The sequence below is a fragment of the Mauremys reevesii genome, linkage group 2, assembly GCF_016161935.1.
Source record: "Mauremys reevesii isolate NIE-2019 linkage group 2, ASM1616193v1, whole genome shotgun sequence".
Lineage (NCBI taxonomy): Eukaryota > Metazoa > Chordata > Testudines > Geoemydidae > Mauremys > Mauremys reevesii.
In genome coordinates this window covers 175400476-175531372 of record NC_052624.1, presented here as the reverse complement: position 1 = coordinate 175531372, position 130897 = coordinate 175400476, and the positions used below count along the sequence as shown (strand labels likewise).

The window sequence follows — 130897 nt, the reverse complement described above, 5'->3', positions numbered from 1 at the left end:
GAAAGAGACCTTCTAAAAATATTAAACTGTATCACTGGCACGCGAAACCTTAAATTAAAGTGAATAAATGAAGACTGGGCACAGCACTTCTGAAAGGTTACCGACCCCTGTTCTAGTCCAACCCCCCGCTCAAAGCAGGAGCAACCCCAACTAAATGATCCCAGCCAGGGCTTTGTCAAGCCGGACCTTAAACCTCTAAGGAAGGAGATTCCACCACCTCCCTAGGTAACCCATTCCAGTGCTTCAACACCCTCCTAGTGAAAAAGTTTTTCCTACTATCCAACCTAAATCTCCACCACTGCAACATGAGACCGTTATTCTTTGTTCTGTCATCTGCTACCACTGAGAACAGTCTAGATCCATCCTCTTTAGAATCTCCCTTAGGGTAGTTGAAGGCTGCTATCAAATCCCCCCACCCCTTCTCTTCTGCAGACTAAATAACCCCAATTCCCTCAGCCTGTTCTCGTAAGTCATGTGCCCCAGCAGGGCCGCCCAGAGGATTCAGAAGGCCTGGGGTAGGATCGGGTATTTGGTGGCCATTCAGCGGTGGGTCCCTCTCGGCGGGGAGGACCCTCCACCGAATGCAGCCAAAGAATGAAGCGGCGGCAGTAGAGCAGCCTAAGTGCTGCTGATCGCCACTTTTTTTTTTTTCTGCCGCTTGCGGCGCTTGTACTCACTGGGCGGCGCTCCGAGGCATTGGCAGCACTTCAGCGGCGGGTCCTTCACTCGCTCTGAGTCTTCCGCTGCACTGAAGGACCTACTTCTCTTGATCTGCTGGCAGTGCTCCTACTAATACAGCCCAATATGCCATTGGCCTTCTTAGCAACGAGGGCACACTGCTGTCTCATATCCAGTTTTTCATCCACTGCAATCCCCAGGTCCTTTTCTGCAGAACTGCTGCTTAGCCAGTCGATCCCTAGTCTGTAGCAGTGCATGGGATTCTTCCTTCCTAAGTGCAGGACTCTGCACTTGTCCTTGTTGAACTGCATCAGATTGCTCTTGGCCCAATCCTCCAATTTGTCTAGGTCACTCTGGACCCTATCCCTACCCTCCAGCCTATCTACCTCTCCCCCCAACTTAGTGTCATCTGCAAATTTACTGAGGGTGTTGGTGCCACTAGGCCTGAGTAAACCAAAGTTGTGACTTTGGGCCTGAAGTGAACCAAAGTTCTTACATGCTGTGAACTTTAACCAGCCTAAGATGCTAACAGACTGCAAGCAAAATGTGTAGCTGTCAGTAATCTCCGCTTGCAAATGTAGGAGTTTGGAACAGCAGAAGCGGCGGGGAGGAGGGGGAGAGGGGGAAGGAAAATCTGTATGCGTTTGTTCTGTGAAGGCCAAAAGATAAGCCTGTGGATGAGAACTTTTCTAACACGCTGAAATGTAATGCCTAATGTAGCTGTTGCTGGGAAGGGAGGGGTGAGGGGGAAAACCGAACAAAAGGCTTACACAAACAAGGGGGGTATAAATGTTGGGACCCCGCCTGTGAGCGGGTGTGCAGGATTTGAGAATGCTATTCTCCCTGACACCTTATTTGGGGCTCAAATAAACCTGGTTTTGCTTCTCCACCCTGGTGTGATAATTAGTGTGACGCACACCGGGCAACGAACCCCTCTGTTGCTCCGCCTCGGGCTCTTTGAGCCGGCAACAAGGGTGCAATGAATCCAATCATCCAGATCATTAATAAAGATGTTGAACAAAACCGGCCCAAGGACCGACCCCTGGGGCACTCCACTTGATACCAAATGCCAACTAAACATCGAGCCGTTGATCACTACCTGTTGAGCCCGACAATCTAGTCAGCTTTCTATCCACCTTATAATCCATACTTCTTTATCTTTCTGGCAATAATACTTTGGGAGACTGTATCAAAAGCTTTGCTAAAGTCCCCATATCCACAGAGCCAGTTATCTCACCATAGAAGGCAATCAGGTTGGTCAGGCATGACTTGCCCTTGGTGAATCCATGTTGACTGTTCCTGATCACCTTCCTCTCGTCCAAGTGCTTCAACATGGATTCCTTGAGGACCTGGTCCATGATTTTACTGGGGACTGAAGTGAGGCTGACTGGTCTGTAGTTCCCCGGGTTCTCTTTCTTCCCTTTTTTAAATATGGGCACTATATTTGCCTTTTTCCAATCATCTGGGACTTCCCCAGATCACCACGAATTTTCAAAGATAATGGCCAATGGCTCTGCAATCACATCACCCAACTCCCTCAGCAGCCTTGGATGCATTAGAGCCGGACCCATGGACTTGTGCATGTCCAGCTTTTCTAAATAGTCCATAACCTGTTCTTTCACCACTGAGGGCTGCCCACCTCCTCCCCATACTGTGTTGCCCAGTGCAGCAGTCTGGGAGTTGACCTTGTCTGTGAAGACTGAGGCAAAAAAAAGCATTGAGTACTTCAGCTTTTTCCACATCATCTGTCACTAGGTTGCCTCCCCCATTCAGTAAGGGTCCCACACTTTCCCTGTCCTTCTTCTTTTTCCTTCTTGTTGTGTCTCTGGTGTCCTTGCGCTGGCTCCTTGCTCTGGCTCAGCTTTCCCCTCGCAGTGTGCCTAGCATCAGTGCTGCACTAAGCGCTGCCGCAGCCCTGCACAGTCATACCCCACAGTGACCCCACCTTCACCCTTCTGGTAATGCAATGCACCCCACCCCTCACACTTACACTGCAATGCACCCTGCCCCTCACTCACACTGTGATGCACCCCGCCCCTCATGCACACTTACACTGCAATGCACCCCTCCCCACCCCTCACACTCACACTGCAATGTACCCTGCCCCTCACTCACACTGCAGTGCACCCCACCCCTCACACTGCAATGCACCCCTCCCCACCCCTCCCACTCACACTGCAATGGTGACCAGGTGTCCGTTATTGGACCGGAACACCCAGTCAAAAAGGAATCCTGACAGCACCGCTGACTGGGCCATTGAATGTTTGGTTTGCGGTGCCACAGCAGGGCTGGCAGGCTTAGGGGTGGCGAGTTATATGGGCCCGTGGTGCCTGTGCTCCAGCAATATTCAGGGCCTGAGGGCTCGGCTCCACCAATGTTCGGGGCTGGGTCTCTCCCCCAGCTCCGCCCGCCACCCCCGCATACCTCCCCTTGAGCATTTCCTGGCCCCACCTGCCACCCTTGAGCAATTTAAAAGGGCCCGGGGGCCCCCAGCTGCCGCTGCCATGACCAGCAGTGCAGCAGGCCTAAGGTGGCTTCCTGGCCAGCCTCGCACTGTGCCGCTTCTGGAAGCGTCTGGAACGGCCCTGCTGCCCTAGAGAGAGAGGTGTGTGTCTCCACACACTGCTCCCACCCCGAGTGACGACTCTGCAGCTCCCATTGGCCAGGAACTACGGCCAATAGCTGCGGGGACGGTGTGTGCGGGCAGCGGTGCATGGAGACTCCCTGACACCCCCCCCCATCTAAGAGCCGCTGCCAGAGGGTTATGCAGGTTGCTTTTGAGAGCTGCCTGAGGTAAGCGCTGAACCCCTCACCCTCTCCCACACTCCTGCCCCAGCGCAGAGCCCGCACCCTGCACCCAAACTCCCTCCCAGAGCCTGCACCCCTCCCATACCTCAAATCCCTTCCATAGCCTTAGGCAGGTGTGGGGGAGGGCAGGACTTGGATCTGTTCTGGGCACCATCAAAAATTATACAAACCTGCAGCCCCTGCAGGCTCCCTGCTAGTCCCGGGTCGGGAAGCAGCCAGCATGTCCGGCTCCTAGCCTTAGGGGCTGCCGGGGACAGGTCCTCGTGCTGCCCCACCCACAGGCGCTGCTCCCATTGGCTGGGTCAGGGCAGGGGAGGAACTAGCGCCACTTGCGAGTGCTCAGCAGGTGGCTGTTGAGGGGTCGGGTGGCACGCCCCTCTCCTGCTGGTTCCTGGCCCTCTTCTCCTCGCACTTCTCGTATGGCTGGGCTTGAGCTGCAGCATGTGCCCTGCTGTGAACCGCAGTCTGTCGTCCCCTCGCCGGCACCCAGGAGTTGGAGGTATGTTTATCCCCATCTCCGAGTGCTGGGAATGGGGCTGCACCCCCTTCCCCCTCACTACATCCCTCCCCATCCCAACCCCCTGCACCCCAATCCTCTTGTCATTGCATCCCTCCCCTGTCCCATCCCATCCTGCCCCCCACACCTACCCATCCCAGCTCTTTACCCTTTACAGCACTCTCCCACCCACCCTCTCCACCTCCCAGAGCCGCCACCCCCATGTCTCTCACCCCTGCACCTCATTCACCTCCATACACTGCTGCTCTCCCATTATGTCCCTACACGCCCCTGTGCCCCCCACATCCTCATGCACCTGTAGACTTCTGCCTCCCGCTGCATCCTCATCCACCCCACATACCCCCACACCACCTCCTCTCTCCTTCACTGTCCCCCCTCATCTCCACACTGCTCTCATCCTTGGCCTCTTTCCCTCCCCATCCTCTTTCCTCCACCCCACCCCACCCATCTTTTCCCCATCCAGCCCACCCTCCTGCCTTCCTGGGTGGGTGATTTAGGCAGCCCCTGGAAAAGCGTATGAAAAAGTGTCTCTGTGTAGGCAAGTATGTGCATGCATACATTGTATGTGTGTAAGAAACTGCGTCTTTGTGTAGGGAGGTGCGTGTATTGCCACGTGTGTATACCTGTGTGAATAAAATTTGCAGCCTAACTCTTTGACTTTTATTCCTTTTGCTGGCTTGCACACAAAAAAATGATGACATAAAATATGTGTATATTCATTTCATAACAAGTTTTTAAAAGAGAAGGGAACTCTAAAGGAAATGTATTATTTCTTAAAAAGTGAAAGTTGTTGACTAGTAATTGCAGAAGAGCCCATGTATCATACATTTCTCCCCACCTTTGTGCGACTACATTATCAACTCTTTGTTACAGACTCTCTCTTTTTATGTGTATGTCCAGCACCCTGGAGCCCTGATCTTAGTTGGGGTCTCTAAGCACTAAACAACAATTGTAATAATAAATAATGTGGAAGTATGTGTGTTAGTGCATGCTAGATGTGTACACATGAATATACGTGTGTATCTGCATGTAGGTGTGGGAGTCAGTTTCTACAGATTTATTTATATAGGTATCTGGACAAGTGTGCGCATTTCTGTGGTTGTGCTCTGTGGATTTGTATTTGGGCTTCGGGGGTGGGACCCATTACAGCTGTGATCATGTGTAGTCCTAATTCCATACATAAAATTACAACAACTTTAGTGAACAAAAAACATGGAGCTGGTTTTGAAAAAATGGGAAGGGAAGGGAAAGAATCGTGAAAATCTTTGTGAAATTTCATTTTTTTTTAAATTCCCGTTTTTGACTATTTTGCTGCCAGCTCTAGCATCCCTATAACAAATAAAACCTGAACTTAGCTAATACATCTGTCAAACCAATAAATGTGCCTGTTTGGGCCTTGCAGTGAAAATGAGCATGTGAGAGAGGGTGAGGGAGAGCAAGCAACAGAGGGAGCGGGGATGGAGTGAGTGGAGGTAGGAGAGACTCAGGCGGAGCAGGGGCAAGGGTGTTCGGTTTTCTGGAATTAGAAAGTTGGCAACCCTACCCCCACCCTCACTCACACTGCAATCCACTCCTCACAGCTCACACTGTAATCCACTCCTCACCTCTCACTGAGTCTCACAGCAATGCATCCCACACTCCTACTCACATTACAATCCACCCCCACCCCCTCACTCCCACTGCAATCCACCCCCACACCCTCATTCCCACTTCCACTGCAATCCACCCCCACCCCTGACATACACGAGGCAAACCACTCTCATCCCTCATATACACACACTCCACTCCACATACCCCCCTCACCAGGGCCAGCTCTAGGATTTTTGCCGCTCCAAGCAAAAAAATTTTTGGCTGCCCCCCTTTTTTTCCCATGCCCCCCCAACTCCACCCCTTCCGAACCCTTTCCCCAAATCCCCAGCCCCACCTCCTCCCCCGGGCGTGCCGCATTTTCCCCTCATTTCCCCCCCCCCCCCATTGCTTCCTGGAGGCCCACCGCGACCTCCCGCCCTAGCTCACCTCCGCTCCACCTGCTCCCCCGGGTGCGCTGCTGCTCTGCTTCTCCCCCCTCCCTCCCTCTCAGGCGAGGGAGTGGGGAGAAGCGGAGCAGTGGTGCGTTCAGGGGAGCAGGCGGGGCGGAGGTGAACTAGGGTGGTGGGGCGCAGGAAGTAACGTGGGGTAGAGGAACCGCTCCCTGTTCCCGCTCACCTCCGCTCCATCACTGCTGCCTCCCCCGAGCGCCCGCCGCTCGGCTTCTCCTTCCCTCCCTCCCTCCCTGCCTCCTAGCCTTGCTGCGCGAAACAACTGTTTCGCGTGCAGCAAGCCTGGGAGGGAGGGGGGAGAAGTGGAGCGGTGGCACATTTAAGGGAGCAGGCAGAGCGGAGGTGAGCTGGGGGTGTGTGTGTGCAGGAAGTAATGGTGGGTAGAGGAACCACTCCCTGCTCCAGCTCACCTCTGCTCCACCACTGCTGCCTCCCCCGAGTGCCCCACTGCTTGGCTTCTCCTCCCCAGGGGCGGCTCTAGACAACAGCGCGCCAAGCAGGCGCTTGGGGCGGCCGTTTCCCCGGGGGGCGGCATTTGGCTCCGGTTGAGCTCCCGCCGGCATGCCTGCGGCAGGTCCACCGGAGCCCGGGACGAGCGGACCTGCCGCAGGCATGACTGCGGCGGGTCCCGTCTTCCCGCGGCTCCGGTTGAGCTCCCGCAGGCAGGCCTGCGGCAGGTCTGCTCGTCCCGGGCTCCGGTGACCTGCCGCAGGCATGCCGGCAGGAGCTCAACCGGAGCCGCGGGAAGAGGGGACCCGCCGCGGGACCGGGGAAGGGCGGCGCAGCGCTCCGCGCTGCTTGGGGCAGCGTCATTTCTAGAGCCGCCCCTGCTCCTCCCTCCCAGACATGCTGCGCGAAACAGCTGTTTCGCAGGCAGCAAGCCTGGGAGGGAGGAGGGAGAAGCAGAGCAGCGGCGGCGCGCTCAGGGGAGCAGGCAGAGATGAGCTGGGGCGGCGGGGGCACTTTTTCCCCATGCCCCAGCGTTGGCATCTATGATGGCCGGCGCCAGAATGCCGCCCCTAGAAATGTGCCGCCCCAAGGACCTGCTTGTTTTGCTGGTGCCTGGAGCCGGCGGCCCTTCCCCTCGCGTACACACACACACACTGCAATCCACACACACCCCTCACTCACACACACCAATCTACACACACTTCTCACTCATGTACACACACGCCTCACATACATTGCAATCTATATGCATCCCTAATTCTCACACACTGTCCCTGTGTATCACTAAGGCTGAGGGCTGGAAAGTTATTCACTGAAGGAAGGAGGAAAAAATGGGTGTGTGTGGAGGGTCGCATTAAACAACCATAGCCATAGAATGGAATGTGGAGCAATGTGAGGGAGAGATCAGTGAATGGTTACTGTTTTTGCAGAACACAAGGGACAGCTGAGGGTGTTCAAATACAGCCCCAGAAGCACTTCACAAACGGACAGCAAAGCCATTGTTGGTGCCAACCCCTGAACACAGGGGTGGGTTGCTTCTTTCAGTTGCCTCATTTACTGTTTTGCTTCTGCAGTAATTTATACCAGGGTTTGTTAAGGACAGAGGTTATCTGATCTCTGATTAATGTTCTTCCTCTTGTCTCTCTCCCTCCGGCCTCCCATATCTTCTCTATAATGTGACAGCAAAGTCAGTTTGGTTCAGCTGTGGTAGCACTTTTATTTCTGTGCCAGCAGGATATAGGTGAATTCAAATTCCACAGGACCAGGGTTTTTGGCTCCTTCCACCATTGTCACTAAAGTGAAATATCAGGCAACTCTTTCCCTGCAGAGAAACTCTAGAAGAAAACTGTAGTTATAAACAAGGGTAAGGGAGGAGGTGATATGTTCCAGTAACTGAAGCACTGACCTAGGAGTTAGGAGACCTGGGTTATAGTACTGGCTCTGCCTCTGACTTGCTAGGTGACCTTGGGCAAGTCATCTTTGCCTCATTTTCTTCAACCATAGAATATGCCAAGACCCTCCTTTGTAGATCACGTTGAAATCTATGAATGCATATACTTAAAGTATTATTAAATGACCAAACATTTGCCTGTCTGAAATACACACTGATAGAATTATTATCCAGGAAGATGCCACTGTTGCAATCTCAGGGTGAAAATCATCCTTTCCTCTCTTTCACAACAGCTAAAGCTTCTTCATGTCCTGATTATTATCTCTCAATCTTTTTCTCTCTGGCCACTCTACAATCCATATAACCACTTTCCTGTCCATCCTCTGGAGTTGGCTCTTACTTCACAACATCGTTTGAACTTCTTATGCTTCCTTTTCAAGTCCTACATAACTCCACCCCTGCCCACCTTCCCAATCTAGTATTTTGGTGCATCTGACCCCTCCTACTTTGCCTTGCCAACACGTGCCTTAATGCACATTTTCTCAGCTTTTTCCACCAATGACTTTGTACTCCCCCCCCGCCAATTCCTAGTCCTCAAATTCCCAATTCTAGCACATTAGCCACTCCTCACACTTCATTCATGATTCTTCCTTAAGCATCTCTTCTTCCCCAATGCTAAAAAAAAAAGGCAATAACAGCTACCATTTATATATCAAAAATCCACCAGAACCTTTAAGATGCATACATGCCACATGACCTTACTGATATAAACTTTGTCCTTCCACCATCATACTGTCTTTCTGTTTGTATTGTAGAGTACCTGGCACACTCCTGGGGCTATTAAAATATTTTGCACTTGTATAGTGTTTTTCAAACAATCACAAAGTGCTTTACTAACATTAGTTTAATTAATCCATACACCCTCCTGCGGAGGTGTTATTTAAGGGCCAATTTCTTTGGAACAATGTTCTACAATTTGGAGTGATATATACACTCAGTAACTGTGGCAGCAAGAACGCAGTTCCAGGGAATAAAATGAAAGACCAAAGCAGTTCATAGCATGCCTCCTCAGGTTGCATCACACACATGGATAAGTTTGTAATTAACATCTGTTCAACTTGAAAAATGAACTGCATTTCCTTAAAGCACCCTCCATGCTAGAGGGGAGAATATAAAGTGCACAGACATCAAACTGGAATGTAAAGCAACTGCACAGGTAATTGCTCTTAAAAGAAAGCTGGGAAAGACTAGCTTAGCTTGTGAGCCATTGCAGCAGGAATGTCTACCAACAATCAACAGTTCTCAAACACGGATGTTCTAAGCCTTTTGGTAGTTAACATCTCTGCCAGGCTACAATGCAAGCAACATGAGAGTAACACTGCAACATGAATTGAACTGAAAAGAAAAATTTAGCCTGAATATCAGGGGGAAAGGCTTCCCTGTAGCAATCTATTAATTGCAAAGTCCCTCACCAGACTTTTAAGGATACTAAGTAGTCATGGGATTCATAGACTCAGGGTACGTCTACACTACGGGACTATTCCGAATTTGCATAAACCGGTTTTGTAAAACAGATTTTATAAAATCGAGTGCGCGCGGCCACACTAAACACATTAAATCGGTGGTGTGCGTCCATGGTCCGAGGCTAGCGTCGATTTCTGGAGCGTTGCACTGTGGGTAGCTATTCCCTAGCTATCCCATAGTTCCCGCAGCCTCCCCCGCCCCTTGGAACTTCCGGGTTGAGATCCCAGTGCCTGATGGGGCAAAAATCATTGTCGCTGGTGGTTCTGGGTAAATGTCGTCAGTCACTCCTTCGTCTGGGAAAGCAACGGCAGACGCCTTTTTTCCCTGGATTGCCCTGGCAGATGCCATAGCATGGCAACCATGGAGCTTGTTTTGCCGTTTGTGACTCTCACCGTATGTGTACTAGATGCCGCTCACAGAGGCGATTCAGCAGCGCTACACAGAAGCATGCTTTTGCTTTTGCATGACAGCAGAGATGGTTACTAGCCATATTGCACCATCCAAACCCTTCCATAAATTGGAACTGAGGATGATCATGGCTACCAGTCCTTTTGTACCATTTGCTGCTAGTGCCCCTGGTCAATCAGCCAGGGGTGCAAAAGCCAAGAGTGGTTGCTAGCCATATTGCACCTTCCATCGTTTTGTACCATTGGCTGCTGTCATAAGTGCCCCTGGCCGATCAGCCAGGGCGCAAAAGCAAAATTGGGAATGACTCCTGAGTCAATCCCTCCTTTTGGTATCTAAAAATAGAATCTGTGCTGCCTAATATAGGCAAGTGTGCTAGAGAACCACCTGCTCTGTGTCAGAGCCAGAAATTATCTGTATGCTATTCACAGGGGTGCTCCTGTAACAACCCCACCTGTTGATTCCGTTCTTCCCCAGCCTTTCTTGGCTACCATAGCATTGTCCCCACTTGTGTGATGAATTAATAAAGAATGCAGGAATAAGACACACTGACTTGTTAGTGAGAAATGAGTGGAAGGCAGCCTCCAGCTGCTATGATAGTCCAGACAGGACATTAAGCAGTGTGTAGGAGAGAAGCCCAGCATCCCACTGCTAGTCCAGGGGCAACTGAATCTTTTCTTTACACATGAAGGGTGGGGGCTGATGGAGCTCAGCCCCCTGTTGCTATGATGAGGATGGTTACCATATTGCACCATCCATCCACCAGAAAAAATTAGGGCTAATAGGCTGATGACGAGGACGGTTACCAGTCCTTTTGTCCCATCAGCTGAAGCTGATCATGAGGATGGATTTCCATCATTTTGCACGATCAGCTTATGCTGATGATGAGGATGGATTTCCATCTTTTTGTACCATCAGCCGCCCATGACGGGGGGGGGAAGCAAGGATGTTGGTGTTGACTGCTGCACTATCGTCTATCTGCAGCATTCAGTAAAGATAGGGTGACATGTAAAAGAGTCAGAGGATTGTTTTACCTTTCGCTTCTGGGGTGGGTGGGGTGGGTGAGGAGATTGCCAAGCTATGCCCTGACCCGGGCACTGTGTTTGACCCTAGAAGCATTTGGAGCTCAGCCAAGAATGCAAATAATTTTAGGAGGCTGCAGGAACTGTGGGATAGCTTCAGTCCTCCAGTCCATGCGCGTCCATTTGATTCTTTGGCTTTCCGTTACGCTTGTCACGCTGCAGTGCGCTGAGTCCCTGCTATGGCGTCTGTCTGGAGATTTTTAAAAAAGGATTCTAACGGAGCGCTGATAGAACGGATAGAACGGATACCTTTTAGATACCTTTTTGGTATCTAAAAATAGAATCAGTGCTGCCTAATATAGGCAAGTGTGCTAGAGAACCACCGTATCATAGAACCAGAGAGCACAGCTGCTCTGTGTCAGAGCCTGCAGAAATTATCTGTATGCTATTCACAGGGGGTGCTCCTGTAACAACCCCACCTGTTGATTCCGTTCTTCCCCCAGCCTTTCTTGGCTACCGTAGCATTGTCCCCCCACTTGTGTGATGAATTAATAAAGAATGCAGGAATAAGACACACTGACTTGTTAGTGAGAAATGAGTGGAAGGCAGCCTCCAGCTGCTATGATAGTCCAGACAGGACATTAAGCAGTGTGTAGGAGAGAAGCCCAGCATCCCACTGCTAGTCCAGGGGCAACTGAATCTTTTCTTTACACATGAAGGGTGGGGGCTGATGGAGCTCAGCCCCCTGTTGCTATAATGAGGATGGTTACCAGCCATATTGCACCATCCATCCACCAGAAAAAATTAGGGCCAATAGGCTGATGACGAGGACGGTTACCAGTCCTTTTGTCCCATCAGCTGAAGCTGATCATGAGGATGGATTTCCAGCTTTTTGCATGATCAGCTGATGCTGATGATGAGGATGGATTTCCATCATATTGTACCATCAGCCGCCCATGGCGGGGGGGGGAGCAAGGATGTTGGTGTTGACTGCTGCACTATCGCGTCTCTCTGCAGCATTCAGTAAAGATAGGGTGACATGTAAAAGAGTCAGAGGATTGTTTTACCTTTCGCTTCTGGGGGTGGGTGGGGGGTGGGTGAGTAGATTGCCAAGCTATGCCCTGACCCGCGGGCACTGTGTTTGACCCTAGAAGCATTTGGAGCTCAGCCAAGAATGCAAATAATTTTCAGAGGCTGCAGGAACTGTGGGATAGCTTCAGTCCTCCAGTCCATGAGCGTCCATTTGATTCTTTGGCTTTCCGTTACACTTGTCACGCTGCAGTGCGCTGAGTCCCTGCTATGGCGTCTGTCTGGAGATTTTTAAAAAAGGATTCTGAATTTCATCTTCTGTAACGGAGCGCTGATAGAACGGATTTGCCTGCCCTTACAGCGATCACATCCGCATGGTCCATGCGGGAGCTCTTTTTTTAGTTTGATTTCGGACTGCATCGCCACCCGTGCTGATCGGAGCTCCACGCTGGGCAAACAGGAAATATTCAAAAGTTCGCGGGGCTTTTCCTGTTTACCTGACCACTGCATCCGAGTTCAGATTGCGGTCCAGAGCGGTCAGTGGTGCACTGTGGGATAGCTCCCGGAGGCCAATACCGTCGATCAGCGTCCACACTAACCCTAATCCGATATGTTAATACCGATACTGGCGTTACTCCTCTCGTTAGGGAGGAGTACAGAAACCGGTTTAAAGAGCCATTAAAATCGATATAAGGTGCCTCCTAGTGTGGACGGTTTTGGCGTTAAATCGGTTTTAAGCTCCTAAAACCGATTTAAACGCCTAGTGTAGACCAGGGCTCATAGACTTTCAGGCCAGAAGGGTCCATTATGATCATCATTCTTGTCTGATCTCCTGCACATCACAGGCTGCAGAACCTCACCCACCCACTCCTGTAATAGACCATCACCTCTGGCTGAGTTACTGAAACCCTCAAATGATGATTTAAAGACTTCAAATCAGGGGTGTTGGAATGGGGGAGGAGGGGCAGGGAGCCAAGAGCCCCCTACTAGGGTTGCCAACTTTTTACTTGCACAAAACTGAGCACCCCTTGCCCTGTCCCACCCCGCTCACTCCATCCCCCCTCCCTGTTGCTTGCTCTCTCCACCCTCAATCGCTCATTTTCACTGGCCTGGCTCAGGAGGCTGGGGTGTGGGAGGGGGATCCGGGCTAGAGCAGGGGGTTGGAGTGTGTGGGGAGGGTGAGGGCTCTGGCTGGGGTTGCGGGCTCTGATGTGGGGCTGTGATGAGGGATTTGGGGTGCAGGAAGGGGCTCCAGGCTGAGATAGAGGGGTTTAGAGGGAAGGAGGGGGATCAGGGCTGGGGCAGGGGGTTGGGGCATGGTAGGGAGTGAAGGCTCTGGCTGAGGGTGCAGGCTCTGGGGTGGGGCTGGGAATGAGGGATTTGGAGTGTAGGAGGGTGCTCTGGACTGGGCCTGAGGAGTTCAGAGGGCTGGGGGGGATCAGGGCTAGGGCAGGGGGGGTGGGGCATGGGGAGGCGAGGGCTACGGCTGCGGGCTCTGGGATGGGGTTGGGGATGAGGGATTTGGGGTGCAGGAGGGTGCTCTGTGCTGGAACCAATAGGTTTGGAGGATGGGAGGGGGATCAGGACTGGGGCCTAGGAGGGGGGTGAAGGGTGCAGGCTCCAGGTAGCACTTACCTCAAGCAGCTCCTAGAAGCAGCGGCATATCCCCCCCTCTGGCTCCTACATGGAGGGGCAGCCAGTTGGAGGGGGGACATGCCGGCTACTTCCCAGGAGCTGCACGGTGTGGAGGCTAGCAGGGAGCCTGCCAGCCCCACTGCGCGGTGTCGCCAACCAGACGGTCAGGATCCCTTTTAGACTGGGTGTTCCGGTCGAAAACTGGACACCTGGTCACCCTACCCCTCATATTTCTATTACTCCAGTTTTCAAGGTCATCCAGATCTTTTTGTATGATATGCCGCTGTACAGACGCTCCCCTACTTACGCAAGCGTTCCATTCCGGAACACCTTGCATAACTCAAATTTTGCATAAGTTGGAAACATATCTCTGACCATTATGCAAAACAAACAAAAAACAACCTCCTATTTCTAACTTACGGAACTTTTTCTATAAGTGCGGATTTGCGTAAGTTGGGTCTTGCATAACTCGGGGAGCGTCTGTATTGGCAATTCCTCCCAACTTTGTGCCATCTGCAAATTTTATTAGCATATGCCTACTTTTTGTGCCAAGGTCATTAATAAAAATGTTAAATAAGATTGGTGCCAAGACCGATCCCTGAGGAACTCCACTAGTAACCTCCCTCCAGCCTGACACTTCACCATTCAGTATGACCCAGTGTAGTCTCCCTTTTAACCAGTTCTCTAGTCGCCTTTCAATTCTCATATTAATTGCCATCTTCTCCAATTTAACTAATAATTTCCCATGTGGAACAGTATCAAATGCCTTACTGAAATCCAGATAGATTAGCTCTACTGCATTTCCTTTGTCTAACAAAATCAGTTGTCATCTCAAAGAAAGAGATCAGGTTGATCTGGCACAATCGACCTTTAGAAAAAGCCATGTTGTAGTTTATCCTAATTATCATGTAACCTCTGTGTCCTTTACTTTCTTTTTCAGTATTTGTTCCAAGACCTCGCATACAATTGAGGTCAAACGAATGGGCCTTTGGTTTCCCAGATCACCTTTTCTTCCTTACTTAAAAACAGATTCTATATTAGCAATTCTCCAGTCATAGGGTACAACTCCCGAGTTAATGGATTCATTAAAAATCCTTGCTATTAGGCTTGCAATTTCATGTGACAGTTTCTTTAATTATCTTGGATGACGATTATCCGAGCATCCTGATTTGGTCCCATTAATCCATTTGGAATGGCTTACACACAAGGAGAGGCTAAAAGGATTAGGGTCGTTCATCTTAGAAAAGAGACAGCTAAGGGCTTATGTTAGAGGTCTATCAAATCATGAATGTTATGGAAAAAGGGAATAGACAAGTGTTATTTACCCTTTCCCACAATACACAAACCATGAGTCACCCAATGAAATTAATAGGCAACAGGATTAATACAAACAAGAGGAAGTACTTTTTCACACAACACATAATTAACCTGTGGAACTTACTGCCATGGGATATTGTGATGACCAAAAGTATAATCAGGTTAAAAAAAGAACTAGAGAAATTTATGGAGAATAGATGCATCAATGGCTATTTGCCAAGAAGGTCAGGAATGCAATCCCATGCTCTGAGCAACCCTAAACATCTCACTGCAGAACCTGGGAGGGAAAGATGGGGTGGATCACTCCAACTGCTCTGTTCTGTACACACACACACCTTGGTACTGGCCACCAGGAGATGGGCCATTGGTCTAATTCAGTATAGCAGTACTTATATTTCCTTTTGTCTATTCTTTTCTTTCCTTCCCCTGTCTTTGATTGATACTACTATATCACCTTTTACCTAAGAAATAGACTTTAGACGCTTTCCCTCCTATGCTTCCATTCCATTCCTCTTTCATTGTGTGCTACACTTATCTTTTAAATATTATCTTTTAGCCTGTAAGCTCTTTGGAACTTTCCTTCACTGTATGTTTTGTACAGAACCTAACACAAAAAGACCCTGATCCTAACTGGGGCCTCTGTGTGCTACCATAATAACGAATACAGTAAAAGCTGTGTTATCTGGCACTTTACCAACCAGAAAGCTCTAGAAAATGGCATTTCTGATACCCATTAAAAGTCCAGTTGGCGCGGAGCCGGCAGGCTCCCTACCTGACTGCGCATGGCTCCCCAGAAGCAGTGACATGTCCCTGCTGCTCCTAGGCAGAGGAACGGTCATGGGGGCTCCGTGCGCTGCCCCCGCCCCACCTTGCCCCATCCCAAGCACTGGTTCTGCAGCTCCCATTGGCCAGGAACCATGGCCAATGGAAGCTGTGGGGGCGGTGCCTGTGGGCGGAGGCAGCGTGAAGAGACACCTGGCTGCGCCTCTGCCTAGGAGCAGCAGGGACCTCTTACTGCTTTTGGGGAGCTGCCCAAGGTAAGCACCACCAGGATCCAGCATCTGAAAACCCCTCCTGCACCCCAACCCCCTGCCCTGAGCCCCATCCCACACCCATACTCCCTCCCTCTTAGTTAACCGGAATTTTTGACTCACCAGCACCCCCCATTCCACCATCATGCCGGATAACAAAGCTTTTACTGTAATACCACTGCTGCGAAGAGGTGATGACATTAACTATATCTGCACAGAGCCAGAGTAACTGACTTCTTATACAAGTGAAGTGTTGATGAGTTGGGCAGGTAAAAAAATCCACCTTCAACCCCAGCCAGCTTTTTGAAACCTGAGAGTTCCATTTTGCACCCAGATTTATGTCACTAAGATGTGTAAGACATTTTCTGTCTCCACCCACAAGTCAAGGTGGGTTGAGAATGCTCAACACATCACAAAAAGTGTGCAAAGCCTAAAGAGTAGAAAATGCAATCTTTTATGAGATCAGCTTCAGTTTTTTGGAAACAGAGCAAGTTCTTGGCTGGCTTAGACCAAGAAGGTAAAAAAACCTACAGTAAAAAGACAAAAGTGAGAAGAAAAACGTCTTTTGTTTTAATATACCTAATATCAAACGGTTCAGTTATCTGCAATCTGAGCCACGGACTTTTCCTAGATATTGCTCCATCACTTGTCATGCATTTGTTGCAGTATCTAAAATTAAAATATATACAGTACCATCTTCTTCCAACAGAGGGTGCTAAAACACCAAATTTACATATGAAAAGCAGCAAGCTACTCTTAAACCAAGTACTCATACAACTACTGCTTCTATCATTCATTTACTTTATTTTTATGTTATACACACGCAGCTAGCTATGATCTAGCTATACATATATACATCACAGCAGGTACAGTTTGGAAAAAGCAGCATAGGAGAAATTTCTTAATACAAAAGGGCTGAACGTGGGGGAAAGTTAGAAGAGAAAATAAATGGTTTAGGGGATTGATAAGGCACAAAGATTGTTAGCTTTAGATTGCTTGTTCAATTATTTTTACCAGACTTATGTGAAGTAACTTTCAGTTCCCTAAGGAAGCTAATTGTTGCCCCTCTCATTGGTTGCACCTGAGAGATCTAGGTGTCTATCATGATTGGGGCTCAACTGTAAAAACAAGCCATGGAACCGTGGCCAGAGATTCAGACAGGGAGAACGTTATGAGCACTATCAAAAAACCAGGGAAAGTTCTTCTATTACGATAGTTCTATGAATGAACCTCTAGCATGAAGCGTTATTAGAACTCTCAAGACTATACTAATTTTTGGGGGGGGGGGGAGTTTATATATATATATATATATATATATATAGTTGCATTAAAAGAGCAATAAGGTTGCAAAGTCAAGTGCTTAACAATTAGAAAATATTAGAATGAAGGTAGCTTGTGCAAGTTTAATTCAGCCCCCTCGTGCGTATGCATGACGACAGTCTTTAATTACATGATCACATACTATTTTTTCCACAGGAGCCTTCCTCATTTAGTGATGTTTGACATGTGTTTGAAACGATTTTGAGCAAGATTTGTTGGCAGTGGCTGGGTCACTACAAAAAGTAATTTTTCCCTCTGTTGATATTCACCCCTTCTTGTCAACTGTTGGGAGTGGGCCCCATCCACCCTGATTTACTTGGCCTCATTAGCACTGACCCCCCACTTGGTAAGGCAACTCCCATCTTTTGATGTGCTGTATATTTATACCTGCCTCTGTATTTTTCTCTCCATGCAGCTGATGAAGTAGATTATAGCCCATGAAAGCTTATGCCCAAATAAATTTGTTAGTCTCTAAAGTGCCACAAGGACTCCTCATTGTTTTTGCTGATACAGACTAACATGGCTACCGCTCTGAAACCTGTCCTCATAGGGTTGTGATAGCACAAGCGCTTCTAATATATTTTACTGTGGAATATCATTAGATCTAACTTAGCTCAAGTGCTAGTCACCATGGTATCTAGGTTTTGTCCCATTACAGCTTTCTGCACAAACTTTTACTTGGGGATAGAAGGTATGTACATTCAGGATTTAAAACAGAGAGAAAAGGTAGGTAAAGGTAGAAATTGATCCAATAAAAATCTTATCTTATCTACCTTGTCTCTCTCATATCCTGGGAGATTTAAAACTGGCATTATTGCCTTTTAGGAATATGCATGGTGACATAATATAAACCTTTCAAGTTGTTCATGCCACTCTCCAGAACCAGTGTCTCATTTTCTTAAGTGCTGGGATTTGTATATTTCAAGAACAGATATGGGCTAACTGACAAAACTTTAATAATAATAAAGAGTAGGATAAATCCTGCAAGCCTGACTCAGGCAAACACTCCTTTGATATCAGTGGGAATTCTGCCTAAGGGCTAAGTGAGGATTATTGAATTTGGCATTATTACATGTTTTAAAATAGTTCACAGTCAATGTTAAACTAAGGGAGGCAGAATAGTCTAGTTGATAGTGCATCTGTCTGGCACTCAGGAAAGCTGAATTCTCTTCCCAGATGGGGTAATGGCCTGTTGACAATCTTCAGCAAGTCATTTTGACCCAGATCCTCAAAGATATTTAGGTGACTAAAGGAGATGGGCCACCTCTATAAACCCGCTCAAGGCCAGGGGTGGCACTGGGGTTACACCTCACGAAAGCTTATGTTCAATTAAATTTGTTAGTCTCTAAGGGGCCAAAAGTACTCCTGTTCTTTTTGCGGATACATACTAACATGACTGCTACTCTGAAACCTCACCTTGCTTTACCCCAGCTGGGTGCCATCAAGTATGCTTGTTCAGATCAGGGCAAGGAGAAGCCAAACACACCAATTAACATTTACATGTCTCCCTTTAATGAAGCCCCATGAAAGGAGCACTGGAATGGCAGCTCAAAAGTCCTTACCGCAGGGACCACATTCAGAACTCCAAAACTTAAAAGTCTCTATCCGATCAGACCAGTCATCGGGAGCTGGCCTGAGAAGATGGATGGTGATCATAGGCTCATTGCCAATTACACAACTTCCAATCTCCACCCCAGTCAGCTTCCCTCTTTTATCAAAGCAGGCAATCACCTTGATTCTATTCAGGTTGTGAACTCCTGGCTGACCGTTAAAGGGGTAGTACACACCTTCACAGTGCCTAATCTCCATTGACAAAAATTTGGAATGTCCAGGACAATCTGTAGCTACTCTGTGTAGTGGGAGAAGGCTAGAAGATTTTCTGCTTGTATCTCCTGAAATTTACTACAAAGTCTCAGTACCTTATATATTAGAGATGATAACTATGGATATTAAAGCCTTTGGGCTCTCCAAGTTTTCAAAGCTGAGCAGTCTGCTACTAAAACAGAGACACATGTAAAGATGGGTCAAGTTATTAGCAATCATAAAATGAACAGTGATGTCCTTGAGCTTCTCTGCTGTGAGAGCTGTTAGTATGACACCTTTCCTTTGTAGTGTATAGAAACTGCTGATTGAATAAAACATGAGCTACAAAATTATCAACGGCCCTGTACTTTAAACTGGATGGAAATGAACAGGTATATTGCCATTATGAAAAAGAAAAACCAACATCCCTGAAAATGAAGAACAGCATTCCGAAAGGCTGGTCCCATCATTTATTTGGTCTTAATAATTAAACAGTTACTAAGGAGGATCTTCTGTGATGCAATAAATTCCTTGGGCCAGACTGAGACATGCCCTTGTATGAGTGAAGGAAGTGCAAGAATGCTCCACTCCTGTACAGCACCAGCAGAAGTCCAGTAGCAATCCCAGGAAGCTCCCCCCTCCCGCCACAGTCAGCAAATGGTCCAAGAGGGCACGGGGGGAGGCAGGCCCGAGGCCCCACCACACCAGCCAGAATGGGCCTCGGGCACCAAAAGAGCAATCTGCTCCTTCCTCATGAATGGTGCAGAGTGTGCACGATCTATGCTTACTGTGCAGCTCTGGGAGATGGTGTCTGTCTTGAAACAATCTGTCTGGATGCTCCCTCATGTCGCTGTGCGGCCATGTAGCCCCTTAAACACTGCTTTATGTACAACTGCACAGATCTGGCCCTTGGCAACTTAAGTTCATTCCTCACCATTGCATTCTTCTGAAATACTATTAGTAGGAACCTACAAAATCCTGGTAATAAGCCAAACCCTGGCCTCTTTATATATGGTAAAACTTCCGGTGACTCAAAAGGGAATTTTCCCCTGTAAATGCAGGATCAGACCCTCTTGGAGTATTACTATATAAAACTGAACAATTAATGGCAGATTTATTTATTGTAGGTCTGTGCAGACTTGTGCCAGATCTGGTGCCAAATCCAGCAGTCTCTCCTCAATCTTTACTTGAATTTAATGGGAATTTTATTTGATTAGTAACTGAGGAGGGACTATAGGATTTGGTCCTCATATTTTACTAATGGAACAAGTCAACTGTTGCTATAAATATTACAAAGGCAGATTAAACTGAGGAAGAATTGAAGGTAAACTCTGCTATTGCTAAAATATACATTCATGTTCCTCTTGTATTAAAATGAAAAACAAAAACATCCAAAACACCATGCAATAAAAGACCATTTCTCAGTTTAAAAAATGCTCATTGTTTTGAAAATATGCTCATGGTTGTAGACTGGTCTGATGGTTGGCTGTACTCAAGTCATGTTGACCTGAATAGTCTTTCCTACACTCATTGGGAAAAAATAATCACTGCAAGAGAGCACATTAAATATCAAAGACTAAGCCCTATGATGGCTACTGCATGTTTTGTTTCTATTCTTTCAGTCCAATATTTTTGTAGTATCAGTTACAGTAGCTTAATGTAATTATCTTTCCTGCAGAAAATACAGATGTTCAGTGTAACCAATGAAAGATATCACCCCTTCTTATTGTAAAACCTGAAGGAGTGGGCTCAGGTAGGGAAGAAAACTGCGAGTATCCATTGCAGCGGGTTAAATTCCTCCCTGGCCAGAGCTGCTATAGGAACAAAGAAGCTGCTCAGTGTGCCCTCCAGCTCCAGGAACCCTGCTCACCAAGATACAATTCCACATGTTGGGCAAGGGCACTATGTGGAGCAGTACAAATTACTCCTTTGTAAACCAGCACACAACATGGTGCAGATAGCATTAGTCAGTTAGTGAACTGGACATATGCCCTAACTGGCAGATAATGGAAACATGGGGCTCCACAAAGGAACTTAGGCATCCCAACACCACGTGTTGCAATGCCTAACTTTTAGGCATCCAGTGAACTCTGCAGCCCCAGGTTTGGTGCCTAGGCACCTGTATACAACGCATGGAAGACTTAGGTATCTAAGAATGGGATATGCAGAAGTCAGCACACTGGTGGGGAGCCACCTAAACTAGCCAGTAGTCCAGTCCTGGGGGAAGAATCTGTCTCTGCTTGAGATTCTCAGTTGTGAACCCTGTCCAAGAGTTAGGCACCTAAGTTCTTGGATTTTTTTTGGCAAGAAATGCCATGGAGGCAGCAGTGACCTACCTTATACCCTCTAGCCTGGTGGTTAGGGTACTGAGACTGGGGTTCAATTCCCTCCCAAGAACCTAAGAATAGCCCTACTGGGTCAGACCAATGGTCCATCTAGCCCAGTATCCTGTCTTATGGCAGCTGCTTCAGAGGGAATGAACAGAACAGGGTAATCATTGAGTGATCCATTCCCTCTCATTCATTCCCAGCTTCTGGCAGTCAGAGGCTGGGGACAGTCAGAGCATAGGAAGCCTGATGATCTTGGCTAACAGCTTTTGATGGACCTAACCTCCATGAACTTATCTAATTCTTTTTTGAACCGAGTTATAGTCTTGGCCTTCACAACACCCTCTGGCAATGAGTTCCACATGTTGGCTGTGCATTATGTGCAGAAGTACTTCCTTTTGCTTGTTTTAAACCTGCTGCCTATTAATTTCATTAGTTGACTCATAGAATCATAGAATCATAGAATTCAAGATCAGAAGGGACCATTATGATCATCTAGTCTGACCTCCTGCTAGATGCAGGCCACATAAGCCGATCCACCCACTCCTTTCCCTGCCCCATGCTTCGGAGGAAGGCGAAAAACCTCCAGGGCCACTGCCAATCTTCCCTGGAGGAAAATTCCTTCCCGACCCCAAATATGGCGGTCAGCTGAACCCCGAGCATGCGGGCAAGACTCTCCAGCCATACCCTCTGGAAAAAGGTTATATCATATCATTGACCCATTGTACTATTTACCAGTGTGGCACTTAATTGACCTATTGACTAAGCCTGTTATCCTATCATACCATCTCCTCCATAAACTTATCTAGCTTAATCTTAAAGTCGTGGAGGTCCTTCACTGTTTCCCTCGGTAGGCTGTTCCAGTATTGCACTCCTGATGGTTAGAAACCTTCGTCTAATTTCAAGCCTGAATTTCCTGACTGACAATTTATATCCGTTTGTCCTCGTGTCCACATTAGCACTGAGCTGAAATAATTCCTCTCCTTCCTGGTATTTATCCTCTGATATATTTAAAGAGTGCAATCATATCTCCTCTTATCCTTCTTTTGGTTAAGGAAAACAAACCGAGCTCCTCAAGTCTCCTTTCATACGACAGGCCTTCCATTCCTCGGATCATTCTAGTGGCCCTTCTTTGTACCCGTTCAGTTTGAATTCATCCTTCTTAAACATGGGAGACCAAAACTGCACACAATACTCCAAATGAGGTCTCACCAACGCCTTATATAACGGGACTAGCACCTCCTTATCCCTACTAGAAATACCTCGCCTAATGCATCCCAAGACCGCATTAGCTTTTTTAACAGCCACATCACATTGCCTACTCATAGTCATCCTACGATCAACCAGGACTCCTAGGTCCTTCTCCTCCTCCGTTACTTCCAACTGGTGCGTCCCCAGCTTATAACTAAAATTCTTGTTAGTCATCCCTAAATGCATAACCTTACACTTCTCACTATTGAATTTCATCCTGTTACTAATACTCCAGTTTACAAGGTCATCCAAATCTCCCTGGAGGATATCCCGATCCTTTTCCGAATTGGCAATACCTCCCAACTTGGTGTCATCCGCAAACTTTATCAGCCCACTCCTACTCTTGGTTCCCAGGTCAGCAATAAATAGATTAAATAAAATCGGACCCAAAACCGAACCTTGAGGAACTCCACTGGTAACCCCCCTCCAACCTGACAGTTCCCCCTTCAATACTACCCTCTGAAGTCTCCCCTTTAACCAGCTCCTTATCCACCTCTGGATTTTCATTTCGATCCCCATCTTTTCCAATTTAACCAGTAATTCTTCATGCGGTACCGTATCAAACGCCTTACTGAAATCCAGATATATTAGATCCACCGCATTTCCCTTGTCTAAAAAATCTGTTACTTTCTCAAAGAAGGAGATCAGGTTGGTTTGGCACGATCTACCTTTCGTAAATCCATGCTGTAATCTATCCCAGTTGCCATCGGCCTCATGCTCCGGAACCACTCTCTCTTTTAAGATTTTTTCCATGACTTTGCATACTACAGATGTTAAACTAACAGGCCTGTAGTTACCCGGGTCACTTTTTTTCCCCTTCTTGAATATAGGAACTACATTAGCTAATCTCCAGTCAAATGGTACAACCCCCGAATTTAGAGACTTATTAAAAATTATCGCTAACGGGCTAGCAATATCACTCGCCAATTCCCTTAATATTCTAGGATGAAGATTATCCGGGCCCCCCGATTTACTTCCGTTAAGTTGTTCAAGTTTGGCTTCTACCTCAGATACCGTAATGTCTACCCCCATATCTTCATTCCCATCGGTCCCTCTATCACTATTCCTTAGCCCTTCATTAGCCTCATTAAAGACCGAGGCAAAATATTTGTTTAGATATTGTGCCATTCCAAGATTATCCCTAATCTCCACTCCGTTTAAAGTTTTAAGCGGTCCCACTTCTTTCTTGGTTTTCTTCCTATTTATATGGCTAAAAAACCGTTTGCTATTGGTTTTAATCCCCTTCGCTAGGTCCATCTCCACCCGTCGCTTTGCCTTTCTCACTGCTTCCCTACACCCTCTGACCTCAATAAGGTAGGTTTCTTTGCTGATCCCTCCCATTTTCCACTCCTGGTACGCTTTCTGTTTTTTCTTAATAACCCCTCTAAGACGCTTGCTCATCCAGCTCGGTCTAAAACTGCTACCTACGAGCCGTTTCCCCTTCTCGATACATGCCTCTGACAACTCTTGCAACTTCAACCTGAAGTAACCCCAGGCGTCATCTGCCTTTAGATCCCTAAATATGTTAGTCCAGTCCACTTCCCTAACTAGTCGCCTTAATTTAGTAAAGTTAGCCCTTTTGAAATCGTAAACCCTAGTCTCAGATGCACTATTGATTATCCTCCCATTTATTTTGAAACGAATTAGCTCATGATCACTCGAGCCAAGGTTGTCCCCTACAACAATTTCCTCAACAAGGTCCTCGTTACTCACCAAAATCAAATCTAAAATGGCATCCCCCCTCGTCGGTTCAGCAACCACTTGATGAAGGAATTCATTAGCTATCACGTCTAGGAAAAGCTGAGCCCTATTATTATTACTAGCATTTGTTTCCCAATCTATATCCGAAGTTAAAGTCCCCATGATCAAGCAGTTCCTATTAGTATTTACCTCCTTAAAAACATTAAAGAGCTCTCTATCTGTCTCCAAGCTAGATCCCGGTCTATAGCACACCCCAATCACTATCCCGGGTGAGGCTCTGGTAGTTTTTTTCCCCAATATGACCATTGCCCAGACAGACTCTGTATTATCCATTGCATTGCTAGTTATCTCATTACATTTCACCTCATTATTGATATACAATGCTACTCCCCCACCTTTACCTTTGCATCGGTCTTTCCTAAACAGCACATACCCTTCCATACCTGTACTCCAGTCATGGCTACCATTCCACCATGTTTCGGTTATTCCTACGATATTCGGTTTCAATTCTCGGACCAGGAGCTCCAGTTCCTCCATTTTGTTACCTAAGCTTCTTGCATTGGTGAACAAACATCCTAATTTTTCCTGTTGGGCTCCTCTCACTCTTTTCACCCAACTCGGTAGGGACACAGTACTTCCAGTATGACTTGTAGATCTAGTATCCGTCACCCCCCTCTTCCTTACACCTAACCGTCCCCCTCTGGCTATATCTGTTGTTATCTTGTTGTTCTCACTCCCAATGTATAAATTTGGCGTGGAGAGCACCAGGACCTCTCCCAACCGTCTCCCCCCAGTGTCTAGTTTAAAGCTCTTTTAATCAGATGAGCCAGCCTCCCTCCTAGAAGTCTACTTCCTTCCCTACTTAGGTGGAGCCCATCCCGTGAGAACAGTTGTCTGTCCCCAAAAGCCTGCCAGTGCCCATACATCCCAAAGCCCTCCTTGTAACACCACTCCCTCAGCCAACTATTAATCATCACGATCCTGTCACCCCTTTGGCGCCCTTCCCTAGGGACAGGTAGGATCCCACTGAAGATCACCTGAGCCTCAATTTCCTTGAGCGTCTTACCCAACCTAGCATAGTCTCCCTTGATCCTTTCTAGCGAGAATCTAGCAGTGTCATTCGTTCCCACATGAAGGATGACCAAAGGGTTCTTACCTGCTCCTCTTAGGATCCTTTTCAACCTCAGGTCCACATCCCATATTTTAGCACCCGGTAGACAGCACACCCTTCTGTTCTCCGGATCGGCCCTGGTCACAGGCCTGTCCAACCTTCTCAGTATGGAATCCCCAATCACGTAGACCTGCCTTCGCCTGGGGACAGTGCGGTCCTCTAACCTATCCTCCGTCCCCCCTGGTTGCAAGCTCCTTCCATTCCTATCATCCCTTGTGGTTCCCCTTAAGCCATCCTGCATCCTCCCTGGGCCCAAACTTGGTGCTACTTCCATAGACTCCTCCCCTTTTTCTATGGGACTGGCCGCTCGTCTCTTTTTCTTGGCCTCCCTGTCAGTGACCATCTGCTTTACCCCTTCCTCATTCTCCAAACCTTCAAACCTGTTCCTTAGCTCAATTTCCTCACTGGCTCTCCTTTTCCTTGGCCTGCTTCTCACGGTCACATGCTTCCACCGCCCATCTTCCTCATCTGGTGGTCCCCCCTCAGTGGCCTCAGCCCTGCTCCCCTGTGCCCCTGAGCGTTCCCCCTCAGTTACTGCTTGCCATTGCTCCATCAGCTGCTCGAACCCCCTTCTATTCTCTATCAGGGTTTCTACCTGCAGCTCTAGGCCCTGGATCTTTTCCTCCAGCAGCTCTATTAGGCAGCACTTCATGCATACATAGTACTGTTCTGGGTCCCCCGCTAGGACCAGGTACATACCGCAGCTGCTGCATGCTCTCATCCTCAGTGTGTCCTCTGCTGCTTGGCTCATGGCTGCTGGCTGCTGCTGTCTCGGCCTCGCTTGGTGTTCTTACCTGGGGAGCACAGGGGACACGGTGCCGCCCCCTTCCACCTCCCCCTCCAAACTCCCACTCAAAACTCCCCTGTTAGCCGCCCTGTTGGCCGGCTCCTGGGCCGCTGCCTGGCTGGGCGGCCGCTTTTATAGGCCCCCTCCTCCGCCTAGCTCCGCCCCCTAATCAGGGCTCAGCAGTCTGCCCCGACAGAGAGAGACACAAGCACCCCAAAGACAGACGCAAACACAAGATACCTGGCTCCTCCAATGGGAACTCCCACTCAAAACTCCCCTGTTAGCCGCCCTGTTGGCCGGCTCCTGGGCCGCTGCGATCAGCTGTGCCGCTGCCTGGCTGGGCGGCCGCTTATAGGCCCCCTCCGCCTAGCTCCGCCCCCTCATCCGGGCTCAGCAGTCTGCCCCGCCAGAGAGAGACACAAGCACCCCAAAGACAGACGCAAACACAAGATACCTGGCTCCTCCAATGGGAACTCCCACTCAAAACTCCCCTGTTAGCCGCCCTGTTGGCCGGCTCCTGGGCCGCTGCGATCAGCTCCTGGGTCTTGTGTTATGTAAAGGAGTAAATAACACTTCCTTATTCACTTTCTCCACACCAGTCATGATTTTATAGACCTCTATCATATCCCACCTTAGTCATCTCTTTTCCAAATTGAACAGTCCCAGTCTTTGTAATCTCTTCTCATACAGAAGCTGTTCCATACCCTTAATCATTTTTGTTGCCCTTCTCTGTACCGTTTCCAATTCTAAAATATCTTTTTGGAGATGGGGTAACCAGAACCGCACACAGGATTCAAGGTGTGGGCATACCATGGATTTATATAGTAGCATTATGATATTTACTGTCTTATTATCTATCCCTCTCCTAATGGTTCCTAACATTCTGTTTGTTTTTTTGACTGCCGCTGCCTGATGTAGAGAAGGGATTTGAATTTGAGGAGAGTGCCCTCATCACTGGACTATGGGATGTTCTCTTATAGGTCTCTCTCAATCTTTCCTGTTGAAATTGTTCCACTCGGTATAAATAATTAAAGTCACAGTGGGCTAGTCCAGTAGTTAGGGCACTCACTTAGGAGGTAAGAGACCCAAGTTCAAATTCCTTCTCTACATCAAGCAGAAAGGGGAATTGAACCCAGGTTTCCCCCAGGCTGAATATCTCCTAACCACTGGGCTAAAGGTCATAAGGGAAGCCACCCCTTCCGCCTCTCCACTCTGGCCATCGGGTGTGGAATTAGATGTGCTCTGAGAATATCTCCCACCTTGAACCCTGCAGGCAAGAGGCAGGACAATGCCTAGTTTGAAGATCCCATTGGGGTTAGGGTGAGATATGTGTCTATCTCACAAGGCTGTGTGCATGTTCACGGACAGTAACTCAGGCACCTAGGGTGCCTCCAGGGTTAGCTGGCAGCTGAGCAGGGCTTTTGAGGATCTTAGTCATGTCTAAAAGGACTTAAGTGCCTAAGACCAACTTTTATGGATCTGGGCCACAGTGTACAGAGCAGCAGAAGAGCCAATCCAACGTTCAACAACATGAGAAAGCGAGACAGCCCACTTTTGTGAGGCATGCAAGTATTAGAAGTTTCCTATTCCCTCTTCTCCCTCTAACGCATCCATGCAGCAGAAGGTGGGTTCTAGCTTAGAGTGTGAGGGAGACATTCATTCTCATGTAACATTTAAAGATTTAACATATGTACAACAGCAGATTTTTCTAATGCTTACATCCAGTGAGATATAATTTACAGTACTAGAAAGACACTATGTAAATATATGTTCTTATTTTACTTACATAATTTAGCCTTCTAGCCAACTGGGGCCTTGTTTGAACAATACCGTACTGCTGCTATGTGTGCAGTTTTATCTGGAGTGATTGATTCCTATTTTGTGTTATCTGTAGGATTCAGAAAAGCAGAGTCGAACTCCTAGTATGCGCACCAGTGTACCAATACATAGAGCATGTAGGGTTTTGAGATATGAGGCTATGTCTACACTGCACACCTTACAATGGCATGGCTATGCCACTGCAGCTGCACCATTGTAAGGTGTGTTATGTAGCCACTCTTTATCATCAGGAGAGAGCTCTCCCAGCGACAAAATAAACCCACCTCCAATGAGGGGCAGTAGCTTCATTGCTAGGAGCATGGCTCCCATCAACAAAGCGCTGTCCACTCCAGCGCTTTTCGTCCTTAAAACTTTTGTCATTCAGGGGGTGTTTTTTCACACCGCTGAGCAACAAAAGTTTTTACGATGAAAGTGCCAGTGTAGCCAAAGACTAAGACTAAACAGTCTGGGTTACACTGGTATCATTTCAAAAAAATACATCTTGCTTTATTTGGCACAATGGTCCTGGACTCTCACTGACTGTTTGGCCAGCAGGCCCTCTGGTTAGAAAGAAGTCCTGTATTAAAGAATGTGGGTAATGCAGTCCTGCTCAGGCCAGCCATGCAACCATTAGAACCAATGTCCACCAAAGGATACATGGAAAAATAAAACATTCCAGAAAACCTACATTTTGTCTTCCACCAGGGTCACTGTGCTGAAATAAGAGAGTATCTGTTCTTGGGTGATTATAATTCTCTTGAAGTCTTGCTATCTGCTGGAAGGAGAACAGCAACACAGGTATCATGAACATACTCAGCACATCCTTCTTTAAATGTATATCTTTAGTGGGCCAATTTCTACTTTCAATTACTCTAAATTTATAGTGGGGTAACTCCATCAATTTCAATTGAATTATTTCAGGTTTAAATTTTAAGTGAGAGCAAACTTTGACCCAGTAACTTTTAGAATACCGAATCTTGGACTAGTTACGTAAAATACACGCTTGACTGGGATTACATTTAAAATACATGTACACTTACGGGAGCTTTTTCTATTTTAAGAGATTGGTACTTTAAAAAAAAAGCAACGTATTCAACTTTTAACTCCTTATTCAACTCCTTATTCAACTTTTAAAAGTGACAGTAACTTCTATTACTCTTTCAATTGAAGGGAAATTTCAATTATGTTTGCTATGAAAGTGTGATTAATTAATCTGAGACATTACTGATTTAAAACAAAAATCAAGCCATTATTGGAAGTCAAAAAACCCACAATGTTAATGAAAATTAATAATTATGTTTCAGTCACAAGCAAGTCAAGAAATTAGAAATGATACTTCTTCATATAGCAAATTTGATATGGTTATATTCTATTAAAAATGCTGAGATTAAACTGGAAGACCAGAACCTCTGAATTATGGGGAAATTGGGATCTGGATCACAACTTTGTGGCTCAGGCCCATCTCTAGCACATGTAGCTGAATCACATTCAGCGGTTAGTATGGCGCTTTTTGTCAGTCATCTCTCACTTACCCTGGGGCAATCCACCTCCAACAGAAGAACCAAAGCAGTAACATTATGGAATGAAAAGGCCAATTTTTTGCTTATGTGGCTATTTCTTTGTGACCAAAACAGCTGTCCAGAAGTGACCATTTCTCTCCTTTCTACAGTGCAAGAGTAACCTCTGCATTTAGTAACTTATCAGGAATCAAGTGAATAATCTAAAGTGAAGATTGATAAAATGAAGATATAATTTATAAGCTGTCATGGGATAAAAGGGAAGGTCCTTTCATGGATTGAGAATGGGTTAAAAGACAGGGAACAAAGGGTAGGAATTAATGGTAAATTCTCAGAATGGAGAGGAGGGTAATTAGTGGTGTTCCCCAAGGGTCAGTCCTGGAGAAAGGGGTAAACAGTGAGGTGGCAAAGTTTGCAGATGATACTAAACTGCTCAAGATAGTTAAGACCAAAAGCAGACTGTGAAGAACTTCAAAAAGATCTCACAAAACTAAGTGATTGGGCAACAAAACAGCAAATGAAATTTAATGTGGATAAATGTAAAGTAATGCACATTGGAAAAAATAACCCCAACTATACATACTATATGATGGGGGCTAATTTAGCTACAACGAGTCAGGAAAAAGATCTTGGAGTCATCGTGGACAGTTCTCTGAAGATGTCCATGCAGTGTGCAGAGGCGGTCAAACAAGCAAACAGGATGTTAGGAATCATTAAAAAGGGGATAGAGAATAAGACTGAGAATATATTATTGCCCTTGTATAAATCCATGGTACTCCCACATCTTGAATACTGTGTACAGATGTGGTCTCCTCACCTCAAAAAAGATATTCTGGCACTAGAAAAGGTTCAGAAAAGGGCAACTAAAATGATTAGGGGTTTGGAACGGGTCCCATATGAGGAGGGATTAAAGAGTGTAGGACTCTTCAGCTTGGAAAAGAGGAGACTAAGGGGGGGATATGATAGAGGTATATAAAATCATGAGTGATGTGGAGAAAGTGGATAAGGAAAAGTTATTTACTTATTCCCATAATACAAGAACTAGGGGTCACCAAATGAAATTAATAGGCAGCAGGTTTAAAACAAATAAAAGGAAGTTCTTCACACAGTGCACAGTCAACTTGTGGAACTCCTTACCTGAGGAGGTTGTGAAGGCTAGGACTATAACAGCATTTAAAAGAGAACTGGATAAATTCATGGTGGTGAAGTCCATAAATGGCTATTAGCTAGGATGGGTAAGGAATGGTGTCCCTAGCCTCTGTTTGTCAGGGGATGGAGATGGATGGCAGGAGAGAGATCACTTGATCATTGCCTGTTAGGTTCACTCCCTCTGGGGCACCTGGCATTGGCCACTGTCGGTAGACAGATACTGGGCTAGATGGACCTTTGGTCTGACCCGGTACAGCCGTTCTTATGAGGGTGAACCTCAAAAAATTGACTCAGTATAGAGAGCATTCAAGAGTATGGGTGGCTAAACAAACTACTTGAGTCTGCAAAGCTGGGCTGGAAGTCACATAAGCACAGGTCTTTGTGTGAGATAACTAGCAGTTTCCATTTCTGGACAGGTAGCCAATATTGTGAAGATAACAGTCCCAGTACATTTGTCATATCTCTGGATGTGGTTGCAGCAGGATCTATGAAGTGAAGCAGTAACAAACCCATCCCCCCCAAATCTTTGTGGTTTAAAACAGTTGGCTTTCATTTGGGGAAAATGATCAGGTAGGTTCTTGCTTTGGATAATGGTATGAACATATATACTTCAAATACACCTTAATTATGGAGGTTCATTCTCTTGTGTGTGCACCACAAAAAGCAAAAGAAAGACAAACAAATAATAATAAAAAAAGAAAATCCCTGAGAGCTGGTCAAAATTTTCAGACAAAACATTTCCCCCCATGTCAGCAAACACCATTTTGTCAAAAGTCAAAACTTTCTGCAGGAATGTCAATGTCAATTCAATTTTGTTTCAAAAACAAAATCAATGAAGCATTTCAATAATCACAAAATTTCTTTTCAGCATTTTCAGAACACTATTTAGATTTTTCATTTTCTAACTCGCTTATGTTTTGAAATGTATTTTGTTTTACATTAAACAGTTTTTAACCTTAAAGTCAAAATAAAAACAAAATATTTCTGTTGACTTAAAACCTCTCCAGCAGTGACACTGTCTTGCTTTTGAGTACAGGAGATGATCGCAGGCAAGGAGTAATGAATGGTAGCAAAATTATTTTCTTTCTTAATTATTATTTTCTCTTTACGCCTGACACATTTCTGCTGGCTTGTGACATTTCCCCTCTGTCGTTTGTGGAAACCTCCTTGCTGTAGTAAAAACTGCAGCACAGCTAAGACAGCGCAGTGCCTGTGTTTTGTCGCTCAGATCTCAGCAGCCACAATATTCTTTCCTTCACGCTAGATTTGCATAGACCTGCTGTGCTGCGTGTTTGTGGTCACCTGCCACCTAAAGGCACCCACGCCCAACCACACACACCTGTAGCTGCTTTCCAATCACTATAGGCATTAGCCCCCTGCCGCCACAGGAGAATTCCCGGGGCTAAAGAGCGTACACGAGACAGGCTGTTACCTACAGCCAAAGGTCACCTACTCGCAGGCTTGGAACAACTACGCAGCTGACCGCGTTTAAGGGGAGGCTCCCGTGCACGCTGCTGCTGCTGCTGCCAGGAGCTGTCCTAAACAGTCGCAATAGCCAGCCACCCTCTTCTGCTTGTGCACCTGCCTGGCCAGCCAGCACTTGCGAGGGGGGTGGGAAAGAACGTTCCCCGGATCCGCCTCCCCTCTGCAGTCAGCAGCTCCCTGCCGCCGGGGGAGGGGGAGGGGGCGTGCAGAGGCCAGGGCTCTGCTTAAGCTGGAGGGCGGGGGAAGACAAGGCGGAGAAGGAGCCGAGTGAGAGCGCGGAGCGAGCGGCAGGGAGCTGGATACCCTGGACAGCGCTTTGCTTCTCTCGCCCGCCCCAGCGCCCGCCTGGCCACCGCACCCCTCTCGTCCGCACCATGGTGAGTGAAGGGGGCAGCCCCGCGGGGCTTGGCGAGCCGATGGAGCCCAAAGAGCGGCTGGGAAGGAGGGAGCTGGGCAGCCTCAGCAGCTCGCGGCCGCCGCGCTGAGCTCGCTCCCTCCCATTGTGCGGGCAGGGAAGGGCTGGGGCCGGGGGCGCACCCCCGGCTGCAGCGGGACCCGCTCAGCCCTCCCAAGCAGCGGCTCCACCTCCCCCCTCTCTCCCGGCGCAGCCACACCTGGCCCGGCCACTCCGGCCCGTGCCCGTAGCCTGTGGCCACACGGCCCCCCCGCGGCGCGCTCCTCTCCCCGCACGCCCAGCTGGCAAGTGGCCGGGAGCGCGGGGAACAAAAGGAAATGGCTGGTGTGTGTCTGCAGAGGGGGCACGTGGGGGAATCGGGCTGCACGCCCCCACCCGAGCTGGCAATGTGCAATTCACACGACATGGAGCCTCTCCAGCCTGGGCAATGCGCCCCCAGCCCCTGCCCAGCTCCCCGTCACGGCACAAGTCAGGGGGCCCAGGACTTCCCCCGGGGCCCCTGCCCGAAGCAGCCCGGCGTTGGTCCCCTGCGATTGAAGCCTCCCCTGTGGAGAGGCGGTTAAACCCTTTGGCCTTGATCCACCGCGCCACTGGCACAAGACGACCCTAAAGCCGGCTTAGCCCTGCCGGATTGCCCCCAGAGGAGAGGATTGCGCGGGTGGGGCAGAGCTCCTGTGCCACCCCCAGCCCCTTCCTGGGGCAAATTCAGGGAGGATGGCCAGGGGAAGGGCTGCGTGGCTGGGGTATCTCTCTACTGTCCAGCAACCGTATAGCTGGGGTCTGAGGGAGAGTAAAGGACATTTTAAATCCTTTCTTCCCCCTCCCATCTCCAACCCCTCCAAAGTAAGATCCCGGGTCGGATCAGAACAACTCCAAACTGAGGAAGTTTAGATCTGAATTTGGGATCTGAGTTCATCTTAAAATGGAATCAATTAATTGTGCAAGTTAAGTTCCTGGAGCACTCAATGTCTTCATTTCATCTGTAGCTCGCTCTAGCCACCCCACTATCCACAGCACTTGAAGGGTTTGAGGATTTAGGTTTCCTGATCTTCATTAGTGGATAGGGCATTAGTGGGTTGAGATTCAGAAGACCTGGGTTTAATTCATGGCTCTGCAACTGGCTTATTAGGTGACCATAAAGCAGTCAAGTCCCTCTGCATGCCTTGGTTTCCCCAGTGGTTAAATTAGGATAATTGACGTCTTTTTTTTTAAAACTTCCTTGATCTAAAACTGAAGAGTGCTGTAGAAAACTTGGCATTAGTATTGTGGTTATTTATATAGTGTGACTCTCTCCAATTAAGTGTCACAGAGCATTTTAGTTTGTATTTAAACTAGTTTGGATTGAACCTAGAATGCCAACTTGCTTTTGTGGTTTACCTGAAGATGAAAGGCCAGTAAATGTCCCTCATGAATATCCCCGGTGTGATTTCAGAAGGAGAAACAAAATGAGAAGGAAGACTCAGGCCCTGTCTACACTACAAAATTATGTTGACCTATCTTACATCCACAGCAGTATTAAATTGTTTGTGTCAGCGGTGAGTGTCCTTACCAGGAGTGCTTGTATCAGTTGTATTGTCAGTATGGGGCACATTGGGATGGGTCCTGAAAGCCAGTAACAGTCAGTGTAAGCAATGCAGTGTCCACACTGTCATTGTGTTGACCTCATTACATTGACCTTGACTCTACACCACTCAGGGAGGTGGTATTACTAGATAAGCATAGTGAGGCACTTATATCAGCAGGAGCCAAATTTAAGTGAAGAGACTTTCACCACTAGGTTGAGACAAGACAGCTTACATCAATCTAACCATGTAATGTAGACCAGGCATTAGTCACAATGCCAGTATGTGGTGGTAGGTTTGCATTTAGTTAAAGCCTCAGACCTGCCCCAATAGAAAGTCATTAGTTAACTTAGGGGAGGGAAGGAGTCTTCTACTTCAAGGACATTTGGTTAGCTTTTCACCTGTGACACCTATAAGGCCTAGATTGACAGAAAGGAAAGCTCAGCTTCCCAAAAGTAATCTAACACAGTTCCTGAACAGTAGTAAAGTGAAAGTCAGTATTTTGGACCTGCACTACTTTGACTGAGAGTCTGTCAAGTGTGTATTAGTGTTAGAGATTCTATTGTTTGAATATTGCAACAAATTTACTACCACGGTCCTTTCTGGAAAAAAAAAGTGACTGGTTTTATACATAAAGAAAGGTTAATATAATGCATAGCTTCCATTCCAGTTCTATGGATTTCACAGGGTTCACTCTAAAGAAACACAGCAATATAAAAACCTATTAATCTGATTTTACAAAGTTCTTAAACCTAAAACCTCAGTCTCTACTAATTCCATCTTGAAATTGAGTCTTTAATTCTGCATCTTCTTTATTGCCAAGTATTCAGACTAATGTGCACACATTATTGATTATTCATGAAGGTATGTTAATACACATTTCTGCATTAATCATGCATAATACAGTTTTTAGGGGAAGAATTTTTTCATGAATATAAACAGAATAATTTTAACACACACTTTTGGGATGCAAGAGTGTGAGAACTACAAAATGAAGCAATTCTTGCACCCACACTGCAACTGCGAGGATATTCTTATAACATATTACTACTATGCATGTATATAGTATATTCTTCATAGGAATCCAAAGCACTTTAATAACAGTAATGAATTCAGCCCCACAGTAGCCCTGTGAGTTAGGGCACTGTGACCCATTTTACAGATTAGAGGAGTGAGCGACAGGGAAGTTCAGTATCTTGTCAAAGGTCCCATCACAAATTTGTGGCATGGTTCAGAACAGAACCCAGTCATGTGCTTTATCAACAAGACTGTTCTTCCTCTTCAATGGTATGCATGTTATCTGATAAAAAGTAATCTCACATGCATAAAAATAGTTTGAAAGCAGGTGTTTCAGCCATATGTGAGGTCCGGAAAGACAGTCGCCACTTTTGAAGGTGTATAGGCCATTGAAATGAGCAAGTTAAAGAACTAACGTGGTTCTCCCTTTGAAGGGTTCATGTATCCAAATGGTGTGTCTTTAAAAATGGTGTCCAAGTGATCCTTTGTGAGTCTTGTTTAAGTTGACCACTTAAGGGCCTGACTGTACCTGACTCGGTACCTAGGAAGGTAGGAGGGAAACACGCTACACTCACTGAATGGGTGATAGAGACGGTGCTTGTAAGGTATACTGCTTGAGAGCTGCAGGAGGAATTCCGATTGCAGTACTTACAATAGTGAAGAGCATGGCTTAAAAGCCACAGTCCTGCCACAAATGATTAACCCTTTTCCAACAAAGCTTTTTAAAGGGTATTAGGTTTGATCCTGCTCCCATTGAAGTCAATGGGAATTTTGTCTTTGTCTTTAACAGAAATCAGATCCAACATCTGCTGTATTTTTAGACACAGATGCATATGCAGCATTCAAAAAGTGGGCCTGATTCACCATACCATTACTCCAGTTTTGCTGCAGTAACTGTTGAAATCAGCTCCAGTAGAGTCGCATTGTGCCCACAAGACATATATTTGCACATGAAAATGATTATGTACATGGGTGGATATATTTTGCAGTGTCGCCTATGTATAATGAATATGAAATGGAACAGTTTCATTTTCCTTATATTACCCAGATATATTCTTTGGATAAGCTCTTTAGTAAAAGCCAATCTACAATCAAGGATTGACACAAGATCATTGCATTTCTTCTGCATTGTAGGGATAATGGGTGATGATTTCTCAAGGAGGAGGAATAATTTGCCCTCCATACTTGTAGAGTATATAGACATTAGAATTAATAACATAAGTTCCTGTAGTTGTGCAGAACAAAATTAAGCCAGTTCCAAATCTCAGTAATGCATTACTTAGAATACAGTGATGAAGATTGAGCCTCATGTCCCAAAGAATATTGTGCAACATGTAGTGATGAAAGTATGCAGGTAATGATGTACAATACAATTAGCCAGGTGTGCAGAACTGGTGAATCAGGTCACAGAACTCCCACTGAGATTTTCTTGATAATCAAAATTAAACACAGCTGTCTGAACCTGTCACAGTGCTTCATTTTTTTTCTCATTTGAGAGCTGATTTCAGATCAGTCACATTGGTATAAGTTTAGAGTAACTCAAGTTACATCAGAGCAGTTACTTTGGATTTCCATTAATATAATTGATATCAGAGACTGATCCTGAAATTCTTTTCTGGTTCACACAGTGGTTAAATTAACCTTTGAGTGAAAATGAATGGGTCTTTGGATGTCTGTCATCAGGATATAGAAGGCCAAGCTCTGAGTCCCATGTGGGTTTGGTATGTTTCTGTAAGCAAATTTTATCTATTCTTCAGCATCTGTATTGATCTGTAAGGAGGTGTTCCAATTTCATTTCTTGTCACAGAGCTACTTGCATTGCAAAAGGACTCGGCCTAATGATAATGACAGGGGGAAAAACTACTCAAAGTAGTATAAAAATTCATCCCTGGGTTTGTATCAAGATATGGGCACTTGCAAAATGTAATAAAAATACTTTACTGTGGTTTGCTTTTTCATCAAGAGTGAGAAAAAATTAACTTTAATGGGAGCACGGTCAGGGCAGAAATCTTGCCCGAATAAAAATTCCCATTGGACCAAATTTATTTCTGAAGTAAAAGATTTATCCCTGGTGTAATTTCAGACTCAGCAACTTCAATGGGATTTTTGCCAGAGAAAAGACTGTATGTCATTTGCCATTGACTTCAATGGGGGAAAAAAAAAACTAGGACTTTCCTGAGAAGATCACTATGTTGGCTAAAATATAACTAGGACTGTTGATCCATATTTGGTGGTGATGCTGTCTTGCAGACTTCAGATGAGTCAGGGATATAGTGCCAATGCTGTAATAGTGAACAGGTGCCTTAAAACAAGCGTGGTAACTCAAATGATAATGACTCAAAGCTAAATGTGCTACCATAGCTAATCAAAAATCAATGGAGAATATGGATTATTGCCCAGAGAGTAGTGAGCACTAAAACACTGTTCTATCTTTTTACACTGGTGTACAGGCCAGCAATTTTATTAGGTGTCCTACTTAGGAAGAAACTTGCAGCCATGGAGCACACATCTGCTCTCACTTGAGTCTAGTGTCATTGACCTCACTGTTGTTGGGTCAATGTGATAGAGCAGAATTTGGCCCACACTGTCAAAAGGTAGAAAAATGCTTATTTTTTCCTTTTATTTTGTTGAAGAAGCAAATCTAAATATAGGAGGTCAGACTAGATGATTATGATGGTCTCTTCTGTCCTTAAAGTCTGAGTCTTTGAGCTTTTGCTACATTTTGCCTACACTGAACTCTTGGTATGAAGCAAAGGATATGCTGGGCTGGATCCTCCTCTAGTATAACTCAGTATAGCCCTACTGACTTCAGGGGATATATGCCAAGTTACATCAGTTGAGAATCTGGCCCACAGTCTTGAACTCTGAAGTTGTAATGCTTAGTGGATGTGTCTCTTTCATTTGCTTTGGGTCAACTTTGACTTTCACAGAGCAATAGGTGTGTAATTAGGTGGTGTTTTGTAGCACCTTGTGTACACAGAACATGAGTAACACTGTTAAGTCTGAGCATGGGGATGGTTCGCCAGTGCAGAGCTCTACTGGATATGGCCATGGCTGTACCCATCAGGTTGGCAAGATCTGACTCTACAGGAACCACCAGTCATCAACCTGGGCTTTTCAAAGGGGCCTAAGAGAATTAAGTGCTCAATTCTGATTGGAATTCAGTGGCAATTAGGTGCTTAATTCTCTTATGCATCATTGAAAATGCCAGCCATCAGGTTTGGGGTATATGTCAATGGGCAGTATGCAAAGCTATTATGTAAGAAAGGCTGCACTGAACATGAGCAGCCTCCTCTCTGTAGGCATTAGGAAAATATAATAAGAACCCAAAAATCTTGTCTCATAATCCATTAATGTTTCTAAATTGCTTTGTGACACTCTAGTAAAGAGTGCAGCTGAAGGGTACAGTAGTATGCATTTTATAATACAATGCTGTAACAGGGTGGTACTCACCCCTGCGGTGCCTCTTACTGGTTACTCCGGGAATTAGCTCTACTTCCAGTCCAGAGCGCCCCCTGCAGGCTGGTGATCCACCTGTTTTGCTCTCGGCCCCGTGTCCCTCCCTGGACTCCTAACTGGGTCTCCTCCCCCCAGGGGAGCCCCCACCCTACTATCCCCACTTTGCCTCAGTAGTGACCACTGACAGTCATGGTCTAGCCCCACACCCTGGGGCAGACTGCAGCATCGGCCCACTCATCACAGGCAAAAGAGGTTTGGACCTGCTGCTTTACCTACTCCTGGGTTGTCCCTTGCAACCCCCAGTACCTCTTGCCCTTTCCTAGGCCGCAGCCTGGGGCTTTCCAGGCTGGAGCTTCCCTAGCTCCCCAGCCCTACTTCACCATAGGTACCTTTTCAACCTCTAAGCAGCCAGGCCCCTCTCCCTCTGGAAGCAGAGAGAGACTGATTGCTCCTGGCTTCCCTGCCTTCTTATAAGCCCTGTTCAGTTTGGGGCGTGGCCTCCAGCTGCAGCCACTTCCCCAATCAGCCCAGCCAAAAAGCCCCTTCCCAGGGCTGTTTTAAAGCCCCGAAGGGCAGGAGCGGGTAGCCACCCTGCTACAAATGCCTTAGCCATTTTACCACAGTGTGCTGTAAACTGGCCATTACCATGTGCTCTGTGCACATCCCATCTCCATGCACTAGCATTCTTAGGCATTTATACAATGTACCATCAAATGGGAGAAAGAGATGGGTTTCTGTTTGCCAGAAACTATCCTGGCAGAAACCCACTATTCACACAAATGTTTGACCCACGGCAAACAAAGATGTCTCTCAGCCTATTTCTGAGTTAATCAGCCCCACCAGTCCTTCCATTCGTAGAAGATTAGAGTTGGAAGAGACCTCAGGAGGTCATCTAGTCCAACCCCCTGCTTAAAGCAGGACTAACCGCAGATAAATCATCCCAGTCAGGCCAGGCCTTAAAAACCTCTAAAGATGGAGATTCCACCACCTCCCTAGGTGCTTTACCACTCTCCTAATGCACTAGTTTTTCCTAATATCCAACCTAGACCTCTTGCACTGCAACTTGAGACCATTGCTCCTTGTTCTGTCATCTGCTACCACTGGGAACAGCCTAGCTCCATCTTCTTTGGAACTCAAAGTCCAAGACAATGTATCAAGTCTACACAAATTGTTACATAAATGCAATGTATCTTTTACACACTTACACTCAGGGTAGGTCCATACTTACCCGCCGGGTCGACGCAGAGAGTTCGACTTCTCGGAGTTTGAACTATCGCGTCTAATCTAGACGCGATAGTTCGAACTCCGGACGCGCTCCCGTCGACTCTGGAACTCCACCACCGCGAACGGCGGTGGTGGAGTCGACGGGGGAGCCGCGGAGTTTGATCCCGCGGCGTCAGGATGGGTAAGTCAGTCGTACTAAGGTAGTTCGACTTCAGCTACGCTAGTCACGTAGCTGAAGTCGCGTACCTTAGTTCGACCCCCCCCGCCCCCAGTGTAGACCAGGCCTCAGAAACCACAGTGGAATAGGAATATTAATGGGTGAGGATCTGTTTGGGTATGAAAAGTCCTTTCTGAAGTTTAAAAACCATCATATTTTAGACTTTACATGGATTTCACAAACAAGAAGGAAGAGATGATGGCAGAATCAGTACTGAACACATTTAAGAGATTATTTATACTGCCTGTCTGCATTATGCATAGAAGCCAGAATTTGGTCCAGTGCATCTCTGCTGTATTCATAGAACATGCTTTCTCTGGTGGCCAAAAATCTCACTGGTAGTTTTAAAGACATTTTTATATCCACTAACCTCTAGAGTGGCACCTTGACACAAACCCTCAAGGCCATAGGCCCAATTCTCCAGTGCCTTTATAGCTTGTATAGTTATTTACACAGGTAGAAGTGGTTGTAAAGAGGCTACCACGCTGATCAGCTACCTCACATTGTACAGCTATAAATGGCTACACAAAATTGATGAAACCAGTGGCGAATAAGGCCACCATGACTTTTAAAGGAGATCTGTGAATATTTTAAAGTGAAATAACTGTAGGGTTGTATGCCAAGTGACTAGATAACATGAGTGACTGAGATAGTCAGCACAAATTATTTTAAATTTTTTATCTGTTTCATGCCTTCCATCAGAATAGTACTATAATGGAGAAGTGGTAGTGTGGAGCTCTGAAAGCAGCTCGAAAACCCAGATCCTCTGGGTGGTGGCAGGTTCCTGTGACATCTGAAAATCTACTGGTTCATTAGCTCCAATCACGGTATTCCCATAGAAATGCACTGTCAGCAAAAAGAGAACTGGGGCCCTAATTTGCATCAGGCTCCTAGTTTTACACCAGTGTAATCCCTCTTATGCCCATTGAGTTTCTCTTTGCACTGTGGCAGAAATCAGGAAACTCAGGCTCAATCCATTCTAAAATGGTATTTCTGATTCTAATGGTTTAAAACACAGCAGTTATTGTAAGGACACAGGTTGCAGTAAATTCTGAGTTTGCTTAAATATAAAGGACCATTTTATTCCCTGGTGTAAGTCTGTTGAAGTCAATGCAGTGACATCAGGGATGAATTTGGCTTAATGTTTCTTAGAGTCGGGCCCCACTATACAGAATGTTTTATTAATCTGTGCATATAACGCTGGTTTAAAAGCTAAGCTGTTGCTAGGCATTTAGAATTAGTTAATAAATCTGATACAGTTGGCATCCAAAGTATGTGAACAGCGATAGAGTAATACTTGTTAACTGCGAGTCAGGGATTAGTTTGTAAGGGAGCGGAGGCGGGGAAGGAAAGGAAGGTAGGCACCTTGGCTGGGATTGGAATTTACTGACCATTTAGAGCCAGGAAACAAAGGTGCTGGTTTCTTTTTGGTGGCCTCAGAGGAGGTCATTAGTAAATGAGGGGATTTCCCTGGCTTCCCATCCTCAAAACAACCCCTCCCTCTATTAATTTGCAGTCAAGTGTTACTTTGTCTCACATGCTTCAGATTCCACCTGTATCATATTTAACTAACACTAAATGCCTAGCAACAGCTCAGCTTTAAATCATTTTTTTTGCATATTTCTCCTTGTTGTTTGCATCCTCATTTGCTAAAAATGTGGAGCACAGTATTTAACTCAGACTGCCTCTTGGTGAGCTTCTTATGGCTTCCTACCCTGCACTGCAACTAGGAATTTGATAATTGCCATACCGCAGTGATATATTTAAGAGTTCAATATCAAATAAAGATTACATATAATTGTGTAGGTTATTGTTTTTCATCTACTTAGACTAAGACCAGCCAACCAAAAATGGATTAAGGTTATAAAGTCCAGTTGTGTAAGTGTAGGAACTTTACTCCTACTGTTTGCCAGTGTAGGGACTTGGCCCTAGGACTGCAGCAATAAACTTCTTGAAGTGTCTCCATTTCCTACTCCAGCCCATGGACCAGCCACCAGTAAAGTGAGGGAGTACAGGTCCACAAGCTGCACACTTTTAAAGGGTGAAGAAGTAGCTGTGCTGTCATTCTGCTCTTGACTCTTCACTCTCTTTTATGCCATTGGGATTCCATTGAAGTCAATGAAGTCACACCATCATAAAGGTGGTTTAATAGTACAGAATCAGTCCAAATGTGTCAAAATATTGTGCTTTGTAATTTGGGTTCTTTCTCTCCTTCCAAGCCTCTGCTTTGAATATGGTAAGATGGGAGGGCCTGAATCAAGCACTCAGTTTCCACTAGGGCTCCAACCATCGCTAGTACTTTTGGAGTTCAGTTGTTGTGGGCACTGGGCAGGAGTGGGAAACTTTTGCAAATTTCTGTAATTTAGACAAGGCCTTAAAAATGTGTTTAAAAATACAATTTTATGAGAGATAAGGGTAAGTTATGTTGGACTATATTATAAGATCTTCTAGTGAATAGTGGATGACGCTGGAGCTATTTCAATTAGAGCTGGTTGGGAACTGAAAATTGTTCCACAAGCAATTCCAACATTTTAAATGCCCCCCCCCATTGTAAATCTGAATGAAATGTCAAATTTCAAAATTGATCATGAAATGAAATTTTAGAAAAAAATTGTTTTGGGACAATGTAAACACTGTTTCATTTTAAACTTTTTATTTAATATAAAAGAATTTTAAAAAAAACAGTGTCTTATTTAAATGCTTCATTTCTATTTTTACTTAGACAAAATTTCATTGAAAATTACATGGTCCCGTGGAACATTTAGATTTCAGTGGATAGAATTTTTCTGATTTGGGGGAAAAAAACATTGTCAGAAATTTTTTAACCAGTTCTAAAAATTCTATAAAGAAATAAACTCTTGTGCAAGTGGTGTCTACTAGACAATGACATGTGATCTTTGTGATAATCAGACATATATTTAGCAATGTATTAGTATTGGAAGCTTCTGGTAAAATGTTCTAGAGGTTGTAGAAATAACATGGAATTATAACTTACTAGCCAAGGCAAATATTATGCTTTTTCAATCAACACATGGGACTACGAACTCTTAAAAACTGGATTTTGTTTGCCTGTGGAATGAGACCAATTGTCAGAAAATGAGAAAGTTCACATGTCCCAGATTTAAAAGATTAGTACATTTGGTATGGCAGATGCTTTATGAGCATTTTACGGATAAGATTAGTGACAAAAGTTGAAGAATTTTCAATTGCTAGGGAGGAATTTTTCCTCTTATACAAAGGAAGACAGTTGTAAAAGTGATAGTATATTACAAAGGAGCTGTTGGGGGAATGGTATGGCAGACTAGAATTTTGGTTTTGTAAAAGTGTGTTGCTTGTCTGTAGTTATTTTTTGTGTGGTATTGTATCATTGTTAAAAGAAATAATGTCCAGAAATAGTTCCATTTATAGTGCATGTGCTTTCCATGGATTTTATACTTAAAGTTGAGAGTGAAGAAAATTCAGCAAAGCCGGGTATAAGTTTCACTGGTCCGTATAAGTCGTCTTCTTGCCTGTGTAAATGGCTAATTCTGTCATCAAGTAACATACAAGCCAGGAAATAGGAGGCATGGGCAATGGTTACTCCAATACACACAAGAGTAAGTCACATATACTAAAGGAAAAAAACTAGTCTTTATTAGCTTTCTTCCTTGGCAATAGTATCACGTGCAGAGTAAGTAATCTGATTAAGTTACTTTATTTTAAAGGGAAGGGTTGATTTCCTTTAACTCTGTCAATTCTTGTCTTCATCGATGGTGAGATGGTTTCAGTTCAACACTTAGAATAATAGAAGATTAGAGTTGGAAGAGACCTCAGGAGGTCATCTAGTCCAACCCCCTGCTCAAAGCAGGACCAACCCCAACTAAATCATCCCAGCCAGGGCTTTGTCAAGCCTGACCTTAAAAACCTCTAAGGATGGAAATTTCACCACCTCCCTACGTAACCCATTCCAGTGCTTCACCACCCTCCTAGTGAAATAGTTTTCCCTAATATCCAACCTAGCTTCTTTTCCACTTGCTTCTTTTAGTTTTTAATGATACAACAGACCCAAATAAGTGTTTAGAAATAGATTTAAGTCACTACTAGGGCCATAGTCTACACTGATCAGGTAAATAAGGAAATGCTATTTCCTTTTAATCACTGTCAAAAGGCAGATACTAGGATGCTCTGTTACAAGAGTCATCACAGTAGTGTCAGGTGGTTTTAACATAGATTGTTAAACCACATGTACCATAGACACATCTCTTCATGGCTTGGCAACATGTATTATGATTATGCCTATGTGCCACATATCTACCCTGTACTTACGAGTGACCTGCAAAGGCGGGGGGGAGGGGCTTTGTGCTCCTTTCTACTTTTTTATGATAGAAGGAGGCCAGAATGTTTTTTCTTTCTCCCCAGTTTGGTTTTTACTTTAAAAATTCAGGTCTCATCTAGCCTATTTTTCCTGGAAAATTTTATGGACAGCTGGTCAGTTTGATATCCAGACTAGACAACAGGGAGATCTCCCACAAAGCCACAGGATTTGGAGCCCTCCCTCACTGAAAACCTTGCATTCCTTGTAGAGGTTAAGTGCAGATCTCATCGATCTGTGGATATGAGTTATGGCTGGCAAGTTGTCCCAGGGCCCAAAGGCACTCATATCCACAGCTCCATCTGGAGGTGGCCTCACCAGATGGAGGACAATGAGAAGTATTTAACTTTGGGGACTTGTGCTTTGACTGGACAAGAGATATACTAAGAGAGTTTGTTCAAGCTGGGTAGGAGAAGATACTTCCAACTCCTATCTGATGATGGGGGGATGGGAAGAAGCAAGGAGAAGGGGGCTTGGCAGGAGAGTGCAAAATTCTCAATTACATGATAAAGAAGCCACATGAAGCAGTGGATTAAAAAACACTCACAATGGAAAGATGCACAGGACATTTGGGCAGGAGAAAGGAAGGGAATGGACTGGCCAATGTTAGAGAAGAAGAACTGGGGGATAGAAGGCATCATGTTTCAGAACACAAACCATGCACAAGAATAGAAGGTCTCTGGCCAGGCCTAAGAGATCTCTGACCCCTGGATTGGAATACTGTGATGTGGTGAGGAAACTGAGGCAGGAGAAATGCTTGTAGGGTTTACTTTTTGTATAGCTCAGTGTATTTTGTATGTGATTAAATAAAGAGCAATAATTTGTTATATGCTGCACCTACCATGTGGTCCCTTGAAGATGTAAAGCAGGAGGCTCACACCGTGGGTGGGATTCTGGGAAAGGGTGTGTTTTAGCTACAGGAGAGTCTGAGGGGTCAGTGCTGATTGCAGGTGCTTGTAGCTTTCAGGATGGGTGCTGGATAGAAGATCTGAACCCCAAGAGTGTGCCTAGGGACCCCAAGAGGGAAAGTGGCTAGAATCTGTTCAGACTCTGCAGGGCAGGGAAGGGGCTTAACACCTGGGAACTCAACTTTTGAATCCCATCCCAGCAATCTGATGAGCAGAGAGAGTGTAACATTCTGGGGTGCAGTCCAGACCAGTGAGGGGTTGCCACCACCTGCCCTGTAACCCCACATGCCTCAAAATGTTCTGCTGCTATGGATCTCTTGACTAGATGCTTCCAGCCAGCAGACAAGCATGAAGTATCCTGAGTTTCTAAGCAGCCTGCCTAGAACACAACAGCCCCCCTCTAGTCTTTATCATCAGTCACCATAGGCAGGAGTGACCTCAGCACACTCCCAGTTCTGAATTTTCCCCAAACTATGTATTCTGCTGTTTCTAGCCCTCTCCTGCAACATTTAGAGAGCTATTAAAGTCATTTGTTCCTTTAAAGTTACAGTACCTAGCAGCTTGCTTCATTAAGTAGAGTTAACAGTCACTTTAAATCAAACAGCACTGGTAGGGTGACCAGATCACAACACTAAAATATTGGGACACATTGAGGTGCTGTCAGCCCCGCCCACAGTCCACCCCCACTTCTCCCAGACTCTGCCCCCACTCTGCCCCAGGTCTCGCCCCCTCCATGCTCTTCCTCATCCCCCCCTCCCCGGTCCCCTACTGGTTTGCTGCATCCCTCCTCGGTCCCCCACCCACCGCTTGCCTACTCACCCCCCCTACGCTCGCCCCTTGCTTGTCTCTTCACCCCCCCCGCTCACCACTCACCCCTCTGCCGGGTGGCTGCTCACCCACTGCCGCTTCTTCCCACCCAAGCATCCGTCCTCGCTCTGCCCCCATTCCACCCCGTTCCCCCAAGTCCCCGCCCTTGCCCTGCCTCTTCTCCGTCTCCTCCCCTGAGCACGCCGCATCCCCTGCTCTTCCCCCCTCCCTCCTGGAAAGTGCTAAGCGCTGTCAAACAGCTGTTAGGTGGCAGGAAGCACTGGGAGCGGGGGAGGAGCAGGGATGTGGTGCGCTGAGGGGAGGGGGAAAGGAGGAGGGGGGAGCTTGGCTGCAATTTTCCCCCGTGGGTGCTCCAACGTTATTTGCTTTCTATTTATAGCTTACATTACATCCTTTTAATATAGCTATGACATCACCGAGCTGGGGTACACTGGACTGGTCAGGCCAGCTAAAACTCACTGCCAGATAGCAGTGAGCCACTGACCCTCTCACACTGGGATGCTGTTAGGATTATAGGCGGCTTGACCAGATCTGTGAAGCACAGCTCCTGGAGTCCTGTGATTACATGAGACTCAGTTTTCAATTTTTAAACAGTGTGTTTCTAGTCCTCGTGGTTGTGGGGGGAAAGCTGAAACCTGTTGCTCCGAAAGTCTCAAAAACCAGAGGGCAAATACAGAAAACCCAGAAGTATTGGCTTAAAACTCCTGATGGGAGATTTTAAACTAATCTCATGAGTTTGGAACCTGATTGAAGATTTTTGAATGCTTGGGTTGGGCAATACTGCATTCTCAGCATGGGCCGAGGACTGAACCAGGGGCATGACGTCAGATAAATCTGGGAGAGGGGCAAAGTTGCATGAGCATATAGAACATGACATGTGATTATGTTCTATCCTGCAAAGCCAAGGGAGAGGGGAGGCAAAAGTGGAGCATATAGACTTGAGAAATGTTGGGTGAGGGGGGAGAGCAAACTAAGTTCTTGGTGGTGGGAGCACAACTGCCCCCCTTGCCCAACAGCAAATGATTTTGCTGCCTGGAACCTGAATTACTATTCACCCTTAGATGTGTTCCACCAGACGACAACAGGCATGTAGATACTGCAAACTTCGCCACTCTACGTCATCTCTGTCTCTGCTACCCCTGCTTTTAGATAGCATTTTGGTCAGCACAGGTCTCAACTCTTCCCTTTTCACTCACAGTTCACTGTGGACTCGATTCTGCCATCTTTTTCAGGTTGAGTAATCTGGTCCTAGATGAACAAATATAGGGGTGAGAAAATAAAAAAGCAGTTGCTCTTGTTACATGGTAAAGATTTAAACCTTGTTTGTAGTAAGAGTTATGTTAATAATGAAGTAAGTTCAGTTTGATTAGAATGTGGCTACATCCAAAACCTGCTGTGGGCTGTAGTTTGTGCCTGATTCAAAAGGATACATGAATTCTTGCATGGAAATATACATGCATCCAATGTAGTCAGGTCTGCAGATCAGTTAACATTTAGATTTCTAACCATATCTGCCCTTGCAAGTTATTGTTCTGGCAACTTTGTGAATGCAAAAAATAGTTGCTGAGTTAAGGTCTGTTCAGAAATTTTTCCCTTAGCAGAAGTTATTGACCTTTAGAAAATATCAGTTAGAGGTTTCATTGTAAGGGTGACATATCCATGGTATTTCTGCAACAGAGATTTTTAAGGTGGCTTGTTTGGAAAGGCTATTAAAATACAGGATCATCAAATCTCTCCTGCAGTGCAGCAAAAAAAAAATGGGCCTTAGATATCATCCCTTGCTTAAATGGAGACCTGCTGTACTCTGAGCAGGAACAAGAATCCAAGGCTGGTTCACAATGCCTCATCCTTTCGTCTAAGGGAACATAATTCATCAATGACAAATGATCTTGTTACATATTTTGAAACAGATCTTCTAATGTGGTCAGCACCTGTCATTCCCATTTGAGTCTCCCAGTTGATGACAGAGGTCAGGATCATCTCAATCTGTGCTTGTGGGACAAGTGACTGTCCCAAGAAAAAGTCAGGATGATGCCCATGATCTTGGGACATGTGACTACCCTCTTTCCCTTGAACAGCACAGACATCTTCAGAAGTCATAGGGAAACAGCTATAAATAAAAATTACAAAATAAAATATTGGAATCATCTCTGCCCTTGTAGGCATGGACTGAATCACGGTTAATTATAGTTCTTAATGGACTGGCTTCCAAATAACTTTTTGAGCCTTTAGCTTTGTTTATACCTTTATGCTTGCTAAAGGCTGAGAGGAAGAAATTGTTGGGACTTGCAGGAGAGGTATTGGCCACATCTTTTCCTCTCTGGCTCTATAACTATGGAATGACCTCTCTTGATTGGAGAAGAACCATGCAAAAAGATCTCTTAAAGCAAGTTTAAAATCTTAAAAATCAGACTGTCTGTTTCTTTTTAAAGTTGTTCTTTAAAAAAATACTTAACCTGTTTTTGTTTTATCATGAAGCATTTAGGCTTCTGTCTTTGACCAAATTCAAACCCCATAAAATCAATGTGGCTGAACCCATCATATTTCAGTTGAGGTGCGTTAGCATACACCAGGTCTGAACTAGACTCTAAATGCCACCAGCTAGAATGTGGGGAGGGTGGGGAGGGAGAGAGGATTTCACAAACACTTCAAACTTAATTGCTTTTTGATATGTTCACTTGGATTTTCATAAACATTCATGTGAAGAGGGTTATTGTTTGCCAAATGCTGGTGAATGGCTGTTCTCTGCATATATTCACATATGAACTGGGATGTGATGAATTTGAAGCTGGTCTGTAACTTATGAATACTGTACATTGACCTGGTTATTGAGATGTTTTCTGTATTGCTATATTGATTTCTTAGAACAGGAAACTGTCTTGAAAAAAAGTAGGATGGAGAAGAATAGCTCAAGAAAAGCCTCCTCTCTGCAACACTTGAGGGTTGTTAAAGGACAATGCCAGGATTACTAACTGAAGAATTGTTTTGCCTCCTCTCCAGCTAGCCTACAAAACTGGTTTGAACCAGGGCAGGAAAAGGCCCATGAACACAGAAGAGATTTAGCAGGCTTAAAAAGACACTGTCTCAAGAGAGTAGGTAGTTGTTTGGGGAAGTCAGGCTGATAGACACCTAATGGGTGCTAGTCTGTCTGCCTACATTACCATCAGGGGATGATGAGCCTTTAGGTAAGATAGATGTGTGAATACTGCTGTTTTAAAAGCCATGTTCCTCTAAATGCTTTGTTCCTACTATTAAAACAAACAATACTTTGGTTTTAAGAAGGAAGATCTCTGTATACGCCACTGGTTATGGGCTCCCAAAGGAAAGAACTTTAAGGACATGAATTCAGTGGGACCTGCAGGGTAGGCAGGGGCGGCTCTAGGCACCAGCAAAACAAGCTGGTGCCTAGGGCGGCCAAATCTAGGGGGCGGCAGGCTGCGCCGGCGGACCTGCTGCAGTCATGCCTGCGGGAGGTCCACCGGAGCCCCGGGACCTGCCTCAGGCATGACTGCAGAGGGGGCGCTCGTCCCGCGGCTCGGCTGGACCTCCCGCAGCCATGACTGCGGCAGCTCAAGCGGAGCCGCGGGATCCGCGAACCGTCCGCAGCCGCGGGGGTCCAGCCGGGCCACGCGGGACCAGCGGACCCTCTGCAGTCATGCCCGCGGGAGGTCCGCTGCTCCCGCGGCTCCGGGGCGCCTCCCGCGCATGACTGCTTGGGACAGCCAAAACTGTAGAGCCGCCCCTGAGGGTAGGCACAATTTGTTCCAAAGGGTACTGTAACCCAGGGTCTGGTCTAAGAGTGGGAGAATTGTGGAATTCCACCCCAGGAGAGGTAAAGGCATGAGACCTGAGGGGGGTGGGCACTTGGAGATAGAGGTGAGGGTAACCTGGTAACCATGACAAAGGATATTTGCTACTGATCCTGGGAGTGCTCCCTTCTTCATAATGCTTATCATCCAACTAAAAATCAGAAAAAATTAATGTTACCAATCACATAGCACCACTAACAAATACTAAATAGTCAAACTAGTTGGTGTATAGTTTAGGATATTCATAAAGATTGTAAGTAAAGGATGTTTGTTCATAACTTCTTTATATAAACTTGGGGTGGAGGAGTTTATGGATAACTAGATAGAAGACTATGGAGATCTGTTGTTGGCGGCCCATACCCCGGTTGGGGTGACGGGCATGAATGATGAATGATGAAAGTTAAATTAGTAAAACTGTTAGAATATGTTGAAGTTGGATGAGCTACTTATGAAAAATATATTCCCTTCATTTCAAGTTTAATCATATTAAAACTGCTATCAAGCATAAAGAGGATCATAAGTATTTTGTTGCAGAAATGAAGCACTTACACAAAACATCTGAACAGCATTAAATGCATAATTTAATAAAATAGCATTTTGCAACAACAAATACTGTTTTATTGATGCAAGAGTCACGTGACCTATTTAGCTTTGTACCTAGCAAGCCAAGTTACTTGTATATTCCATCCATTCATCCATCCATCCAAAGAACATGCAGATCACTCAAAAGCAAAACTGCTCTGGAAGGCATTATTTGGAACTGGTTTTCCAATGAAAGGAATGCCAAAGCCTTGACACACTAATCCCCCTTGAGGTCTATGCCAGCCATTCACTCTCTGCCAGTTTGAAAGCACATTACGCTGTGGAATGATTCTATCCATGCTGGCAGCAGAACTGTAGGGAACAAGGTTGCTTTACTTCAAGTTGGCTGCAAAAATATACGTCCGAGGTAGGAAAGGGAAGAAGCAGAACTTGAAAGACATATGTTGTGAAGTGTCACTTGAGGATTCAAACTAATCCTGCAGAAACAATAACCTCTGCATCTTAGACTGTATGGCCCCTATTTTTTAAATACATTTAAGAGAAAAGATGTGGGTTTAAACAGCTTTTCTCAAGCTGCTTGTACAATGAGGTTTTTGGTTCACATTTAGTTGTGTATGTTTTAAAGGAAACCTGAGAAGGAAAGGGGGAGAAGAAGAAGATGGTGGAGGGGAGGACATGGGTTTACTTTTTTTGCTTCCTTATTGCATAGTAATTGGTTGAAAACTGTTTTCAAAAGAAGCTGTTGTTCTTCCTTGAACCTTCCAAAACATCAGGAATGTCCAGTGAACTGCCAAGAATAGCTCTCTCAACATATATTCAATGTAATCAATGTATTCAAAATGTAATTTCAATGATATGAGCCACTCTGCTGGCACAGGATAAGACATCACACAAACAAATTCATTTCCCCCTCTTCACTGATTCTTGAAGTCAGTGTCCAAGACTTTAATCAACACCCAAAAATACTGGAATCTTTCAAAACTGAGATATGCAGGGAATACCTAAAACAAACCAACTGTATCATGGAAGCACCCTGGGGGCTTTAAAACAATACCACCAACGCTTTTTGCATGTTCAAATCTACCCGTGTTTAAAGCTCTGACACTATATTTAATATTAAACTAATACAGAGGACAGTAGAAAGTTCATATTTTTTAGCCATTAGCTGTAGGAAATGTGGGTAATAAGGGTGCCATCCCACAGATGCACAAATAGTGTTATCTTATGTCCCCATTGATCAAATATCTGCCTGAGGGTATGGGGTGGGGGAGATGTTAACCGTTTGTCAGTGAATATTTCTGTTATCAATATGGTCTTGTGTATTCCCCCCTCCTCCCCAAATGTACCATTAGATCCCTATCTTAAGATTGTGTCAGTCAGGACTGTAATCAAATGTGTGTGTGTGTGTGCGTGCGTACACAGTCACACACACACACATATATATATATATATATAACAAACTCAGTGACCAGTGCTGGAGGTAATGTGGAAATGTAGCAAGCTTTAGTCATTTCTGGTGGGATTGTCTAGAGGCCAAAGATTATTAGGGCAGAATTACAGATCATTTCAGGTCAAAACTGAGAAGTCTTCCTGAGGACCCACTAGTGAATCTTGTAGGTCTCACTTAGAAATGAGCCTTTCAATAAACACCACACACTTGAATTAGAAAAAGAAAGTGCTCCCTTCTGTTAGTTCTTGATAAAAGGGAGTTTGGGACATAGCGGTAATGAAGAAACTAATGCATCAGAGAAAAGCATAACAAGGGAGACCAAAACCTAACTACTTTAGGTAGCTGGCTTCCTTTATATGAATTTTCAGATAAGGTACATCTGTAAAAACCAAAACCTTTAAATATTGTAACTATTTAACAAGATGTTAGTTTTAAAAACTTCAGTGAAGACAAGCATAAACAGCAGCAAGAAATACAGAATAGATTCATGGCAGTCTCATCTTGGCTTATACTATCTATCCACCAAGATCACCTGTAGGTCTATGGGGATGGTCTCTTCTCCCTTCAAACGAGGGATCTGGAAGCTTTGTCACCAGTTCATGTTGCAATTCCCATGCGAGTCCAGCTGCCTCGTTGTTTTACCTGTCACATGTGCATCCTGCCATATTGCTGCCTTTTTTGTATGTTTTTATCGTGCTATCATGTCTCAGATCATGTGTCACAATGTATGTAGCACACAAATTTAAATACAAACAGCAAGAGATGACAGCTGCACCTTCCCTCCCCACCAACAACCTCTGAATCCCTAACTCCTGGCCCCACTCTCCTTTAGTAGGGAGTGTGTACCTGTGACAGGTTCTGTCAGCGATAGTGGATGCACACTGACACAGAGGCTTTCCTGAGACCATTAACTCATTTCACATGTCATAGACCACTAAATGACTATCAGACTGGGTTGTTCTGATCTAGTGACTTAGAAGTGAAATTGAAAGGTTTTGTATATAGTAGGAGATCAATTGTGAAACCTCAGATGTTCAGCTCTATACCTGAGAGTCCAGGAAGGTCCCAGACACCCCAGATTTCCAGCTCATTTTAGATTTAATCTGTTTCTATAATGAGCAAGACAGGACTTCAGAAAGTTCAGGAAAAACTATACATCTAGGCAACATTTAGATACACCTCTACCCCGATATAACGCTGTCCTCAGGAGCCAAAAAAATCTTACCACCTTATAGGTGAAACCGCCTTATATCGAACTTGCTTTGATTCGCCGGAGTGTGCAGCCTGGCCACCCCAGAGAACTGCTTTACCGTGTTATATCTGAATTCATGTTATATCAGGTCATGTTATATCGGCGTAGACGTTTATTGGCAGGAAGTGATTTAGTGAAAAGCCGCAAAGAGAAATAATCCTATCCCTTTAAGGGACAAATAAATATAAACAGACTTCCTCAACTAAAGACCCAAAAAGCAAAGTTACAAAGTGTTGGCTGTGGTCCCAAGGTGACACCAAACAGCGTGACTCACCTCACCAGAATTTCTGAAAGGAAAAAGTGGTAGGGAGGCTGCTTCTCTTCTCAGCTGCACTTTCTTCCTATACAATGTTCTGCTCTTACTTTCCATCACCACACACAGTCCTCAGCCTCCTCTACCATTCATTGCCTATATTTTGGGGGGGGCGGGGCGGGAGAGGGAGGATTAATTCTTCACAGTTGGCCCTACTCTGCAAATCTCTGCCCTCAGGGCAGACAATTATAGTCTTTCCTGTAGCCAAAAGGAGAGAGGGTTAACCCTTTGCTTGCCAGCTTTTGGGGAAGGTCTAAAATGGGTTGGCAACCTCTGGCACGTGGCTCGCCAGGGTAAGCACTCTGGCGGGCCGGGACAGTTTGTTTACCTGCCGCATTGGCAGGTTCGGCCGATTGCGGCTCCCACTGGCCACAGTTCACCGTCCCAGGCCAATGGGGGCAGCGGGAAGCCACAGCGAGCACATCCCTTGGCCCTCGCCGCTTCCTGCAGCCCCCATTGGCCTGGGACGGCAAACTGCGGCCATTGGGAGCTGCGATTGGCCGAACCTGCCAAAGCGGCAGGTAAATAAACTGGCCCGGCCCGCCAGGGTGCTTACCCTAGCAAGCCACGTGCCAGAGGTTGCCGACCCCTGGTCTAAAACATCCTGTCCTAATCTCATTAGCAGTCCACTGACTCACCTGGTGCCTGTTTAACTAATATCTTAATTATAACAATTTAACAGCAGAGCTGTGCCCCTTTTCCAGATTTACGTCATTCTGAGTTTTGAAAAGATCTATAAATACTAAGGCCCAGATACTCTAAGATGTTTAGTTGCCCCAGATCCCCCGGCAAGAGACCCAATCCTGCCACTGGTTCAAGACAGATGGACCACCACTGATGTCAGTGGTTCTCTGCACTGGTACATGGTCAAGTTACAATAATGCAATAAAAGTTTAATCTTAGATCCTCTGGTTTCTCATTTGTATCTTCCCCTTTTCCCAAAATTTATCCTATAATCTAGTTCGTTTTAATAAAATCTTTCTCTTAAAAACTGTTTCACCATTAAATATGTCAAGATCTGTCTGTAAATATGTCTGTTTAGCTACCATTGAGAGGGGCATTGCCAAGTGTGATTCTGATAACTCGCAGTAATTATTTTTACAAGCTAAGTATACCTCAATGAACAGTGTTTTATGGTGAAATATAATACCTCCTCTAGGAAAATGCAGACATTTATGGCTTATTTGTAAGGAAACAATCAAATAATTGTTTAATGATTACAACTGAGATCTGGACCCCCTTATTGTGTTCCAAAAAGCCACAATACCACAATTGAGGAAAGCGGTCATGCTGGTTTAAAAAATGGGCCTGATTTAGAGGGTAAGGGAAGGCAGCTATAAAAATTAAATATAAATCAGAACCTAGGAACTGTAGAAAATTGATAATGGAAACAAAGAGACACAAGGAACTATCTATGCTCAGCAGAGTTGAGGATATTAAGAAGGAGTTTTTTACGTAAATTAGGATTTGTTTTATTTTATTCCTAACAGTGGTATTGGTCCATTGCTATGGAAATGGTAGAATTATCAATAAAGATAAGATGCAGAAAAGGCAGAAGCATTCAATTAATATTTCTGTTCTGTATTTGGGGAAAAACAGATGATGATAATTGTGATGGGTTGGACCCCCTGTCCGGCATGCCACCTGATGTGCTGGGGTCTCACTGAGCCCACCTGTTCGACCAACCTGGGTTTCCCCACCATGTTTATGCTGTGTCAGGCCCTCAAGCCTTCTATAGCGCGCGCGCGCGCACACACACACACACACACACACACACACACACGGCCACACCCAGCTGCAGACACGGACTGAAGTTAGCTCTGTGTGAGAGGATTCAGCTTGGAGGTTCACCCAGTACTCACGTGCACACCCCGTTTGGGGAGTAAACCCCAAATAATATTGTTTGCGCTGTATAGAGAGATCTGCACAACGCAAGCCCATAAAAATTGCCCCCTCCCTCCAAAGTGGAGAGAGAGAGGCACAGTTTTTGCCCCTCCTCCCATCCACCCAGATATGAATTGCACAAACTGGGTTTTGAAATGAACAAAAAATTTACCTTTGTAAAACTTTTTTCAAGTTATTATAAGGGATAGCAAACAGAACAAAGCAGAATACTGAGCAAATAAAACAAAACACGCAAACTAAGCTTAATGCACTCAAGAAACAAGTGTCCCTGCCCCTTTTGCCTCCCCTTCTCACACTCAACCCTACCTTTCCCTCCAAGTGTTTTTAACAGTCTCTCTTCCTGAGCAGTCAATGGGAGAGAGTCCTGAATGCCTTCCTTCCCAGCCTTAAATGGAATTTACATAAGGTGGGAAGCCTTTGTTTCCAGTGGAAAAGTATCAGCAGTGTCCAAGGTGGTATTTTGTACCAGGTGACCTTATCACCTGATCTTGCAGTGTCAAAGCAACCATGAAACAAGGTTTATTTGCAATGTCCACAGGAAGGAACTCCAGGGAAGATGGGAGATCCACATCTTCAAAGACTCATTGTCTTTTCCTAATGATCCATTAAGGCTGATTGCTTACTCTCTGGTGTGCATTTCCCAAGCACATATCCACATAGTTGTAATGGTTACATAGACAATATTCCTAACTTCAGATACAGAAATGATACATGCATACAAATTGGATAAACACATTAAATAAATCATAACCTTTCCAATGATACCTCACACAACCCATCTTCCATAAAGCATATCTTAGTTATGCCATATTTGTATAATAACAATATTTCTATGGAGAATATGGGGGTGTAACATCACACCATATGATGATGATAATGCTCTTAATATTCCACTAGTATCTTGGGATGATGTTAAACAACAGCTACTAAAGTTAGACATTTTTAAATCAGCAGGTCCAGATAACTTGCATCCAAGAGTTTAAAAAGAGGTGGCTGAAGCATTCACTGGACCATTAATGTTGGTTGTCATTGAATCTTGGACATAGGGGAAGTTTCAGAAGCACGAAAAAAGCTAATGTTGTTCCAATATTTGAAAAGGGTAAATGGGACGGCCTGAGTAATCATAAGCCTTTCAGGCTGACATCAATCCCAGGCCAGGTAATGGAGTGGCTAATGCAGGACTCAATTAATAATGAATTCAAGGAGGCTAATATAATTAATGCCAATCAAGATAGTTTGACAGGATCTATTTTCCATTAACCTAACTTGATATCTTTTTTGATGAGATTACAAGTTAAGTTGACAAAGGTAATAGCATTGATGTAATACACTTAGACTTCTGTAAGATATTTGACTTGGTACTGTTTTGACATTTTGATTAAAAATAACTAGAATGATATAAATAACATGCACACATGAAATGGATTAAAAACTGGCAAACTGAGAGGTCTCAAAAATGTAACTGTAAATGGTGAATCATCATCAAATGGGTGAGTTTCTAGGGATCTGGCGGGGATCAGTTCTTGGCCATAGGCTATTTAACATTTTTACTAATGACCTGGAAGACAATATAAAAGCAGCACTGATAAAATGTGCAAACACAAAAACTGAGAGAGTGGTAAATATTGAAGAGAACAGGTCACTGATACAGGGCAACCTGGATTGCTTCATTAGCTGGGTGCAAGCAAACAATATGCCTTTTAAAATAGCTAAATGTAAATGTATACACCTAGGAACAAAGAAAGTAGGCCATTCTTACAGGATGGGGGAGTCTCTCCTGGAAAACAGTGGCTCTGAAGAAGATTTGGGGGTAATGGTGGATAATCAGGTGGACATGAGCTTCCAGAGTGACACTGTAGCCAAAAAGGCTAATATGATCCTTGGATACATAAACAGGAATTTGGAGTAGGAGTAGAGAGGTTATTTTACCTCTGTATTTGCACTAGTATGACTGCTGCTGGAATTCTGTATCCAGTTCTGATCCCTGCAATTCAAAAAGGATGTTGATGAATTGGAGAGGGTTCAGAGAAGAGCCATGAGAATGATTAAAGGAAACATGCCTTATAGTGTTGCCTTAGAACAGTGGTTCTCAAAGCCGGTCTGCCGCTTGTTCAGGGAAAACCCCTAGCAGGCCGGGCCGGTTTGTTTACCTGCCGCATCCGCAGGTTCAGCCGATCACGGCTCCCACTGGCCGCGGTTCGCCACTCCAGGCCAATGGGAGCTGCTGGAAGGGCGGCCAGCACATCCCTCAGCCTGTGCCGCTTCCCACAGCCCCAATTGGCCTGGAGCAGCGAACCCACAGCCCCCATTGGCCTGGAGCAGCGAACTGCGGCCAGTGGGAGCTGTGATTGGCTGAACCTGCAGATGTGGCAGGTAAACAAACCGGCCCGGCCTGCCAGGGGCTTTCCCTGAACAGGTGGTGGACTGGCTTTGAGAACCACTGCCTTAGAAAACATGTCTTACAGTGATAAGCTAAATAGAGTGAGCTCCTTGAGTCGAATAAAGAGAAGGTTAAGTGACTTTATCACAGTCTATAAATATCTATGTGGGGAACAAATATTTGATAATGGGCTCTTCAATCTAGCAGACAAATGTATATCATGATCCAATGGCTGGAAGTTGAAGCTCAGAATCAAAATATGGTGTAAATAATTAACCATTGGAACAGTTTACTAAGTATCATGGTGGATTCTCCATTAATGGCAATTTTGAATTTGATTGGCTGTATTTCTTAAAGATATCCTCTAGGAATTATTTTGGGGAAGATCTATGGCCTGAGTTATACAGGAGGACAGACTAGACGATCCTTTCTATGAATCTATGAAAACAAATCTTTTTGGGAAATTCTTTAAATTCTGGAGTTCATGTGATTCTTTCACTTTTAAAATGCACCTAAATATTTTTGAGTAATAACCCTTTGTGTAACTCAGTACCAAGTTTCTGTTGCTTCATGTAACCCACAGCTATTTGTTCATGTTCAGGAAAGTTTACATATTGAGGTAGATTCTGCCTAGTTTACACTCTGTTTAACTTATTGACTCCAGTGGTTTTGCCCAGGATGTATGTCAAGGCAGATTTAGGCCCAGTGGGTGAGATCCTCAAAGGTAGGGGCCTAAATACCTTTGAGAATCTCACCCAAGGTACTTTTGGGGAAATTAATTGACCCAATTCTACTCTCCATTCATGGATACAAATCCCAAATACGTCAAGGGTGGGTTCAAGTGGAATAAAATGGGACAGAATTTGGCTCAGTAGCTTTTAACTGAGGATTAACTGAGGAACTGTTATGGAGTTTGAAAAAGTAGCCAGAAAGCAAACACATACTTGCTACTGCTGGCTGCAGTGTTGCCAGTTCTTGTGGTTTATTACAAGTCTCCTGATACTTGGTGTATTTTTAAAGCCTGAGGGTACGTCTACACTACGGGATTATTCTGAATTTACATAAACCGGTTTTGCAAAACAGATTGTATAAAATCGAGTGCGCGCGGCCACACTAAACACATTAAATCGGTGGTGTGCGGCCATGGTCCGAGGCTAGCGTCGATTTCTGGAGCGTTGCACTGTGGGTAGCTATCCCGTAGCTATCCCATAGTTCCCGCAGCCTCCCCCGCCCCTTGGCATTTCCGGGTTGAGATCCCAGTGCCTAATGGGGCAAAAATCATTGTCGCGGGTGGTTCTGGGTACAGCCTCACCCCTCCCTCCCTGAAAGCAGCACACAACCGTTTTGCGCCTTTTTTGCTGGGTGAACTGTGCAGACGCCATAGCACAGCAAGCATGGACCCTGCTCAGCTCAATACCGCAATCGTGGATGTTTTAAACACCTCGCGCACTCTCGTGCAGTATATGGTGAACCAGGACCTTCAAACCGAGGCGAGGAGGAGGCGGATACGGCAGCGTGGCGATGACAGTGATGAGGACGTAGACACAGAATTCTCTCAAACTGCGGGCCCCGGAGTGTTGCAGATCCTGATGGTAATGGGGCAGATTCTATCCATTGAACGCCGATTTTGGGCCCGGGAAACAAGCACTGACTGGTGGGACCGCATTGTGTTGCAGGTGTGGGACGATTCCCAGTGGCTGCGAAACTTTCGCATGCGTAAGGGCACTTTCATGGAACTTTGTGACTTGCTTGCCCCTGCCCTGAAACGCCATAATACCAAGATGAGAGCAGCCCTCACAGTAGAGAAGCGAGTGGCGATAGCCCTGTGGAAGCTTGCAACGCCAGACAGCTACCAGTCAGTCGGGAATCAATTTGGAGTTGGAAAATCTACTGTGGGGGCTGCTGTGATGCAAGTAGCCAAAGCAATCACTAAGCTGCTGCTACGAAAGGTTGTGACTCTGGGAAACGTGCAGGCCATAGTGGATGGCTTTGCTGCACTGGGATTCCCTAACTGTGGTGGGGCGATAGATGGAACCCATATCCCTATCTTGGCACCGCAGCGCCAGGGCACCCAATACGTAAACCGGAAGGGATACTTTTCAATGGTGCTGCAAGCACTGGTGGATCACAAGGGACGTTTCACCAACATCCACGTGGGATAGCCAGGGAGGGTTCATGACGCTCGCGTATTCAGAAGCACTACTCTGTTTAAACGGCTGCAGCAAGGGAATTACTTTCCAGACCAGAAAATAACAGTTGGGGATGTTGAAATGCCTGTCGTTATCCTGGGGGACCCAGCCTACCCCTTGATGCCATGGCTCATGAAGCCATACACAGGCAGCCTGGACAGTGGTCAGGATCTCTTCAATTACAGGCTGAGCAAGTGCAGAATGGTGGTGGAATGTGCATTTGGCCGTTTAAAGGCGCGCTGGCGGACATTACTGACTCGCTCAGACCTCAGCCAAACCAATGTCCCCTATGTTATTGCTGCTTGCTGTATTCTCCACAATCTCTGTGAGAGTAAGGGGGAGACCTTTATGGCGGGGTGGGAGGCTGAGGCAAATCACCTGGCCGCTGATTACGCGCAGCCAGACACCAGGGAGATTAGAAGAGCACACCAGGAAGCGGTGTGCATCAGAGAAGCTTTGAAAACGAGCTTCATCAATGGCCAGGGTACAGTGTGACTGCTGTGTTTGTTGATGAACACCCAACCCCCTTGATTGACTCATTCCCTGTAAGCAACTCACCCTCCCCCTTCAAGTACAGCTTACTTATGCAAATAAAGTCACTCATTTAAAAAATCATGAATTCTTTATTAATTCATTATAAAAAAGAGGGAGAGAATGAAGGGTGTGGTTTGGGAGGAGGATAGGAAGGATGGAGAAGGCCGTTAAAAAAATTTCACATTAACGACAGCCTTCTGGTTGGGCTGTCCACGGGGGTGGAGTGGGCGGGTGCATGGAGCCTCCCCCCACGCGTTCTTACACGTCTGGGTGAGGAGGATATGGAACATGGTGAGGGTTGAGGGTGGTTACACAGGGGCTGCAGCGGCACTCTGTGATCCTGCTGCCGTTCCTGAAGCGCCACCAGACGCCGGAGCATGTCAGTTTGATCACGCAGCAGCCCCAGTGTTGCATCCTGCCACCGCTGATCTTCCTGCCGCCACCTCTGATTTTCCTGCCGGTCTTCCTGCCGCCACCTCTCATCTCGGGTGTCTCTCCTGTCCTCACGTTCACTGGCATCTTTCCTGTAATTTGATACCACGTCCTTCCACTCATTCAGATGAGCTCTTTCATTGCGTGTAACTTCCATAATATCCGAGAACATTTCATCTCTCGTCTTCTTTTTCCTCCGCCTTATCTGTGCTAGCCTTTGGGATGGAGGAGGGACGCTTGAAATATTTGCAGCTGCATGAGGGAGAGAAATATTTAAAAAGATACATTTTACAGAACAATGGTTATACTCTTTCACAGTGAACAGCACTATTCACCTTACATAGCACATGTGATTTCCCTACAAGGTCACATTTTTCATCTTAATAGTGAGTGCCTGCAGCTCTGGAGTTACAGATCTCACAGACACAGGTCCAGGCATCAGAATTCAACTTGCATGCGGCCATGGTAAGCCACTGTCTTTCGGCTTCTGCAGTGATTTACCCCTCCCCCAATGCATGGCTAATACCACGCTAGCTCCCTGCTAATCAACACCCTTCCCCCCCCTCCCCTGCATGGCTGGTAGCTTGGGGAAGATCGCCGGTACCAAACACAAAAAAGATCATCGGCATTTCACTCCTCCCCTCCCCCCGCTTGGCTACGTGCAGGAAAGGTTTTTTTTTTAAGCTGCTGCAGTCCACAAACCCAGTAGGAAAATGGCCATCCCCCTTACTTAAATTCCTGATTTTTAACCAGGTTATCCTGAACGATATCACTTTGCTGAGGATCACACAGCGAGATAAAGAACGGATGCTTCTTGAATGCCAGCAATCACCGGGACCATACGCTGCTATGCTTTGCCATGCTATGATACCTGATTACTTGCTACATGCATGGCGTGGTAAAGTGTCCTACCATGGTGGGCGGAACAAGGCTGCCTTGCCCAGAAACCTTCTGCAAAGGCTTCTGGAGTACCTACAGGAGCGCTTCATCGAGATGTCCCTGGAGGATTTCCTCTCAATCCCCGGACATGTTAACAAACTTTTCTAAGTAACTATACTGTCTGCGAATGCATCCCAAGTCCTCAGGGCAAATCAATCATTAAAAAACGCTTGCTTAAAAAACAATGTTTGCTATTTGCAAAGGTACACTCACCAGAGGTCCCTTCCATGGCGTCATTGTCTGGGATAGTTGCTTGGGAGGAGGGTAATTCCGTCAGGGTCAGAAAAAGCTCCTGGCTGCTGGGGCTCACGGAGTGCTGTGTGCTCTCTGCTAGGTTGTCCTCCTCTTCTTCATCTTCATCTTCCCCGTCTGCATAATCCTCAGACATGGCAGAGATTACAACCCCCACCTCGGAATCCACGGTCAGGGGTGGGGTAGTTGTGGCGCAGCCCCCTAAAATTGCATAGAAGCGGCATGTTTTTCGACCTGCCCCGGACCTTCTATTGGCTTCTTTGGTTTTCTGGTAGGCTTGTCTGAGCTCCTTAACTTTCACTCTGCACTGCACTGAGTCCCTGCTGTGGCCTTTATCCGTCATAGCCTTAGAAATTCTTTCAAATACTTTTTCATTTCGTCTTTTGGAACGCAGTTCTGTTAGCACTGAATCCTCTCCCCATATAGCGATCAGATCCAGTACCTCCCGTGCAGTCCATGCTGGAGCTCTTTTTCGATTCTCAGGAGACTGCATTGTTACCTGTGCAGATGAGCTGTGCGTGGTCACCTGTGCTGATGAGCTCTCCACGCTGGGGAAGCAGGAAATGAATTTCAAAAGTTCGCGGGGCTTTTCCTGTCTACCTGGCCAGTGCATCCGAGTTCAGAATGCTGTCCAGAGCGGTCAGTGGTGCACTGTGGGATACCGCCCGGAGGCCAATATCGTCGATTTGCGGCCACACTAACCCTATTCCGATATGTTAATCCCGATATTAGCGCTACTCCTCTCGTCGGGGAGGAGTACAGAAACCGATTTAAAGAGCCATTAAAATCGATATAAGGTGCCTCCTAGTGTGGACGGGTGTGGCGTTAAATCGGTTTTACGCTCCTAAAACCGGTTTAAACGCCTAGTATAGACCAGGCTTGAGTTCCTGGCATTATGATGTAATTAAGTGAGAATTTCTGCTTTCATTTTTAAACAAGTTTCTAGCCCTTATGGTTTCAGGGAAAAGCTTGGAAATGTGATCTTGGGTGACGGTTAGAGACAAGGAATCCAGATACTAACCCCCCCCCAATGTATTATTTTTATAAAATCTAATGAATTTGGGGGCTTGACTTGTTGTTTTCACACACTTGGGACTGTGACAGTACTGTCAGGGGTGAAAGTGAGCCGGTACGGGCCAGTACTCCATGCTGGTACTCCGCACTTTAATGTCCCTGCCCCTTTTGCCTCCCCTGTCGGGGGACCCTGCCACTAGGGTCCGTACCAGCAGCCCCACCAACGGTAGGGGGGGAATGGGCAGCAAAGTTAAAGCGCAGCCCCTTCCCTCCATCGGTGGCCCTGCTGGTACGGACCTACCGGCAGGACCCCCGACATGGGAGGCAAAAGGGGCATTTTAAGGATGGTCCTTTGCCACGGCAGCACTTTAATGTTGCTGCCACCCCTCCCCCCCGTTTGGCCGGGCCACCGACAGGGAGGAAGGGGGTCGCAGCAATGTTAAAGGCAAAGGACCCTGCAGCACTTTAACATCCCTGCCCCTTTTGCCCAGCGGGGGCTGGGAGGGCAAAGGGAGCAGCTGCCCTGGGGCTGGCGATTTAAAAGGGCCCAGGGCTCCGGATGCCGCTGCCCCTACCGCAGCAGCGGTGTCCAGAGCTCCGGGCCCTTTAAATCAACACGGGAGCCCCGGGCGGCACGGGCCAAGGGCTGGCTGAGGGATGCTGACCCTCAGCCCCACTCCTTCTGGGGGCCAGAGCCACTCCCACCCTGTACCAGTAAGTGTCCTCAGTTACTTTCACCCGAGTACTGTGGTTACTCAGGAAGCGCAAAAAGGGCCCTGTCCTCTAGAACCTACCTGCGCAGGACTCTTACTGGTTTCAGTGGGGTTTCTGTGCACAAAGGGTTTGCAGGATCAAGCCACAGTGGTGACTTTTTAGAAAAGTTAACATTGTTTGGGGGGGGAAAAATGACGGTGATCAGGTTGTAATGCAAGAGTATGGCACATTTGGTGTGTTTTAGGTTTTATTTATACCATTTAATGTGGGAGTAATTCTGTTGACCTTAGTGGATTTGCACAAGTATGAAAACAGTGTGAAAGTACTATCAGGCCCATTATTATTACTTGTGAATTTAAGTCTTGTCTGTCACAGTATGCATCAGTCCATCCCTCTAGGTTTTTGTATTGTGACCATCACCATAGTAGCTAAGCACCTTGTTTAATTAAATAAGCCTTAAACCTTTCTAATGTGCACATATTAAGTGATGCACATTTTTTGAAATATTTTATAACCAGGAAAATAAATAGTGCTGAGTAAAATCTAGACTTCAGAACACGTGACCAATCATTTTCATAAGTGGGTAGATCTAGCAAACAGTAGGTCATGCTGCATGCATTTTAATAAGTACAATTATTTTCGTTACTTTTGGTTAAAATACATTTTTCATGAATCCTGAAGTGAATAAGTTATAAAATAATTGGGTTTGAGACAGAAAAGTAAGGTGTTAATTGCATGTATATTTCCCAGTTTTTCAACATTTTGTTTTTGAAACAGCTCCCATCCAGTTTTAAATTCTTATTATATGGTCCACTGGTTGTTTTCAGTCTATTAACATTGTTTTCTTTCCCATAGTCATGTCTTTAAAGCTAATTAGCATTGTAGGAGGAGCTGTTAATTAATCAGCTAGCAATTTGTGTGAGTGATTAAAGGCTTTTCTGGGTCATTAAAATACTCCAAAGAAAAAAAAAAAGTCAAATTTAAAACCCAAGTCTTAGGTAAGTGCACAGGGTTAATGCATCATTCTCTGGATTTGTGGACATACAGCCAAATCAGGGTGATACTTTCACAGTGTTCCAGTGCTGGTAGTGTACATAAAAAGTGACTGCTTTACTGTGAACTCAACTCATTAACATTTTAGTGATTAAGTCTCTGAGCAGTTGCTGTGTAGAGCTTTCTAAATGGCTGCTGAAATTTGTCTCCCATACAGGATAAGGAATAATGAAACAGTGTTTAACTACAGTCATCATAAATTAAAAGTGTAGCAGAAACTTGAAAGAAGCAAGTCCTGACATGGATATATGTTCAGAGGGATTGGAAATTCTAGCCCATCGATTCAAATACTTTTGTCCTCTCCATTGCCATTTGCTTGCAGTAGAAGAACTGTGCCCACAACAGTAGAGCAGGCTGCTTAAGGTCAGAAAAAATTATGCAGTGCTAGCTATGGAGCCAGAGTCAGGGAACATGCAGTAGGAAATCCTTTATGATCCTCCCCGACTGTAACAGGAGGGGTAGTCTCGTGTACATTAATCCAAGTCTTGGGGACACAGTGTTACATTACAGACAGCTGGGACAGCAACCAAAAAACCTAGTTCTTAAACATAGAGTCCCCTTTGTCTCATTGCTCTACTAGGAATTGTGGGAAAACTGAAGCTGTTCATTTTTTTTTTTTAAGGTTCATTGTCTAACTAGCATAGGGGTCCTGTGTACAAGCTTAGCATCTACTATGCCTCTTATGTCTGAAAAGTGTTGCAGTGAAAGAGTGAGAAAAGATACACTATGCTAGAACTAATGTGTCCTCTCTCCCCCCCATCCCTCTTTTTCAAGGTTGAGAGTGAGAAATTAAACTTGGAATCGTGTATGTCAATTTGCAAAAAGTACATTATATTCCATATGCTTTAATTATTCTATATGATAAAATTATCTCAACAGCAAGAAAGCCAAATCTCTCTCTCTATGTATAAAGGGGGTGAAAAAAACACACAAACCACTTAGACACCATGTAGCATACATAGAAAACTAAGCACACTCCTAATCTTGTTGTTGTTACCCTTTTCTTCCCTCTCACCTCCCACACTGTTTATTGCTATTATTCCTTATGTTAAGCCACAATGTAGACTGTGAGCTTCTTGGGGGCAGGGACTGTGTGTATTATTTATCATTAAGGCACTAAGCACATTTTGGGTGCAACATGCATAAACAGGGAAATATTTTATACTATTATGTTCCAAATGCAATTAATCTGATTCACAACTCTCGAATGAGCAATTAATCTACACTACTTTGACAGAGTTGTTTCTATGTCGTACCTCTTTATATGCAGTTGTCTATATTCTGTGTAATGATAACTTCTAAGCACTGTTTCTTCATTTTAGCTAGTTTTATGCTGTTATTAAGCCCAGCTGCTTGAAAACAGATTAAACTTTCATAAGGCAAACGTAGGTGTATATTCTGATTTTGGTGAGCATGCATAACTCCTAGTGAAGCCAACAAGAGTTGAACATACTCATTCAGAGAAGAATATAACAAAATTATCCTTTCTGTAAAAATATTGCTGTGATTCTTCAGTTGTAGCACAGGTGCCCTTATTTTCCATGCAAGAGCTTTCTCTTATCCAATCTTATTCTAAACAGGGCGAGTGCCAAAGGACTATTCCTTTTTCTGAGAAAGTGACCCACTAATTCAGGCGGGTGTGACTAGGCAGAATTTTCACCTACCTTTTCATTTTTGACTGTTGTTCCCCCCCCCATTTAATCCCAATGCAGTGATACACATAGAGACACACTCACAATATGATCACTGACACAGCTATATATAATCACTGATGTTATATTGTTATTCAAAAGTAGTGGTTACGGAGTTTGTTTTTCTTAAGTTAATAATTGCTGCCATTTTCTTGAGAACTGACATGCCACATCTAAGATGCTGTCTAGAGAAATCTTCTATAATTACAAGTTAAGCTGATGTTCCACTATGAAGTAGGTAGAATAGAGTAGGATTACTTTTAAAAGGATTGCATTAATCTGCTTTGGTGGCCCTTTCATTTTGCAACACTAATAATAAGTAAGTGGATAGATTATGAAGATATGCTGCTAGGGCTGTAAATACTTATTTGACATGTATACCATATAAGGCCATAACAATGATACCTTTTCTTTCGTTTTGTCAAATAATGTCTGAGATTTAAGGCAGATGAGATCCTATTTTGGGTGATGTGATTGCTATGTCTAACGTTAATGATTAATACTTTTCATTTAGTAACTTTAGCAGTAAAACAATAGGAATGGAGAGCATCAAATATACCATATAATTACGTTACACAAATTTAGAAACAATAAAAGCAAGAAGCAACAGAAAAGTAATTTTTTCCACATAAAAGAGAAAATATCATCATCTGGTCTTTGAAAAAAAAATCAGTTAGGAAGATAATACAATCAGTTAACAGCTAAGGCACGTATCTACAAGGATTTAAAGTCTAATTAGATACCAAGAGCAACAATAAATATTTCATTCATACTCTACTTAAATATTATTCAATATATTGATAGCACAAGAATTCTCTAATTTACTATTTCTAGCATTTAAAAAAGTCAGTCAGCTAGTCACATTATAAAACCGATAGCTCTTCCTGCCAAATTTCATCTGACAATGACATGGATAAGAAAGTCAAAACTTAGGGTTGATATATTGAATGTGAGGAACTAACACAATCAAATGTTTATAATGGTTCATGGTTGGTTGAGTGAAGTCTGCAAACACAAAGACCTTGTGTCTAGGAATTAGTTTATCTGAACATTGACAGGCAAGTCTCAGAATTCATTCACCAGGTAGAAAAAAATATTGCTCTGCTTCTTAGGATCTAATTCTCCTCTGCCTTGCCTCTTGTATAGTTATTTACACTTGCACAAAGTGAGTGTAAAAATAGCTACCAGTGTGATTGGCTCACTTCTTACATCTACTTTGCACACACTTTTTGCATGTATGGTTGGCTGCACAAGGTGCAAAGGAATGTAAAATTAGGCCCCTTATCACCTGAAGATTTGAACTTTTTTTTTCTTACTGACATTGCTCCCTTCTTTAGCCATAAACATCAAGATTTTCTTTTGCAGATTGTAGCTCAGATCCATGAGACATGAAAGGCCAAATTCTGCCCTCAGCATACCCACTACAAGACAGTAGTGATGCATAGCTGTAGTGGAAAGTTATAATTTTACCATTTGTGATTTAATTAGTGGTTCACAAGTCATCTGCCCATAACACACCCACTACTGTACAAGCATGGCCTGCAGTTTCCCAGCTCTGTTAGTGTTGCAAATTAAGTATTGGACTAAGAACATGGGATATGTAACATGGCAATTCATAACTCACACAAGTTGGGCAGGTTTGAGTCAGCTAACCTAAATACATTTTTTTTTTTAAGAAAACAGAAGAAGACAAGCACTTTGCATTTTCTCTTTCTTCAACAAGTTGCCGTGTGTGAACTGTATGTGTGGTTCTAAAAGGAAAATCAGAGTTGGGTGGAATTTTACACCTGGTAGTAATTAGTGGATGAAGAAGTAAAAGCAGGCCGATACCTAAGGCAGAGAGAGACAACTCACCCCACCTTGCTCTAGGCTGGCCTTTGGCAGACTGACTCTGATCTCACACTTCCTTACAGAGTGTTCTAGGCTGCAAGCAGGGCCAGGAAACCCCTCTTCTGATTAAAAGGGATAGCTTGTAATTTTAACATAGTTTTCAATATACCACATTATCTAATCTGTCTCAATGATTAGACCAGGTTAACACCTTTGGTCTTTCAGCAGAGACACAAACCTGAAGTGCTGACCACTTTTAGAAACTAAAGAGCCGATGCTACTTTTAAAACATGTAATATAAATATTAGCAATAATTGGCATTTCTATAGCACTTTCTGGTCAAAGGACCACAAAACACTTTTAGTCGTCCCAATACCCCTAGTTAGGTTATGTTCCCCCTTTGTGGATGAGGTAAATAAGAATGAAGATGACCTAATTGATCCAGGGACACTAAATCAAGGATGCTAGCCCCATAGTTCTGGTCTGATTCCAACTTGGGCAACTAAATTATTTAGTCCTGGCTATTTGCAAAACCACCTTTCTCCTGGTTTTATCAGTTCAAAAGGAAGCGAGAATTGTGGCAGTTAGTGACCCTCTGCTGTAGAACTGTTGAAACGAAGTCCTGCAACAATAGGAGTATGGTCTGCGCGTTGTTGTTGTTGTTTAAGGTTAGGATCAGGAAAGTGGGGAAACTCAAAAGGAGATTTTAAAATGTTTGGGGTTTTTCCTTACCTTAGGTTATCATCAGCTGTTGCATATCTCACAAATATGACAGGTTCAATCAAGTGTGAGAGAGAGCGCTGTACCATGACATAAGATTTTGTTCTAGAAAAAAGCATATAAAAAATATATCACTAACTCCTGATAGATTCAGGACTGTGAAATTAATGAACAAATGTTAGTAGCCTGGATGCAGCTCACATCTATCGTTAAGGGCTAGATGGACCTCTACTGATACTGAGCCCTATACTTTGCAGCTCCCTGCACAGGTGGAGGCTGCTGTATCTAGAGGGAAATGCACATCCCAGCAGTGTTTCAACTGCTGCTCTTCCTCAGAGGTTATTCCAGGAAAGGGGAGGCTTAGCTTCTGAAAGGCATTCCATAGAAATCCTACCAGCAGAGATGATGCATAACTGTTGATAGTGGGGTGGCACAATTTAAAGGTGCTGGTGCTATGCAGTTGGGTTCAAGGAAGGGCACATAGACCCTGGCAGATTTTGGGGGGGGACATGTGCCCCCCACACGTGTTGACCCCCTTTCCTTAGCCAGCACAGTGAACCCCCCAGCAGAGGGGAGGTTGATCTGCTTGAGCCACTAATGCTTCTCTTTGTGTGGCTCCACTTTGAGCCAAAGAGGCTTGTGTCAAGGAGGGTGGTCGCTGCTGCTTCTTTGCCAAAAGAAAAACACATGGACCTTCTTGGATACACAACATTTATGACTATTTCACACATGGGGGTGAGGGGGTTGGCAGGGAGAAATGGAAGTGCTGAGCTTTTATGAGAAATGATGAGCCATTTGCAGAAGCTAAACTCATTTATACATTCATTCAGTTGCTAGTAGTAAAGGTGCTGGTTTGGTATTTTTACTCCTTTGAGCTTTTCTGTTGTATTAAAGGAAACTGATATATTTCAATCTTTAAATTACATGGATTTTTTTCTTACTGTCAAAATATGCTGTATTGTTGTGCTATATGTATTGTGTTATAATATATTGAGTTATAGTCAAGGGTGGGATCCTGTAGTGCCAGACTCTCAAGAAAACATGGGCCTTGTCCCAGTGAAGTTGCACTCTAATGTATGTGATCTTTATGAAGTGGTTGCTACCGAATTTGACTAACTTCTACTCCAGCCAGCAGCAGCTCTAATGAGTTGTGCTCCCTTCCACTTCCACTGACAGAGGGGCACAAGTATTAGTGGAAACTGGGCTGGGCTGCAGAAGGGGGATGCATGCCTCTTTCCAACAACCTGCCTGTTTCAATTCCTTGCCTCTTCTCAAGAGAGGCTGCCACTTGTCCCAAGTTAGGTGATGAAGTTGTTGAATGTCACCGTTCAGGGCAACTGCACCTGTGCTTCCCCCTCATGGTCCAGCAAGGGCCCCAGCTCTCAGGCTTCCAGCTCCTCCACAGTCACCGTGCTTTTGTGGAGGTGTGTAGCCAGAGGAATGCACATTTCCTTGATTCTATGGTGATATTCCCAGCAAAAGAGAGACTGCTTTTGCTTCCCTCCTCAGAGATGGTACACAGTGTGCTTGTCACAGCTAAGTTGCCACACAGCTCTTTCTAAGCAAACAAACACATTTATTCTTAAAGTAAAGGCATCACGGAGAAACCATATTAAAAACATACACGTGGCAATAAGCTTACCAGAGATCACACCCTCACTCCCACCAGGGATCTGGTCAGTGATTAGTCCTTGAAATCCTGCACAGGGATTTTTTCCTATAGTCATAAGTTTTGTTCCAGATCAGTCTGAAACTTTGACTTGCAGAGGTGAAAAGATGTGTGAGTCCAATATGCTTACGGTTCTGCCACTCCTATTTTAATTTAAAAATAGGTATTTGAAACAATGAAGTTGCAAGTGTATCACCAGTTCCTGGAACCCTGTAGCGAATCTGCAGGGATAACATGATTTTGTTTGCACTGATCCAAGGAGCACATTTGCATAGTAAGGCAAGTTTCTCACTCTCCAAGGAAAAGAGGGGACATTTATCAAGAGGAAGGAATACTCCTATTTCATTACCATAGACTTTGGTAACACCTGGACCATTTTAAGAAGGAACACAAGAGTGGGACCATGTGACATAATTAAGAAAACTCATACAGCAAAAAAGAGGCTCTGGAGAACAGAGACTAGCAGATGATACAAATTAATTTAAGAAAGAGAAAGCACATCTGAAGATCTATACTAAGAAACCCTTTCCAGCTTGTGCTCCTAGCAGGGAGTGCTATCTTTCACAATATTTCATGACTGAGGCTGTATAAGGCTACGTCTATACTACCCGCCCGGGTCGGCGGGTAGCGTTCGACTTCTCGGAGTTCGAGATATCGCGTCTCATCTAGATGCGATATATCGAACTCCGAATGCGCTCCCGTCGACTCCGGAACTCCACCACCGCGAACGGCGGTGGCGGAGTTGACGGGGGAGCCGTGGACTTCGATCCCGCAGCATCTGGACGGGTGAGTAGTTCGAACTAAGGTAGTTCGAGTTCAGCTACGCTATTCACGTAGCTGAACTTGCGTACCTTCGTTCGACCCCCCGACCCCAGTGTAGACCAGGTCTTGGTACTCCTTACTCCTCTGAGAAGGCAGTGGACCTTCTCACATAGGTAAGAATTACTCCTCTGAGTAACAGTTCTCAGTTCTGGGCCCAGTGTGAGTGAATCAGAGTGCTCCTAAATCTGTCCTTGCTTGCACTAGACGTGATAGGGTTGGTGGCCTGCTTTGAGCACTAGTTTCTTGTGTTTCCCAACCTTATGAGACCAACACTGAAAACAAGAACACGTAAAATATCCCATCCTTCTTGGTTAAGTGATACCAGCCAGAGCACCAGGCATTTAATAGAATATTGCTTTCACTGTGAAATGAGCCAGGAGATCAATATACCTTTTGTGGCATTGCTTTAAGACTTGCCATTAAAAATAGAAACCCAGATTGCTTTACAGCCTACTCTGAGATGCCCACTGACGGGCCAGTAACATCTTGAAAATGGTGGGTCTACTGCATAGGGGGACAAAAGCAACAGATACTTCCCACAAAGAGACTCCACAAACTGCTTGGAGTATGCTGCACAATGTATCCCTAATATGGGTCTGTATAGCTCACTACAGAGTAGGGGAATATGAGCATAATTCCATATCCAGCAGTAACTTGATGCAGCCAATTGCACAGGTACCTTGGCCTTACTTCCATGCTGGAGTGAGGAATATATTTCCATAATTCCCCCTATTTCCCAGAGGCAAATGCCAGCTTATTCAGACTTTGCTTAGGCTCACAGTTGGGCCCAGTGTAAAGATTTTAAGGCTGCTGTAAGAGGGATCAATTTAAGCGGACATACATGATCAACATTTTTACTTAGATTTTTTTTTAAAACTGATCAAGACAGCTGGCTGGTGGCAAAAAGTTGTGTGGCAGTGTAATCTCTTCTGAGCTAAAACTGAATGGCACCCTCTGAAAACATAGACAGCAAATTGCTAACAATAAATCAAGGTGAATCAAAGCAAGCTCAAATATATTCTGAAATTCAGGCTATATGAAATACTACATCTCTTACAAGGTTATGCTTTTAAATCTAATGCAGCTGAGCAGGAAGAAATGGATTATTTTTTGGTAGACGTAAATACATTAGGAAACTCTAAACCAATGCCAGGGTGAGAGGAAAAGGAGCTAGCAACACTAGATGCTGCTCATGATTGTATTTATTAACTTCTTACGTAATACTTAACTTACATAGGAGAAAGCAGAACTAAGAATAAAGTTGATAATTAAGCTAACCAATACATCTGTGCTGGTCAATCCTGTTAGAATGCGTCTCATAACTTCAAGACACAAGGTGGGTGAGGTAATATATTTTATTGGACCAACTTCTGTTGGTGAGAGAGACAAGCTTTTGAGCTTACACAGAGCCCTTCTCCAGGTCTGGGAAAGGTGCTCAGAGTGTCACAGCTAAATACAAGATCAAACGGATTGTCCTACCTACTTATGCTAAACATATTCTAAGGGACCATTCAAGGTGAAGTGACAGACAGGTCGAATTTGGATACTTCTATTCCTGAGCATCCATGGGCAAACGGAACCCTTTGTGTTTATATTTGCCCGAGACATAGTTACTTCTATATATTTTTCCTCCAGCTTGCCCTGCCAGAGAGGCAGAAAAGGAGTTTCCAGTCTAGAGCGTTTGATGGTACAATGCATGCAGAACAGATGTTCATTGGCAAAGTGTTCCTATTTTTGATTCTTCTATATAAAAACCTATACTGTATGGACAATATATGGATTTTTTTTGCATAGCTCATGTTGCCTTTATAGTAATACCAATCAGGAAACCAAGGCAACCAGGAGACAGAAGTGTAAATGTAAGGCAAGTATAAGACTGATTTTTTCCCCCATACTGATTGACCTTGATGCAATGTTTCAAATATAATCAGCATGAACATATCAGATAAGCATGTTTTATTGCTACTGATTCATTTCCACTTCTGTTGCAAAAATAAATACCTCATGAGAAATCTGTACGTTGCATATTGTCATTTAATGGAAATTTTTCATCCTTTCAGTTGTTCGCACCAGTAAGGTATTTTTGGGTGGGGTGGAGGGGGAAAGAGGGGTGAGAAATGGGTGAGAAAATTGATGACAGTGCCAATATCCAGAGTCGTGTCCTATAAAGAGAGGGAAGAAAATAATATCTGTATTAATCTTGAGACTGGTAACTCAAGCTTCTTGGCAGATAAGAGACATAGAAATGATTTGCCAGAAATGCAGACAAGCAACACAAATGTTTATGCTGCAGACTGTTTCTATTTTCTTGTATTTTTACATACAATGGGCTATGTTGTACTATGTCTCCACAGCAATCATTGAAGAGTTCTTCCAGAAGCCAGTGGCATAATATGGCCTAGTAATTTATTTTTAGAAAGTTTTATTTTGATTTCTCAGTAATTTTTCAAAGTAGTCATCCTAGTAGGTAAATAAAATGTATTCTCTTGTTTAACTTGTGCGTGCATAGGACTTGGTCAGCAAAACATCAGTCTCTGAATAGCTCAGAGATATGCTAAGGGGTCAAGAAGTATGGAAACCCAGGGAGACAAAGGGAGAGGCATAATTCTCCTGTTCTGCCTCTTCCACTAAGATGGCCTGTGTAAATTAAGCCAGCCACTGTTAACAGCCTCCATAAATTAAGATGGCCTTTGGCATGTTTAGCTGCTGGTACCAATCTCCTTCTTGAAATTTTCATAGTTAGCTCATTCACTTTTGCACCTGTACAAAAACACAGTATCACTTACAAATGCAAAACACACATGTGATCCTACAAATGTATTTCATTTACAATGCACATATCAATTATGGTTTTTCTTTATTTGACACACTGTCCATGCATGATAACCCCTCTTTTAGGCATGGATAATTAAATGTAGTGGTGCATTCTGATTTATGAAATTACCACTCCCTACAGAAAGTAGGCAGGTATCTTTAAAAAAAAAAATCTCCCTTTTACTCTCCTCTTCTTTCATCTAAGTAGTTGCAAGAATTCAGTCTGTCAGTAATTCTCATTAAAATGCAGCCTAAAGTAGACTTGCCTACAAAATTCAAATATAAAAGGAATTTATATTAATGATATTACTCACAATACGTACACATTATTTACATAATCTGATCATGAATGCAAGCAGCTTTGTATTCTAATTCCAATAGCTATAAATCATGTAAATCCATGCTTGGGTATGTGTTTAAAAACAGATTAATCTACAGACAGTGGTGCCTTTCTGAACTGGCAAGAGTAGGATCTAGTCTATTGCATGGAGCTGTCCTTGAATTGCACTAGTTGGCCGCTGACATGGTAGTTGGTTTCAGAGGGGTAGCTGTGTTAGTCTGTATCAGCAAACACACCAAGGAGTCCTTGTGGCACCTTAGAGGCTAACAAATTTATTTGGGCATCAGCTTTCGTGGGCTATAGCCCACTTCATCAGATGCATGTGGTGAAAAATACAGTAGGCTTTATATATATTACAGAACATGAAAAGATGGGAGTTGTCTTACCAAGTGGAGGATCAGTGCTAACAAGGGCAATTCAATCAAGGTGCAATCTATTCTCAACAGTCCATACAAGAGATCCACTTCCTTGACACTACAGTGCAAAAAAGTGATGGTCACATAAACACCACCCTATACCAGAAACCTACTGACCGCTATACTTGCCTACATGCCTCCAGCTTTCATCCAGACCACATCACAGGATCCATTGTCTACAGCCAAGCCCTAAGATATAACCGCATTTGCTCCAATCCCTCAGACAGAGACAAAACACCTATAGGATCCCTATCAAGCGTTCTTAAAACTACAATACCCACCTGGTGAAGTGAAGAAACAGAATGACAGAGCCAAAAGGGTACCGAGAAGTCACCTACAACAGGACATGCCCAACAAAGAAAGTAACAGAATGCCACTGGCCATCACCTACAGCCCCCAACTAAAACCTCTCAAGTACATCATCAAGGATCTACAACCTATCCTGAAGGATGATCCCTCACTCTCTCAAACCTTAGGAGACAGGCCAGTCCTCGCTTACAGACAGCGCCCCCGCAACCTGAAGCAAATACTCACCAGCAACTACACACCACACAACAAAAACACTGGACCCAGGAACCAATCCCTGCAACAAACTCTGTTGCCAACTCTATCCGCATATCTATTCAAGGGATACCATCATAAGATCTAACCACATCAGCCAGGCCATCAGGGACTCATTCACCTGCACATCTACCAATGTGATATGCCATCATGTGCCAGCAATGCCCCTCTGCCATGTACATTGGCCAAACTGGACAGTCTCTATGCAAAAAAATAATGGACACAAATCAGACATCAAGAATTGTAACATTCAAAAACCAGTAGGAGAGCACTTCAGCCTCCCTGGACACTCAACAACAGACTTAAAAGTAGCATTTCTTCAACAAAAAACTTCAAACACAGACAAACAAGAAACTGCAGAACTGGAATTAATTTGCAAACTGGACACCATCAAATTAGGCCTGAATAGAGTGGGAGTGGCTGGGTCACTACAAAAAGTAAAAAGAATGAGGAGTACTTGTGGCACCTTAGAGACTAACAAATGTAAAGTAATTTTCCCTCTGTTCATATTCACCCCTTCTTGTCAACTGTTGAGAATAGGCCACTTCTACCTTGATTGAATTGGCCTTATTAGCACTGACCCCCAACTTGGTAAGGCAACACCCATCTTTTCATGTGCTGTAATATATAGAATCATAGAATCTCAGGGTTGGAAGGGACCTCAGGAGGTCATCTAGTCCAAGCCCCTGCTCAAAGCAGGACTAAACCCAACTAAATCATCCCAGCCAGGGCTTTGTCAAGCCTGACCTTAAAAACCTCTAAGGAAGGAGATTCCACCACCTCCCTAGGTAACCCATTCCAGTTCTTCACCACCCTACTAGTGAAAAAGTTTTTCCTAATATCCAGCCTAAACCTCCCCCTCTGCAACTTGAGACCATTACTCCTTGTTCTGTCATCTTCTACCACTGAGAACAGTCTAGATCCATCCTCTTTGGAACCCCCTTTCAGGTAGTTGAAAGCAGCTATCAAATCCCCCCTCATTCTTCTCTTCTGCAGACTAAACAATCCCAGTTCCCTCAGCCTCTCCTCATAAGTCATGTGCTCCAGCCCCCTAATCATTTTTGTTGCCCTCCGCTGGACTCTCTCCAATTTATCCACATCCTTCTTGTAGTGTGGGGCCCAAAACTGGACACAGTACTCCAAATGAGGCCTCACCAGTGCTGAGTAGAGGGGAATGATCACATCCCTTGATCTGCTGGAAATGCCCCTACTTATACAACCCAAAATGCCATTAGCCTTCTTGGCAACAAGGGCACACTGTTGACTCATATTCAGCTTTTCATCCACCGTAACCCCTAGGTCCTTTTCTGCAGAACTGCTGCCCAGCCATTCGGTCCCTAGTCTGTAGCAGTGCATGGGATATATACTGCCTACTGTATTTTTTCACTCTATGCATCTGATGAAGTAAGTTTTAGCCCACAAAAGCTTATGCCAAATAAATTTGTTAGTCTCTAAGAGGTGCCGCAATGACTCCTCATTATTTTTGACATGGTAGTATAACAGATCACGGATGGGAGCTAGCATGGCATTTTTCAAATGAAAATGGGCTCAGTCTTCCCTTTCATAAAACTTTAAACAAACAGGGGTCTGGATAGCTCAGAGTTATGATGATGGATGAGAGTTTCCAATCTGTGTCATTTGACCAAACTGTGGTGGCTCAGTAGTGATGCCTGTTTGAAATTAGTTCGCTGGTCTCAGAATAAATTTCTAGCAGACGACTCTGTTTCACAACCCACCACCTTGCTGGCACCTTGCTGGCAATCTCAGCAGAAAGCCCCAGACCGGGATGGAACTTTCCTCCAACTTTAGAGGTCACTTCCAGCTCAGTGCAGGGAAACCTTTGGCTGCTGGTATCGGTATCTGGTCTATGGGGAGATGCTAGTCTCTAGTGCCCCCCCCCATCAAGCACCTTTCAGAAAAGGCAAATCTTGTTGCTGAGAAGTTTAGCCTATCTCAATGATCCTTTTGATTGGAACCTTTCCCTTCATTTGTAAAACTAAAACTAAAAAATGAAATTGGTTTTTGTTCTGGTTTTGTTTTACTGAGATCAGATGAACCATGCAGCATTCTGTAGAGATTAATTTCTTCACCCCAAGGTGCTGCAAAACCTGTCCCCTTCTGAGACATTTCTCTTAGACCTGGAGCAAGTTATGTGCAAAGATGAGTGCAGAGAGGTACACATTTATTCCCAATAACCAGCCTATTCGTTTTTAACACCTAGAGCAAACCAAATCTTGCCCTGTGATGTGCAAATGCATTGGTGGGTAGAGAACTTAAGGAGTTCTCCTCCAGAGCAAAACAATAGCGCCGCTGTACAGCATTACTGTGCAACTGTCAGGAGAATTCAGAGGGCATAGCAGGACATTTTGGCTGGCTGGTCCCCTATTCTTTCAAGACTGTGATCTCTTGCAAGGCTTTGGACTGCACAGCAAGCACGGGAGTATATGAAGGAATAGGTGTGAAAAGGATAGCCTTCTAGTTAAGGCAGTGCACCAGAACTCAGGAGAGCACTCTTCAATTCCCAACTCTGCCAAAGACTCCTGGACCACCTGGGATAAATCAGAGTAGTTCTATCAACTTGGACCTTGGGAAAATCACTTAGTCTCTCTGTGCCTCAGTCCCTCTCCTGGAAAGTAGCAATAATGTAACTCAGGGCTGGTCTACACTAAGGGGAAAAAAAAATATAAGATCGCAACTTTTCAGCCGCGTGATAAGTAGCTGAAGTCAAGTCATCTTATATCGTATAACTCCTCACCTCTCCCGATGGCACGATCGATGTCCGGCTCTCCATCGGCCCGCCCCGCCGCCGTTGCGCGGGTGAGTTCGGAGAGAATTCGAGCGTTGATTCGGATATGATATATATCGATATACCGATATATATCCCTCCGATATATCGATCGCGCGCAATCGGCGGGCGGGTCCTCAGATGCTCACATTGTGGTGATGAGGGACTAAGGATGTGGAATATGTAGATTTTGCAGGTGGAAAAAAAAAAACTTCCCTCTTCAAAACAAATCATCAATAAGTTTAACTAGTGCACAATCACACTGCGGCTGACAGCCAGGTGGCTTCATAAAGCAGATCAAGAATACTGAGTGCTCTTTTCTCAAATATAGATTTTAATGGAAAAACTAAAAAAGCAAGCATTGCTGGGGTTCAAGGCCACGGTACTTTCTACACACTAAAAGGCACCTGTTACAGATTAGGTTCATTTAAAGGCTTGCTCATTTTCATTTCTAAAATCTCCATCTAAATTGCATTTATTTCCTCAGGGGTCTATTGTGGTAGGTACATGCTACTTCCACTAATGGTGTTAATGGGAGCTGTGGGTGTAGCCACAGCAGAATATAGCCCTAAATCCTTTCATGTTAAAAGAGCACTTTTTAAAAATGGGGATGATTGTTGTCAGATACGTTGAGACACTTGTGTGTAAAAAGGCTCTCTGCAGGTTTATTTTTGTATTGTATTTTCTATGCCAGGCATGAGATAACAATTTGTCATGTGTCTTTCTAGGAGCAGCTGAAGGCTTTGGACTGGGAAATAAACACATTTGTGGATTATATGTTTGGGCCTCGAGGTAAGTGTGCTTTTCAGGACTCAAAATAATTGATCTTTTCATGTGCAGACAAAAGCTGTTTGAATCATCTTCAGATGCAATATAATAATTGAAAATAAGAAAAGCAGTTGCTTTCCTGAAGACAGTGACCAGCACATTCAAAGCCGACTAGAAATTTTGAATGCCTTATTGCAAACACCATAAGGAGGCCAGGCTGGATTTTCTGAAAGTGCTGAGCACCCACCTTCTGGAAAATCAAGCCCTGGAGTCTCCTGGAGTGTTCTGGAGTCTCCAGCAATTAAAGATTAATCTTTAATTAAAGATTGTCATGTGATGAAATCTCCAGCCAAAACTGGCAACCCTATCAAGCCCCTGTGAGGTGTCTCAATTGGGGCATTCCAGAACTGTGTTATTTAAGAAAAAAGTCTTTAGGACATAGTATAGTTAAGAAAGAAAAAAACAAAAATCTGTTGAAAACTCAGGAACTCTAAATTATGGTGTCAAAAACAACCTTAATTCTACCTCATTCTCTAGCTAATCACACACCACTTGTTTACACCCAGATGTATCCCATTACATCATCATCATCATCATCCGCATTTCCATTCTAGCCCACAAATAATACCCTAAGTGTTGCACTACAAACCATTTCTCCACTTATCACATTTGGGCCACTGATCCCAATACAAAGTTTCCTTCACTTCAGCCACCTAATATGTTGGCCATATGCGTAGGGTAAGCAGGGGTGAAAGGCACTTTCCTTCCACCCCTAAACACAGCCAACACACCCCTAAACACATACGACCAATCTGGCTCAGAGATAACTAAATCTGGAGGAAAATAATGCTTATAGAATAAACAGAACATACTTCTGTTACTGGCAGCCCTCCTTAAGTATTTGCAGAATATGTAGCTGTGTTTTCATGCACTCAGATGCTATGGTAATGAAAGCCAGATAAACACAAATCAGACATTACATATCTGCAGTTTTCCTGTCTCATTAATACTTGCATGGTATTGGTCACTCACGTTATATCTCCTCAAAAATATGTATAATAATATGAGCTGGTCAAAAATTTTCTTATGGAACTGTTTTCCATCAGAAAATGCCAACATGGCAAAATCACATTTTGTAAAAATGTGTGCATTTGGTCTGAAGTTTCATGGAAATTATTGAGATGTTTGGCTTCAATAAGGTCAAAATGTTTCATTTTCACTTTGTTTTGATTTGTCATATTATAATAAAATAACAAACAAAACATTTTGGTAAAGTCAAAACAACATAAATTTTGTTTCATAAAAAATTCTAAGATTTTGACTTTTCATCCTGAATCAGTATGAAATCAGACTTCAAAATCTCCAAATTTTCTGCACAAAGGAAATTCCATTTTTTGGCCAGCTGTAATAATAATCCCATCTTCATGTGGTTCACCTCGTTAACAAAGGGACTAATCCTGAGAGATGCAGCCTGCAGTGAAAATGAAGGGTATCCAGAACCCCCCAGGATGAGATCCAAAATATCAGCAAACCTGGTGCAGATTTAGAGGTCACTTCTTTCATATTCTTTCTGGTCTTTGGCTACTTGCTCTAGCTATTACCCGAGGAGGTCAGACTTGCTTCCTGAATCAAAATATAAAGACCTACAGCATAGTGTAATTGTAAAGTATAAATTATATAATACGTTTTCAGATGCCTCATGCTTGCATTTCATCGAGTTAATATTCTTCAAATCTTAGCATTTCTTCCTTAAAGGGAAAATTGTTACAAGGTTCTTTAAAAACTGGAAAGTAGTATTTTTTATTCCTTTGGGAGTGGCAATCACCTCCATCAACTGTGAAGCATCTATGATCTTTACAAAACTTTGGCTTGCACAATTTCTGCATTTCTACCTGAATCTATTTTAAAAATGAATAGAATGGCTTCCTAGAAAATACTTGTAAAATAGGCCTTTAATACTAGCAAGCTAGTGCAGTCCAATAACCATGTGTGTGAAGGTTTTGTTCCTTTTTACATATATAAAGGCTATGCCCTTTCATCCTTCTCTTTCCAATGCCTCCAGAGCCAAGTCTTTGAGATGGATGAATTGCAGTTAATATAACCGCACAGCAAATACTATAGCTCCACTGGGTCTTCAGACTGCACTTCAATAAAACAAGTACTGCCTGTGCCAACTCACTCAAAGAGATTCACGTTTGGTATTTGAAAGGCAAAGTCTCACAGGAATGACTGCCATTTGAAAGGAATTGAATAGTAATAGCCAGAGAAACAAAACCCTGTGAAAACATGTGTAGCACTCAGAGAGATGATTCTAAAGACATTCGTGCACAGACACACATCCCAAGGAACTTACTGGAGGAGAAATAAAATGGGACTTCAGTCTCTCAGCCTGGCAAGATCTAGTGTCACTCTACTTCCACAGCAGTTGCTTCAAATACTTTCCTGAGTTCACCTGTGCTCAAATATCAGGATTTCTCCTTTTCCACCATTTATTGCTGAGCTGTCTCTTTCTAGTTGGGCGCAGGACCTCAGTGGCATCTTATTCTAGCTCTTGGGGCTGATCTTGGTCCTTACTATGACCAATTTTCATCAATCCCACTGCTCTAAATTGCATCTTTGGACACAGATTGGCACCCAGAGACACTGCAATCAGGGACGCTTAAAGGTAGTTTACAGGCATCGTCCTCCTTGGCCGTGTTGGATGCAGAAGGGCCAAAGCCAAAGATACAGCCCTTTGACTTGGGCATTTTACCCTGTGTCCGACAGATATGCTGTTAGCTGTTCTTTTTATAAATGTGCTGAGAGGCCTTCAGTTATGAACACTTCTAGGTGAAACCATTATTTGCCTCTAAATCCCTTCAACACAGGTATCTCTCCATGTTGTACTAGTTTAACCCAGCAGAGGGTAAGGTTACAAGTTATTTTGAAGCACCACATTACTGGAGGAATGCTCCCATGTTGCTGTTTTGTTCTCAGCTGGCAACAGGCTTATCTCCTTTTCCTCCCTCCCTGCTACTGACATCTGCTGGCAAGAATAGAACTACAGTGTGTTCCAAGAGGTGCTGCAGTGAAACAGCAGCCCAAGTGGTGCAATTTGATACTATATTTCCGAATTTACCTGTGGCGTTAAACTGTGCAATCGTTAGACCAAGTAAGCCACTGGACGTAGCTGTGCTAGTACAATTACAACTAGAAATGAGTGCAATTACAAATTGCAAATTGTGTTTTAAAATACTCTGAGGACAATACTATCAATTACATCACATCTCAAACACTAGCATTGAAAATATGATCTTGTTTGTCTATGGTCCCACGCAGTAGCATGTACTTTTACTTTAGTGGTCTGTGAATGTAGAATGACACAATCCAGAATAACATGGCACCCTCTAAAATGGTTACGTAGACAGATGACTCGCAAGAAATTGCTAAAGTAGAGGGACTGACCCGCGAAAGAGAAGCGCTGATACATTCTAGTGAACTTACCTAAAAAGGCTAAAATAACCAGCATTACAGACTTCTTTCTGTTAGCTATTTTCCACCACTCTCTGCTCTTGGTTTGACAGCAGGCTATCTGAAATAAACGACTACTCTGTAAATCCAGCTTTTTTAAATTTTGCTTTATTTTTAGTCAATTGCTATTTAGGTGACAACTAGGGCAGTTCCAGGGGCAGGCAAGCAGGACAATCCCCCTGAATGCCAACTTCCAGGGAGTGCTGAACTGCTGTGCCACGCAGCTTCCCTTCCCTGTGCTTTGCTCTCACTTGGTTGGATTTGGAGAGGTGGGATTGACGCACCAAAAGTGTTTTTTGCCCTTTATAGACCAAACATTGCTTCCGAAAAGCAATTTCCATTGGTGGTGTTGAAACTCAGCTAACACAGGCTGTGATCCTGCACTTAAAGGTAATGGAAGCTCTGCCATTGATTGCAATGAGTACCATCAAGCCCCTGTGTGGCTCTGTCTCCTTCTGATGGCTACATCTCACAAAACAGTTTAAATTGGCTGCAGCTTCTGAATTAACCCCCCATTTTGGCTTAAGAAGTAGAATAATGCTTTGCTCTTATATAGCACTTTTCATCCACAAATCACAAAGCACTTTCAGAGGAGGGTTAGTATCATCATCCCCATTTTACAGAGTGGGAAACCGAGGCACAGAAAGGTGAAGTGACTTGCCCAAGGTCCCCAGAAGACCAGTAGCAGAACTGGGCATAGAACCCAAATATCTTCAGTCCCAGCCCTGTGTTCTCTATCCACTAAACTGTGCAGCTGTGCTTTTAGATCCACAGGTCCTTAGTTCAATCCCTGTATGCCACACTGAGGTGCTTGCCCTTAGTTGCTTTAGATTTACTTTGATGTATACCAAAACAGGAAAGGCTCTGCTCAGGACACAGTGACCATTCAGGTGTAAGGATCAAAATGAGCTTGCTTAATTTGATCCTTTAAACAGGATTCCACTATGCCTCTATAGTACTGCAGGTGCATTTATTAGTTTTTATATTTAGGAGATGAGAAAAATAAAAAAAGAAAGGATAGTGACCTAGTTATGTGATGTGGAATGACACTAGTTGCAGGAATGACAGCCAGTGGTTGAGTTTGTTTTATTCATGTACAAAAACAAATTTAAATTGGCAACATATTGAGAGAGGATATAATTTTTGAGCGGTATCATGAAGTCATACTAACATATCCTTATAGGATATGTATTTTGCCATTAAATATTAACAGCATCAAAAACCAGCTCCAGAAATCCATACCCTCAGCCACTAAGAAATTCAGATTCTGCCTAGATACAAACAGGTCCCCTCTGGAAGTGGCTGAGTTAGAACGCGGAATATCTAGCCACCTCTGAATGTCCTGGATAAAGTCTCACTGCCATTATTTTGCCACTGCTTCAGTGGTGTCAGGATTTCACTCCCTGGCTCATCACTATTTTTAATTGAAAATGAGTTAGTTTGAGATGGAATCTGAGCTTGTGCACATCTCTCTCACCACAGATTGTGTTCTGGTGCTCATGTAGTGCAGTGTTACTCACTGCTTTCGTCTGGGATTTAGTTGTTAGTTTGACAGTTCTGAATCATTCCAACAGTATGTCACACTTTCCCACATAATGTAAGTGGATGAATCTGAACCTGTTTGAACATAATGGAGCACTGTGAGTCTGACAGATAGTAGGCACTAATGTTAACTTCTCTCTCTTTTTCTTATTCTTTTTGTCAAATCCATACATTTCCCCCCAACCTCGCTCCATGACATAGTGCTGTTTTTCTTTTTTTAAAAAAAACCCAAATCAATCAAAACCAACAGCTCAGCATTTGAGCCACCTTATTAAGAGGAAACAAGTGTGACTGTGTGCGCATAAGATGAGATAGTGGGAGAAAAGAACAAGTTTCAATTTCAAGCTTCAAGAGGGAGCACTGAAAACCAATAGTAAGATTTAAGTTGCCTGACAGTGCAGCCATAGGTCACTTTGCAGTTATTAAAGTGTTAGAACAGGAGCTGTGCTCCTTTTAGCAGCAATGGGAAAACTTGCTTTCTGTGCCTAGAGTAGAAGCTGCTTTCATCACTTATCTAATTTTCCACTTTAGTTCAGCTCATCATCTGACTTCTACCAGGTTTCAGAGTAGCAGCCGTGTTATTCTGTATCCGCAAAAAGAACAAGAGTACTTATGGCACCTTAGAGACTAACTAATATATTGTAGCATAAGCTTTCGTGGGCTACAGCTCACTTTGTCAGATGCATGTTGTGGAAAATACAGAAGGAAGATTTTATATCACACACACACACACACCCCTGTATTTTCCATTACATTCATCCGATGAAGTGAGCTGTAGCCCACGAAAGCTTATGTTGCAATACATTTGTTAGTCTTTAAGGTGCCACAAGTACTCCTATTCTTTTTGATTTCTACCAGTTACTTTTCCTCTAGTTGCAAAGACTGTTTCTGGTTACCCTCTCAGTCTCCTGTGGAACTCCTTTGCTCTGGAGACTGCATGCACATGTAAACTCTCTTTAGAAATCAGTCTTCCAAAGCAGGCAAGACTGGTGTTATCTTCATCTATATTACATTTTCTCTTTTTTCTAAAAGGTACATTCTGTCAAGCTTTGTATGGCTTAAGTTTAATTTACCTTTATTTTCTTATGCCTTATCTCTTGTTTGTATTCTCATCCCATGCATTGGATCATGGCCCAAGATCATCTCAAATACATCTGGTCATCTTCCAGAATGACAGAAAGCTTTTTCCAGTGCCATCCTAACTGTGCGTTTGCACAATATGCTGTCTTGGACCAGACAATGCTAGTGCCAGGAGACATGCTGGATATTTATTAAATTACCACGTCTAAGAGATCACAAACCCATTTTCAGATTCCAAGGAAGAAAACAGCATTCTAGCTTGCTAACACAAAGCGATCTGAACTGACAGAAGCAAGGAAACCCCAAACAAAGGATGCAGCTCCATTACTAGCTGACTGTACTTTTAGGCAGATTTATTCAGCAGCTTTCTCAATAGTGAGAATGAAGATGTTTCTTGGGAGCCAGTTGGGGGTGGGGGAAGACAGACGCAGAGTCTTCCAGCTTTAATAGATCTGGTTGACAGTCTGTGCTTTGAAGAGCTTGCAATCTAGTTTGACAAAATTCAGCTAATGAATATAGAATAATAAGTGGGAAGCAGGGAGGGAGGCAGAAGGTGATAGGAATAATAACAACACATTTCTATAGGCTTTCTGTTCACAATGGGATAGTTCTAAGTCATTTAAATGTTGTTAAAATAAGGTTTTCTGATGAAAAATGCTTTTAACAAAACATTAGAAGATACCTTTCTTCTCAAAAAAAATCTTTAATGTTTGATTTAAGTATGCCCCTGAAGCATTTTCAAGCCCAGTTTTTGAAGTATTGTGCAAGAGTGAACAAGTGAAACTGTAAACTCTCATGTAGTATTTTACTATCCAATTTAGCAAAATGGAAAAAGTAAACATGAATGGTGAAACAAAGAGGGTTTTTTTAAATAAATCTAAATGATTATTAATACAACTGAGGGTGATTTTAGCATACTGTATGGTTTTTTAAACCATAACTCATGGTTCAGATAGATAACCTCTTTTGGAAAATTGGACAGACTTGAAAGAGAATAGCATATATGATGAAGCAATTTCATTTACTCAAAGTCTGTTGCTGAAGGGATTTTGCTGTAGTAAAGATTGCTTTCCCTGCAAACTCAGTCTCTCCAATTGCAGATCTTGGCTGGGGGGAAATCATAATTTGCTCATGGAATCCCTTTGTTCACCTGAAAAAGAATGATGCTACAGATTTGGCATGTGAGGCTAGATCGTGCTCTTCCTATTCAAACAAGTGTTCTTATTACTGTCAATGAGGTTACTTGTGTGAATAAGGCAAGCAGGATTTGGCCTGAATGCTTCATTTCAGGATCAAACAAGTGTACCACATGAGCTAATGAAGGAGCAAGCCTTTGGTTTAAACAAAAAATATATTTGCTACTCAGCAAAACAAACACTGAAAAAGAAATGACACATGAATAGATGTAATGTTTGAAAGCGTTCTCCTATACAAAAGCCCTCCAGTAAGTAAATAAATAACAAATGCATAATAAAAATGAAGAAAGTTGCTACTGTCTGTGAAGTCATAGTTTTTCAAATGTACATTTTTGCGTGTGTAATACTATTAAAAATGCAGGTTATTTGTCCATTGAACAGCCTATGATTTGGTATTTAATTTAATTTTCATTTTGTATTTAAATTTTAACCACGGACCTATGTTGAAATGAATAGAGCATTTTTCAACCCATTAATGTACATAGCATATCCTTTGGAATGTTACCTCAAGTCATTTGCAGTGTTATAGTAGCCATATTGGTCCCAGGATATGACAGAGACAAGGCGAGTCTTGGCGCATTCCCACTCGTGCCTTTAGCAGACACTCTTCTGAATATGGGCAGCCTCCTTTTAGCAGTACTGAGCAAGCCATTTTTAATTGCTCACTGCATTTGTTTCTGTTCAGATTCCAGGGTCAGAGGATGGTTCCTGTTGGATTCTTACCTACCCACATTTTTCCTTACTGTAGTATATCTACTTTCCATATGGCTGGGTACCAAGTTTATGAAGAACAGGCCTGCATTCTCTCTCAGGGGTCATCTCATTGTGTATAACCTTGGAGTTACAGTGCTTTCCTTGTACATGCTCATAGAGGTAAGTTTTCTTAAACGCAGCACCACATCAGAGAAGGCCAAGCACTAAGTCATTTTTCACCACAGAAATATTTTAGTAAAACATAACTTCCAAGGTAATCTGGGCTTTCAAATTGCAACCTTTTTCAGCCAGTTTAACACTTGATCTGTGAGACTATAGAATAATTTGACTCATATAGCACCGTCTAGCCAGGGATCTCAAGGCCATCATTAAAGAGCTATGCCTCACACCTTTAGTCAATTTCTGCTAAAACAGAAAGTTTGCAAATAAGCATGTGAATTTTGAACTATGGCTGTGCCTTTTTATTCACCATTTGTGAACATTCCCATGAATTATACAATGCAGTCGTACCATGTTGGTCCCAGGATATTAGAGAGACATGGTAGGTGAGGTAATATCTTTTATTGGATCAACTTCTGTTGGTGAGAGAGCTTGAAAGCTGGTCTCTGACCAACAGAAGTTAGTCCAATAAAAAAATATTACCTCACCCACCTTGTGTCTCTAATTCCTGTTAATTGGTTTTTTTTATTTGCATGTATATCTATGGAATGGCTATTTGTTCAAATGCCCATCTTTACATGTGACTGAACTGATTTATGTAGAAGAGTATGTGCAATATCCATTATTTGCTATTCACTGTCATTTGTTTACACTCCTGTTTAACAGGGTTCTAGCATCCAATCAGGAAGTGTGTAGTGACCAATCACGTGTTATGAAAAGCAAAAGTTCAGCTTACTGTGATAGTCTGGGAACCCCTCAGCTGACTGTTCGGTGACTACTTATCAGTAAAGAATACACTTTCAGAAATTATAATCTATTAATAAACAGAAAAGAGTTAAATTTGTCTGATTTAGTCAAAGTGAATAATTCAACCAGCTCTGTTGTGAAGTAGCATGTTTTCTTATTTTACAAATGGGAAAATTGAGACACAGATTAAGTGACTTGCCCAGAGTCACACAGGAAGTTTGTGGCAGAGCTAGGGATAGAACCCAAGTAAGCCTGATCCACAAGGACATTTTCTTACCCATTTAGGTGATGTTTTGAGAAAATACAGCCTTGCATTCTTGCATCCATGTTCACTCTGATCCCTTTTAGAAAACTACACTGGTCTAGAAAACTTCATAGTAACATAGGTGTGGTTCCATTCCCAAACATCTGTCAGTTGAACAAACTAAGATCTTGGCTATAGCACCCAATGCTGACCCTGGCTTGCTCAGACATGTGCTCATAATGGACACTACTGGGTGAGTAATGAAAGAGATTTTGAGCAACTCATCCTCCCTTGCCGGTTAGAACATGTACAACTGATGAGAAATGGCAACAGAAGAATAGTGGCCCCTGCTGAAACATTTTGCCCTGAGCTCATCACAAAGACAGAATAGGAGCTGGGTCTGAAGTACCACATACCACCAGTTCTGTTAACCACAGTTCTAAACTATCCCGCATTTAAGATGTGTTGGGTTTCTGAGTAATTAATTGTTATGGATAATTCTAGTTACTTGACCTTAGCGTTAACATGCTAAAATTAATCCTCCCATGTTTGTTTGGTAAATAACCCAGCCTGATGAGACAGGCAGGCTGAATTACGTGCTTGTTTTTGGAGTGACTTCTGGAGGTGCTAACTGACATTCCAGGCCTTGTTCAGACTACCCTTGCAGCATTCCAGGCTTCCCAGGGCACCAGCATCAAGTCATCGACAAGAGAAAAACAAATACTGATTGTTCTCTCAGCAGAATGGCAAAACATTGCTTTGCTCAGAAGTCAAACAAGGCCTCATGAAAACTTTCCAGTTCGAAGGGAATTAATTTCTTTTGATCTTAACAAGAGGCAATTTGTCTGATCAAAAACTGTGGGCTCGGTTCTGGCTTGTGCAGACACACAAAGAGCTAATCCCACATGAAGAGGCTCATCCCATTCAGAATTCACACTGGCTTCAGCAATTCTTACGGGTGCTTGAGGAATGCAGGATCAAGCCCAAAACATGGGAGAAATGAGCACAAGCCCACTTACTGGATAGTTTGGCCACTATATAACAATTTGGCTCCTTAATAAAAGTAACACTTCGGAGGTTAACATTTAAATTTGTGGTGGAGGCACACAGAATGTTATCTAAATAGTAAGGTTAAAAGAAAATGCAGCATATTTCGTAAGAAAATCAGACTCCTGCTCTCCTGTGTCTGCAGGCAGGCTCAGCCCTCCACTCTTGCAAGCTGCTGAGCACTACTGACTGAAGTGGGAGTTGATAGTACTTGGAACTTTATAGGATCAGAGCCTTATGGAAGAGTCCTATATGATTTAAGAGGGATAAAATCAATGGGGCTGTACAAAAGTTACTGACTATAGAATTTAGTGGCGGATGATGATATCCATCTAATAGGGGTCTGATTGTCGAAGTGCTGAGCAGCTACAGCTGCTATTGACTTTAATTGAAGTAGTGAGTATTTGACATCTCTAACTCAGGTTTTAACCCCCAGCCATCCTATAACATTCTATAGCAAAGGTATAGAAGTCTTTATTAAGTTCAACAAGATGGTTTAAAAACCCCCATGAAAAGTTGCCCTTTTCCATTAAATGATACAGGACAGATTAACACAGATGGGGAGCAGTAAAGTGGGTAACAAGACCTGGCCAACAGGGATCAGCATCTCAGTTGTGTCTGAGTCCAAGGTTCACATAAACTGAAAGTTCACCAGGTGTGCTAAGCGTAGCTGCTGCTAATTTCTCATTCTTTAATTAATGCAGAAAGGCCTTATTCAGTCTTGTAAGAGGAGAAGCAACAGGAAAGGGAGGAGGGAATGTGGAGAAAGCCAATCAAGAGCAATCTTTTATAATTTGGAAAAAAAATCAAAATTCTGCATTTAAAATCATTTCCCATAGTTAGTGAAAGGTCACTGAGGACACAACACAAAGCAACAATGTGTGAAATGTAAAAATGTTTCTATGGGGGTGAGAACCCTGCATGGTTACGGTTCCTTTCTCAGGGGCTGTTCTTTCTTGAGCTGAGTTAGGAAATCTCAGGGGCTGACTTTGCTGTTTTCAGTAGCCCTTGTTCTAGCTGAACACGCCGTCCTTATTTCTCTGTCTCAGTTCCATGTGAAATAAATTAAACGTGTTGTGTCTTTCCTACTGGCCTTTTGAGCTCCATATTTCAGGTAGAGGTTGATATTTACCCCTTTCCTCAATAAGGCAATGTCAGATTTACAGCCCAGCTCTTATTGACTTCAGTGGGAATTGTATCAGGTATCCAAGGCCAGATTTGATATTAAATCAAATACAATGAGCTTTTCAAATGCAAGATCTGCTATTCTGAATAGCTCCTGTAACCAAGAAGGTTTAATATTCATATAGCACTTCACATCTTCAAGGTTACTTGCAAACATCAGCTAACTAATCCTCCTTACCCTCCCCCGTTTTAGTTAAGGCAATATTAACCCATTTTAAATGTGGGGAAACTGAGGTAAAGCAAGGTTATGCGACATCTCAAGGCCAATCAGTGAGTGGCAGTGCTGGGATCAGAAGTCAGGAATCCCTGTCCCCCAAGCCCAGGCTGAACCACTATGTTGCTTCCCTAGACACTTTACAGCTGTCCTGACAATAGAGTATTTGAGGTCTTCAGAACACATGAGCAGCAATCTTTAAGTACTCGCTGCACTGCTTCTCGGCTGCCGCTGTAAAACCTTGGATTATACTGTGATTCTTTGAGACTCATCTAAAAATAGGCAACCTACATAGACACACTTCAATGGATACCATAGGGTAAATTTTCATCTAGACATGTAGGGATTTTACTACACAAGTCCACGGGTGTTGTACAAGTAAATTCTGCACCCAGAAAGCATATCCAAGACCTTAAAATACATTTTTTGTTCAGGCATTAATCACAAAAGAGGGATTAAAAGGTCTTTTCCCTGTTTATCTACCGAAGAGGCGTGTTAGTAAACTGAAAGCGTCCCTCCATGCCCCACCAGCATGTCTCAATCTCTTCCTGATGAGGCTACGTCTCAAGTAGTTCAGTCTCCAAGCCCAGTCAATCTCAGGCCCCTGTATACAGGCGCTGCTCATAAGAGTGTTGATTAATGTTGAACAATACATATCTCATTTTGAACTATTTTTCCCGTCGTTTTTGATCAACCGATGGCTGTACCCTCTGAGCTCTCTTTGTTCAAGAGCCACAAAAAAAACCTGTAATTTTTTTAAAAAGTATTTACAACCAATATGAGAAACTACTGTTCAGAAGACAAGTAAAACAGAGGTTTTTCCTCACCATAGAGCCAGCGTGCGTACAGCTGCCACTTTCCTACCTTATGGTAGGTCTGCATACAGTGTGGCTGTAGCAGGGGTAGACGTACCCCTTCTAGCTTTAATCTAGCTAGCATGGTAACATGATGCAGCACCACAAGCTTTAGCCCTGGCTAGCAACCAGAGTATGAATCCCCTGGAGACCCTGTGTACTCCTACTGAGGTAATTCAGACCTGATCTGCTAGATCCAATTGTATAGATAGCAATCTTCTGTGACTGCTTAATCCAGACCTGGAGTTAAGAGACAGTGTGGTGACACCAGCTAGCTCAGCCTGGGGGAGCTAAAACTCCAGGGAAAAACAACAGTGTCCACTTGGTTCAATGAACAGTCACAGATATATTCATTAGAGTCATGTCTCTCTTCACCTGCAAGACCTCAACAGATCCCATCATTTGGGTCAAACTATTTGGCAGCAGCACTTCCTCTTGATAACTGACATGAGCTGCTACTTCTGGCAGGGAGGGTTTCTTGTCTCCCTGCTTCTCTATTTTCCTATTCTTCTCTTTCCCTTTTGTTCTATCTGCTTCTCTTCCCCCTCCCCATCCCCTTTTGCTTTCTTTTCTCACCCCCTTCTTCCCAGACTCCCTTCTCTTTTCTCCTTCTCTGCTTTCTGTTTCTCCCTATCCCCTCTCCTGCTCACCCTTTTTTCTCTCTGTCCCTGTTCACCTTCCCCAGTACTCTTCTCCCCCCCCCCCATGACTTTTTTTAAAAAGTAAAATATATATAAAAATGCATAATGCTCCTTGTCAGAGGAAGCCGGATGGTGTTAACATCTTTAATAAAACTAATTGAGACTTCTTTTTGTCCCCAGTGTAAATACCAAGTCCAACATCTGTCCTAGCTCATAGTCACAGCTGAGAACATGCTGCAGGAGTCTGGGTTTTTAGAGGGGCTGTAGCAAGAAAAACAAGAAAGATTGTGCTGGAGATGGAATCTGGAGTCAGTAGTCAATGGGGAATCCATCTGGTGGGAGGCCTAGTAATTATTATGCTTGGATGCAATGCCTCTCTCCTCTCCTTATGTTCTGGGCCAGGGGAAACCACCTGTGGCTGTTGGACATGTGTTTAGGAAGCCACGCATGGGAGGTTTGCAAGGTGTTCCACTGCTTACCCACACAGCTAAAAGCAACTGTTCTGGTCCAGAAATCTAGTGTTAAAAAAGTCCATATAAAAGTCAGCAGTATTGTAGTTCAGTAATTAACATGTGATTCTCTCTTCTAATCTAGCATTATAGGATAATGCATGAGAAAGTTGTGATTATGTGTCTGTAATCCCATCAAGGGGGATCTGATGATGTATTAAACTCCAATAGTTACTTTTGTTGCTTACTCTAGCATTCAGCCAGTGGAGAGATTTCAGCATCAGGCTCCGGCATGGCTTTACCTCAGTGATGAGCTGCCAAAATCTTAACCGGTTCCCTATAAAAAGTTCTGATTTAAGGGGGAAGCGGGGGAGGGGCCAGGGCAGGGGGAAGACATACTCATGGGACTGGGGGCCCCTGCAGGGCCTGGGGAAAATTGCCCCCCTGCCAGCGGCCCTGGAGCTTGCAGCCCCCCCTTACCTTGCCTGCAGCTCAAAGCAGCAGGACAACTCAGGAGCTCAGCTGAGCCGCCCAGCTGGTGCCAGCTGGCCACACTGCAGCTGGGGGGGAAACGGGGGAGGGGCCAGAGGAACCTCAGCCTCCCCAGCTGGGGATCCTGGGAGCAACAGGATGGTCCAGCCCACAGTCCGGAGTTCTTTGCCCACCCTCTGGCCCTTTAACAACCGGTTCTCCACGGTGGTCTAATTTTAGCAACCGGTTCTTGGGAACTGGTGGGAACCCGCTCCAGCTCACCACTGCTTAACCTGCCTCAACAGTGTGTCTGCACTGACAGACAACTTCAAACTGTAACAACACAATTACTCTTTTAAAACACGCAGGAGTAAGATTTCTGTACCAGAGCTGTCACTGTGAGCTTGGTCCCAGTCTCCTTATAGTTGAGTTTTTGAGTAAAGATGTATATATGTTTGTATTACAGTAGAAGCCTATTAATCAGAATATTGAGCTGCAGTGATAAATGAAAAATGTACCACTGATCAGGATGTTGTAGTTAAGCAGAATGGTTTAGTATTATGTTCATGTGCCAGTGTGAATCTTCCCCCGCCCAAGTGACCCTTTATCTAAAAGAAACCAAATAATAAGACATGACCATTATTTTCAGGGGGAGAGACTGCCACAAAAGCGGAACATTTTAAGGAGTATTTCCTAGAGAGAGAGAGACAGACACAGACAGACAATTATTACATTTGGGGGAAAACTTTTACTTCCTTAGCACATCTTCCACTTTCCCACAATGTCTGTGTGTCTGACATTACCTGAAAGCTTTTCAGGGCAGGGACTGCTCCTCGTAGGTGCTTGAACAGCATTCTGGGGCACCTACTTTGATGGGAGACTCTGGCTGCTACGGTAATACAGATAAAGTAGTAACATTAATGTGAGGCACATAAGATCAGTCAAATAAATATAAAACAGCAGCTGGGTGGGAGGGTTAATTGAACCCCCTACTCTGCGTGGGCAGGTGCAGATCCAGCCCGCATCCCTCTCACCCCCATACATGCCATCCAAACTTTAAAAAGATCCAGAAAGGATCTATTAGGTACTCCCCAAAAGGAGTCCCAGGCTTAAAAACTATGTCACAAAGCAGATTGACATTCCATAGCTGAGGAGACTTCTTGTCCATTCCCTGAAGGAGACAAGATGGTAGCTAGGCCACCTAAAGAAGAGAATGAAGAGATCATCACTGCTACCAAGCTGAAATGAAAGTTTTAAATAGAGATTAAGGCACTCACAACCAATTTTCACTCCAAGCTGCTGGCTATTAAAAAAGGCTGACCTAGGTGACAGGGACAGTGCAGCTGAAATTGGACTTGGGGGTGTGGAGATTGTTTGGTGATGCTAATAATGAAACTTTAGGCCAGAACCAAGCAGCTGGAGACACAAGAGCAAGATATGATCTAGAACAGGGGTTCTCAACCTTTCCAGACTACTGTGCCGCTTTCAGGAGTCTGATTTGTTTTGCATACCAAGTTTCACCTCACTTAAAGACTACTTGCTTACAAAATTGGACATAAAAATACAAAGGCATCACAGCACACTATTACTGAAAAATTGCTTTCATTTTGTCTGTATGACATTTTAGTTTGTACTGACTTTGCTAGTGCCTTTTGTGTAACCTGTTGTAACACTAGGCAAATATCAAGATGAGTTGATGTACCCCCTGGAAGGCCTCTACATACCCCCAGGGGTATGCATACCCCTGGTTGAGAACCACTAATCTAGAAAACTGATAATATAGGGAATTCTGCAAGAATGAACAGTAAGAGCAACTAAAAGCCCCTGAGAACATGAAGAATGACAATCTTACTGCATAGTGCAGAATATTAAAGAGGTTTTTGAATCTGAGCCCAGTAAGAGATAGGGCCCTCTTTCTCTTTGCCTTCTAGGAACTGTGAGGAATCACAGCATCAATGCCAAAAGTTCAAAAATCATGAGTTAGGTCCCAAACAATCAGAAGATTTTTTTTTTAAATTAACAGTTGGGTTCTTTGTCTTTCCCTACTGGTTTCTGAGCCACTAGAGTCACATTTTCAAGATTTTCTCTACCATCAACAGGGCTAGAAATTTACTTTTACTTTTTTTTATTTGACAAAAGCTGAGATTGTCACATTCTCACTTGTCTCCAGGTGCTGGGGATCAATGGCTCCATGTCTAGTTGGCAGCCGATATCAAGCGGAGTGCCCCAAGGATCAGTCCTGGAGCCGGTTTTGTTCAATATCTTCATTAATGATCTGGAGGATGGCGCGGACTGCACCCTCAGCAAGTTTGCCGATGACACTAAACTGGGAGTAGTGGTAGATACACTGGAGGGTAGGGATCGGATACAGAGCAACCTAGACAAATTAGAGTATTGGGCCAAAAGAAATCTGATGAGGTTCAACAAGGACAAGAGTCCCGCACTTAGTGCATAGGATTCTTCATTCCTACTACAGACTAGGGACCGAATGCCTAGGCAACAATTCTGCAGAATAGGACCTAGGGGTTACAGTGGATGAGAAGCTGGATATGAGTCAACCGTGTGCCCTTGTTATCAAGAAGGCTAACGGCATTTTGGGCTGTATAAGTAGAAGTATTACCAGCAGATCAAGGGACACGATCATTCCGCTCTATTCGGCATTGGTGAGGCCTCATCTGGAGTACTGTGTCCAGTTTTGGGCCCCACACTACAAGAAGGATGTGGAAAAATTGGAGAGAGTCCAGCAGAGGGCAACAAAAATGATTAGGGAGCTGAAGCACTTGATTTATGAGAACGGGCTGAGGGAACTGGGATTATTTAGTCTGCAGAAGAGAAGAATGAGGGGGGGATTTGATAGCGGCTTTCAACTACCCTAAGGGGGATTCCAAAGAGGATGGATCTAGACTGTTCTCAGTGGTAGCAGATAACAGAACAAGGAGTAATGGTCTCAAGTTGCAGTGGGGGAGGTTTAGGTTGGATATTAGGAAAAACGTTTTCACTAGGAGGGTGTTGAAGCACTGGAATGGGTTACCTAGGGAGGTGGTGGAATCTCCTTCTTTAGAGGTTTTTAAGGTCAGGCTTGACAAAGCCCTGGCTGGGATGATTTAGTTGGGTTTGGTCCTGCTTTGAGCAGGGGGTTGGACTAGATGACCTCCTGAGGTCCCTTCCAACCCTGATATTCTATGAAGTAAACCTCAAATAATGCAAGATTCATGATAAAAGTCACAAGAGTTAGCTGCACAGGCATTACCAAAAAGACATAAAAAGATCTGCTGATGAAAAAACTGCATAGAGGCTGCATAGATCAATTGTGAGAAGTAGCAGAAGAACTGAGGGCGGGGGGGAGGATGTAAGAAGCAGTAGGAGCTTCCTTCCCATTGAAGCTATATCTTCTACCTTTCGGCCAAATCTTGCAACTGGATCCAGGTGTGCCACCCTCTGACTCTAGTTGCAAGATCCCACTATTTCAGGAGCTGGGGAAGGGAGGCACATAGAAAAACAAGAAATTATGAGCAATAGCAATACTTCCTTCCTTCTTCTTTTCATTAGCAATATTAGTGGTTGAAGCTTTTAGCAAAGCTGCTTGCATTTATTTGACCCAGCCGAATACATTCCTTACTGGAACGCCTGATGTCACCCTCAGTAAAGCCATATCCTACTCAAAATGCTTTGTTCAAATGAGATCCTATTACTCCAGTCCTGTACCTGTTGCCAGTCAAGGGCAAGATGACAAACTGAGGTTCTTCCAGCATGTCTGAAATGACAAGGTAATGATTAATCAGCTAATCCAAGAAAGCTTGTCGGTAAGACTTCTGTTTTTTGTATAGGCAAGGAAGTACCCATTCAGGCTCCTATGCTCCCCTCTGCTTTGCAGAGAAAGGCAAAGCTATGGGAAACTGTTAGGAAGGGCATTGAGAGAGGCTGGACAGAAAAGCAAACTAGGCACTAGCATCTCACCCCCACCAAGTAATTGCCTCTGCCAAATGCAACATGGGAGCTCAGCTCTGCATGTTCAAGGTGATGTGTAGAGGGGGGACAATTGGTAAGTTAGGGAACCCCCATTCAGTGCAGTAAATTCTCTGTTCAGAGGACTCTAATTTAAAATGCATTTTGTATTGCAACTCCCCCTGTACTGTTTAGCACAAAATCCAGGAGGGGGTGGGATCAGGAAGATGGTGGAGAGCAGCATGCCAGGGCAGAGTGCTGTGCTGGGAGAGAGGAATGCTGCAGTAGAGGGTGGGTCAAAGGTCTTTTACTGGTATTAGTTTTCCCACAGATCATGGCCCAATCAGAGCCTTGCTGAAAATACCCCTGCTTTTTCTACAGTGCCGCCAGCCCCTCCACTTTACGGGGAAAACACAAAGCCACAGGTGGAATAAATCTGTTCAGATCTGGGGGTCATTTTCCACCCTCTCTTCCACGGGAGAGGAAGTGAGTACACACAGGCCAGAGAACACAAATCCTGGAGGTACATGGTAGAATGCAAGAAATGGGAACTGAAGCTTTTTGGCAGAGCATGTTGTGTGACCTCAGCTGCACCAGGCATTTGCAAAAAGTTCTTCAGTTGAATATTCTAGGCAATGGTCCCATTCTGCCCATTTTAGTGACCTGTAGCACACATTGTAAACAAGACCAGTGGTATTTGGACTGTTCTAAAGGAAGGGGGAAAAAATCTTCTCCCCCCGCCCCCTTTTTAAAAAAAGACACAATACTGACTTGGAAAAGTATTTAATTATTATCACTTCATAAATCCATGTCTAACACCCATCCTTGCAGCACAGCAGATGCTCTAAGGCTTGTTTTGGCTGTAGGCACCTGATATTTTAAAAATTAAAGTGACAGCGCCAGACTTCTTTTTATTTGTATTTATAAAAAACATGTCCTATTCTATTTGCCAGTGCTTTAGATATATTAAAACTGAAAGTTCTGAAACCATTCTAATTTAAATTTTCACCATTAATGGCACCGGTTTACATTTGAACTTCATTCAGTTTGAACGATGCGACTGGATCCGTTCCCCTCTTGGAGTTTCACAGCCAAAGCATAAGGTGGCACTGCATGGTTTGCAAACTCTGCTGGAGGCTTTATTTAAATAAAAATGGTGTTGGAGGAGCAGGGGACACTCTGGTTTCACTGACACATTATGGATTGAGATATTTCAATACATTTTATAATATTTTAGAAAACCATTCTCTCTCCTTAAAATAAAATATCCTAAAAGTGGGGACTAAGACAGCTGAGAGTATCCTGAAGAGATTTAAAAGCTCAGTTTTCTTGAACCAAAGCAGTAAAAAGTGCTTTTAGCTTTTTCAGATGAGAAGATGGGCTTGCTTGTGGCTAAGTCAATCAATTTGAGCTCCATTCCAAGCTCTGCCACAGACTTCCCTGCGGCCATAGACAAGTCATTTGTGGACTGATTTTCAGAGGGGAAATCAATGGGACCTGCAGGGAGTCAGGGTACCTCATATCTGTGACCACAGACACAGCTGACAATGAGGATTAAACCTGTGGCTTAAGGAGGACAAACCTCTACCACTTGAGCTAAGGCAGAAATGCTTTAGTTGGGAAAAAGTAGCAAGCTGCTAAACTGATGGGTCCTGCCACTAAAGAAAGATATTTCCATATATTCTAAGCCAAAATATTTCATTGCCACCTCTGAAAAACAAAGTAATAATCTCCCTTTTGGTCTATTTCATAATCTGCCTTCTGGAGCTGTTGTGAACCTCATAGATTCTCAGATAGAAGGTGAATGTAGTGTAAGGTCTAAGGTTTGTTTTCTTCAGTTAGGGATTTTTACAGTTCTGTACTGGAAATAACAGTAACTTGTAGAAGAACTTGGGTCTTCACCTATTCTACTTCAGGGATAAGCAGCAGCATACAGAACACTGGCCTGAAGAGCCAAGAAATGTAAATGAATGGTTTGCCAGAGAATTAAGAAGTCTCTTTTTTTCTTATTGTTACCAGTATTTTTTTAAAACCCCTGTAAGTACATAAACCCAAGGGGCTCATTCTCTCACTAGAAAATGGGTGTGTTATGATAAAACAAACAGTATAAAAGGACATTTTCAAAAACAAACAACTCTTTATAGAAGGATATTAAGTAACCCATTCTCACCATCCTTACAAAGATCTGTTCTGACTGAACCTTATGGAACAGTACAGCTAAAAGGTTGAGATATTTTGTTTCATTGCATATTGATTGAATAAGACATTACATCACAGTTGCTTGAATGTCCAATGGGAATAGCAATGATTTCATCCACAGACAGACAACCATCAGGTTGTAGATAGAATAGCTATTTAAACTTCAATGGCAAACTAATTTGTAAACCATGAAATACTGTAGGTTTGCTGCACAGTATATGTATTTCTATTTAGTAAGTATGATTCACTTTTATGTATACACACTTTAGGAAACATTGTCTTAAGCCTCCTGTGGTGGGGAAAGAGATCCTCTACTCAATGATTGCAGTGTTTCTCATGGGGCATATCAACATCAGGTGTGGCAGCAAAAGTCAATACAGTACTCAGCAGTTCGTGTCATTGCACTACCTACTAAAGTAGGGCAACCAGACATCTTGATAAAATCGGGACTGTCCCGATTTTGAGGACTTTGTCCCGCGTGCCGACCAGAGTACAGTCGGGATGCCATTTGTCCCAATATTTTGTTTCCAGGTCTTTGGCGGCAATTCGGCAGAGAGTCCTTCAGTCGTGGACTGTCTTCAGCGGTATTTCGGCAGTGGGTGCTTCTGTCTTTGGCGGCAAGGTTTATTAGCCACCGCCAAAATACCACCAAGACTGTCTGCGACTGAAGGGCTCTCCGCCGAATTGCCGCCGAACTCCTGGAGGGATGAGTGTAAACAAAACACAAACGCCGCCCCCCCCCCACGGCGTTCCCAATATTTTCCCCTTAACATCTGGTCACCCTATACTAGGGTTCAGGAACGGTGTTTTTTGAACAGCACCTAAAAGGTGATCAAAGGCAGAAATGACCTTCAGTAAATGGCAACATGCATCAAGACACAGACTTTACCTCAGTTTGCTCTTCAGAAAGAAGAAAAACAGTCCTTTAGGAGACAAGCTACTGTTTTTTCCCTCATCTTTCCATCCCTCCTCCAAGGGCCAGATTTTGTAGTTTATGTCACAAGTTAGGGCAACCACACCGGTATCCCCCCTCTGCAGGGAGTAAGGACACCCACTCTAGGTTCCTGGCTCCTCAGTCATCACCTCTCTTGGATTCAGACCCTAGACTCATTCCCCACTGAGCAAGATTTTTCCAGTCTGCACAGTTCCTTGCCTACACTGCGAGTTCCCCCGCAAGCCAAACCACCTAAACAGACGTGCGTGTCTGCACCATGCTCTCTCCTCAGAGGCTATAAACAGCACAGTTGCCCACGGTTATAAATTACCACACAAGTACATTTATTCTTAAGATGAAAGTTTTACAGAGCAAATGAAGTAAGAATAGAAGACCCTACATGCATGCTAATAAGCTTACCAGAGATCACTCCTCCAAATCTAACAAGGGTTCTGGTCAGTGACAGGCCTTCTAATCCTTCCACAATAATTGGACTCCCTCCTTTGGACAGGTGGTTCTGACCATTTTCTGGAACAGAAAGAAGGCCTTAAATCAGTTTAAATTCAGGCTGTTTATCCAAAAGTCCTTTGTTTGATATAGTCTCTGGATAATCCAGTTTGAACCAGTACATGCAAGCCTCTCCAAGTGGCTGTACCTCCCTGGAGGTGTTACAACCTGAGTGGATTTGTCTACTCACCCACATTGGTCTTAGTTTCTGGAGGAGCTGTGCTCACCTTCCCCCCATGTGTGGACTTCCAGAGACCCACAAAATAATCACAGCGACACCCTTTGCATTGCTACATTTGTTTTGTAGTGTTGCATGGTGTTAACATCACATATTTATGTGACACTTTAATGCAGCATCAGGATACTCCTATGAAATTATTTTAAGACTCTTTGTCACTTAATTCAGTACAATATATACTCATCTCTCTCTCTCTCCCAGGAGAAGAATGATATGGGAAAACATGTATTCTCTCCCTCTTCCCCAAGCCCAAATTCCCTGTTCATCCAAACAAAGTGTAAGATATTGGCTGCACCAATAATCTGTTTAGCACTTCTCCTGCTGCCCTGCATGCGTCAGATGGAACAGCTCTACTCAAAACATAGGCTTTCTACAAAAAATGCACATGACTTCCTAAAGAGCTGTAGGTTGAGAAGCAATGTTAGAGATGACAACCTATCTATGATAGGTTTGAAGTTTCAAGTCCAGCAAAATGAGAAAGGCAGGGTTTATTGCATTGTATATTTCCATCACCACCGTCTAACCTTTTAATTCCAGAACTGAACCCTATTCTAATATATACAAATAGACTATTTTCATAGCATCTGTTCGTGGGATGAATCGGCAGTGGCCCAAATTCTGTGCCATTTCTACTGCAACGCTGAGCGGAAGCACAGAGGAATATGAATGAATACTTTTGTTGAGTGATTTTTCTGTGTGTGTTTTGTTCCAGCTTATGCTCTCCAGTTGGGAAGGAGGCTATAACTTACAGTGTCAGAACCTTGTCAGCGCAGGAGAAGCTGATATCCGGGTGAGGCAGAAACAGCAACTAAAAGATGTTGTGGTCTATTTCTTCATAGGCTTTGGTGCAATTCCCTTGCATCACTGGCCTGTTTATATTTTAGCATTAGGATTTTTAAAAAATGATCTTATTTCTGTTTGCTACTGTAGATGGGTTGGACTCACCCCCGCGGCGCCTCCTGCTGGTGACTCCGGGAATTAGCTCAGTCCAGCGCTGGAGCGCCCTCTGCAGGCTGGTGATCCACCTGTCTTCAGGCCCCCCGTGTCCCTCCCTGGACCCGGTGCCCTTTCACATGGGGTGCTGCCCCTGGCAGTAACCCCTTTCTCTCTGGGTCTCCCCTCCTTGGGGAACCCCCATCCTCTATCCCCACCTTGCCTCAGTATTGGCTACTGCCAGTCATTGTCTAGCCCCACACTCTGGGGCAGACTGCAGTATCAGCCTACTCATCACAGGCAAAGTTGGGTTTGGACCTGCTGCCTTGGCCTACACCTGGGCTGCCCTCTGCAACCCCCAGTAGCAGTTGCCCTATGCTAGGCCACAGCCTGGAGCTTTCTAGGCTGGAGCTTCCCCAGCCTTTCCCCAGCCCTGCTTCACCCTAGGTACCTTATCTCAGTTCCCTACAGCCAGGCCCTTCTCCCTCTGAATGCAGAGAGAGGGACTGACTGGGCCGCTGACCTCCCTGGCCTTTTATAGCGGCCAGCTGTGGCTCAGTTTGGGGCATGGCCTCACCTGCAGCCACTCCCTCAATCAGCCCAGCTTTTAGAGCAGCAGCTCTCAAGCCCTGCCAGGCCACTTTTAAACCCCTCAGGGCAGGAGCAGGGGCCACCCTGCTACAGTTACACAGTGGGATATGTATATGCTGATCCAGGTCGGATGTGTCCTCATTCCCCAGTACAGGGTAGAGAACAATGTGAGAGGTATATTTTTGTTCTGGAAAGGCTTTTACAAAAGTTTATGTCCACTATTTCTGGCTCATCTGGCATTGCATCGTCATCAGTTATCAGAACAGATACCAATACAAAATGGAAATGTTTTCTATGGAAAACTAACTCCTTTAATTAAATACCTATGGTGAAATTGTCCATGCAAATTTGGGTCAAACTAGTGCCTGAACCAGCCTGAACACTGGGAATGCTTGGATCCAGATTTTGTCTCTTCACCTCATCTCTAGCCTTGACTCCTATTACACACCTTAAAATTCAAAGTTTTGTCCTTCTATTGTTCCAAATTCTCCATGAACTCGCTCACCTGATATAAGCCACAAAGTGTCCTGTGGCACCTTATAGACTAACAGATGTATTGGAGCATGAGCTTTCGTGGGTGAATACCCACTTCGTCAGATGCAGGCTCATGGGTATTCACCCATGAAAGTTTATGTTCCAAAAGGTCTGTTAGTCCATAAGGTGCCACAGGACCCTTTGTCGCTTTTTACAGATCCAGCCTAACATGGCTACCCCTCTGATACTTGTCACCTGATCTAGTTAATCATTCTTCCTTTTCATCCTGATACTTACTTCATTCCTCCATTTTGGCCCCCCTTCTCCTTTTCTAGGACTTTCCACGTTTTGTTTTGCAAGAGTCACTCAGACACATTTTCCCATCCATATGATGTTTTTCCTGCTCCTCCCTTGGAGATACTACTTTAAATTTTCTTCTCTCCCTCTCGGCTTATAGGATCTATGAATCTCACTGCAATACTCTGCATTAAGGGTCCTGTGAAATTACCATATTCTGTGCTGGTATTAATTGTCATATCTCCCTATGGAGGATCTGCTCCACTGTGTCCAGGGGGCTTTGATAATGGATTATGTGGGCTGCCTACTTTAATTACTGTTTTGAGAACTTGTATATTACAACACATTTAAAATATTTAGTCATTTAATTTTTTTCAGATCATGTTTGAAAATGTATTCCACCATTAGCAACAGTCCTCAAGTCGGTTGCTGCTCAAGTATCCCACTAGTTCATTATGCTTCACATTCTCCCCACTCACGTATCTGCCTGTGAAGCCCCCTAGAAAAAGGCTATTGTAACTTTTTGATACAGATGAAGAGCAATGAGAAAGCCTTGCTTTGGAAGTTTACATCACAAGGCATTGTCACAAAATCTTCACTACGTACAAAACAGATTAGAGGTCTAAGGGCAGGTCTACACTAAGGGCGGGGGTCGAACTAGGGTACGCAAGTTCAGCTACGTGAATACCGTAGCTGAATTCGAAGTACCCTAGTTCGAACTACTCACCCGTCCAGACGCCGCGGAATCGAAGTCCGCGGCTCCAAGGTCGACTCCGCCACCGCCTTTTGCAGTGGTGGAGTACCGGAGTCGACTGCGGCGCTTCCGGAGTTCGAACTATCGCGTCCAGATTAGACGCGATAGTTCGAACTCTGAGAAGTCGAACTCACCGCGTCGACCTGGCTGGTAAGTGTAGACTAGCCCTAAGAGTACTTGGGGAATAAGAAACATATGGCCAAATCCTGCCATCTTTCATCCGTGGGAAAATGACTTCAATGGGAATTTTGTTAGAGCAAGGATTGATTAAGGATAGCAGAATGTAGCCCTTTACAAACAGACCTTTTTTCCCCCCTCTTTCTCCTGCTCATACAGGTGGCCAAGGTGTTGTGGTGGTATTATTTTTCCAAAGCAATTGAATTCATGGACACTATTTTCTTTGTACTGAGGAAGAAAAACAGTCAAATTACTTTCCTTCATGTATACCATCATGCCACTATGTTTAACATCTGGTGGTGTGTTCTGAACTGGATCCCCTGTGGACAAAGTAAGTGTTTCTATCATTTTCTCAGCAGTATGTTAAGGGGTAGATGTAGGGGATTTGCACACAGCTATGCATTGCAAGCATATTAGTAGTAATATTAGCTACCTGCAGAATTATTCACAAATCCCTACAAAATAAAGGTGAGTATATAGTCATATAGATTTATTTTCAGAGGTGCTGAGCACCTGCTGCTCCTATTGAAATAAAAAAGAATTGTGAGTGCTCAGGATCACTGACTACCAGGCCACCAAACTATTGCTACATGCTCAGATACTAGAGTTATGAATAAAGGCTACAATTTATTTAGTCATGTGTATTTTTAGTAAAAGTCATGGACAGGTCATGGGCAATAAACAAAAGTTCACAGTCTGTGACCCATCCATGACTTTTACTATAAATATCCCTGACAAAATCTTGGCGGGAGGGCATGCATTGCTGGGGAGGCACTGCTTGTGGGGGATGCCCTGGGAGGCCACTGCTGAGGGGGTCCACTGATTGGGGGGGCACCCCGGGGCCAGCGGCACCAACTGGCAGGGGCTGCTGAGCAGCAGCTGCTCTGGCCACCCCTGGGACCACTGCTGAGGTAGGGGGCAGGAGGGTGCTGCTCTGGCGGGGAGCTGGGGCCCAGGAATGCTACTAGGGACTGCTGAGCAGCAGATGCTCTGGCTGCCCCAGGACCACTGCTCAGGCAGTGCCTCAAATCAGCTGCCCAGGTCCGCCTGAGCAGCGGATGCTGCGGCTAGCCCCGGGGCCATGCCAGTAGCTGCTAGTATGGCTGTTCCCAGTGTCGCCCGAGTAGCTGGCCCTGAGATCAGCCACACTGGCGGCTGCAGAAGTCATGGAGGTCGCAGAAAATCACAGAATCTGTGACAGACCCGGTGTCCTAGTGATGAGCACAGTATAAAGTGCTTAGACTGACAGATAGGACCTGATTCTCCTCAAACCAGTTTCATGCAAGTGTATCTTCCTCAAATAGTATAATTGAGAGAAGAATCTGTCCCATAAGATACTTAAGGCAAAATAATGAAGTCAAGGGGAATTTCACCCCTGCTGTATAGCACAACATTCAAATGCTTATATATTTTTGACTTCTTGCACTAGCAAGATCTTTCGTTTATAAATGTGTAACTAAGCATCTGTGACCAGCATAACTGATTTGAAGACATTTAGAAGTACGCAGGCCAAACTGAAAAAAAATTGTGTACTCAAAACCACTATATAGCAATAAAGAGAATATTCAAACTCCATCCAGGGTAGGCAAAGCCCAGTTTGTTTGCTTATGAGGAACTGCCATTGCCTACTATCTTTCAACTTCACACACTACCGAAGAATTGTAATTACATTTGTCACCTAAACTTCGATAAGCCAAGAACTATCATATTCTCAAGACCTCATTTTGAATAGGCAAGGGTCTGATCCTGTTCCCCTTGAAGTCAGTAGCAAAAATTCCCATCCATTTCGGCTGTTAGGAGAGAAAGAGACTACGTCTGCTTTCGCGCTTATAGTAAAAGTGTAAATGTAACACATTCACTGTCTCTAAAACATTGTTGGTAGGAAGTCACAGTGATGCAGAGTAAATGCATTTTATGAATATATCTGCTATTATCAGATCATTGTCATTCTCACGGTCTCCTCCCATACGCAAGGGAAACAGCAGTCTCTGACTATCACTCTCTCTGCATTCTGGCTTAAAGTGGAAAGTGGAAAATTATTTCGAGCATCAAAACAAGAACGTTCCTGTTAGTGGGTAAACTGAGTGATTTCTTTTCTGTAGCCTTGTCATCTACGTTGAAAAGAAAATTAATGTTTCAACTTAGTTTTTAAGCTTTGGTCCCCATCCTCAGAGAAAAATTATCTCAACCTCAACAAAAAAAAAGCAGGTCTATTTTTTTAATGTAATAAGTTCTTATTTTTTTTTTTTATAGGATGATTGTGTGAAGTAGATGTAAAATGCTCCCACAGACCCTGTGGAGAATTGTGATTTGGCAATGATTTACACACACTTTGTACAGGTATCAAGGACTGCTTATGAGCAAGGCAATCGACATGCCAGCCTCTGTGCTCTCTTCTATGGCTAACGCACAGGACCTGATTTTCCATTCTGTTCACCTCTTTTACAGCAACATAATTGTAACAGGAGAATTGTGATGCTTCCTGGGCTACCCCCAGTTGTGAGGCACCTCACTTCCACCTGCGCTTCACATGAGGAAGCCTTGTCCGTGCCTGATGGAGGTTAGCTCCCCAACTCCACTGGCCACGTGCAACACAAGCACACTCCTCCAAGCCTCACAGGCCCTATCTTCTCTTTATTTCACACACACACATTTGCAACCCCCCCACCCCCCCCCCCCCACCCTCCCCTGGTGGTTGTGTTCCTGTTCCACTGGACTCACCTCATATAGATTCACTGAATACCTCTTCCATCTGAGATCACCTCTCCGCTTAATCCACAGGGCTTAGCTGTAGCTTTTCTGCCAGGTGGAGTCTGCAACAAAGACAAGGTTTAACATACCAGGAGGTTCCTCTTACCAAACCAAAACAGAACCAGCTCTCGCCCCCCCCCCCATGGAAAGAAATTAACCACCGCCCAATAAGAGGCTTTCTCCCTAAACTCCAACTCTCCTGTGTGTGTAAAAAGAGAAAAAAAAAATAAAAAAAGAAAGGAAACCCAGCATTAATTTGGGAAAACACAGCAACCAATCCAAAAAGCACCACACCACCAACACACCCACCCCACTGTGTTGTTCCTCCTCCCTTGCCCAACATTCCCAAACAAAGGAAACAAATGCCGCTTTCCCTCTGCTGTCACCCCCTCCCTTCCCTGCTGGTGGTCAGTACTGTTCATCTCTACCTCTCTACTGTTATCTCTACCACCTCTGGCCACTCACTACCACCTCTGCTGCTATTATCTTTGCCACCACTCAGCTCTGCTGCTGCTACTGCTACTTTGCTGCTCTCTGCATACTCTCAGTCCACCATCTCTCCAGCTCTTCATAAACTCAGCATCTCTCAGAGTCTCAGCAGCTCTCTCTCTGCTCTCTCCACACTCCTCTCACTGCCTCACTGCAACACTGTCTCCACACTGGGTCTAAGGCCTAGCCTCTCATCACTAGTCTACTCTCTTTCAACTCACTCTCTCTCTGAACAAAGGACTCTCTGTCAAATCTGTCCTTTAGGCAGAGTCCATATCAGATAGGAACACCAATCCCACCCCCATCTCATTTTCACTGGGATTCGATATCCCTAGCCCCTGCTTAGCAAGTGAGTGTCAGTTTAGGGTGGCTCCCTTAATCAGGGCATGCTAAGCACAGTTCTGCTCATACAATAAGGATGATAATTCGAAAGTGAATTGTAACCCAAACCCGCCAAACTTGATCACTTTGGCAAAACAGCTCTGTCTGCTGAATACCTAGGCAGAGCGAGTGTGTCAATGCAAATATGGTCTGCTACTGAAACCCTGTCCCCCAGTTCATCATTGGATGTCAGGGGACAGCTCATTCAGACCCTGCTTACATAGATATCAATGTATCCGCGCAGCAGGTCTCCTAGGTGAAGGACCCAGTGTGGGCTTTACTTCCCAAGATATACAAGTCACATCCTTTGTTTTCATTCATAAACAGGACACCTGCTGGTGCTTTGTTTCTTCCTGTAGATTCTGTCTTGTAGACACCGTAACCTTACAACTGGAACCTGGGCTCAAGGCAAGTTTATACTACCATGCTACATGGGTGCAGCTGCACCGCTGTAGTGTGTCTGGTGAAGACATGCGATGCCAATGGGAGAGCGCTCTTCTATCGGCATAATTATTCCACCTCCACAAGAGGCAGAAGCTATGTTGATAGGAAAGCATCCAAGACCTTAAGAACACAATTTTCAGTATAGAGACACAAGTCCTTAAATATTACCACTACATGCATTTTGCAGTGATTATGTCAACCAGTGGGCTACTGGCTCACAGTGAAAATCTTGTATGTCACCCTTTAGTAAATTATTATGCGCATACATGACCAAGGAAATTCCTTTAAAACCCTATGCACCCCCTGCACCCTTGGCACCGAGAGGGCCCTGTGTCATAAGAATCAGACCCATTTGTTCTCCGACAAAATGTTAACATTCTGTAGCCGCTGAACATTCTACTAACAGAATGAACACATGTAACTTGGCAATATTGCTACTTCCTTCTCAACTATCCGGGCAAAAAGGTATAGGATAATTTATCCACATCATGCAGAATGCTAGAATTAATATTCAGTTACTGCAATTGATTGTAATGGTGAAATATTGTTTAGAGCCAAATTCTGAAGTCCTTAAGCAAGCAAAACATTCACTGAAATCAGTGAAAGGTTTTCCTCAATTAAAGCCACAGAATTTGCCCCGCGTACATGAATTGTACTCAGATACAAAGAGTAACGCTCTCACTGCTGTGTTCAGTAATAGGAGTCCTGCATGTTCTTTTACCTCCCCGGGCACTAGGCTGCTGTTTATGGCAATATAATCTAAACTAGCTGAGTGTTTAGAGCTTAGAATGACAAGACAGACAGACAAAGGATTTTTAGAACAAAGTGAAGGGATGGCCTGCCATCTAGAAAATAAAAAGGAAGAAGGCAGAAAGGAAACCACAGAGTAAAATATACAGCCTCTGACATAAAAGGAAAAGAAACCAAGGGAGGAAGAAGAGCTGGGTGTATGAGGCACTTCTCAGGGCACCCAGGGCCAAGTATCATCTTGTTCCCACTCACCTCCCGCATGAGGGAGACTTGCCTGTGCCAGCTAGGCATTAGCTCTCCAACACAACCAGCCCGTCAGCCACTCTAGCACTCTCCTACTGTTACCCTGCAGGGCTGGTATAGAGATGTACCCCAGCCTTTGAGTCCTTTCAAAGTGCCCACCTGTGGTAACCAGCCCCTGATCACTGGATACCCCCAGAAATCCAAGAGCCTCCTTCCCTAAAGGAGCAGTGTGCCCCAGTTTACCTTAGATCACTGCTTCTGTACCAAGAACAGCACTTGAGTTCAGTTACAGTAAAACAAAAGGAAACTGGTTTAAGAAAGGATAGTGATTCAATCAGAAGCAAGTGTAAGCCATGGAAACAAATGGTTACACACATCACAAAACACGAACTAGGGCCTACATTTATTAATAGTCACCTTTACTATTTAATGGAGTCGATTCTCACCCCAAAGTGCAGTCTTTTGCAACACTTGCTAGCTCCAAAGAGCCGGGATCCAATCTCTTATGAAGCACCCCTACTCATCAAAGGTACCTCCTCAGTGAGTGGATCCAGCATATCTTTCTCCAGCTTGTGATATACTCAGTTTTTATTCACAAACAGGATGATCCCCAGGCTGTCACACTGTTCCTTTTCACTGCCAAGTGGTTTCAGTGTTTATAGTTTGCCTTTGATGGTTTTCCATTGACTTTTCTGGGTTGGTGCAATTATGGACAATGAAGCAATGTATTACATAATTGACTAGCCTGGGAAGGGTGACAACTCTCTCCTGCTTCAACCGGCCATCACTGAAACATATTCTCCTTGTAAACCACTTCCACTCCAAGACCATAAGGGTATAATTTTCAGTATAGTTACATTGTTCCTTAACTATTCCCTGTACACACATCTCAGAATGATTATGAGTATCGATAAATTACAAGTTTTCAGTAGAGATAGCACATGCTAGCCTTCCTGGATAACTATAGTGAAAGCAGTGTGTGCACCCTGTCTGAGACAGGAGTTGCTTGCAAAGAAGAGTGAACCCTTTGCTAGCTGGTACCAGTGGAACTTGTGTCACAGTGTAGTAAGACTTTTGTGGTGAGGGGGTGGGGGAAGGGAAGGTCAGCAATCCCTAGTGTGGAATCCACTGCAAGTCCAAGAGTATCCTGACCAGAAGTGGGCAAAAAAAAGTAAAGAGTATTACTGGATGCAGTGGCAGAACGCTAGTGAGACTCCTTGTAGATCAGTAAAAGTCCCTCCCTGTAAATTCTAAGAACATATTTCCTGGTAGAAAATCCTTCACCCCATCCCCAGTGATACCACTGAATAAAATGTTTTCTTTGTTGGATTCTTACAGGTTTCTTTGGACCCACTTTGAATAGTTTTATCCATGTTCTCATGTACTCCTACTATGGATTTTCTGTCATTCCTTCCATGCGCAAGTATCTGTGGTGGAAGAAATACCTCACTCAGGCACAACTGGTACATTTATATTTCACTTTCTCTTTACTTTGAATAGATTTTTTGTCAAAGGAGGTGGTATAAAGCTGTAACCTTGAATATACATCTTTTGAAATGTGGGAGAGGAAGGACCTCTGATTCAAATTCCTGTCCCAAATTCAACCCCAAAGTATTTGTTTCCAGATCGGATCCAAAAGCAGAAATCTTGTGAAAAAACCTCATAAGAGTTCAGTATAGTCAAATTCAAATTGTGCTGCCAAATCCAAATTCAACCTCAAAACACTATAATAAACTTAATATGAACAGGGCCTACGGAGCCCATTTTCATGAAGAATATGTTTATTCAGTACTATCTTAATTCATCTGAACTGAACTCACGGGGTGGAACAGAAGTACTTAGCAAGTTATTTAAGCACGATGGTAGAATATCCAATTGCTGTGGCTTTTAAAGTGTGGTTCTTCTCTGAAAAATAAGTACATACAAAAGGCATTTTATTATACATTAGACTTAGTCCCTCAGTTTATGCAGTTACAGCTGCTTACTTCACTGATTTTTTTTTTTTTTTTGCTTTTTACTCCTGTTAGAGCTAAGTCAATACAGCTCTGGCTCACACAAGACCACTAGAACTGTTAAACTAGGTTCTACTGTAGAATCCTTGCTGGTTATACATGAGCCAGTGAGAATCCAGTTTGACCTGTCTGTACTAACAGAAGTTAAACACACGCACACGGAAAAATGAACAAACATCCTTTTACTTGTAAAGTTTTCAGATACGATCTGGCATCACTGGGAAACAAAATCAATGTGCCCTCCTCCCTCCGTGCCATTTTTAGGGAGTAAATTTTCAGAGCAGAACTATTCTTTAAGTAAAGCCTGTTCATAAATGCAAAAAGGCAGACATATTAACTTGACTTAAAAGATACCAAACCTTATTTTTAAGGCTAAGGATGTGAAATGGGAGTTTTGCACCTACCTTAACAGCCATTTTCATTCCAGATTTTTTTGTTGTTGTTGTTTTTAACATAGCACATTGATTCTACTTATGGTTTAATTCTGATTAATTGTTTTAACCTTGTAGGATTACTGTCAGAGACAAGCTTTTTAAAAGTGGACTAACTTGTCAGCATAAAAGAAAGATTTGCACACTTTTTTGGCTGCCAATCTTCTTTTATTTAAAAAAAAAGTCTGGCCTTTATTCTGTATTTGTTTTAGGGTAAAAATCTTAGGATACATTTGCAAGTAAATAGAATGGGCCTGATTCTTGCTATCAATAGACGTTCACTGTGTGCAGTACTTTCCAGGATTGAGCCACTTAAGATTCAAATGTAGCAATAGTGCCATGCAGTATACTTTGACAGTGTCATGTTTGGGGATACAATTCAGACCAATGTGGGGCTGTGTCACCACCTGCCTTGTAAACCTGGGTGCCTGAAATGCCCTACTGCTGTGCCTCAAACTGGATGCCAACAACCAGCATACAAGCATGCAGATCACATTCTAAGTGTCTATGTGCCATACATCCCTGGATCAGCAATTTTGACTCTCACAGCCAGCCTACAGCACAACAGTCTCACCATGGCTTCCACCAGCCTTAGTTACTACTAGCAAACTGACCCCAACACACTCCCAGTCCTGAAATTTTCCCAAAACCATGTACCGTTTGGTGTCTGGCCCTCTCCAGGACCTCTCAAAGAAATAAGGTTAGTTTGATCCTTTAGAGAGAGAGAGAGAAAAGCACATTGCAGATTATTAATTTAACTGGGGGTAAATAACCCTTCCCTTCAAACAAATCACTGAGTTGGTTTATAGTAAAAATAAAAACAGATTTAGTAATAATGGGACAGATTAAAATGATGTCAAATAAAAGGAATAAAGTTATAAATGGTTGCAAACAAATAATAGTGAAAACATGCATCTAAACGTCTAAAACTCAATTTAGTCAGGTACAGACTTTGTTCAAGATGGTTGATCTCACCAAATCTTCCTTCTTCCCAGCCATAGCCGACTTTTCCTCAGTCAGGACTTTCCACAGAAGTACAAGATGATGTCTTCCTAGGTGAAAGATCTTTGTCCAAGCAGCTCTCTCACCTATATTCAGTTCCCAGAAACTTCACCACCCTGTTGGTCAAAGGACCCATTTTTCTCAGCTTGCAAGACAGCTTGTGTCTGTCTAGTGATGGATGCCAAAGACGGTTTGTCTTTGCTTATATCTTCCAAAGTTCAATTACCTTGTTTCAAGAGGCAGGATGACCTCATGCTGTTTTTCCCATCCTCCCAGGTATAGAAGTGGAGTTTCCATTGTTTTGATTCCACCATGCTTAAATTTATATAGGAGATGGGTAAATAGCTGTGCTGTTCCCACCTGTCTGGCGGAGACCTGTTTCTCCCTTTGATTGGACAGACTGTAAAGTCTAATATTAATGAATATCTATAATTCCTTATAGTGTTTTTTTAAATATTTTATATATATATTAATCACCAGTCTGTCATAGGCTTTCATAAAACAGCTTATTCAATGAACTTTGTATACATTACTGTATTATAAATCAATTGATTCAATGGCTTGTCACTTGAAGTTCAAACTCCCTGTCCATATAGCCCAGATAAAGTTTCTCTTTCCTTCCAGAAGCTGTCTGCTCCCCTGATTATTAGCTTGATAGCTTTGTTTACCTAATATGTAAATGGACCTTCACTGTCTCTGCCTGTTGACCAAGCATTCCTTTGTATAGGACAGACCTACTTACCACCTTTCCCTGACAGACCTGGCTTAAACACATTTTAGTCATCATTTCAGCATATAGCTATAACACTTAATACATACCACATACCTACATTACTCAAGAATATTAATGATCAGTGAGATATTAGATTTCAAATGATACATTACATGCTGCCTTTTAAATAAATATCATGACACTAGTGTGTGAAGTGATTCTAGAAGAAACTCCATAGGTCATAAAAAAATCCTCCCATTATTTATGGCCTTCTTCATAGAAAACGGACACTACTAAATCATTGTAAATGCACCACTGATTAAAAAGTCATAAAAGCTATCAAAGATGTTAAAATGATATACTTTTCAGTTAACTTTCCTATAGAGCTTTAAAATTGTATGACTTTAAAAAAAAAAAGGTGTGCATCAGCTACTTAGGTGCACCAAAGTCTCTCCAAAGCAGGAAATGTAACCCTAGTACAATAAGAAAATGCAAAAAAAAAAAAAAAAAAAAAATCACATAAAGCAGCAAGAGCACAAGACAAACATTCGCTGATTTAGAAAAATCTGCTTTAGTCTGGATACAGTACACAAAGCCATGTACCCTTTGTAGTCAGCATTAATACATCAAGAATTGTGTTCTTTCAAAAACATATCATGCTGCACTCCTTACTGGTAGTAGAATGTTCTCTACATATTTGCATTTTAAAGAAGACTTCTTTATTCTTATTTTGGGAACAGACACTAGCAAAAAGCTCTACAACGGTCTTGTGAAAATGTGTATTCTTTGAATCAGGACTGCATCTTAGGTCTTTTGTTTTCCTGCACACTTAAAACAGAATAATGCCACATTCTAAATAAAACTACATACAGTACATTGGTTCCATAGAGTACTGCATAATTCATTTGGTTGGATAGGGTCATATGATCCAGTTAATTAGGCCATGTTTGGTAATCCAAAATAAAGATCTTTTGCAGCTCCCTCCCCATCTCATTTCTCCTTTATTTGCTGTCTTCTTACGCCTACCAACACCAACACAACCAACGCCTACCTGACCCAGACTTCTAGTTTCTCCTTTAAAATGGATGCGCCATCTTCAGCTCAGTCTTTTGAAACGGCTTCTTCATGTCTCAGATATTCATCAGGTTTCTCTCAGGTTCTGCTTTAAAGATGATGCTGTAAGTGGCACAGTGTTCTAGGGGACATCCCAGCCCCATTAAAAGAGAATAGCTACCAGTTTGCCAACCAGTCCTGGAAGAAAACTTGTATTTTCAAAAGTATCTATAAAATGGCCAACCCTTAATTCTTTGGACCTTATATGGGAATAATTCTGATAGCCTCTGAACAATACCCCCAACATAATGCTCACAAACTACAAAAAAAAATTATAATATGGAGATTGCATAGGAAATACCTGATTAAATGATCACCATCCTCTCTCCTGAAAATGCTCAAATAGTAATAAACCAACCAAACACACCTCATCTAAATTTATATAAATAAAATGTATGATCTCTCTTTTACAGATTCAGTTTCTGCTCACCATTATCCACACTCTTAGTGCTGCTGTGAAGCCATGTGGATTTCCATTTGGTTGCCTCATGTTCCAGTCTTCATACATGGCCACACTGGTTATTCTGTTTATAAACTTTTATATTAAGGTAAGTTGGGGAACGTAAAACTCCTACACTGAGGTCTGATTTCAGGTTATATTTATTCATCAAACTCCTGATTTGCTGATGAGTGCAACTCTGTGAATTTATACCACTATGCACTGTGCTACCAGAAATCAGAGATCTGGAATGTTTTGCCAAATGGACTGATCCATGACATAAGAAACCTTAATACAATCAATCAAATTTTGTTAGCATTTTATTAAAAGAAAATACCAGATTTTTTTTTTGTTTTTGGTGGGTATTTATGTTTGTTGTTTTTTGTTTGGTTGTTTTTTTGCTATTATAGCAGTTGAGGAATATGGATAAACTACGTGGGAAAAAAACAACAAACATACCTTCAAAAATTAAGTGATCCTGAGTTCAGGGAGATGCCATTTCCTCTCTCATTAAGTGCCCAATTCTACAGTGTTCTGAGCACTTTCTGCAAGCTCCTTTCTGCCCTCAACTGCCAATAAAAATAGCAAAGGAAATACAGTGACAGATAATAAATGTTAACTTTTGAAAGGCCTGACTGAAGTCAACAGAAGGACCTCAGTGAATTCAGGCTAGAAGCAACTAATGCTAAAAGGATCAGGTTAGAAGTAACTAATCCTTCCAGCCTTCCTTGTGCAATTAGTTCTGATGGAGTCAATGGGCCTATTAACATAAGGTTTATTCTCATGAGTGAAGGCAGGATTAATCAAGCCAAAAATACAGATGCAATAGACAATATGAAATATCATAGTAGGCAATTCTAAGAGTAATGAATAATTGTCATGGATTCTTTCCTTTTTTTTAAAAAAAAAACCTTTTTTTAAATATAAAAGTCATAAAAATGAAAAAAAGGCACCACTCCACCCCAGATAAAGAAAAATCAAGTACATGCAAATAAGCAATAGGACATATTTAGAATAGATGTAGAAAATATGCAGGAATATCCAAAACCCTATGCAACTTTATTGATGGAGAACAGAAGATAATTCTCATGAAAAACAGGGGCATTAAATGGAGAATTCTGTATAATAAACTGCAAAATACATTTTAAAACAAAACAAAGTTATAGCTATTCCTAACTGGACAATTTATATCAGTTAATCATAAAGTGTCAGATTTACCTGATAAATTGTCTAAGTATCTATCAAGGAATCTGGCCCCATTTAAATCGATGGCAAAACTTCCATTGGACTTCAGTGGGGCCAGAATTTCATCCCTGCATTTATTTTTGTTTGTGTTTTTTAAAAACTATTAACACAACTTTTAACAGATATTTAGGATTTAAACCAGACCTTCTTTCAATGAATTCTATCCAACTAGTTAAATGCAGGAGGCCAAATTATGTTCTCAATTCCACTAATTATCATTTTAAATTTGGAGCAATCCCACTGAAGTTGGGGGGTGGGGTACTCTGCATTTGCAACTATGCAACAGAGCAGAGTTTGGGCAAAAAGGTAGTTATGCTTAATATATCTTAAAAAAAAAAAAAAAAAAAAAAAGCAGTCTCTGCAAAATGCAAGTTCCAGTCTCAAAAACTGAATTTGGTGCGGTTTTAATACAACGAACCTTTTATCACTGGATAACCCTGTTGTAATGGCTGCAAATTGAGAAAAAAATCAGGCTAAGTGAGTGATGTGTATATTAAAATGCCTTATCCAATACCCGTGGAAGAACTGGGCATCAGATGGGGCCAACAATGAGCTATGTCTCAAATTACATCCTTGTAGCCAATTGATCAGATAAAAAAATTTGGACCAATAGCCTTTCATGCAGGATCATAGTTTAATTCAACTCCCTAGTAGGTCACACATCCAACAGGTACCAGGTCTCAGCTCCTAGCCATACAATTTAAACGGTGTTCAATGTGTACTGAACAGGTTTTGAGGCATTAGTTTCATTTTACTTTTATTTTTAAATGCATGCTTGGAAATATCATCCTAATGCAGAAGTAAATTGAAATACATTTCTTATTTTTTCCCCATCCTTACATTTTCTCCATATAATTTTTAAATTTTGAAAAGCTGATTCAGGGTACAAAACTCCAAGAAAGAAAGAGTGGAATTTTGATATCATTTTACACGTTTCCCCAGTCTAAACACAAATGCGTAGCAGTATCTGTTTTTGGAAGTTCTACATTTAGGCCTTGTCTACACTGGCAAGTTTCTGCACAATAAAGCAGCTTTCTGCTGTGTAACTCCTGAGGTGTACAAATGGCCAGGCCGATTAATGTGCAGAAACTGCGCAGTTGCGGCACTGTAAATAAATAAATAAAAATTAAAAAAAAATAAAACCACACACCAGCCCACTCCAGCAAGAAGCATACAGGTTTCTGCGCCAGGGCTACAGCACCACAGTGCCAGTGTAGACATCCTGGTTGATTACAGCACTGCAATTGGCCTCTGGGAGGTGTCCCACAATGCCTGTTCTCACCTCTCTGGTCATCGATTTGAACTCTACTGCCCTGCCCTCAGGTGCTCCACCCCTTAAATTCCTTGTGACTATTGAAAGTCCCCTTCCCGTTTGCTCGGTGATGCGTGCAGTGGTCTCAGCGCATCTTTCTGGGTGACCATGCCTGTTCCATGCACCAGGCGAGCCTCTGCTTGGAGCAATGCTGAGCTGCTGGACCTCATCAGCATTTGGGGAAAGGAGGCTGTCCAGTCCCAGCTGCGCTCCAGCCGTAGGAATTATAATACCTACAGACAGATTTCACGATGCCTGACAGAAAGGGGCCATGACTGGGACACACTGCAGTGCATGGTCAAAGTGAAGGCGCTGAGAAACATCTTCCACGAGGTGCGGGAGGCAAACCGTCCTCCTGGTGCTGTGCCCACAAGCTGCCGGTTCTACAAAGAGCTGGATGCAATACTCAGTGGCAACCCCACCTCCACTGCGAAGACCACTCTGGATACTTTGGTGACTCGTGTGACAGTCAATAGCGGACCGAGCCAGGAAGAGGAAATCTTGGAGGAGGAGGGGGACCCAGAGGCAGAGGATGACTCGGAGGCCAGAGATACATGCAGCCAGGAGCCCTTCTCTACCCCAGAGGAGGCTAGCCAGTCACAGTGGTCAGAACTTGGTGAAGCACAAACAGGAGAGGAAGCCCCTGATAAGTGGCTTTGATTTTGGGAACTGCTGAAGCGAGTTCTTGGGGGCAGGAGGGTTGCAGAAAGCAGGCTTGTGTCTATATGATGCACATACCACCACATGCCGAGTCTGAGCAACAGAACAGGGTGTTGTTTGACTCCATCACTTCACAGGAATCTGCCTCAGATCTCCAGGAAACTCTCATGGAACTACTGGGCAATCTGCTGCCACAGTTTCTTTGGCAGAACTTCTGTGTTTCTTGCCCTATTAAGGTTAACTTTCCCGCACTACTTTGCCATCACCCTGGGGGACCATTGCTGCACATAGGCAAGCCACATAAAGGCCAGGGTGGAAGCCGCAGTCTTGGAGAAGACCCTCCCTTGATTCCTTGCTCACCCTCAGCAGCGAGATATCTTCCCACATTTTCCACAGGCTGTGTTCATTATGGAACAGTAATGATTATAAGGTCCCCCCCTACAATGCTGCCTCTCCCCAAGAGCTACATGCCCAGTGTATAGCAGGGTCTGGGAGGAGTGATTTCCCCTGCGATTACTCACCATTTTGGGGGTCTTGTGGCTCCTATGTGCTTGCCTGGGGTCAGCCAGTTAGTGACAGGTATGTGAATAGTGGCTGTGTTTTAAATCACTGAATCAGTGGTCTGCGTGTTGCAAACAATACTATTTCTGTAAAATGTTGCATTTTGGCTTCACAGAGATAACCTTGGGAGCCCAGCCTCCCTCTTTGTTATTGCCAGCTGAATGGCTGCGCAGAATTAGAAAGCAGCTACGAAAAACTAAAGAGGACTTTCTGTGTGATGTTATGATGCACTCCGTGGCTGAAAAACATGAATTGAAGGAGTGGCAGGACAGCGAGAAGAGGGACCGAAAGGAGAACGTGGTGCACCAGAACAAAGCAGCTCTTTAAGGTTATGGAGCACCAAGCAGACACGCTCCAGGCGCTACTAGCACTGCCAGCTGAGCAGCTCCACGCCCACCCGCCCTTGCAGCTGCTGTCGCAAAACTCTTTCCCATGTGCCCTCCCGACACCACCAACACACTCTTATCAACCTCCTGGCTCCAGTCTGTACCCGCTGCATTCCACTCCTGCTCCATCACAGTCCAGCCCTGTGGACTCCCACTACTCACTGCACTCAATACCCATCCCTCTGCAGTAGAACAGTACCCGCTGCACTGTACTACAAAGGACATGGCTGCATATGATACCTGGACATACACAAATCTTTAACTATCCCGGGACCCCTCCTTCCCCCATCCCCCACAGTGCTGAGGTGTTTTTTTGTTTGTCTCTCTTCTCCGATTGTTGTTTTTTAATAAAAAAGAATTGTTTGGGTTTGAAAGCAATCTTTATTCCATCAACTGAAAGCAAACAGAGCCCTGCAAAGCAACAGGCAATTTTCTTAAAACCTTCATAGTGCATCGTCTGCACTAATCACACTCACCTCCTAGCATGACAAGCACTACACTCCTAAGCATAGCAACAAATATTAGTGGATTTCAGCTTCAAAATTGCTTCCTCAAGGCATCCCTGATTCTTATGGCCCCATGCTGTGCCCCTCCAATAGCCCTGGTCTCTGGCTGTTCAAATTCAGCCTCCAGGTGCTGAGCCTCAGTGGTCCAACCCTGAGTGAAGCTTTCACCCTTCCCTTCACAAATATTATGGAGCAGCTATAAGCATAGAAATATTGTCATCGGCCAGGTCCAGCCTCCCATATAGGCAGCACCAGTGGGCCTTTAAATAGCCAAAAGCACACTCAACAGTCATTCTGCTTGCTCAGTCTGTTGAACCTCTCCTTGCTGCTGTCAAGGTGCCCCATGTGATCCTTCATAAGCCACGGCATTAAGGGGCAGGCGGGGTCTCCCAGGATCAAAATGGACATTTCCACTTCCCCTACGGTGATCTTCTGGTCCGGGAAGAAAGTCCCTGCTTGCAGCTTCCTGAACGGGCCAATGTTCCGAAAGATGCACGTGTCATGCATCTTTCTGGGCCAGCCTGCATTAATGTCCGTGAAACACCCACAGTGATCCACAAGTGCCTGGAAAAACCATTGAGAAATACCCCTTTCGATTAATGTACTCGGTGGCCTGGTGCCAGAATTGGAATGTGTGTGCCTCCTATTGCCCCTCTGCTGTTATGAAAGCCCATTTGTGCAAAGCCATCCACAATATCACGCACATTGCCCAGAGTCACGATCTTTCAGAGCAGGATGCAATTAATGGCCCTGCACACTTCCATCAACTTAAGTCCAAAGGCTGACTTTCCTACTCCGAACTGGTTAGCGACCGATCGGTAGCAGTCTGGAGTAGCCAGCTTCCACAGTGCAATCGCCACACGCTTCTCCAACGACAGGGCAGCTCTCATTCTCGTGTCTTTGCACCACAAGGCTGGGGCAAGCTCATCACACAGTCCCATGAATGTAGCTTTCCTCAGCTGAAAGTTCTGCAGCCACTGCTCCTCATCCCAGACATGCAGGACGATGTGATCCCACCACTCAGTGCTGGTTTCCTGAGTCCAAAAGCAGCATTCCAGTGTGGCCAGCACCTTCATGAATGCCACAAGCAATCTCGTGTTGTAGCTACTATGTGTGGCAAGATCAATGTTGAACTCCGCTTGCCTTTGTAGTTTAAGGAATAACTCCACTGCCACTTGTGATGTGTTAATGACAGCGAACAGCATATTGGTCAACAGTGCAGGATCCATTCCTGCAGACTGAAGAGGCAGAGCGTGCAGTACACAAACCGTTGAAAGATGGCGCCAAATGTGGACAGAAACAGAGGGATTGCTGGGATGCGAAGCAATGCATCACAGGGCCTTGGGACAGGACCCAAGATGCCCTGCGACCCCCTCCGCCTTCCCACAACTCTTAGCAGCAAAAGAGGAAGAGATGCTCTGTGGGATAGCTGCCCAGAGTGCACCGCTCTGAATACTGATGCAAGTGCGAACACGCTATTGCGCAGACAGCTAGTAGTGTGAACACACAACAGAGGTTTCCCTTCAGCACTCTGAGCGGCCCTGTAACTGCCGGCAACATAACTGCCGGCAATGTAACTGCCAGTTTAGATGTGCCTTACTTAATCTCTTCAGGTAAGTCAAAGACAACACAATAGCCCCTGATCTTGTTGAAATCAGTATTTAGACTCATAAAAAAAATTAATATAATTATTAATAAATTATTGAAAAGAGATTAACTGCTGATCAGCATAGATGCCCACTTAAACTTGTCTGCATTTTCCTCAGTAGAATGCATGCCCATTAACATCTAGTTTCTCATTTACCAGTTGGGATGATAAACAGGCCTATTGAGAGACCACAAACTGTTTTATGTGAGTCAAAGAAATATGGGTCATACATCCGCAAACACTGCTAGTTCTAAGTAAAGGACTCTGGCTAGAGGTTGGAGAGGCAGGTGAAAGAAAAGGAACCTCTATAAATGTTTAATATAGAAAGAGCATCATTAGAAAGAGCATTGTTAGAAAAAGTCAACAGGCATTGGTGCTTAGCTCTAAAAGTGAGCATCAAATTGAAGAAGTGTCAGGTGCAATACATTTCTCAAGTTTGTAAATGAAAAATAATTTTAGAAATTACAGGTGACAGGAAAGTTAAAACATACCATTTAAAAATATCAGCTCTACAGTATGGACTTTGGAGCCTGCTGAGGTCTTAAAATAAACAGGGCGAGGTTTGCCGAAATATATCAGTTAGTCTTTAAGGTGCCACCAGACTCCTCGTTTTTGTGGATACAGACTAACACGGCTACCCCTCTGATACAGTACTTGTTAAAATAAATGTTTGCTTAAAATAAAGATTTTTTTTAAATCAAAAGGGAAGAAAATTAAATGAGATATATAAAGTACAGTCAGTGAAAGGCACAGTGATGTGTACCGTACGCAGAACACAGTAGCTCAAGGGTTCTGGTCTAAGCAGAAGTGACCCATCATCCTGTTCTATTAGGGTTCCTGTCCTGCACCCATTATGGTGGTATCTTACAGCCATTTGGTGGCCTTTGTGAAATGTTTTACTTTTTTCCCTGTCTAGGCTTTTATATGGTTCTTATCACTCCAGTATCTGAGCACCTTACAATAGCCCTGTGAGGTAGTCAAGTATTAGGACTGTGACTCAAAAGATCTGGCTCTGCCATAGACCTTGGACGGTCTCTTTGTGCCTCAATTCCTCGTATGGAAAATGGGGATAATAGCACTTCCTTGGCCTGTGTTGTTTATTTCAGTCTTTGGGGCAGGGGCTCTTTCTTACTCTGTGTGCCCATACAGTGCCTAGCACAATGGGTCCTTTGCCTCAGTTGAGATCTTTAGGTGTTACAGTAATGCCAATAAAGACTTCCTGTATTGTACATAGCATAGCTCCCTTAGTTCAACCTGTAAGCGGATACGTATTTGCCTCTAGAGAACAGCTGAGAGCTCAAGTCAAACTTTTACAATTAATTGTAAGTAGTAGTGTGTGTGTGCGCACGCGCGCACACACTTCTTCTAAATTAAAGCAATTATTTACCTTGGGATTTTGCTCTTTATAGACGTACCAGAAAAGGCCTTCAAGAACCGATATGAAGAAGGTCCCTCCTGTGACAGAAATCAGGAATGGTTTCCATAAAGAGTACTTCACTGCAGCCAATGGGGTACTGAACAATAAGAAAGCACAATAAGTACAGTAACTCAATACTACATTGTAGTATTTTTCACTTTTTCTAAATAAAAAGAGACTGAGTTACAAGACACAGTTTTAGTGTAAACTCTGACTCAGTTTGGTTACATTTATCAGGTCTTTATACCAGACATTTATTAATGTATTGCTATTTAGATTTTAACAGTGTGTAGCTTTAAGTGCTTTGTCCAAGATCACCATCAAAATGAGAGAGGCCATGTGAGGCATCATCCCCTTCCCACATGCAAAAAGGTACATTCGTCAATCTCTAATGCTGACACAATGCCTTACAAAACATTTCACTGGGAAACCCAAAGAGTGGTCACATTTTCATGGTAGCCTTCAGAAGGTAGGGTTTTATTCAGACTAAAAGGTTTTGGCACATCCTATGTGCATGGAGGGCCTCCAGAATACCTGTGTCATACTCTGCTGACTTAAGCTGAAAGGCAGCTGAGTGGTCAACCTGTTTTGACTAATTTAGTCAAGACCACTTATGGAAATCAAACGGGATAGATAATTCATACCAGTGCCCGACTCCATTAGCACCTCTGTTCTGCCCCTTCACAGCCTCTCTCAAACACACTCCATCATGTGTCAGTCCCGAGGACATCAAACCTCCCTCCATCATCATAGATGATATTTTCATTTCTGGAAAATAATGCAACTAATGACAGAATAATTAGTGCCATAGTCCCTGTGCCCCACATTTACAACTTCAGCACGCACAGAAATATGCACCACACGTTTGCTTTATGCACATAGGGCCTAATCCAAAACTCATTGAAGACAACAGGAGTCTGTTGACTTCAGTGGGTTTTGGACCAGGCCTACAGTCTCTTTGGCCTTGTCTAGATTAGGGTGTAAAGGCGTGATGTTAGATGCCGTTACCTAACTCCATTTAATTAACTCCTCTGAGAACTCTAGTCGAGACAAAGGAGCTGTACTTTAGAGCGAGCTAGTTGGTCCAGTTAAAGCTAGGAGGAATTTCTGAGTAAATTCTTTGACCACTTGTCACAAAAGCAGAGTTGACAGGAAATCCCATGATTTTTAACTCAATTTAAAAACTAACCTAGTGAGGACAGGTCCTTAAAAGCCACAAAGAGTCTCAAATGCATGTGAAGGAAAATACCAATGCACAAACAGCCTGCATATGAATCAAATTCCCATGCCATATGAGAGGACTCCGGAAAATAAATTGAACCTAAAAGGAGTGAATCCCACAGAATCCAGGGCACATCCTATAGGAATTGCCATATCAGAACTGATTAGTAGCCCACCGGCCCAGTCTCCAGCAGTCACTAGAAGAACGTACCATATGAAGATGTAAAAAAGTAGCCGATTGTGCTACTGTATTCTGTAAAGAGGGATGGAGGAGATTTCCTATCTGTCGCTATTAAACTGGTTGTGCCTTGAAGTATGGAGATCATTGTCCCTTGTAATTTTATCTTTACAGATACTATTCTTAGTCAAATAAATGCTAAACTGCTATTAGTCAATTTTATTTTCTCTCACCAACCTATTCACCTCAGTAACACCCAGCAGCAGTGAGTTCCCCAGGTTAACTGGCCATTGCTTTTTAAGAAGTATTTCCCCATATCCATTGCATTTATTTATTTTTGCATTTGCCCATCCTATTCCTGTATTATTCCCGTATTCCTATCCCATCCCACCCTATTCCCATATTATGAAATGGGGCAGAGCACATCTCCTCTAATTCTCTTTTTCAAACTAAGTAGTTCTAGCTTCTTCAAACCCCTCTTATATGGAAACATTGCCAACTCAAAACAAACAAAAAAAACCCCACCTCTCTATTAATTTTTTACTACCCTTTACTGGATAATGGACATCAATCCCAACCCAGCAGCTCCTACAAGTTCAGAAAGCTTTGTAGGAATGCTATTGATGGCCCTTCCTCATCTCTGATTGGCTTGTTGAGGTGAGCACCTGAGAAGCTGAGGTACTGAAGGGATGGGAGAACTTCCAAACCCCTGTCCTCAAATTCTCTCGGACAGTCTGCCTGAAGACTCCACTCTCTCTTCTGGCTGAGCCCATGACCCCAGAAGTACCACATGTAAAGAGACAGTCAACTGCCTTAGGGAATAGCGTATGCAGGCAGACACCATTTTAAGTGAGTAGAGATATTAGTGGAAGGAAGAAGGAGCAGACACACTAGGGACTTGGGAGCAATAAGAAAAGGAGCAGATTGAGGTGATGGGGTAACGTAGGAGAGGATGGACATTTTCGATCAGTGGGAAGAATTGTAAGGCATGGGATGGGGTCATTTCAGAGTTCAGTCTGAATGTGTGCCTGCAAGCCCATGGGCCTGTCTGAAGACAGTCAGATCAGGGCTATCCTTAGGCATATGCAGAATACGCAGTGGCCAGCCCCCCCACTCCATCCAGGGGCGGCTCCAGGCCCCAGCACACCAAGCGCATGCTTGGGGAGGCATGCCGCGAGGGGCGCTCTGCCGGTTGCCGGGAGGGCGGCTTTGCAGGGTGCCTTCGGCGGCTTGCCTGCGGAGGGTCCGCTGGTCCCGCGGCTTTGGTGGACCCTCAGCAGGCACGCCTGCGGGAGGTCCACCGGAGCCGCGGGACCGGCGAGTGGCAGAGCACCCCCCACGGCATGACGCCATGCTTGGGGCGGTGAAATGTCTAGAGCCACCCCTGATTCTATCCTGCCCCCATTCCACTCCTTCCCCCGAGCAATGCAGCCCACAGGATTAACAGGGGTACTGGAGCCAGCAGAAGGGGTCAGGCCTGCCCCTGCACTCACCAGCAGCAGCGGGGGCAGGAAGCAGAGCGACCGGGCCCCAGCCTGCTCTGCCAGCTACCAGCTGCGTTGCTGCACTTCCCACCACCACCGCCGCCGCTGAGTGCAGGGGCAGGCCTGACCCCTTCCTCCAAGCCCCCTGACCCAAGCGACAGGGCTGAGAGCTGGGGAGGGAAGCGTAGCGGAGTGGGCTGGGCCGGGCCGCTCTGCTTCCTGCTGCCACCGGTGTGTGCGGGCCCGACTCCTGCTGCTGGTGCCAGGCCCACCGCTAATCCCCCATGCCTCCCTGCCCTGTTGCTGCTCCCCGCTCACAGCTGCTGCCCCTGCAGCCCTTGAGTGCAGCTCCTCTCCCCCCGCCCCCAGAGAGGCCAGCCCCCCAGCAGAATGGCCGACCGCCACCCCCGCAGAGAGGGTGCAGGTGTTTGGGCTGCGTAGGGCACCACCATAGATAGGGACGACCTTGAGTCGGATCCCCGATTTGGACCTCTTCTAGTTATGACTCTGACTGCTTGAATGCAACCATTATACTGAAGCAGAAGATTGAAATCCCCACTGCAGCACAGACAGCTCATTTAAGCAGCCTTGTTACTATGCAATGTCTTAATAAATCAGATGACCAAAACTAGCTGCAGTAGTAGGGTGACCAGACAGCAAGTGTGAAAAATCAGGATGGGGTGGGGGTGCAGAGGGAAAGGTGTAAATGGGAGCCTATATAAGTGTAACCCTTCTGCCCCTCTAAGTTGGCAGCAACAAGGGCCGGGTTCAGTATCCAGGGGGTCCGTTTCAATAACGCAATGCAAAACCGGCTCGAGCCCCCACCCAGTGACCTGGGACAATTACCTACCACCCCCCCGGGCGCCTCTAGGAGGCAATACTTCCCCACTCGCAAGCACGAAGTCTGAGTGTAGCAAAATCCTTTTAATAAAGGAGGGAAACAATGCGGCATCACGTTGGAGAGACACCACAAACAGGACTATACACAAACCATAAGCAAAACCCACCTCCAAGTACATTTGGCACTGTCCTTAGGGTCTTAAGTCCAATCACCCCAAAGTCCAACAACCCAAAAGTCTCAGTCTCTGGTCAGTGCCACCCCAGAGTTCAAAAGTTTATCTGCAGAGTTTTACCACCCCCAGCCTGGGTGGAAATGGGGGGGGGGGGTCACGCACAAAGGGTGCTAAGGGACACCTTACGTGGGCCAGGGCTGACTGCCCCGCTTCTCCGTGGAGTTCTGCTGCAGCCTTCACCACGACTGGCTCCACTCCACCAGCTGTGCCGCTCCTTCAGCAGACCCGGGAACCACGTCAGCTGTCCCCGCAAACCGCTCCACACTGCTCACTGTTCCATGGGCTGCTCCAACGTGCTGCAGACTGCTCCGCTCTGCCAGCTGCTTGGTGATAGATCTTCAGGCTCTCCCACTACTTAACACAGCACTCAGTGATCTCAGCTCAGTAAGCTTAGCTCTTTTAGTGATTTCAGCTCTTAGTGATTTCAACTTGTAGTAGGAGAGCCCCAGTGCCACATGGCCCAACGTGAATTCAGGTCAGCAACCTCTAGATGGACTCCTAAAGGATTCAAAATTAGCTCTGCTCTTTAACAGTGGAGAGAGGAGGAAGTGCAATTGGTGTTCCAGGCCCTCAAAAGGGGCCCATATCATCAGGTACACACACCAGTCCCCAACCTCTCTCTCTTCACTGGGTTTTGGAACCCATGTCCCTTGTCTAGCAAGTACTATTTAATGTAGGTTGAGTCATTTCTGTCATAAAGCAGTCTCATAGTTCCTCATTCACATAATTAAGGTAACAGCCCTTTTTTTCCTTCCTGCCCCAATAACAAAGAAATTGGGGATTCCACAGCTGTGAAAATAACCATCCCATGCTGCTGTGTGTTATGCTAAGTGGAGTGGGTTTACCAATGCAAATGTGCATTCCTGAAATTCCTTTGCCCACTCCTCATAATTTACCACCAGATGTCAGGGTAGGGCTCATCCTGACTCTGCTTACATAAGAAAGACCCCAAAATCAGGACTGTCCCTATAAAATCGGGACATCTGGTCACCCTATGCAGTAGTCAAGTATTTATATAAATGGCACTGGAATATCTTCTAACTCCTGCTCATTGCATATCACAGCCACATTCTTGCTCCTCCTTGAGCTGATGTCTTCATTCTGTCCACAATGAAAGTCTCACCCTTCCCAGACATGTTAAAAAACAAAACAAAAAAAACCCCACAATAATCTAAATTCAGAATTAATCAGCATGGATGAATAGCTTAAGTTGGCACTTCAGAGAGACCTTGCTTGGCAATTCTCTCCAATAAACATTATAAAAATCCCAAGAAGTGAGCAACTAGTGAATCGGATTGAAATGGGAAGTTAGAGACAAGGTGGGTGAGGTAATATCTTCTATTAGTGGGAGAGACAAGCTTTCAATCTACAGAGCTCTTTTTCAGGTCACTGAAAGACATCATCCCATCCATCTTGTCTCTCCAATATCCTGGGACCAACATGGCTACAACAACATTGCAAACATCACCTGGGAAGTGTGAGCTCTTTAAATGTGGGTAAAACTTTGGAAGACTTTGCAGGTGTAGATTTTGTATGAGAAATGTCTCCAGCTGTGATGGGCACAGACAAAAGCAGGTCAACTGACTAGATGCGGGCGGAGGCAGCTGGTCAATGAATTGAAGTAAATTGAAATGATGGGTTATTAGACTTATGAGCTAGTGCCTAGGCACCACTGGTCACCAAAGCAGAGTTGACAGGAAGTCCCATGATTTTTCATATAGTCAGAGTTGTCACTCTGCCTCTCAGACATTACCAGAAGTCATTTTAGCCTCATATCAGGAGCAAGATTCCAGAGTCAGAAGGCATAATTATTAATTGGGGTGTCATGCAAGTTAATCTCAGACCCACAATATAAAGGTAGGCAACGAAGAGGTTTTGTGGCCCAACACGGAATCCTGAGTTTAGTCTGAATAGAATCCATAACCTTTGGGTGCAGAGAGCATGAATATGTTCCTAAACATTCATTTGACTGGCAGTCTGGAAAACATCAGCATTCAATGGTTAAAGTTTTATCTGGGTTTGGTTTTCAGAGTAATTTAAAGATTGTCTTTTGTTTTGTTGAAGCCTAATTTTAAAAGGAAAAAAAATTGCCTTACTTGAAAACATTCAAAGGGCTGAAAAAAAGAAATAGAAATATATAAAAGCATCACCTTACCAATCCAAACCACCAGAAAGACTGGAATCAGGTATATTCTGAGTTCTTTACATGTATTTTAAACACCAAAATGCTGCAACTTTGAAAAACACAAAAAGGTGTTGACTTTTTAAACTGATTTTCCTGTAACACTTAACATTGTAAATAAACAACAATTTTACAAATCAGTCTTTTCTTTGTTATTTGAGGCATAAATAGCTGGGGGTCAGACTATCTGAGGCAATCTTTTCCTGGCACTTGGACAGAGAGAGCTGTTCGATGGACATTCACCTGGGTGCAGATGGTCTGAGAAAGGCCCTCCACAGCGTCAAGTACCCCCTGCCCTCGAGCAAGTTTCACTGAGCAAACGTTTTAGGGCAATTGCTTGTTATGCTTCCCCTTGATGTCAGTTTTTCAGGGGAAGCTGCCATTATAATTGTGAATGGGTGGAGTTCCCAACCCCACTCTGCACACAGGAATTAGCATTCAAAGTAAGCACATGCGTGTCCAAACAGAGTGGGATCATTGCAGTTCGGCTGTAGAGGGAAGGCAGGATGGCAAGAGCTTGTGCAGGTGGTTGGCACCCCCTGCACACCATGGGAGCTCCCAGCAAAGAAGCCCATTGTTGGATCTAACGTGCAGGGTGTTAAGATGCACTCTCCCTCTGTTCGGGCACTCGTGTGCGTGTGCTTACTTTGAATGCTAATTCATGTGTGCAGAGTGGGGTTGGGAACTCCACCCATTCACAATGGAACAGGTCTCCATGAGCGCAGTATGACACAATGCCACTTTCACACGAAGTGGTGACATATTGCAACACTGTCATCTGATCAAACCTTGTCAGTCTCTAAACATCCTTCCTCCGTCCACCTCCCCATTATGGTCAATTCACATGCAGTTTTAAGTAAGTTCTCTACCTCAGACCAGCTGAATATGAAGTCTGACAAGCCCAAAGAGACCCAAGACCCATTTAATTTGGCAGCACATTCATCAACTCCATGGGAACAAAGGGAGGAGATCTCCTCCCACATGCTCACCCCCAAAACACACTACAGAGCAGCAAAAGCATTGTTTCTTGTCACTAACGTAGCCTAAAGCTTCTACAGCCTTTATCCCTCTCCACTCCAGGGCTACCCAGAGGATTGAGGGGGCCTGGGGCAAAGCAATTTCAGGGGCCCCTTCCATAAAAAAAAGTTGCAGTGCTATAGAATACTATATTCTTGTGGGGGCCCCTGTAGGGGCCAGGGCCTGGGGCCAATTGCCCCACCCCACACCGGGCGGCCCTGCTCCACTCATGGAGGAACAGCTCTACATCCAACAATGGGCTTCTTTGCTGGGAGCTCCCATAGTGTGCAGGGAGGTGCCAACCACCTGCATGAGCTCTTACCATCCTGCCTTCCCTCTACAGCAGAGCTGCAATGATCTCACTGTGTTTGAGGCCCTGAGGATTTGGGTCTAAGAAATTGCTTTTTCTTTTGTATTGTCAGACTGAATGAGCCTCAGAGTAGACCAGTATCCTGGTTAGACAAACAGCTGCCATAGCATGTGTCATGTATTGCAGTTAGGAATAAGTACTACAGTGGGACAGTCTTTCAACTCACTTCATAATTCTTTTGTAATCTACGCCAGTCATTTACTACAATCATTTCCCCCTGCATTTTGTGTTACCTGCTATGATGCACATTGCCAAAAATTAGTGAAATTACTCCAATCCACTAACAAATATCAAACAAGCCAAGCAAACCTGGTGTGCATTCACTTACATTTTTAATCTCTAGTGTAACTCTTCTCCCAAGACCTTTCAAGTGTGCAAATTTACACAGCAACAAAGATGTTGCTGGGCAAAAAAAAAA

The 130897-nt window shown here is 44.1% G+C and overlaps 1 protein-coding gene across 1 annotated transcript; it reads left to right on the top strand.

Annotated features, from left to right (window-relative positions):
* Nucleotides 1-32441: 32441 nt before the first annotated feature.
* On the top strand, nucleotides 32442-124376 carry ELOVL2 (ELOVL fatty acid elongase 2). The gene is made up of 8 exons (XM_039526646.1): nucleotides 32442-32551; nucleotides 79311-79374; nucleotides 87364-87551; nucleotides 101939-102016; nucleotides 104612-104783; nucleotides 110849-110973; nucleotides 115194-115328; nucleotides 122947-124376. Exons 1-8 carry the CDS (start codon nucleotides 32549-32551, stop codon nucleotides 123073-123075), a joined length of 894 nt encoding a protein of 297 aa, XP_039382580.1. The 5' UTR covers nucleotides 32442-32548; the 3' UTR covers nucleotides 123076-124376.
* The last annotated feature ends 6521 nt before the right edge of the window (nucleotides 124377-130897 follow it).

Coding starts and splice junctions, on each gene's coding strand:
- ELOVL2 (XM_039526646.1), top strand. Junction 102,017..104,611: donor CAGGAGAAGCTGATATCCGG/GTGAGGCAGAAA, acceptor CTGCTCATACAG/GTGGCCAAGGTGTTGTGGTG. Junction 104,784..110,848: donor CTGGATCCCCTGTGGACAAA/GTAAGTGTTTCT, acceptor GGATTCTTACAG/GTTTCTTTGGACCCACTTTG.